The sequence below is a fragment of the Pipistrellus hanaki genome (genome assembly GCF_964339955.1).
Source record: "Pipistrellus hanaki genome assembly, chromosome: 1".
In the NCBI taxonomy this organism is placed as follows: Eukaryota; Metazoa; Chordata; class Mammalia; order Chiroptera; family Vespertilionidae; genus Pipistrellus; species Pipistrellus hanaki.
Genome location: NC_140503.1, coordinates 135496025 through 135640203, shown reverse-complemented (window position 1 = coordinate 135640203; position 144179 = coordinate 135496025).

Genomic DNA, 144179 nt, shown 5'->3' with positions numbered 1-144179 from the left:
TTTTACACTCACAGAAATGATTTCCACAGCTTTAATGGAATCATTTTGTAATTACGCTTTCTTTAGATAATCCTCTAGTGATTTCTTGTTTCATCTTTGATTTCATCTATGATAAGAGAATTGTTATGGGATTATTGGACTCAGGGGGGATTCCACTATGGGAAGAATTTCTTTTGTCTGCTTTTTTAGTCAAGTACATATAAAACTGTAGAAGAAAAATTATGCTTCAATATACAATTTTCATTATGCATTAGACACTTCTAATATCCCCTATGGAACACCATAATTCCACATATGCAGCTTGTCAACTGGCATGTGTAAACATAAAATTATTTGGTCATTATTGCATAGTTATATCAAAATACCCAGCAGGAAAAAAAAAATGACATCCAATATTCACCCAGGGTTTAAACAAGAAATTTTTGTTTGATGTGAAAGCATTAATAATTTGATCACAGAAGAACATTTCTTCAGCAGTGCTCTCAGATTGCCAGGAAAAGATAATTTTTCCCTTGTGGACATGCTTTTTATCACATGCCCTTCACTTGCTGATGAAATCTTGCATGGATGGTCCCCGCAGGGTTTATCTGAGGAGGGACAGAGAGGTACCCTCCAGCTATCATGAGACTGTGAGTCATTCAGAATCCAAAACAAGTTGTTTCAAAGCTCAGGCAATTGAAGCTCCTATTAATCAGCTCAAAGGACTATGGTCGACCACCCAGTCCATCTACCTCAATGTTTTCTCACCTGGCCCAGTTTTTAAATCTGGGATTCGATTTTTCTTGTGGTCTCTGAACTTAAACCTATATGCTTATATTAAAAATTAACACCTGACTATGAAGATCTAATTCTTTGTCTTTGGAGGAACATTAGTGCCCCAATTGTCACCCCATTCTTAAAACCACATCGTTCATCCTTGCCTCAGCCTCTGTGTATGCTTGGAGGGTTAATCAAGGAGGAAGAGCAGAGGGAGTGGAGGGAGCAGGTTTGATAGAGGATATTATAGGTTGTTAGTTTCTCTCACAGCCAACTCTGAGAACTATTTGAAAATTTAGGAGATAAGATATAGCAAGTCCTTACACATCCCTGTCCCTGACAATGCATGTCCTCCTATAGGTGGAACCTTTATTGTCTTCTCTGCTTCCTCCTGGCTTGCATGCCTTCCGATGAGGTAGCTGCAGATGGCAATCTGAGCAGAATTTTCAGTGGTGCAATCATTCCATTCACAGATGTGCCCAGAGATTGGGGGTGTGACCTGTGGATGGAGAGACAGAGGACCTGCTGAGTGGGTTTTTCTTGGCTGAGATATTCAGTCTTGACTCAAATTCTTTACCTTCACTGAGAGAGCCACAACTGCAAAATTACTGCTGGGGGTTTCTCAAGTGCTCCGAGTGGCAAGAAGACTCCTGTTCTGAGCCCTTCCATCACCTTTTCCCCTAGTAAACCATGTGTTAAACCTATTTTTAAGAGGAAGGAGAGATGGCCTCATTCTCTCCCAGTCTTTTCAGGGTCAAGCTGACTGCCCCAGGCACAGAGTTCTTAGAAGGATGGGAGAGAAGGAAGGAGCAACCAAAAGTATGCCCTCTGAGTATCAGCAGCTTTACTTTGACCCACCCCCAGCATCAGTAAGGGGTAGAGGTCAGAGGTTGCCAATGTCTCCCACTCTGTGCTTCCTAGACTTTCTTTGTGCTCCATAGGGCTTTCCTCATTTCTACTGTTTAAAAGTGTCTGTTTCCCTTACTGAACAGGGAAAACTGTTCAGTAAGGGAAAGGGTTTTGTCTTATTACCTTTGTGTTTCCAGCCCTAGATAGTTATTTAGTTTTTAGAGGACACCTGTTCTTTGGTGGGGGAGGGAGGGAAACTTGGGTACATGACAAAATATAATTTTTATTGATGGAATGAATAAGGTTGAAATCAAAGCAGCCAGAATCCAAGAAGAGAAAGAATTTATTAGGTGCAAATACTGGAAGAGAGAAGAAGAGGCACCCAGGTTTTCCAGAGAAAGTGGTAAAATTACAGGCTGAGAGATTATAGGCTAGGAGAGCTAGGGCAGGAGGCTGGAGATCTGCTTGCCCTTGTTTGGATCATCTGTTTCCCCTCTCTATAGAGCACTGAGCAGGAGGAAATAAGAAGAATATAAAGCAGGAAAGGAAGATAAGGAAGTATTTCTTAGAGAGATTCTGGGAAAAATCAATAAGTTCTGCATTGGAGAGAGTAACCAGCTAATTTCTGAAGGGCAGGAAAGTGGATTAAACAATCCTTCACCATTTGCTTCAAGTCTTGAATTAACTGATTGTTTGCCTTAGATGAGACTGCCACACAGAACAGATAAAGGAGTGATAATTCATAATCAATATATGGTCAGACATTTACTGAATACTTAGAATAAGCCAGGCACTGGTCTCAGGGCTTTAAAACCATCAACTCGGTTAGTCCAATTCTTGTAATGCCCACTCCAGTGTGGGCTATTATTATTGCTACCCCACTTTACAGATGAATAGCAAGGTTAAACATCTTATCTTAGTCACACTGCCAGTGGATTGTTGTAGGTATTCTAGAGGGTTCTCAAACAGGCATAGTGACAGTAGGAGTAACCGAAATAAAAGCTTGCCACAAATCATTTGATAAAGCTGGGTTTGCATCAGTCTATCCACTTAGTGTAGCTGCTAAATGTATTCACTCAAAGTGACTCATTCCTTACTGGTCAAAATAGTGAAATAAATATTATATAGCTTCAAAATATTTCATCATAGTGTCCATTGGTAACAGATCCAAACTTCTCTCTTGCCCAAGATGAAGTATTTACTAGCTTATTTGATTCTTTTTAAATTTTTTAAATTATTTTTTTACTTCTCCACCAAAATTTATTTGGGGTTCTTTGGGAACAACAAAGAATTGCAATTCATAATGTAAGGTCTAATAGCAAACCACATGTAAGTCTAGGGCAACTAAAGAGAGGAATTTTAATTCTCTTTTTAGACTTGGAATATAGGCTGTTGTAAACAAAGAGTCCTTTGGGAAACTGAAAGTTTAAAGTATGGTGACTTTTCTTTTTCTTTTAAATTTATATTTATTATTGAAAGTAATACAGCTGTTTCCTTTGTTTGTTTGTGTGTATTTGTTGTTGTTGTTGTTGTTGTTGTTTTTCCCCTCCATTGTCCCCACACTGCCCTCTCCCAGGCCTTCACCATACTATTGTCCATGGGCTATGCATATATGCATATAAACTGCCTAGTTAATCTCTCTCCAACCCTCCACCCTCCTCCCCTCTAAAATTTGTGATTATTTGGTGGCATGTAAAATCTCTGTTGATGTTTCAACTGGGAGAAATACCTGTTTTGGTCCTGGAATTTATAAAATAAGACTAGAGTGATGGTTCTAGAAGGTCAGACCAAGGTGCAGATATACCAGATATGGCTCTGGTTTCAGTCTGATCTCAGGAAACTCATCATGCAGACATCTTGTGTTAACTTGCTTTAGCACCCTGGCTGCAGGACCAGGCTGGGACTCATTCCTTCTCCCTCTAAGTCTTTGTGCATAGTACTCCCATCACCTGACTGCTCCCCATTTTCCTATACTCACTCAGGCATCTTCTCCTCAAAGCAGCTCTCCCTTATCAACCTGCCCTACAAAATTACCTTTGATCCCCAAGTTATACTCCACTATTTCTTCATTTCCTTTTAAACTCAATACAGTTTGAAGTTGTCATGTTCATTGATTTACTGGTTATGATTTGTCATCTTCCACTGAAATGTAAGTCCTGTGGAGGCAGAGCCCCCTGTCTTGTTTACTGCTTGGTTCCCAAGTCCAAATGGTGTAACCTCAATAGATACATTTATAAAAAAAAAAAAAAATGGATGAACTGGTGGAGATGGTTTTTGTTAAAATAAGTAGAGGAAATCGTAAACTGGTTTACCAACTCTCAAAAAAAGAAAAAAAAAAAGCTCTTATCTGTAATGTTGGCCAATTTCTGAGGTGTGAATGGTCTCTTTTATGGCCAATTTCAATCTAGTAATAATTAATGTCGGGTCTAGTAATAATTAATGCCGTTTTTTAACATTCGTTTAAAATCTTGCTTGGCGTTGACTTGTATTGACATAACCTTCAAACACGTGGTATCTACAGAACGTGTGAAGTGCACTTAACAAGTTTTGCTTGAAAAAGTTTGTGTTTGGTTTGGTTTTTGTTGCAGAACTAGGGCTAAGAAGATGGCGGATGAAGAGCATATTTGGCACTGCATGCTTTACGAGTTCCAATTAGGAAGAAAAGCAAGTGAGGCTGCAAAAAACATCTGTAGTGCTCTTGGTCAAGATGCAGTTAGCACCAGAAAATGCCAGCGTTGGTTTGAGAAATTTCGCGAGGGAAATTTTTCGTTAGATGACAAGAGTGGTCAAGGCCGTGTGTCCAATTGTGATCAAGAAGCTCTTCAAGCTCTTTTGGTGAAAAATCCTCAAATTACCCAACAAGAGCTTGCGACAACTTTAAATTGTTCACAAAAAACAATTTCCAATCAATTGCGTGCACTTGGCAAAGTCCAAAAGTTTGGAAAATGGGTTCCTCATGAGTTGACCTACAACAACCATAATCAAAGAGTCACAATTTGCAGTTCGCTCCTCTCTCGTCAAAACCGTTTGCCGTTTTTAGAGCAAATTGTTACCGGAGATGAAGAATGGGTGCCGTACGTTAATTTGAAAAGGCGGCCTCAATGGTTGGACAAAAATGAGGTTCCGCAGCCCACGCCAAAACCTGACTTGCATGCGAAAAAGGTGATGTGTGTTTGGTGGAATTTTAAAGGAATTCTTCATTATGAACTTTTACCATCTAACCAAACCATTACAAGTGCAGTGTATAGTACCCAATTGGAAAGGTTAGCCCAAGCTTTAAGAGAAAAAGAACCCGCGCTGATTAATCGGAAGGGCGTAATTCTTCACCACGATAACGCACGACCGCATACAGTACTGCAAGAATCACTGCTGAAAAACTGTGCCAGTTGGAATGGGAAGTTCTCCCTCAACCTGCATATTCTCCTGATATTGCCCCTTCCGATTACCATTTGTTTCGTTCTTTGCAAAACTTTCTTCTTGGAAAAAAATTTAATAATGAAGAATGCCTCAAAAATGCATTGACCGAATTTTTTGCATCAAAATCACAAGAATTTTACAACAGAGGGATTAAAATGCTTCCTGAGCGTTGGGCACAAGTAGTAGAAAACAACGGCAACTATATTGTTGATTAAATTTTGTTGTATTGTTTAAATAAATTCGATTTAAAAAAGTATTAGAAAACGACATTAATTATTACTAGACCTAATAGTTTTGCATACTCCCCAAATATCTAACAATCTTTGCTTATAAGCTTTTCCAAGCAGGCTTTCATGGACCATGATTTGAGTGGAAGGTAGCAGTGGTCCCAGAAACAATATGTAACTAAATTGCCTTTTAACCAACCTTCTAGAGTGTATGCATCATTATGAGGAAAAGTCTTTATAGGAAAAAGAAGTTTTGCACTAGGTCTTAATAATATGATACTTTTAGCATAACTGATGTTCAAAGGGAAATACTTTTGAGAACAAAGTGGGGGTGCTAACTAGGTAAGATATTGGAACATCCTAGCATACAAATGGGGACTTTCCTAAGCTGGTGACTTAGAATCACCCAAGTTATCGAGAATACCCATAAGCCTGTCCTCCAGTAGCAGAATTCTGGAAGGGAACAACATTTTCTCACTGGCTGAAGAGTGGATTTGAATTACCACATGAGTGCTCTCATGATGCATTAGTGCAATACTAGTTTAGGTGTCCATAAAGTGTGGTGTGAATTCTGGCAGAGATGGATATACAGGCATGAACTATTGTAACAAAAAAAGCCCCTCAAATTGAGATGGGTCTCAAGAACCAAGAGGAGGTCAGTAGAAGGAGCAGGAGCAAGGCATGATGGCTCATTTTATGTGGAATCAACGTGAGTTGTGGTGTGACAGTGGTTCAGGGATATGTGAGGTTGTGTGAGGCATATACATGTGGTGTCCCTACCACTCATTTGGGAAACTATATCCAAGGAGAAACACTGGAAAACCAGTTATTTTCTTTTTGTAGTTACAACTATTAAACTAGCAGATTTAGGCAAAGTGCTGAGGGGAACTTGTCCAAGACCAGCAAGCTGGAGGGACTTAGGAGGTAATAAAGATACAGAATTTCCAAGAATAAAAACAGCGTAAAACACTCTTTTATCTGTCAGGCTCTGCGTGAAATACTCTGTGTGGGTGTCCTCTAGTGTTCACCAGAATGCTAAAAGTGATGCATTGCTATTCTAACTTTTAATATTGTATCATTCTCATTTTACATTCTCATTCTCATTTTATAGCTGAGATGGTAAGATTCAGAAAGGGTGGGTAACATGGGTGTCTGCATGGCTGGTTAAAATGAAGCAGGGGTCCCGTTGGGAGCTGTGACACTAGTTCAATAGACAGAATCATCCTGATACACCTGGGCTTATGATAAAACCTGGATGACCCAGGGGCCTTCTTTCCCCCTTGAGAAAACTATGTGATTTGTTTCCACATTCCCATTACCTGGTCTATGAAATTCCAGAGTTCTGTCAATCCTCAGAGCTTGCTTTCTCTTGGTCACCTCTGTTTCTGGCCACAGCAGCTGCACAAGCTCTCCCTGTTTCATGAGAAGTCTATCAGGAGCCAAAGCCCCACTGCCTGATGAGGCCTTCCCATCTCCTCATAGCAAGCTGTATGACTTTCTGGAAGAGCTAGAGTTACAGGCAAGATCTCCCCATTTCAGTGCCCTGTCCCTCCACGAGACCCTCCTCCTTTCTTTTCTCCACTCCAGGGAGCATAAATGCTATCTTCTTCCTACCCCATTTTTGATAGACAACAACTGGTAGGTATGAAAGTGATAGAGGTACTGTTTGGGTTCAAATACTGATTTTCCACCTACCAGCTGAGTGGCTTTAGGCAAGCTCCTTAAGCTGTTTCGCAGCCTCAGTCTCTTCATTTGTACATGAAGATAATAATGGCTTCTGTCTCTGAGGAATGATGAACAATATTACATATATAAAGTGGGTAGAAGTGTCTGTATCATACCAATTACTCAATAAACGGAAGCTATTATCATTAGCAAACAAGGAAGTATATTTTGTACCTTTAGCATGTCCTTGGGCTCTGATTCTAACTGCATGATATCCTTAAAAGAAGTTTCTGCTTGGTTGGCATGGCTCAGTGGTTGAGTGTAGATCTAGAAACCAGGAGGTCACAGTTTGATTCTAGGGCAGGGCACGTGCCTCGGTGGTGGGCTCAATCCCTAGTGTAGGGTGTGCAGGGATCCTCACCATTTGGTCATACCCCTGCAATACTGATCAGTGATTCTTTCTCATTATTGATGTTTCTGTCTCTTCCTCTCCTCTCCTCTCTAAAATCAATAAAAAATTAAAAGAAGTTGCCAAATAAAAATGTTCTCTTTGTATTGTATCAACAAACCAAAAACAAGGCATATTCTCTTTCCATGTAAAGCCCAGAGACAAATACTACTGTTGTATAAATGTCACCATTCAAAAGGATTTAGGCCTGTTGGATAGCTCTGTTGGATGTACTCAGATGCTATGGGATTGTCACTTAAACCTGATTCAAGAGTGTAGAGCAGCAATTTTAAACCTTTTTCACCTCATGGCACACAAAATCACTAAAATTCTACAGCACAGCAAACTGACAAAAAAATAGGTATATTTTTGATTCATTCATACCAGATGACATTTTTAAATTTGACAGTCTAAGGGGGAAAAGGTCAGTGCCTGTGACTAAATAGTCAGGAATTGGATGTTTTAAAAATTCTTGCAGTACATAAGTTGAAAATCACTGGTCCAGAGACAATCAGCCTTGAGTGTAGAAAAACATCTCTTCCATGCATTTCACTCAAGGAGCCAGACATGTTCTGCAGATTTGATCTTTTATAACCCAAATGCAGGGCACCATTATTACCTCCAGTGAGGAAGGAGGGGCTCAGGGAAGCCAAATAATTTGTTGAAGATCTCAAGGTTACACAGCAATGAAAGCTGGCATTTCAGGCAACTAGCAGTGGATGCTGGAGACAAGACTCCTGATGCAACACCTCCTGTTGGCTAAATGCCATAGGCAATGAGCAGGATGAGTATGTATGGAAGATCTAAGTCCCATTATCAAATCCCAGAAAGTTGCATTATTCTTTAGTGATATTATATTAGGAGATATATGGCTTTCTTTTCATTACCTGACAGGTTTTAAATACCCAACATAACTTAACTGCAAAAGGATACTTGCAGGAGTTTGAGGAAGCCCTTTCTTCTATTTTCATAAATAATGGTCTTTGTGAAAGGACCAAATCTGTGTCTACCAGCAAGTCTCCAGAAAATAAGCTGGGGTTGCTATGGAAGTTGTAAGAACCATTTTGGCTTGTTTGAATTGGAATGCATACACATAATTTTAGCAGTTTTGATGAGTTTACAGATGTGTAACCTCAGTCCTCACCATTTGGTATTACCTCTGAAATACCATCATTTCCCACAATTCACATTAAGTTTCATCTTCAAGAGAAAATCCTGGAAATCCTACATTGTTTGACTCTTTTCTCACTGACCTATCTAGGCTTTTCAGAAATCTCTCTGCCACACTGGAAACAGGAAGTTTCAGCAGGCAGTGGTACCAATGGCATTGTATTATGTGGGATGTCACCTATTGTTAATGGAACAAAGACATCCTGAAATAAGGACAAAGGCTTCAAATCTGCCAGAGCCCAGACCCTTCAATAGCCTTGCATGGTGTCTGGGGAGTGATTGGATCACTCTAAGAATACACCTAAGCTTCTGAAACTCTGCTATTATTAGGTTGCCAGAAAGGAGCTACACATGGCCTATGCAAATAGCATTTGTAGTAACTCTGCTCTATCTGCTCTGCATAAATGCAAAAGAGGAACTGACTAAATAGATGCGGTCTCCTACATTGGTATAAATAGACAGGAGAACACATTTGGGAAATGATTCATAACTCAGTCCCTCTACGATTAATGGGTTAAGCAAAGCAAAGTGTTTATTAATTAAAAGTGCTATTGAAGTTTCTCTTTTGAAATGCTGTGCATAAATCATGCAATTCTCAAACCTTTAAGACCTACGTTTGTAACAGTGAATTCGTTTTATATTTTGTTTAAAAGAAATACTGTTGTCACAGACTAGCTGACATGGCCAGAAGACAGGAAGTTGGTTGATGGCTCCCATTTAGTTCTAAGCAACTTTCATGGGTGGCTTCTCATCTCAAGGAGGATCCGAGTACAGGACTTGGAATAATAAACTTGGTTCTAAATAAAGTAAAGATTATTTCCACTGAAACAGAATTGCCTGTAGCAATGTTTTTCTTCATCTTAATAACAAAATCACTAAAGCATTAAAAATTGTCATCTGAGATTATGGATACAATTAAGTTAATGAGATTATTATACATTATCTTCCCTTATTTTTCTTTTGTATTGAATAGTTCACTGTAGGCATCAGCTATATTTTACACATAAATTTTACACATTGCCCTCAAAAATATACCTTCCCCCTTTGTCATCTGTGCCATAGTCATAGTAACAAGTATGGGATGATCTCTTGGAGTGATTGTGCCTGGATGGACAAAATGTTCAAGTGAATTCTTAGAGGAAATCTATCTCTAATTATTTTTAGTTTTATTTTTAACTAGCACTATCAAATGTTTGTCCCTCGATCTTCCCCTCTTATTTAGATAAGATCTTCCTTTTCTTTACTGACATAATTTGCCCACACTTCCTGTTTCTTCAGCTGCCTTGTGAGAGCTCTTCTGCCTTTGTCTACAAACCCCTCCTACCAGAAGGATGTTTCCTGACAGCCTCCAGATTGATATAATCTCTGCACTGCTCAACGCAGGAAAACGTTAGGGCTGAGTAGAAAATTCCCTGTGCTCTGTGGTGCCAATTTGCTCATCTCTGTGTGGGGATGCAGCACCATTTGACTTAGGCACCTCACAATTCAGAAATCATGAGTTCAGGTAGGTAGATGCCAGCTGTGATTAAGAGCCAGTATGTAGCTTCATTCTACAAAAGCAGGAACCTCGCCTGCTATTTTAACTTTTAAAAAGGCAGACTGGCCAAATTATCAATCTGATGAAAAAAAGTAATGCCATAACAATGCCCGATGACTTCTTGACAAATCAATGGTGTTTCAATTAAACTAAATAATGATTTAATTAGACGACTCCTACAAGAACTCCCATTTGTTCCAAAAAATAGGGCATTACTTTTTTTGCATTATGAATTTAACATATAATAAATGGAGGGTTTGTATGGTTGATATTGACCCTTTCTGAAAATAATCTGCAGTTTTTGTTTTTATGTAATTTCTACAGCACACTGCTTAAAAAAAAAAATTCATAGGGCACGAGCCAGGAATCTTGGAGTTCCAACAAGCACAAATGCAGCTCAGACTGGATGAAATAAAAGGGAAATGTGAGCTCATGTAACTTGGATGCTCCAGAGTGACTCATCCTTAGGTCTAGCCAAATCCAGGAAATCAATAATATTATTGGAACTCTGTTTCCCTGTTTTTATCTTGCAATTCTGCTTCATATAATGCTGGATTTGTTTTAGATATGCTTTCTACATCTTGTAGAAAATACAAACTTTTAGGGTTCCAAGATGAGAGAGAGAGAGAGAGAGAGAGAGAGAGAGAGAGAGAGAGAGAGAGAGAGAGAGAGAGAGACTGATTTTCAGATTAACAACCTGGCTTGTTTTAGGGCTTATATTGGCTCAGTGAGGTTGTATGGTGACTTGAGGACATATACTTGTGTCTTGAATAGCCACTTGGATCACAGGCTTTTTCTTATGACTGAGCCAAGCTGTCCTTGCTCAAATTGTAGTAAACAGGTGAGAAGTCACCTCATGCACACTGATCCTTGTTTCTGAAGATGAAAGAATGTAAGGCCAAAAGCAGATGTGGTCACTGGAAGCACTTGATGCCTGGTGCTGCACCATACTCCCTGGCACTTTGGACATCACAAACCTTCGTGTTAATCTTAGTTCTGCTGTTTGTGCATGAGAGAGATTTGGAATTGATGTTCTAAAGTATGTCAGTGTGGACTATGTTGAGTACAGAACCTGGACTCAACATTATAGCATTCCACATGTTTATGAAGGATTTTATAGTGGGTACTTCCATGTTAGGATGTTTTAGTCTTATCTAAAGTAGAAACAGAATCTGAGAAAATTGTCCAGAACCATGAATATCTGACTTCTTGATCATCTGCTGTTGGTTCTTGAGGGAAGAAGAAAGGATGTTTCTTTTTTTTTTTTTTCTAATTAGAATTTTGCACTTAGATCCAATGCACTCCTCTTGCTGGCTGTGTTGGGATGTTCAAAGCCTACTTGGCACCTCCTCCTAGACCCATATTCTATTCTTGGTCTGTAGGTACAATGATCTAACATTGAAAGGTTACCACAAGAAGAGAAAACATTTGCCCAGAAGAGGTGGACTAGTGTCCTTATTATCATTCAGTCTCTAATTACATCTCTTACTTAATCCTTCAGTGTCATGATTTTTCCTCCTTGTGAGGCCAAAAAGTAGAGAGTGAGGGGACTAAGTTCTGGAGTTTGAATCAGGCCACTAATAGACCCTAACTCAGGCATAGCAAAGGCTGAAGGAACTAAAGTGGGGAGCAATGATGGCAGAAAGCACATGTGTCTCAAACATGAGTTAGCCCTGTTGGCTGTTTGCAGAAGCCATGTCTCATCTCCTCTGGCTGGCTGAAAAAGCTGACCAGTAGCCTGCCTTTGGGGGTCACACTGTCCCTTCTGATTCATGGGTCAGAGTAAAAAAAAAAAAAAAACAACACACACACACACACACACACACACAAAAAAAAAAAAAAAAAAAAAACAACAAAAAACAAAAAAAAAACAAAAAAACAAACAAACAAACAAAAAAAAAACGTGCAGAATTAGTTCCCAATGTATGGATGGAGTATACAAAAAAGCTTCCCAGATTTCAGTTATAAATGCTATGTAGGTTCCTAAGCAACTCTTCATGACAGAATTCTAATACTTTACATTCATAATGTTGACTATCAGACAAAAGTACAGTTGGGAATATACAGTATTTCCCCTGGAGTGTAAATTTAATACTAAGTACTTGATATAAAATTAGATAGATGGGCTCATCTCTGTGGCTTGGTCCCTTGGGATTATCCTACACAGATGTGCTCCATTGGTGGTATTGTCTGATATGACACCTGCAGAGTTCATCTGTGTTGCACTTGAAAATGGCCAACAGCTTTAGAGTCTGGAAGAAAGGCTGCCCAGGACCTTTGAATGGCACAATATAAATTGGGGTCACAGGGAACAGTGAGACAGAAAAAGTGCAAGTATCTCTTAAACCAGTCAGAGAAAGACAAGTATCACATGATCTCAACTCATATGTGGAATCTAATGAACAAAATATATTGATGAACAAAATAGATCCAGAGACACAGAAGCATGGAACAAAATGTCAAATCTCAGAGGAAAGGTGGGAATGGATATGTAGATAGCAAGAGATCAACTAAAGAATTTGTATGCATATGCACAACCCATGGACACAGAAAATAGTGCAATGAAGGCCTGGGGCAGGGGCTGAGGCAGGTTAGAAGGAGTCAATGGAAACAATTAGGGGGCATCTGTAATATTTTTAACAATAAAGATTTTTTTTAAAAGTGTATAAGTATCTGATTGAAGAGCTGAGACAGAAATAGGAAGAACCTCCATCTTCTAGAAGGTATAATCCAAGTGAGCCACATGCACATTAGCAAACTAGCTGATTAAAAGTCATGAGGTTAAAAATATTAAAACATAATGCTAACAACAAGACACCCATGAAAAACACACATGGTGTCAAAATAAGCCAGAGGAAAATCATTTGGGCAAAAAATGAAAAAGGATTCCAAGTCAAATTTATAGAAAATATTCCTTTATTAACTTTTGGTCGAGAATATGTTTGTGTATTTTCAGAAAACTACTCCAAGACCATGGGGATTCTGGCAACAAAGAGGAATTGACAGGGCTACTCCAACCATGAAGACAGAAGAGAAGCAGTCCAGAGATAGAAGATGCTGACTAATCCTTGCCATAATAGCAGTTCGCAGCTGTGTATCACTGCAGGTTGCCCAGGACTAAACCAGAGAGGGTTGGACCTGCATTACCACCATTTGTCCACCATCCAGAACTGAAATATCATTGCTGACAGGTACACATAAGGAACTGTTTGACATTGAAATTGGGTCTCAAAAGAACTGTTGGCCCAGAAAAAGACTCACTACAGACTGATTCATATGCCTTTCAGCATAACGATTATAGCTTGTCTCATTTTTGATTCTTATAAGTATCTTTCCAATAGGACATGATCTCACTCATCTGGGGGAAATGGTGAACAACATAGACTGATGAACAAGAACAGACCCAGAGATAAGGAGCCATGGGTCAGATGTTGGACCTCAAAGGGAGGGTGGGAATAAAAGGGAGAGATCAACCAAAAGACTTATGTGCATACATATGAGCCTAACCAGTGTCAAGGACAATAGGGGGTGGGGGCATGAATGGGGAGAGAAAGGGAATTTGAATGGGAGGTTGAGGAAAAATATGTAATACCTTAATCTATACAGAAATTTTAAATAAATAAATAAATAAATAAATAAATAAATAAAGCCAAAAAATATTAAGACATTACTATAATTGCTTCAAACATAATATTACTTTTTCAAAGAAATAACATGTTATCAAAACAGGTAAACTCCCAATCATCACTCCCTCCTTGCATTGTATTGTCCTAAGTTATTCCCATGCATGAACCTTCATATTGAAAACAGACGTGATACATTTTGGGAATTGGAAACAGGAATACTCTCAGATTGTGTACAGTGCTGGGAGCATAGATAAGGGCCTAGAAGGCAGCTGTTTCTCAGCAAGATTAATTGCTCATTAAAACCTTGAAATTATGTCAAAGGAACTTTACTTCCCTCTTTGAATATCTCCCAGTCTTCACCTTGTTAAAATAATTGTGGGAGAAGAAGGCTGAGCTGGGAAAGCTGCTGAGTTACTGAGGGTGGGTGGCAAAGGCCCCTAGGCTGGCTGTGCACTGGCCCCTACTTTCCATCTGCATCTATAAAGTGTCCATGTGAGCCATGACAACAGAGGTGATTATAAGCTTCCGTGCCTTTAGAACACAAACTGTAAAATTATTGGTAATAAAGGTACCAGAAACCTATTAAAGTGATTTTCTCCCTGAGATTTCCTGCAGTCAGTGGGACCCAACTAGTCACTCAGAGCATGTCCCCGAAGTCCACTCTGTTATTGTGGCCAGCATGCCAGGCCATCTGCCTCCAGCTCCAAACATCATAAAGAAAGCTTGTTCACAGGACAGAATGTACCTGCCCTCCCACCCCCCTCACCCCCCCCACCCTCCCGCCCCCAATTTGGTACAATTCATTTCTGTGGGTCAAGGCAAATTTCTATTATTTGCTGTAGAGGACCTTTTGTTTAGAGTATGTTCATGGATCTATTTATCAAGATACAGGTACTGATATTGGCAAAAGAGGGAAACCAACAGGAACTAATCAATTTCAACCTCCTGTTTTTTTTTTCATGTCCTTCAACTGCCAATGTAGAGGCTGTATTCTATATCCCGAGAGCCTAGGAAACAACAAACCAACAAAACTTGCTTTCCTCCTGTAGTTATATATTCTGTAGACAGATTTCCTTGGTTTGGGGCACACCATGACATTAAGTGATGAGAAGAAGTGGGGATCAGCATTGGCCTTCAGAGTAGGCCAGGCACTGTTGACTGTTGACCAGAATGTTTCCAGTTCATGGAAATAGTGACCATCCTAGAAAGTATAAGCCAGGTATTAAAATACTGGTTTAAACTTTTAGAAATATGAATATGTTAGATCAAAGTAAACTCTACACTGATGCATTCATCTATTGTCCAAGGTCTAAAATATGTCATATAAGAACTTGCTTTTTTTTTTTAATAAAGAAAAACATATCACCAAGATAACTTCTGTTGACATTTTTAACAATGAGAAATAAATGACCTCCACAGGGGACATTGAAGAAGAATGGGCAGCTATAAAATAATAAACTATTCTCTTTATTTAATTTTTTCTAGCCAAAAGAAATAATAGCTATTTAGCTTTTACATTGATTATCTTTCCAGAAAAATAAATGCACGTGTCAGTGTGTGTACGCATGCACAATGGTACACATACGCATATACACACTCCATGTATTTTAAATCAGCAATGCCTGACTATAATCATCCATTCTAGAACAGCTTGTTTGTGGCCCAGCCCATGCATGTCTTGCCTAGCGTTCATTAACTATGGGCCCAATAACTTGTAAGTTGCACTTTGGTTTTGGGTTCCTATTATCCACATATTAGCAGTTTAGTAATATTTGGACTTTAACCCTGATTTCTTTGTGGTATTTAATGAGTATATAGTCAGACTCATAATATAAATATAAAACTATTAAGATGAGACTAAAGCAGTTATGTATAAAAACACATCTAAGAGAAAACCAAAGCAAACAACAACTTAAAAGAGGATTGCTAAATACATATTTACATCTTTTAATACTTAAATTATTTCCATGATAAATTGAAAACTTGACTATAATTGGATCCTGTATGCAGCTTATGTATTGCTTACATATTGAAAAGACCTATCACAAAGACATTGAAAATCTATGAATGCAATTTATACATTTATTGTCTTATAGTCACTCTACTCAGGATGATGCAAAGATAAGACATCTGAGTTCTCAAGGATTTTAGAAATAGAGAAAAAATACTGGCAGAAAAATAAAAACCATACTACCTAATAAAACAGTAATATGCAAATCGACCATCATTCCAACACACAAGATGGCTACCCCCATATGGTCAAAGATGGCTGTCCCCATGTGAACACAAGATGGTTGCCACGAGATGGCTAGCAGAGGAGGGCAATTGGAGGGACCAGGCCTTCAAAGGAGGGCAGTTGGAGGCGATCAAGCCTGCAGGGAAGGGCAGTTGGGGGTGATCAGGCCTGCAGGGGAGGGCAGTTAGGGGTGACCAGGCCTGCAGGGAAGGACAGTTAGGGATAACCAGACCTGCAGGGGAGGACAGTTAGGGGCAATCAGGTAGGCAGGGGAGTTGTTAGGGGGTGATCAGGCTGGCAGGCAGAAGCAGTTACAGGTAATCAGGAAGGCAGGCAGGCAAGCAGTTGGGAGTCAGTAGTCCTAGATTGTGAAAGAGATATCTGGCTGTCCGTTTATGCCCAATGTACCAGGATTGGGCTTAGACAGCAGTCAGACATCCCTTGAGGGTTCCCAGATTGGAAAGTGTGCAGGCTGGGCTGAGGGACATCCCCCTTCATGCATGAATTTCATGCACTGAGTTTTTAGTATGTTATAAATATGGAAGATGTTTAGCTAGCAATCAAAATAAAAGGCTTTTTGTAGCCTGTATGTTTCTAAATAAATATATAAAGCCCTGCATCCTTCTTCAAAATGACTTTACAAGATAGGATTGCAGGTAGTATGTGAAGTTTCTGGATAGGAGGATGCTGTGAGGAGGAGAAAGGAAGTCAGAGAGAGTAGAAGGTGTACTTTTAAAAACATAATGGGAATATATTTTCCATTTGTGGGGGGTTGCTTGTCCTTAGGCTTTAGGGTCCTGGTGACAACTATGCCTTCTAGATTCTAAAGTGAGGCTGGTCCATTCAGGGAAGGGTTATATTCACTCTGATTATAATTTGATTAACTCATTGAAAGAATTTTAGAAACATACTTCCTTTTTGGGGCAGGAAAAATGTATTTGCTTGATCCTAGAGAGGAAGACTTTTCCCACAGATGAGCACCATGGGATCCACAGTCCGGGGGAAGTAAAAGACATCTACAGCAGAAACGAGTTTGGCTCAGTGGACAGAGCGTCAGCCTATGGACTGAAGGGTCCAGAGTTCGATTCCGGTCAAGGACACATACCTTGGTTGCAGGCACATCCCCAATAGTGGTTGTTCAGGAGGCAGCTGATCAATGTTTCTCTCCCATCTATGTTTCTAACTCTCTATTTCTCTCTCTTCCTCTCTGTAAAAATTCAATAAAATATATTATAAAAAAAGACATCTATAGCAGCCCAGGAAAGGTGCCACAACTCAAAGGGAGCCAACAATGAGACTGAGGTGGGGATATGGCCCTTGGGTGCTACATTTGCTGTGGGTTTTAGGACAGCAAAGCAGAAAAGGAGATGTTCAGCTCTGGACACACATCAATGCCCACCAAGAAAATTCAGTTATACCACCAAACTTGCTTGCTTGTTTGCTTGCTTATTTATTTATTTATTTATTTATTTATTTATTTTTCCATACAAATATTTATTCTGTTCTTGCCTAGGGGTTGGGGCACTGGAATGGGGAGGTGGGGCTATGGACCTTGACAAATAGCTTCTGGGTAAGGGTGGGTATCAAATGGGAAGTGTTCAGATGCCAGGACCCTGGGGGTTGACTTAGTTCCTGGAGGTCCAGTGGGCTAAGGGCGACGTGTTCACACCAAACTGGGCCCAGGTCAGCCTGGACTCGGGTCCTGGTGGCTGTGGGAGCACCAGCTGATTGCTCCGCCTGCCCCACACCCTAGCCTCCATCCCCCGGGAAGGAAGGCAGCATCAGGGTCTTGCTCCTGGTGGGGGAAGACAACTATGCAAGTCATCAGGTTTAAATTAAAAATAATAAAAATCACAATACACACACACACACACACACACACACACACACACACACACACACACACACCTTGTCCAAACAAACCCATGACAAGCCTGCCTGGCCCACTGGACACTCTGGCAGATGAGGGGGGAAACAGGTAGTCATCCTACAAGGGCCACTGCTTGCGCCTCAAGCAGGGTTCAGACAGGTGATCACAGCCTCCACTGTTAGCCACAGCAGTCTCCAGAAAACTAACCTGGGGGCAGAGGCAGGAGGACCAAGGGTTCACACAGGGTCTGGGGCTCCAGGTAGGTTCAGAGTTAGGTCTTGGGTGCCATACAGCTCCTCCTTTGCTCTTTGCATCTGTATCTTGGTTATGTGGACAAGATTAGCTCTCAAGATTTATTGCACTGTTTTGGAAGCAGCCTGGGGCAAAAGGAAGTGCCAGGGGCATTGGGAGGCAGGAGATAGGAGGGCAGGGGGATAGGCGGTGGTCACTGCTTGGTCTTGGCATCTTCTCAAATATTCAAGATCACCAGGTGGATACAGGCTCTGGCATCACGGGAGCTGTGTCTATCCATATTGTTTTGAATGATCTGTCTGAGGTAGTCAGTCATGAGGTTCCCAAGGGAGGGCTTATAGGGGAGGCCCAGGAGGTGCGGGAAGAGCACAGATGTGTCCACCACAGTGCTATGGATGAACTTCAAGGCCATCAGGCTGCTCTCTAGGCTGTGTCCATTGAGGATAGTATCAGTATTGAACATATTCAGCAAAATGGTCTGGACATCTTGGAGGTATTGGAGTGAGATGCTTATGTTGGCAAGATCAGCCTCAGTCACTCCTGAAAACCTTGTGTTGTTGTCGACAGTCTCATTGTCCAGCTTGATGAAGGTTTCTTAAACAACCTGCATGACAGTGCCTACCATTATGACGCATGCCAGCTCCAGGCCATATATGGTGTAGAACATTTCATAGTCAAGGGCAGAAACATCTTCTGGAAGTTATCAGAAGTCTTCATGAACCCCACAAGATTTTCCTTTCAGCCACCTTGCATGTGTTGCTTGGCAACCTGGCAGCCAGTGGAGCCAATGGTGGCAGAGCAGCACATGAGTCTCTCAGGCACCAGCCTGATATAGGCACAGGGAAAGCAGAAATCTCTGACTCTGATTAGATTGAGATGTTAATCCAATCCCACCTGATCTAATATTCTCTGTACTGGCTTCCAGAATCCCAGGACTCCCTTGGGATTCCTTGCCTTTTTTGGTGGGATGAGAGATCCCCCTCTTTTGCCCAGGGTAGAAAGTGGTCAGACCAAATTGCTTCTTGTCCTCCACCTTCTTTTCTTTGGGTACTCCACCCCAGAGACACTCCCAGCCCCACCTTACAGGTGAGGAAACAGACTCAGTGCCTCCCAGTCAAGAACAGTGGGCGTAAGCCTACCCCTGAACCCACTTCCCATGCCTCACTGGGGGTAAGTTCTTCCTCCAAGCTTATTTATTCCTCTCTGTTCCATGTTCTGCTGGTTGTCAGTAAGAGGAAGGATGAGCTGGTTGTCTGCCCCTGCATTCAGCTGTGAGAGGGAGCTGTCCTGGACTCCCCTTGTACACAAGCATTGGGTGCACAGAAAACCTGATGCCAGAATAGAGAGGTCCTAGTTATGCTCCCCAGGAAACTTTGGTGTTTCCAAGTCTGCTGAGAGTCTGGGCCCTAGTGGTGATTGTGGGGACAAACAACACCATGGACTTTAATCAGATACCACAGCTTTCTAACTATGTGGTTCTGGTCCTCTTTCCCAGTTTCTCACCTGGACAATAGGGATAATAATTCTGATATCTCATAGAGCTATTGTTTTCCAAATTTATGTGTTGTTTGTATACAGAAAGTGTTCAATAAATGTTCATTATCATCCTCACCATCATTACTTCATAGATGATTACCAGCTTTGCTGTGAGTCTTGTCATTACTGCTTATCAGCTGTGATACTTCTTTTTTAAATTTAAATTTTTTAAAATTTGTTTCAGAGAGAAAGGGAGAGGAAGATAGAGATGGAAACATCAATAATGGGAAAGTATCATTGATCAACTGCTGCCTGCATGCCCCACACGGCGGATTGAGCCTGCAACCCAGGGATGTGTACTGACGGGAAATCAAACTGTGACCTCCTGGTTCACAAATCAATGTTTGACCACTGAGTCACACTGGCCTGGCTGGTCTACTTCTTTTTAAAAAATTAAATTTATTGGGTTGACATTGGTTAATAACATTATGTAAGTTTCAGGTGTACAATTCTACAATACATCAGCATCCAAAGTCTAATTCCTTCATTGACCAAATGTGTGACCCCATTTACTCTCTTATCCTTTTCTATCCCCTTTCCCTTCTGATAATTGGTGGGTTAATTGCTGCTGTGATTTAGATATTTCTGTTATTTTAAAGATAAATACTGTCCTCATAGATTCTTGGGACGATTCTTGTGTGTAATATGAAGTGTCTGGCAGGAGGATTTGTGACAGTTACATGGTAGATACTCTATAAAAGTTAGATTTAACCATTTTGTCAAGAAATGAGACACAAGGCCTTCTACTTTCACTAGAATGTTCCTCTGGAAGTGGGGCCAGCCCAGCTCATGTCTCTTCCTTCTTTTATATTTTGTAATGTGAAGATGGGGGTCACTGTTTTTGGGTCATTCTTATAATCTCCCCTGATCCTTCCTGCTCATTGCTGTAATTATTGGCTGGCTGTGAGGTCCCAGAGTGCCTTGTGGCTGAGATGACATGATTTGCAAATCCATCTCCACTATCTCTGCCCACAGGCCTGGTGTGCAGTCAGAGAAAGTGCAGCTGACAGGCTGTGAAGTCTCAGGATTAAATCAAACATGTATAATAGGAAACAGCGAATAAAGCATCTGTTTCCTAGTGTCGCCTTCACATGTGTGAGTCACACATTCCATGACCTTTGAAAACACCCAACTTTGCAAATTCGACTGTAATATATAATTTTCTCCCAACATGCAATAAAGCATAAACAAAAATGTAACTGACCTCTTAACATTATTAATGTTCTTATATAAAAAAGGATAAAGTAATTTATAAAGCCATTAAAATATGATCCAGCAGAGCACTTGCTGAAACCCATAAATCCCTGTCACTTGTTTCTGTGTGTACATGAGGTGAGCCACTGCCAAACTGGATAGCCTACTATTTAACTTCTCATAAAGCTCTGCATTCTTTCACAGCCAGCATATTATTTTGATTTTATAGTATAAGAATGTAATTATTTTACAATAAATTCAATCCTCAAATATAGTCAGTGGTTTCAATATCTCCAGACTACACCAGGGAGTAAGAACTTAGGGCTCAGCAGGCTGGTGTGTGCTGTATAGGTCAGGCTGTGCACACCTTCAGAGGGGAATAGCGCCCTCTGAAGTTGTGCTAAGGTCCTGCGCTCCTCAGCATTTACATTCTGTGAGAACTGGCATAGACATACTGCTATAAACTGAATGTTTTTGTCCCTCAAATTTCCTGTGTTTGTGATGGTATTAGAAAGTGGGGGTCTTTGGGATGTGATGAGATCTTGACGGTGGAGCCCTCATGAGTGGGACCAATGTCCTTATGAAAGAGACCCAGGGAGCTCCTTCACCCTTCCCAAAATGTGAGGACACGGTGAGAAGACATGGTCTGTAAACTAGGAAGAGGGGCCTCACCAGACATTGAATCTGCCAGCATCTTGATCCCAGACTTCCAGCTTCCAGAACTGTGAGAAACACATGCCTGTTGTTGACAAATCTCCCAGTCTGTGGTTTTGTTATAGCAGCACCGAGCTGACTGAGACAAATGAACATGGGAGTGAACAGCAGAATCCAGGTGGGTGTTGCAGAGAAAGTTAATAGAAAGTTTTGGAGAGTTCGGAGGCTCCTTTAATTAGAAAAATCAAGATATCTAAAGAGGTGACATCTTACATGACAACTGGAAACTGGGAAGAGCCAGGCAATGGAAGGTATGCAAAGAGGAAAAAAAGACAGATGACGCAGGATTACACCCACACTGTGTGGAATGGGTTATGGAAAGTGAGAGAGAAGTAGGAAGCTCAGTGAGAGCTCCTGGGTGTGGTCTAGGCAAGGCCTGACTGTGATGTGGAAGAAGAAGGGAACAGTGCAGGCCAGAGTCAGGATGAATTTGGAGGGAGCCTCTATATCATGCCCAATTTCCTCCAGGCTATGGCATAACATGAATGGCTTACTACATAAAATCTCTTTTGAATGGTCTAGAAGTAGGTGAGAATGGCCTTGTTTTATAACCAAGATGATCGAGGTTTGAATGGGTTAAGTAACTTAGCGAATGTTACAAATCTTGCAAATACAGTAGTAGAAAAGGAACCCAGTTTTTTCTGAATGTGAAACTTAAGCTCTTTCTCCTGGGCCACTTCTCTTCATTGTCATTTCGGTGCCAAGACTTGAGAGTGGCACTTAGCTTTCTCTTTCATTTCCTAAGAAACATTAAGAAGGGGATCTCAACTTTCCTTGGTGACATGGATATGAGCTGGGTTCATTCTCTGTCAAATTGTGTGTTTTTTACAATCTGATTTCAATACAGAGAATGCACATTTATCCGACAGCAAAGTGGCAATGACTGTGTGCTGACACCTGGTGTGAAAAGTGGCCAGCTGAAACCATACAAACTATTTTCATGGATGTTACCCTCTAGCCCTATTCTGTTTGCTTTGTAGATGAAATGATATAGAATCCATCTGACTGTAAGATTTTATTAAACTATTTTTTCTATTTGGGTAAAAAATAATATTGTGCTTTCCCCCAGTTATAAATTGTACAGTAAAATGTGGATTCTTGCTTACAAGCTATACTTCCACCCTTATAATTATTTCCCTGGAATTTCTATCATTAATTATCTAATAGCCTGTTACCCTTTCCAAACCTGAGGTCTCCTTTGTTATCCAAAGGTTTAGATTATTTAAGTGAAGAACATATTGTCCTACTAGTATAAATCATCAGTTCTCTCTGTATGTGGTCTGCAAACAGTCCCTCTTCATTTGGCAAAGGCCTCATGTAGATATGGGACATGCACATTTCAAAACAACTCATGCATTCCTTACATATTTTTAATATTAACCCCTATCAACAAACAGCAAATGCTGGCAAGGATGTAGAGAAAAGGGAACCCTTGTGTACTGTTGGTGGGAATATAAATTGATGCAGTCAGTAAGGAAAACAGTATGGAGATTCCTCAAAAAATTAAAAATAGGGAACAAAAATTCCACTTCAGAGTATTTATTCAAAGAAACCCAAAATAGTAACTGGAAAAGATATTTGCATTGCCCACAGTATTATTTATAATAGCCAAAATATGGAAGCAATCTAAGTGTTTATTTTTAGACAAATGGATAAAGAAGATGTGGTACATATATACAATGGAATATGATGCTATGTAATAAAAATCCAATATGCAAATCGACCAAATGGCAAAATGACTAGCGGAATGACTGGTCAATATGACATGCACTGACCACCAGGGAGCAGATGTTCAATGCAGGAGCTGCCCCCAACCCGCAGGCCCCAGGCTGTCCAATGCGGGTGCCAGCAGCCCCCCTCCCAATCATCCACAGAGGGAGGTGACTGGCAGATCGGGCCAGTGAGTGGGCAGCACCAGGACGGCCAAGGTGAGTGCCAAAGGGGGGCCATGCTGGTGAGCAGGAGGCGCCAGGCTGGTGCCAGTGGGGACTCCCTGACTGCCCTGCTGGTGGCCCCACAGATCAGCCCTGATTGCTGGCTGGGCCTAGGGACCCTACCTGTGCATGAATTTCATGCATCAGGCCTCTAGTTCAGTCATAAAAAGAATAAAATATTTCCATTTGTGAAAACATGGATAAACCCAGAGGGTATTATGCTAAGTGAAATAAGTCAGACAGAGAAAGACAGATGCCATGTGATTTTACTTATATGGGGAAACTAAAAACAAACAAACAAAATAGAAACAGAAAGGAAAAATTGGTGGTTGCCAGATGGAGGTTTGAATGGATAAGCAAAAAATGGTGAAAGGGATTAAGAAGTATAAATTACCTATAATTAAAACAGTTATAAAGAAGTGAAGTACAGCATAGTGAATATAGCCAATGATTTTGCAATAACTATGTATGATGCTGGGTAGGTATTAGACTTGTTGGGGTGACCATTTTGTAACTTATATTGTAAATAGCAAATCACTATGCTGTACACCTCAAATTAATATAGTTTATTAATTGTAATTAAAAAATAAATAAAAAACACATAACTCATGCATTTTCACTGATCAGTACAAATTTCTTTTCCTCCAGTCTTTTTTAAAAAATATATATTTTATTGACTTTTTTACAGAGAGGAAGAGAGAGGGATAGAGAGCTAGAAACATTGATGAGAGAGAAACATCGACCAGCTGCCTCCTGCACACCCCTTACTGGGGTGGGGATGTGCCTGCAACCAAGGTACATGCCTTTAACCGGAATTGAACCTGAGACCTTTTAGTCCACAGGCCAATGCTCTACCCACCGAGCCAAACCGGTTTTGTCATTTTCCTCCAGTCTTAAAGCAAAAACAAAAGACTTATTTCTTTGTCTACAAACATAGATACTCACTAGTATCATAGCATCCATCCCATGCTAATTGTTCATTCACTCAACAGATGTTTATTGACACTCTGGTGTCAGAAACTGAGCTAGAAACTGAGAATATAGAAATAAAGTGCAATTCAGGTCTTAAAGAGTTAACTTAGAGAACTAATTAGATTTATTTAAAAATATGTTTTTTATTGATTTTTAGAGAGTGAGGGAGAGAAAGGGAGATAGAGAAACATTGGTGAGAGAGGAACATCATTGATCAGCTGCCTCTTGCATGCCTCCCACTGGAGATCAAGTCCAAAACCCAGACATTTACCTTGACCAGGAATTGAACTGGGACCTCTTGGTTCCATGGTCAATGCTTAACTGTTGAGTCACTCCGGCCAGGTCTACTAATAACTGCGCACTTTTAAAGAACATAGTAATAATCACAAACTCTGAGAAAACACCGACGGGCTCCCCAGCTAGTTTCAGTGAAGTCTATCTAACTACTGAGTGTTTTTTCTGTCTCTAGGGCTTATGTCTTCATATCGAAAGTCTTCTCATTTGGGTGGTTCTGTTTATTTACTCATGCATTTATTCATATTCCTCAATGACGAAGGTGAGCTCCCTATGGTGTAAAAACTTTGTTTACAAATCATGTGATGCGTGGCAGTCCTAAATGCCATGTCATTGCTATAGGAACAATGTAGGCATTAGGGCAAACAAATGACTGCATAGGCTTTCTCTGAAGCAGAAAACACCAGAGTGTCTACCCTACAAGAAAGTGAGGTGGAGCTTGAAGAGTCTGGTTAACTTTATGGTTCTAGGGAGAAAAATAGCTTTGAGATGTGTCCCAGGGGAGATTTTAGCTTGAAATGCCATGTGGGATTGACCTACGTCAACTATATGGGTCAGGTGATGGTCAAAGGGTATTCTTCAGGTAAAATAATCAGCTGGAAAAGTTTTCCACTTACGAAGATAGGATACTATTGTGTTGCTTACAGTCTACCTAAGAGCAATAGTTTTTTCCTTACCAAGAACAACCATAATGGCTTTTCCTGCATCTGATCTGGGTGGTTACAGCAGCTAAAAAGCCATTTGAAAGGCACATCTGCTAAACGCAAACCTGTGAAAACAATTCCTTCCATAAAGAGACACCAGAAAGAGCACTTGTCACAGATGAGGTCCTGTTGTGACAGAAGTTGACATAGCTTGCTGCTATCTTCTCCGTTCTGTATTTTTTTCTCTCTGACTTATTTTTACTTTCTGTTTGAATGGGGTTGGCTCTGTTTTGCCCTAAAAACTCCCTTTCCTCACTCACTGATAGGGCTTGCAAGAGTGAAAGTCCATTCTGCCCACACCCCACAGAACTCAAAGTGGAGTGTTGTCAAGATTCCCTTGACGTCAAGGCTGACTTTTAAATATGCCAGAAAGGCTTTCTTTGGAGAGTGGTCTAGACCGTCACATTCCCGTTTTAGAGCCAGTGCTGGCTGCTGGAATTCAAAGCCCACAAAATGCGTTTCTAAACTTTTAATACACCACAGAGATAGGTGAGGGTACCGACATTAATTTTTTTAAATCAACACATTTAATGTACCATTCATATAGTCTTTTCTTCATCTTCTATCCCCTTTACCCCCCTCCCCCTTTTTTTTATAGCCCACTGCTCTTAGAAAACTCATTTAAAAGCCCTTTGTTTCTTTCTTGGTTGAACATCACAGATATAGTTCTCATGTGTGGGCATGCGCTGTGCCTCAGATTTTAATAGAATAATTTATTTTATTTGAAAGTCTGTCTCTACACATTTAATTTAGAGTCCATGGGAATCACTAAATATACCTCTGGAATCTGCATAACTGACTGATAACACCTCTCCCAGCTCTACTGCATAACTGACTGAAAACACCTCTCCCAGCTCCTACTTTCTGACACAAAGTGATTTTTGAAACATTTCCTTTTTCCCTTTCTATTTAATGTACTCCAGTTCACTCCCCCCCCCTCCCCCCCCCCCCCCCCCCACACACACACTTTTCCCAGTCAGTCATGGAGTATTTGTTTACCAAATGTTACTTTTCTTGGATGGAATCTATTTTTGAGGAGTGCAAAAGCAAACAACTGTGCAAAGCTGTCAAGCTTCATTTTATTTATGCATGAATAACACAAATAACTGGAAAATGACCTAGCCTGTTTTTCTCAGATTCAGATAGAAAAGCTGCTTCCGGGCAATGTTTATGCCAAACTATTCATGCCAAGTTTCCAGTTTCGGTGCCAGCTGGGTTTTGCAGCCAAGTTGTAAACCTTTGGTAAACATGGTTTATAATGAAAGTGTGGACACGACCTGGATTGGGCCACAAGTGGGACTGTTGTAAGTTTACTCTAGAATAAAATTCTAACAGGAACAGGAGGGGAAAGAGGCTGGCTCGAAGTATTCTCACCATAATGTGGAAAATATACAAATCATGATATTTGATTACTAAAATCCCATTAGGCCCATTTAGGTGTTTTATGTATTTCCTTTGCCATCACTGCTGAGCAGCTCCATGCTCAATTGGAAGTGACTGTTTATTGTTACATAGTGGCTCTTCCAGCACTTCCACTCCCCTTTTAGCCTCCTACTCAGTCAGCGGGGTACAGGGGTGCTGAAAATTTCAAGACACAGGTGGCTGTGTTCACTGTCATCCATCATGATGCATAGGAAAGAATCAAACATTTTATTTTAAAATTGGTTCACCAATATCCATTCAAGTCAATACTTTCTTTCCTAACATGATATTCCCAGCGAGTTCTTTGTAAAACATGAAGGAGGTCACTTCTCCCTATTTATAACAATCCCATAGTTTCTCATGTCCTTGAAATGATACCACATTTGTACTGGGATCCCCAAGATCCAACAGGCGCCGCTTCTTCTATGCATAAACTCATTACCTTCCTTCATTCCCTGTTGTAGAACAAATGCTGGTCCCCCAAATGTACATGTTCACACTTAACTTCCAAGGTGATGCTGTTATAAGGTGGTGTCTCTGGAAGGTGATGAGGTCATGAGGGTGGAGCCCCCCAAAATGGGGCCAGTGCCCTTATATTAGAGACCCCAGAGAGTTCTCTCACTCCTTCCTCAGACATAGTGAAAAGACACCCTCCATGAAGCAGGTACATGCACATAGGACGCGGAATCTGCCAGTGCCTTGATCTTCGACTCCCAGGGCTCTAAGAAATGAATGCCTGTTGTTTATAAGCTCCTAGTCTTTGGCACTTTGTTGTGGCAGCATGAACAGATCAGAAGACCTTCAATTAAGCTCTCAAGCTCAATCAAGTAAGACCAAATACCTTCCTGTTCCTGGAGTATCCTGAGCCCTTTCCTTTAGGATGCCCCTCTGCTGGGAGAGGAGCCCTGTTTTTTGTCTTGTGTGGCTGGTTCCTTCTTGCTGCTCAGGTCTCAGGCCAAAGAGTTCCCTAAAACTTAATCTGAATCAACTCCCATCTGCCCATCTGTCCTCCCATTTCCATCTCTTACATCTTTGGGCTTTTTTCTCCATAATGTATTTTCTTTGAGATCACTGACTTGCTTAGTTAAATGATTAGAGAGTAAATTTGATTAAAATGTAAATTTTGTAAGAGCCTGGAGAGTTTCTATTGTTTCTGAGTTGCATTCCTGCTACCAGGCACACAGGGTACCCAATACATATTTGTTGAATGAGGTAAAAGTTTATTAAGCCAACATCTCCTGTTGGGAGTGTAGTAGCAAAGAAGATACAGTGATGGCTCACAGAGAAGCCTGGATGATGTCCTCCTGGTAAATCTGGTCACAGAAAACCAGCAGGGTCAGGCTGTGCCCATGAAGCCCAAGGCCCAGAGCACTCAGGAGCGGATTTCTGAGGGCCATCTCTATAGGTGATAAGGGATGAGTGGGTGTCCACAGAGGACAGAGAATGAGGGAATCCCATTCCTTGCTTGTGGTATTTGTTATGACACACATGCGACCCTGTGATCCCAGGCAGAACACATGGGCTGGCCAAGATGAGAGCTAGGCACTTGGGTAATGGGGTGTTGCATTGAGGTAGCTCTTATTTTTAAGAAGGGGCCAGGAGTCCCCTCTTCCATAAAAAGCAAGATTGTTCTGGCTTCTGGAGAACTTGGAAAAAGTCATTTGGTTTGAGGCAGTTTAATTGCCAAGAGGAAAATTTTAACAAGTTCTTTGTTCTTATAAGTAGGATGGAGTCCATTGCCTCCTGTGGGGTTGATTTTCCGTGGATGACCCTGCTAAACTAGTCCCCAGTGTAGGGTGTAGAGGCCTCCAAATATTGAAAGAACCAAAACACAGTGAGGGCCATATGATGGTGAATGACAGAGATTTATATAAAATAGGTGCGGATCAATGAATACAATCGTAACTATAAACACATCTTTGCAGAGCATACTTAAGTCTAACATCTCCCTCTGAAGATTAGTTCAGCCTCCTCTGAAGTCATTACTTTTCTGCCCTCTGTCCAGACTGCTGCTCACCTGTTCTTCATGCATGCCTATTCTGGAGTAGGCCTTTTTTTATATCCCACTGCTCATCACCAGGCCTGCTCCTCTCTTGTCCCCACCTTCTCAAGGAGAAGCTCCTGGTCACCCAAAACTGTCGTTCACAGCTGCAAATGCAATGGTAATGGCTGGGGCACCCTGAACATGTGTCTGGCCTCCTTTCTGTCTTTGAAATGAGGTGGGGGGGGGGCAAAAAAAACCCTCAATTTTTATTTGGGATTCATATTACCATTGACAGTCAATCAGTGAATATTCTCATTAAATTACAATTCCTCAAGGAATTCCCTTCTTCTTCTCACACTCAGGCACACTCATCTGTTTATAACCTCTTGGCACGTGTGTAACAATTATTTAGTGAACACTTGCTATGTCCCCAGCACTTCCTGTGTTACCCCATTTAATGCTGATCTCCATCCTGAGAGGTGGCTCTGTTATTAATCTGGCTTTGCAGGTGAGGAACCCTAGGCTATAAGGAGCCAGGTCCCCCAGGGGCGTGGTTCTCCAGCATCAGAGGTGGGATTTAAATCTCGGCAGCCAGACTCAGTGCTTTGGCTGTTCATCTTTCTCCATTTTTCAACATTTGGTCAAAGGGGAAAACATAACAGGTCAGCTTACAGTTGCAAAAATACTCCAATAAAAATAGTCATCACTCCAGTAAGCATTGGGTCTGAGGACTGCAGCCTCTTTCCTGCCAGCCTGGGGACCGGAGCTTCATGCACCACCCTTTCTGGTGCCTCCTGATCCTGGGTCCTGCCACCTGTGGCTTCTACCCTTTACCCCCCTGACTCCTGCTTGTCTGGCCCTGCTTCCCCTCCAGAAGCTGGACAGAGGCTGGGGCACACTTGGCTGCCACCAGCCCCTGCACAGCTGTGCCCTGTTGTACCCAGTTCTGGAGAGCTGCAGATGTCCCATCCTGCCATGTGTCTCCCTCAGTGCACCTAGGAGCCTGGTCTGTCACCCTCAGCAGATCCAGGGGGAAGCACATCATCACAATTTGTTTCTTTTTCCATGAAGAGGCAGGTTTGCTCTTTGGTTTTTGCCCGATTGATTCTGTGGTCATTTTAACGGGAGGACATTCTCTCCTGTGAAACACCAGTCCTCCTGTTCAGCTGAGGGAATCTCCTCGTGGGAGGTGAAGCCCTGCCCTCGGATCCCACAGAAATTGGACCCTTTGTGTGCCTGTGCTGGAGGGGTCTCCATTGCTGATTAAAACAAAATGAAAAAAAATAAGCAAAAAAGTAAAGAAAATAAAGTAAAATAAGATAAAAATAGTAAAGGACTGATTTATTGAGCATAACTTGTCCTGCTTTAACTAGCACTGCTGTTAAAATCAGAGCTGAGGAATCCAAGAGGGGACAAACCCCCTTTAATAACGGCCAGATTTGTGTTCCCTATGATGTGCCTGAAGGTTTGGGTTTGTGTATCAGGTGACAGATTCCAGAAGACACTGCCTGGGGCCCAAGCTGGGCATTGGACAGGTTGGCCACCTAAATAGGAAGAAGGGCATCCAGACGGAGTTGCCCAGATTCCTGTCTGCATAGTGAGGGACTCCGTAAGGTGACTTCCCCGTGACTCCAGCTCCAGACTTCCAGGAAGTTAATCAGGAAAGTACTTCAATTTAGAAATCAGTCTGTGGGGACCCTAACACTGGCCCTTGGCACAGCAGGTGTCAATGAACACAAGACAATGTTTTGTTAAACTTCCACCCATGACAATCTCTATACAAAACTGAGTGTCTCCACACTGTCCTCCAACCTTTCAGCAGAAACAATTCCATTTCTGAAATATGAAATGGTTAAAAATATCAGAGCACACTTTCTCTGGCTTTTCTTGCTGACATTGTAAAAATAAAAATATTGCAACCACAGTGGAAGTTGGGCTGTGTTGTCAAGAAGAATGAATGTGAAGCTAGAACAAGTCTTCAGGAGTTCAGATCACAGACGCTGTTAGTCTACGAAGGAGATTGTGTTGTCCATGTTTTAGCCAGGAGTGGCTGCTCTGTTTCTCCCAGGATGAGTCTGCTCCCTTGGTCTTAGGCGGCAGCCCTTGGAGGAGCTTTGATGTGCTCATCCAGTAACAAGTCGACATCAAAAGGAGCCGTCATTCTGGCGGCAGCAGCATAGACACTGTTTCACATGCCCTTTGCTAAGAGACTCAGAGTTTGAAGTCTCCAGGGCCAATTTAAAAGCAAGCTCTGAGGAAAGAAGCAGGAAAGTTCTCTGAAAACAGTAGTGAAAACTAATCACTAATAAAACAAAACATTCCCATTCATCTGCAAAGATTCCATACATCAAATGCAAGTTCCATAAAAAAGACAGTTTGGCTTTGAAAAGAGTTCATGGCAATAAAAAGACCAAGGGCTGACTTGAAAGCTTCAGACCCTAACGAAAGAACTAACAATGCATTGACAAGGGGGTTGCATGTAATAAGCATGTTTGAATAAACAGAGTCAACTCGTGCCAAGGAATTTTAAATACTAAAAGAAAAAAGAACATAAAAGAGAAAATAATAAATTCAAAGCCCAAATTCCAACATTCTGTAAAATTCACTGTATTTAACATGTACATGGCATGGACTATTTGACTGCAATTGACAGCCATCTTTCATCCCTTGGTTTCTAGAGCTGTTCTTGGCCCACTTCCTCTCCATGCTTTGCCTGAGGTCCAGAGAGCCCCAGGGACTCTGCCACAGCATGGCACTTTGAACTACCATGAAACCTTCCTCTTGCAGCCCCCAAATGCAGGCACACTAAAAGTATTGTCTCATATAAAAATCTGGAGTTAGGTGATTCAGACCTAGGGCAGCTCAGTTCCATGAAGTCCTGAGACTTTCAGGCTCTGCCATCTAAGGCTGGAGCCTGCATCCTCATGGTGCAAAAAGGTGACTAGAGCACCAGTAATCACATCCATGTTCCAATCAGCAGGATAAGGGGAAATACAAAAAGAAAGTGGAAAAGACATTTGAAGGGACACTCCTGGAAGCTGCTACATGACACTTCTGTTCACATTTAACTTCAAGTTGGAGAACTTACTCTGGGTAGTCATTTGTCAAGTAAAGTTTAAAGGTTCTATTTCTATGGGTCATTAGGAGAACAGATATTTAAGGACAATATCAATTTCTATAGGGAAGAAAAAAATTGATGTGGAGAAAGTGCTAGGCATATGGATAAAAATAATTAAAAAAAAAAAAAGGAAAAAAATTTTGTTTGAATTGGTGTACAAGATTCCAGACAGAACAGAACACCGGGGCAGGCCCCAGACCCATGAGGCTGACCTTTTGGAAGCTGTGTTTTGAGTTGCAGAATGGATGTTGTTAGAGGTTAAGAGACTAGGCATTTGATAGAAATGGTCCAGGAAAAATAAGTGTAGGAGGAGTTTTTTTTTTCCTCATATTTGCTACAGGTTCTCAGAATTTTGAATTCATCTCTCTTGGTATCTAGCTAAAAGCTCTGGAGTAACTTGGATCACTCATAAGTCATCTTCTAGGCAGAAGTCTATCATGTGGTAAATACTCTGTCAGTTCCTAGAAACCAGCTAATAGGAGTCCCTTCCCCTTGACTTGGCAGTAGACATTGGTAGTTAAATACATCATGTAAGCCGGCAACCTGCTCTCTAGCCAGTGGTCAATGTTGTTTAAGTTATTGCCAAAAAAGTCAAACATTCAGTCGATTTCTAAATCCCCCAAAGAAAATAGTAAAGAAATGTATCTGGTCTTGCATGTATGGAGTATCACTTTTATTCATTGACTGAATCACGGGGATGTCCCATCTCTTCATGGTACAGAGTTGACTGGAGGTTTCCGTGAATATCTGAGTCACAGAACTGAGCAGATGGATATGTGGTTTCCATCTGACAATTGATTCGTGCGATGTTTAATTCATTGTAGTACTTTAAAAAATTATTGAATTTATTGGTGTGACAGTGATTAAGAAAGTTTCAGGTGTACAATTCTATAATCCATCATCTGTATATTGTATTGTATGTCCACCACCCAAAGGCAAGTCTTCCAACACCATTTATCCCCCCTTTACCTTTTTCTACCTCCCCCACCCTTTTCCCTCTGGTAATCACCATATTGTTGTCTCTGTCTATGAAGCTTTTATTTTTATTTTTATTTTTCTTAATCCCTTCACCTTTATCAGCCCCCCCCCTTCTCCTCCCCTTCTGATAGCTGTCAGTCTGTTCTCTATCTGAGTCTGTTCTATTTTGTTTGTTAGCTTATTTTGTTCATTAGATTCTACATATAAGCGGAATCAAATGGTACTTGTCTTTCTCTGACTGGTTTACTTCACTTAGTATGGTACTTACTCTCCAGTTCCTTCCATGTTGTTGTCAGATTTCCTTACTTTTTACATCCTAAATACAAACTGTGTTAATTTAGGATGAAGTTTGGAACTTAATTGCAGAAGGACATCTCCTAACCTAGCAGCTGTCTGTGACCATGTGCTCTGCTCTGGGTCCTTGAATAATACCAAACTCCAAGCAAACTTGGGAAAAGATTTCTCCTGTATTTCCTACAGGATGTATGCTAAGCCTGTACAGTCATTGTAGCTCTCGTCTCAGAATGAAAAGACACATGAACAAAGCAGGTCACAATAGCCTGGAAATGCAATCAGTTAAAATGGACCCCTTGACTTCCACATGGTTGCAGACCACATGGCCAGAATTTTTGTTTGTTTCATCTGAGCTGTTTCTACTTTGCAAACACCAACTGCAGACTTACAAAGGCATGCCATGCTGGTAAATTTGTTTAGTGTAGGGGTATCAAACTCAATCAGAGAAGGGGCCAAAATCTAAAATCCAGCCTAAATCGCAGGCCGAATGGTTTACTGAACAGTCATAAACTGACAATGTCATAAACTGACAGCGGAGTGCAGTGATGACAGCGCGGTGCGGGCCACATTGCAAGGCCTGGCGGGCTGGATTTGGCCCGCGGGCCTTGTGTTTGACACATGTGGTTTAGTGGGTACAAATCCCTTTGTCCTTTTCTCCCTCTCTTTCTTTTACTCATTATTGAGCATCACAGTTAAAAAAGGATTAAAACACTACATTTGTGGGCCAGATCTCAAATGAGATATAGAGAGAACAGGAAGATAATTATTACAAGTTGAATCACATATTTCCTCCAGTTCTAAAGAAGTTACATAATCTTTTAGAGGTAGGGGAATTTTCTTTATTTTAAATTTCTTTATTGTTTAAACTATTATGTAAGTCTTCTTTTCCCTCCATTAACTTCTCCCCAGCCTCTCCCATCCCCAGCATAGAAACATTGAATAGACCACCCAGTAATTTTTTTTTTTACTTAATTAGAAAAAACACATACAAACCTCAAAATTTCTAAATTTTTAGTCTTTGGTTCTACCACCTTTAAAGAGATTGAAGTCTTTTTATTTTATTTTTATTTTTTCAATTTCATCTTCTTTAAAAAAGTTGTTGGCAGTATTATAGATGTCCCTCATTTTCCCCTTCTTTGCCCCCTCCACCCAGCTCCCACCCCACCCCAGGCCTTTACCACACTGTTGTCTATGTCCATGGGCTATGCATATATGCATATAAGTTCTTTGGTTAAGCTCTTCCAATCTCCCCCACCTTTGAGATCTGTCAGTCTGTTCTATGCATCTATTTTATCAGTTTATTTTGTTCATTAGATTCCACATATAAGTGAGGTCTTTCTCTGACTGGCTTATTTCACATAGCATAGTATCTCCAAATCCCTCCATGCTGTCTCAAAGGGTAAGAGATCCTTCTTTCTTATAGCTTCACAGTATTCCATGATATAAATGTACCACAGCTTTATTATCCATTCCTCTACTGATGGGTACTTGGGCTTTTCCAGATATCAGCTATTGTAAATTGTTCTGCTATGAACATAGGGGTGCATATATCCTTTCTGATTGATGTTTCAGGTTTCTTAGGTTATATTCCTAGGAGTGGGATCACTGGGTCAAATGGCAGTTCCATATCAAATTTTTTGAGGAAACTCCATACTGTTTCCCAGAGTGGCTGCACTAGTGCATTCCCATCATCATTGTACTAGGGTTACCTTTTCTCCACATCCTCTCCAGCACTTGTCATTTGTTGATTTATTGATGATAGCAGGTGTGAGGTAGTATCTCATTGTCATTTTAATTTGTATTTCTCTGATGATCAGTGACTTTGAGCATTTCTTCATATGTCTCTTGGCCATCTGATGTCCTCTTTGGAGAAGTGTTATTCAGGTCCTTCCCCATTTATAAATTGGGATTGTTTGTTTTCCTTTTGTTGAGTTGTATGTGTTTTTTACATGTTTTGAAAATTAACCCTTTATCAGATGTATTATTAGTGAATATTTTCTCCCATCCAGTGGGATCCCTTTTCATTTTGATGCTGATTTATTTTGCTGTGCAGAAGAATTTTAGTTTGATGTAGTCCCATTTGTTTACTTTTTGTTTCACTTTGCAATCATATTCTTCCTCTTAAAAATAAAATAAGTTCTCTCACATTTCTAATAGAGTTTAAATAAAATCTACTGACTTAAAAGTAGATCTAGATTAAGGATTGAATTTGGAATATAAAGGGAACTTCTTACCAGTTAACTTACTAACAAATGTATTTATTAAGCACCTGTATGCCAGTAAGGGGAGATAAATTAGAACAAAAGTAGGTGAAATTCCTGCTATGATAGAGTTTACTATCTAGAAGGGAATAAGACATAAATATCCTTTCTAATAAAAAAGTAATATACAAATTGACTGTACTTCTGCTAAACCCACCAGCCACACCCACCAGCCATGCCCACCATCCAATCAGGAGCGAGTATGCAAATTAAACCAACCAAGATGGCTGTGGCCACAGAGAGAGCAGGAGGGAGGTTTGGGTTTCCCCAGTGATGGAGAAAACCAAGTTTTCCACACACCATGGCCAGCCCAGGCTTCCATTCCAGGCTACAAAGTTTAAATTATAGAACATAAATAAATCCCAACAAAAATGGTGGCAGCCAGGGAGCTGGAAAGAGTAGGAGGCTAGGGTTGCCCCTGGTGATGGAGGAAGTCAAGCTTCTGCAGCCCTGGCCTGCCTTGATCTCTGCTTAAGGCTGCAAAGTTTCAATTATAGAAGACAAATAAATCCCAATAGAAATGGCTGCCTCCATGGAGCAAGTAGAAGGCTTGGAACCACTCCAGGCTACAAAATTTCAATTGTAGAAGATAAAAAGATCCCAGATACCAAGGCCTCCACTTGGTTGCCGCAGGGTATGGATGGCCTGCAAACCACCATAGTCCCCTTTCCAAGGCTGTCCCACACCCAAGGGAGCCCCCACCCTGATTTGGGACACCCTTCAGGGTAAACCATCTGGCCCCCATCCAGGCACCAGGCCTCTATCCCAGTGGTTGGCAAACTATGGCTCACAAGACACATGAAGCACTTTGGTCCCTTGAGTTTATGGCTCATGAGCCATGGTTTGCCGACCACTGCTCTAAGGTATTACCCAAATAATTGTCCTAAAGCAGTGGTCAGCAAACTGTGGCTCTTGAGCTACAAACTCAAGGACCAAAGAGCTGCATGTGGCTTGCAAGCCTCAGTTTGCTGACCACTGCTCTATCCTATCTAATAAAAGAGTAATATGTAGATTGACCATCACTTCAACACACAAGATAGCTGTCCCCATGTGGTCAAAGATCCTGCCCCCATGTGGACACAAGATGGCCAGCAGGGGAGGACAGTTGGGAGGGACTAGGCCTGCAAGGGAGGGCAGTTGGGGGTGATCACACTTGCAGGGAAGGGCAGTTAGGGGTGACCAGGCTGGCAGAAGAGGGAAGTTGGGGGTGACCAGCCCTGCAGGGAAGGGCAGTTTGGAGGGACTAGGGCAGTTAGTGGCATCAATCAGGCTGGCAGGGGAGTGATTAGGGGCTGATCAGGCTTGCAGGCAGAAGTTGTTAGGGGCAATCAGGAAGGCAGGCAGGCGAGCACTTGGAAGCCAGCAGTCCTGGATTGTGAGGGGGGGATGTCCGACTGCCCATTTAGGCCCCAAACCACTGGGCAGTCAGACATCCCTCCAGAGGTCCCAAATTTTGTGCACTGGGCCTCTAGTAAGAATTATAAAGGTAAATATACTGGTGCTTCATGCTGAAAGGGGATTTGGAGAGGGGGAGAGAGACAGGGGCAGAAATCTCTGTTCTTCCTGTTCAATTTTCCTGTGAAACTGAAACTGCTCTAAAAGTAACATCTTTAAAAAAAAAAAAATGAAACCTATATAAAACTAAAATCATGAAAAAGCTGCCATGGAGAGTTACCTAATGCAATAAGATTTTTTTGTTTTTTTTTTGTTTGTTTGTTTTTTGTTTTTGGTGATCTAGTTTTTTCCCCCTGTATGCGATGTTCTAAGTAAAGAATTGGTGTTGACCAGGCAACAAATCAACATCCATACCAAGGCGGGGAGTGAGCAGAGTGTGGCATGTGTGAGGACAATGAGCCACAAACGGGGGCTGTTCTGTTATGAGCTAAGGCAGAAAGTACCACCAGGTTAGGCTATAGATGCTTGAAAAGGGTTTTGTGTTTTTTTTTTTATAGTGGTGGGAAATTAAGGTTTTAAAAGCAGGGGAATGATGTAATTACTATTGGCTTTCTTCACACATTTTCTCCCCACTGTGTTTTGTTTACTGAGGCAGACTTTACCATGAAATGCACAAATCAGTGAATGATTACCTGTGTAACTGTAACTTCACCCCTAAAAATCAGAACATAGGCTTCCATCACTCAGGGACCACCTGTCTCTTCTCAGTCAATGCCACTTCACCCCTCCACTGCTAAAAACCCTTCTGACTCCCACGGCCATAGAGGCGTTTGTGTATAGACCAACTAGTCCTGTCTGCAGCCTGATGAATTTCAGACAGTGTGCTGAGCCAGAGAAACCAGACTCAGTCCAGACATCTTGTGATTATTGAAAGAGTTGTGGCTTCATTATGAAATGTGGAGTGGAGAGAGGCAGAGGATGTGGAGGTAAGTATGAAAAAGACCTTGATGGTCATGAAGGGGAAAGCAGGGTGGGTGGGTGCCTGTGGGCTGTGAGGGTGCCCCTGCAGCAGATCCCGGAGAGTGCATCCCCATTCTATCTCACTCCAGCTCAGAAGTCCAGAGGGAGGGACTGGAAGTCTAGTGCCCGAGGTTTCCTTCCTGGAAAGTGGGATGCTAACTATACCCTTTTCTTGGTCTGATGTGAAGCATAAATCAGGTAGTTGATGTAAAATGTTTGGATAGTGTTTGGCCCATGGCAAATGCTATCCAAGTAGAATTCTTGTTATGTCCAGGGAGATTGGTAGGTAATACCTTCAACAATAAATGTTCCAAGCAAACACTTTATAATACAATTCCCTACTGTTATCAAAAGGAAAAACACTTGTGACATAAACATGTAGGGATTTTTGCCATAAAGATTTCAGGAAATTATATTTAGAGTAAGACATACACCTTAGAACAAAATATCTTAAATGCTGAAAGGCACTTTGGAAGTTAAGGAACAGTTCAGTGAATTTAGTCTTTATTTTGAATCTTCATTAAACAACTAGGTTTGTAATTTTTTTTCATCTAGTGGTGGTCACTTTTGAAATCGCTGGTGCGGCTGCAATTAAAAGCCTTTTTTGCAGAAAAACACTCCGGCTGATTTTTCTTTCAAATAATACAGGTTGATTTTTAAAAGACCTCAGGCACACAAAATGCTATCTCTTTTTAAGTCTTTAGGATGGAGATTTTCAGAAAGAGTGAAGCAAACACAAAATAAAAGAAACTTTTTTCTTTTTCTTTTTTTCTTTTTTTTTTTTTTACATGTAAGCGAATAGTACATACATGGACTCTGCAGGCTGGTGATATTTCTTTATGATTAAACTAGAGGCCCAGTGCACAAAATTCTTACAAGGGGGTATCCCTCAGCCTGGCCTGCACCCTCTTCAATTTGGGACCCCTCAGAGGATGTCTGACTGCCCGTTTAGGCCCGATCCCTGCAGGAGGAGCAGTCAGACATCCCTCTAACTATCTGGGACTACTGGCTCCTAACCACTCACCTGCCTGCCTGCCTGATTGCCCCTGACCACTTCTGCCTGCCAACCTGATTACCCCCTATCCAATCCCCTGCTGGCCTGATTGACACCTATCTGCTTTCCTACTGGCCCGATCAACCCAGCTCACTCTCTTACTGGCCTAATGACTTCCAATTGCCCTCCTCTCCTTGCCTGATCATCCTCACCTGCCCTCCCCTGCAGGCCTGGTCACCCCCAATTGCCCTCCCCTGCCAGCCTGATGGCCCCAACTGCCCTCCCCTGTCAGCCTGCTTGCCCACAACTGCCCTCCCCTGCTAACTATCTTGTGGTGGCCATCTTGTAACAGCCATCTTGTGATTACGTGAGGGTGGCCATCTTGTGACAATGTTGCATTGGCCATCTTGTGATGTCACGCAACACTACCTAGGCTTTTATTATATAGCATGACTGGTTCCTATTTCCTGATTCCTTCTTTCCCTGTATCCATTTATATTTCTTACAAAAGAAAAAGGGTGACTTGCCTGCCAGAGCAGAGCATTTGATTTGCACAGAGAAATCTGCAGTCCAGGCCATGGAGTACAGGACTCTTTCATCCCTCTTCTCAGGGTTTCAGGGAGCATTTTGCTACCTCTGCTGCTCCTCCTGAAGCCAGCTCCTTAGTGTGTGCCTCCCCCCCGCAACCTTTCCCCCGCGGCTGGCACTGAGCCCCATGGGTTTGGAGAGATCACTAGCTGTGCCCACTGCTTTCTGCACTTAAGCTTGAATATAGCCCTGCATGAGCCTTTCTGCCTTTGATTTTCAACTCTTAAGAAAGTGTGAGGTGAAGCTTTCATAATTCTAAAGAGGCTGGTGATGGAGTCTGGAACAAGCCCAAGAAATCTGGGGAGCAAGAAAAGATGCATGAGCTAGACAGAAAAAGAAAAAGGCTCACACTATTCCTGTCGATTTTGACAGTAACCGTGTGTTTACATTTGGAGGGTATAGGACAAAAGGGCAAACATTGATCTTTACAAAGGGAGAGTATGGAAATAAGCTCTATCATGGCACCCAGACATTGGCCTAAGTATAATCTCCTGTTATGGTCTGCAGAGCAGGAAGGAATGCACTTCAGCAGAAAGTACCTAACAAAGTGCACTAGAAAGTCGGGTGGTGCCTGCCTGTCCCCATGGCCATCCACTAGGCATGGGCCCTCCGGAGCTTCTGGCCCCTCACACCATTGATACCCATGCTCAGAGACTGGCCACCCTTTTTGGCTGTGGACCAGCCTCCTCTCCTTGGCAGCTCCTTTTCTCTTCAGCTTCTAGAGTCTCTTTCCCTGGATCTTGCCTCTCCCTCCAGGTAGACGTCTCCTCCAATGGTGGTTGGGTTCACTGGCTTCATGCCGGATAGGTCTCCTGAGGAAATTGAGGCAGAGGAAGAAAGATGACATCCTACAGCATGGCTCTGATATTCTATCTCCTGTCATTTTATTTTCTTAAAAAATGTGGGTTTGTTTTTTTTTTTCTTCTCTTTATCAGCCTCAAGTTCTATTGAAAATGTGCCTCCAACATAAACCCCTTCGAAAACAAGTTAGCCAGGCTTCAGTGTGTGCCAAGCCTCAAGAAGGGAAATGGTGTTGCCCACTTCCAGAAGGATAGTGAGGGATGGAAGTGGAGTTGGTGAGAACACTCTGCTTCACCAGAATAAAGAGCTAGACAAGTCAGTTCTGAAGTGGTCTACTCTGATGCCAAAGTTAACCTCATTTCTTTTTCACTTTGAATTAATTAAAACACTGTATTACAGGCACAATGCTACATGTTCATGATATTCATCTTGAGTAATTCACTCTTCGTTTAGATAGTAATTCATATCTAACATTTCAATGACATAGAAACACGTGTACACAAGAATTTATCACAAAATGAAGCAGATGTTAAAATTTTTTATAAAATAATATGGCTAAAATCAGGACTTAGATCTCTCTTCATTTTTCATATAACAAAGGGTTATAAGCACAAGACTAATTTTATTATTAGCTTATGTTGGTGATACAATTAATTGTCTGCCTGCTCAAAAACCTTACCTGTGTTCATAAATTGAATATTCTTAGCTTTGAGAGTGTTTAGTTTGGAATTTTGGCTCAACCATCTACTTGTTTTGTAAACTTACAAGTTTAATTTTCTACAAAATGTGGATGATACAAGAACACTTAACTTATAGGTTGTTCTGAGAATAAAATCAGTTAATCCATAAGAAGAGCTTAAATTAATGCCTGGTCAGCAACAAGAACTCAGTACATTTCAGCTCTGTTACTGTAAATCATGGTTGCTCTTATTATCATTGCTAGTGTTGATGAATTTCCCTAGTATTGCTTTTTATAGTGTAAAAATAATACTTGAATCAAGTTGCGTGTACAGGACTTTGAAGCCAATAACTTGGATGATGGACTGTATATCCTTCCCATGGCAGCTTGAAAGGCTGACACTAGACTGGATCATCCACTGACTGTGCCATGGGAGCTAATTAGATGGATTTGCAGCAATAAACCTTTGGTGAGAGGTGTTCAATAACTATTCTTGTAAAAGATACTTATCAACAAAAAATAACTTTTAGTAATAAAAAAAGACAGTCATCTCAGAAGATGTGTTTATTTCAGCTCAGAAGGTGAACTAAACACACTCAACTGATATCAACCATTGGGTCAGATTATTGATGTTGGAATCCACCTTTCAAACATCAAGGCCTGCCCTTTCCACCTGGCTAACACAATGATCCTATTACTGTACTATTTATCCTGCTGTGCTATGAAAACTAGGTACTCATATTATCTTTCTGTCATCTCGAGAGGCTAGGAGAAGGAAATCATTTATTTACAGACCTAGGCAATCATGGATCATTTATAGTTAAGAGTTTATTCTTTAGCAAATTTATTTCATTTTGCATGTTGTCACAGGCAGCAAAAAAATGCTATTGGAAGTTTTAATATTTGGACTGAGATTCTACTTAGCTGGATCATTGAGCTCATTAGGTACACATTATGGAATGAATTGTTCCCTCTCCCATTTATTTGTTGAATCCCCCTCCCCATGTGACTGAATTTGGAGATAGAGCCTTTCATTAGTTAATTAAGGTTAAATAAGATCATTAAGCCTAAGACCTTAATCCAGTTCAACTGATGTTCTTTTCTTCTTTAAAAAAAATATATATATATTTTTATTGATTTCAGAGATAAAGAGAAGTAGAGAGAGATAGAAATATCAATGATTAGAGAGAATCATTGATCAGCTGCCTCCTGCACACCCCACAATGAGGATCAAGCCTGCAAACGAGGCATTTGCCCTGAGCAGGAATTGAACCCTGACCTCCTGGTTCATAGGTTGACACTCAACCACTGAGCCATACTGAATGGGCTTGACTTATATTCTTATAAGAAAAGGAAGAGGCACCAGAGATTTCTCTATATCTCTGCCATGTGAAGACACAGCTAGAAGGTGGCCATCTGCAAACCAGAAAGATAGGTGTCATCAGGAACCAGCCCTGCTGGACTTTGATCTTGAACTTCCAGCCTCCCGAACTGTGAAACAATAAATGTCAGTTAATTTATACCCTTCTGTGGTCTCCTCTGAGCCAATTAGTACAACACATTCCCCAGTTTCATATGATCTCAGGCAACAGAGAACTTGCCAGACTTTCTACTATACCATAACCAGGGTCCCTTTCTCCTAAGCTTTTGTAACATCTTCCCCGCTTTTCTTCAAGCTGTCACAGACAGCTGCCTCAAGTCCTTAGACTCCCACAAATCCCTGCTCGAGGCCCTTTGTTATCTCCCATGTTGAGGCTCTTCAGGATTTTACTAAAACTCTTTTCAAGGCCATTGTAACTTCTACCTGCCGCCATCAAAAAGCCAATTACTGTGTCTTAGGCCTTTGTTATGGCAACACCCTGCTCCCAGAAACCCACATTTGTTCTGGTCTCTGTTGGCGTTACAAATTACCTTGAGGCTTAATGGCTTAGAAGAGGAACAATAATGTATTTTGTTCTTGATCTGCAGTTTGCGAAGGGCTGGCTGGACAGGCTTATCTACTCCACAGGTGACCTGTAGGACACACTTCTAAGATAATGCACCAACATGGCCGGTGGGTTGTTTTGGGATCTTGTCTGGGAGGTAAACTGTGGCTGAGGGCTGAAGACTGTGGTCACTTTCCTTATAGATCTCTTCTAAGGCTACCTGGACTTTCTCCCAAAAGAGATGAAGTAGAAGATGATAATTTTTCAGAGTCTGGCAGTTCCCTTCCACCATATTCTATTGGTCAGGCAGCTGCAGAGCCCAGATTCAAAAGGAGTAGGCATGCACCCCAATTCTTGATATAAGAATTTCATCCCAATTCTTAGAATTCTGGGCTATGTTTTAAAGCCAACATCATCTTTAAAAAATGCAAAAAAAAAATTTGCATTTATTAAATTTGTGAGCATTCTATGAAAATTGTTAAGTATTTTATAAATAAAAGTCACTTTAGGTCATATTATTTCTCTCAAAATAGAGATCATACATTAAAAAAACTTGAAAGTTAAATCAACTCACCCCCATATTTCTGATTCTGTGACAGAGATGAAACATCAATGATCAATAAATTGCCTCCCCTACATGCCCCAACCAAGAGTGGGGATCAAGCTTGCAACCAAGGTATATGTCCTTGATCAGAACTGAACCTGGGACTCTTCAGTCCATAGGACCAAAACTCTCTCTGACCACAGAGCCAAATTTGCTAGGACCATTAAATATGCTTTAAAAGAATATTAAAGTACTATACAAAAGCAATGAGTTCTACAATTATAAATAACAAAACCCTAGAAATATGAAAAATTGGTTTGTAGAAGGCCAGTGTTTTCATGGAATTTTAATAACTTATTGAGATATAGTAGTCAGTCTTTCTTTTTAGCATACTTAAAGTTAGGATCCTAACTTAGAGGATCCATGAGGGGTTCTGTTTGTGCCCTTTTGAAATCATGAGTAATAAGCAATGTCTTAACAGTTACCAAGCCTAAAGAACTTGGTGCCTGTTTAATCCACAGAACAGACCTCTGAGCAGTAGCAGTTCATGAATGAGGAAGCTCTCGAGTTCTCTGGTCTGATTTCAGGAGTTGGACAGAGATCCCTCTAGGAGAAAAACCTCCAGTCACCCTAAAAAGTGTTTATCTTCCCTTTCAGTTTCCTACTACAAGCAAGTGGAGGGAATCATAAACTTCTCACACAAAGTAATCAGAAGTTTAGATAAATGTTTATTTATTAAATACAATTTTATTTCTGTGTAAACCATTTACAAGCTCGAAAAGCCTTGGGAATTCTCTGGCTTATTCTGGCTTTGGAGTTCTAAAATCAGAGATAAAGGAGCATCTGCCCAATGGCCAGTGGCCTGGTAGCAGTGTCCCGTCGCCTTGTTAAACTGTCCTCTCTGCCAGGAGGCTTCTGTTAAAGAGATTAATTCTGCCCTTTGGTAAAAATCCAATGTCCTGTGCTGCTGCAGGTAGAGATTGAGATAAACTTGAGCTGTGCTCTTTGAGTGAAGGAAGGTGAATGGCTGTTGGAAGGGATCCCAGGGGGAGTCTTGATGCTTCTACCATCTTCAGGGAACAAAGATGAACAGTGGGGTGGGATGAGCACCAGGCTCCTCCTCACCTTCTGTGGGAAGGGCCTGGGGATAGAAGCCTGAGCAATCAGGCACACTTGTAATTTATTTTCATTTTTATCCCACACAACATTTCTCTGCTAGAGTGCTTTACTAATGTGATGATCTGCTCATCACCTATTTTATTTATTTTTTTAAATACATTTTTATTGATTTCAGAGAGAAAGAGAGAGGGAGAGAGAGATAGAAACATCAATGATGAGGGAGAATCATTGATCGACTGCCTTGTGCACCTCCCCCACTGAGGATTGAACCTGCAACCTGGGCTTGTGCCCTTGACCAGAATCAAATCTGGGACCCTTCAGTCCGCAGGCTGATGGGCCAAACTAGCTAAAGCTCATCATCTACTTTGAAAATATCATCTGAATATGTGTCAAAAGTATCCACTGGAACATGGATAATCTTAATGCATTTCTTCCTGCTCTGCTTAACAGTTGCCAATAGCCATTCAGCACTTCTATGCAAATTCAGTGAACTCCACATAACTCCTCAATAGGTTTCTGAATCTTTCTTTGAAAGTAAATTAGTGAACACAACCTTAACCTGACCCAAATTTTGGAATCCAAATGAAGCCTTTCCTTGTCCTCTGAGGGGCCCTTGTCACCAGAGCACTTTGTGAGACCAATGACTTTGAACTTGGTCTTTTAATCTTTCTTTTCCTCTCTCCAGCTTTATTATGGAATAATTGAAAAACAGAGATTGCTTATATTTAAGGTGTACAACTTGATGTTTTGACATGTGTATACAGTAAGCTGTGATATATTATTTAGCCTTACTAAATCCTGCCATTTGTGACAATGTGGATGGACCTAGGAGTTGTGTGAACTATGCTGGGCACTGAAGAACAATGACTGTGGGTTTCCCTGGTGTGAGGGATGTAACTTAGTCTTTAGTTCAGATATTTATCCAGCTCACACTCTGCTTCTGGACCAGATGGGTTGGGTCAGGAGGATTATAACTTCAACTTATTTTGAAGGCGATGGATTTAGTCAAAGCTTGTAAAGTATAAGTTGTACCTTTCCTTCCTAAGGCTATTACAATGGAATCCCATTTAAAATTTCTGTACCTATATTTTATTTTTGGGCCAAATAGCCATCAGGATATTAGACATAGTGTATTTTAGTTCAAGGAAAATATTATACCAAAGCAAAGAAGAAAAAGAAAAAGAAAAATTTCCCCAGTCAAAATTCTTCAAACATGTGTTTTATTTATAGGCAATGCTAGATGTGCAAAGTGATTTATAAACCACTAAAAAGGAACATGATATCATTCCCTTGGGAGACTCAAGCACATGGTAACTATTGTTCTACTCTCTGCTTCTATAGATTCCACATATAATGAGATCAAATAGTTCTTTCTCTCTGTGTCTGGCTCTTTCCACAAATGTAATGCCCTCCAGGTTTATGCAAGTTATGGCAAATGGCAGGATTTCCTATTTTTATGGTTGAATAATATTCCAGTGTGTGTGTGTGTGTGTGTGTGTGTGTGTGTGTGTGTGTGTACATCTCTATCCATTTGAACATTGCTGGACACTTAGTTTGCTTTCATATCTTGGTTATTGAAAATAATGCTGCCATGAACATGAGGTGCAGGTATCTCCTTGATATCCAGATTTCATTGCCTTTGAGTGTGTATTAGAAGTGGAACTTCTGGATCGTATTGGGGTGTGGAGGTAGGGTAAATTCCAGTAATGTAGGATAAGGAAGTCTAGTGGTCTAATCTATAACATGGTAACTATAATTAATAATACTGCATTGAATACTGCACATTTGTTGAGAGTAGATTTTAGATGTTCTCATTACACACAAATGTAACCATGTGAGATGATATGTTAATTTGCTTGATAGTAGTGATCATTTATTATGTATATCAAGTCATCATGTTTTACACCTCAAATGTATACCACTTAAAAACAAATAAATAAATAACAAAACACATGATAATTGAGAAGTATCAGGTTGAGCCATTGCCATTGGGGTACAGACCATATTACTTGAGTTTTTCTCTTTGACACAGTTTAAGTCACACATGCCATGGTTGCCTCTTCAAGAAGTGAAGTCACACCCAGCCAGTGTGGCTCAGAGGCTGATCATCAACTTATGAACTAGGAGGTCACGGTTCGATTCCTGGTCAGGGCACATGCCCAAGTTGTGAGCTTGGTCCCCAGTGTGGAGCATGCTGGAGGCAGCCAATCAATGGTTCTTTGTCATCATTGATGCTTCTATCTTTCTCTCCCTCTCCCTTCCTCTTTTAAATCCATAAAGATTTTTTTTAAAAAAGAAGAGATTATTAGATTTACCTTCCCAAGGGAATCTCTGAAAGTACACCTTCCATTTCTAAACAAACCTCACAAGGTGAAGGGCATTCCATTGTAAAGCTATTTGTGCTCCAGAAGCCAATTCTGAACCAAAGACCAGGTGAGAATGTACAGCTTCATAGGTAACTAAATGTGAGGGGCAGAATTGAGGAATAAAATTTCATCCAGGCAGTATCATCAGATGCAAATGTATGTTCTTTCTGAGAAATAAATATGCTGTTTGATTGGCATAAGGCTATTCTTCTCAAATACAAGGGTCACAAGATTTTTATTATAACAATTGTCTCCAGGGAGACAATTTAAGAAGACATATGCTGAGGCATATTTCTGGGGAGGGGGTGTTGAGCTCTATGTTAATAAGTTAGTTCTGCAAATGATTTGAACTATATAATTAAGATATGGGAAGAAACCAAAACAGCAAAATAGTATTTGTATTTATTGAAGGTAGTCTAATTGCAAAATCATACTCCTTTTTTACTTTTTGCATTATTTTCAAGTAGTTGTTGATATTTTGCCCATAATAAAAAGAAACATAAAATGAATAATAAAACATAAATAAATTGTAAAGAGTTTGTCTGCAATACTCTCCTAAACCAAGAATGCCAGAACTAAAATCTTACCAGCACCTAAAGCTGATGAGTAATGCTACTGATTTTTTTAAATAAAAAAGCATATATAATCATGGCAGATCAAATTTATAAATGTAAACAAATCAGCAAGGCCATCATTATTATCTTTGCAGCACTAATCTTTTTTAGTGAATACATTAGATATTTAGATTCTCAGAGACCTCTTTCATTAAGAATTTCATTCTTTTTACTTTTAGAAAGAGGGATTCTTGGGGAATATGCAATTAGGTATCTTGGGTCATAAAAAAAAAACAAAACAAACAAACAAACAAAAAAAAACCATAAACACACACACACACTATTTGTAAGCCATGGTTTCCACATTGTAATCTTCCTTTTCTTCTTCTTACCTTCAGCCACACACAACAACAGGAAAGGAAAGGTAAATAGGAGTTGGGGGGGGGGCACACATGAAAATATTGTTTCACTGTATGTGGACCCTCCTATGAAGGGAATACTCCAGCACAGTGTTCTGACTGCAGACAGATGGAACTAGGCCTACGTATTGGGTGTGTGTATACATATGAATTTGTGTGACCCACGCACAGAAGGAAACATGGGGTTGTGTTTGTCATAGGTTCTCCCTAGAATGGTAACTTGCATTTTCATAATGCGGTGCACCCCTGGGGAGGAAGTCTGAGGTGTTGGGCTCCTCCTTGTTTCTTGTGGGAGACCTCTCAGACTCATGTGGCAGTCATCTTCTCCCATGTGAACCTGAGGGCACCTGGAATTCTAGAAAGTTCCATCCTAGGGCTGAAACGTGCAGCACATCTATTTATGCCACAACAACTTAACAGCTGGCACTTGGTGAGATTCCATCTGGTTTCCATTTTTTTTTAAAGTGAACTTTAATGTTATCATAGTTGGTTTTATTTCCATATGACACCAGATTTAAGCTTTCCTTAATAATGTTCTGCTGCAGATTTGAACTCCTTTTAAGAGGACATCTTTGGCTTCTGTGACTAAGCAAATCCTTCCTCTGGAGAAAAGATTAAAAAAAAATCAAAGGTGCAACAGACATTTCTCTTTAATACTGTTTTTATTTTTTGTCTTTAAATCAAATATTAGTTCCTGAATTTTGAGATAGAAATAATTGTGTTTCCCTAAAATTGTTTCTAGGAGGATATTTTGCAGTTTTTATCTTCTTCCTGAAGACAAGGATCTAAGAATTTCTCCTGCTCCAGAGTAGCCATAAGACAGGAACAAATAAAACAACGAAAGCACTGCCTCCAATTTCCTCCCAGACCTCAGCACTCCCTCACCATTCCATGTAGTCGTGGAATGTTATTGAAGATTGTTCTGAAAGAAGAGTATTTCAGTGTCGAAGGTTATTAAGAAGTGGCTATTATTTGGCCTCCTTTGTAGCAGAAGGTACTCTCTGCACCTCACATAGCCTTACATGGTTTGATTCTTCAGTCCTGCAAGCCTGGCTCAGGATCAGGGCATCCTGACTCTCTCTCCCTGAATGCTTAACTGGAAGCTAATTGGGACCCTGTCTTCCACTGGCTTTCCCACTGAGTTAAACTTCTGAGGTCATTTCTAAGCATCTCCATCACATACATCAACATTTTAACTTATAGCAGAACTTGTTATGACTGGCCCTGGATCTTATTTTTAATGAACTTGAATCAATGATTTAAAAAAGCATGCATGGGACACTTTAAAGACCACTCCATGTCTTATTTAATTACTACAATAGCACCAAGGAGCAGATTCTCTTATTGTTCCTGTTAGAAAATTGAGACACTTGGCATTTAAAGGTCTCCACTGAAAGTCCAAACACACATTCCCATCAGTCCTTATCCAGGACTCATCGTCTCTCCACAGCGACTCTCAGCCTTGAGCAATGGGTGCTGATGTAGGTGACTCCCCACAATTCAGAACTGAAAACCTACACTTTTTGCATGTTCAAATCTTACAGAGAAGTCTGATGACTTGTACATATATTTTATAGAACATCAATTCAATCAGAAAGGGGGAGGATGAGAGATAATCTTTCACCAGAATTCATAACTTTACTGTTGTTAATTAATATAATTTCTTTCTTTTTTAATTAGGCTGTTAATTTTTCTCTAATATGAATATTCTCGGAAAATTATAGCCAGTTTTTATGATGGGTGAACTTTAGATTATGAAGGAGCTTTCGGAGGCTGAATGGTGCCAAATGAGGATTCAAATTGTCTCAGTTAGAACCCTTGCCCTGACGTCACTTTCCTATAATATTTGAGTTTCATGTTTCTTGTTGCTCACATGGATCTAATGATATCTGTCTTGGGATCACAACATCTGTCTGTCAGATGCAGCTTCCTCCAGATACAACACATAGGAAGTAGTCAGCAGGGTTCTAGCACAGAGAAAGTATCCTAGTTACTTCTGGAAAGCTCTAGATAGAAATTTGGGGGGTGGGCTCTCAAGAATAATGTATGGGAGGGAATGAGGAGGCAGGGATGGGCTGAGGGAGATGCTGAACTCATGCAGCAGAGGTTTCTGTTAATAATCCCCACAGAAGAGCTGAGGCCCCACAGTGTCTAGTGAATGAAGGCAAGGTGCCTGGGTCTTTGCCACCTCTTTGGAAGAACAATGGGATTTCAACTGTCCCCAGAGAGAGATATGAATCTTGGGTAAGATGACTCCTTGGGGGACAGAGCAGTTCCTGGGGAGGGGCTCAGCTGATGATCAGCTGTGGGCCACACTCCTAAGAATGGGGAATGAGTGTTTGCACCCTGCAGGGGTGTCTGGCCAGCACAACCCATCACCCATTACCAAAGGTATTGCCCAGGTGGGAATTAGTATGATATTATTCATTATCACTGTCATTATTACACAGAAACAATGGCCAGCAGGCATGCTCCTGGTCAGAGTCATCCCCAACTCACTGCAGCATAGGAAACAGAGTCATTTCATTTTAGAACAAGGATTGACCTAATGCACCATCATCATTGAAACTTAAGAAATTGAAACTCTGAGTGAAGACAGAAAGCATTTTCAGCTGCATGTTTAAAATGTTAATGTGGGTCCTAAGAGAATCTACTGAGTTAAATTGGCACTTATTTCCTGAATAGCACAACCTTCAACCTGGACCTGGAAACAATTTTGGAAATGATATTTGACTTTTCATGTTTAGAAGTAGTATTTGTACAAAATGTCACAAATTAAGTATTTTTATCAAAGGCACTTGAAAATACAGAAAGACTTCAAACATGTATCTCTTTTGAATTGAAATTTGATCAATATTTAGAAGATAAAAGTGAATGACATAACCAAAGAATATACACTGATAATATCATAAAAAGTGCTTTGCAAAGGGTTAAATCCCATAAAGTGCCTATTCTTAATAATAATTCCTTAACACGAATATATCTAGGTCCTTGTAGTTTATGATCATCATTTGAAATGTTCAACAGGGAAGGATATGAAACTATAATATGTTGTCTAAACTATGTCAGAACTAATGAGACAGACCAGAGGTCTAAGATAAACAGACATAGTTGATACAGACCAAGTCCCCACAGCCCCACTGAAAAATCATCATGTTATGTGAAAAGCTTCTCTTTTCTAACTTAGTATGAGTCAGCTATAGCCATCCTTACCTTTCACGGCTGTGAAGGATGAGGAACAAATAATATTGATGGTAGCCTGTGCATTTTGAACTGTTGGACTGTGATCTCAAACCTCTCTGAGTTTTATTTTTTTTAATTTTTATTGATTTTAGAGAGGAAAGGAGAGGGAGTAAGAGATAGAAACAGCACTGATGAGCTAGAATCATTGATCAATTGCCTCTCGCATATCCTATACAGGGATCAAGCCTGCAATGCAGGCATAGGCCCTGAGAGAATCAAGCCATGGCCTCAACCACTGAGCCATGCCAGTTGGTTCTGAGTTTAATTCGTCTTAAAAGATATTGCACTTTCATCCACAGCTTAGAACACTGATGTTAGGAAAATGGTAGAGGGAGAGATGCACATAAATAATGAGACTTTCTAAACTTTCTGCATTTGGCAGCCTACTGAGGAAGTCATTTCATAAAAAATATAGCAATCAGATAAGCTCAGCAGCCCCCAGAGGCTTTGGTAAGTGCACAGGCATTTGAGACTGACTGCAGCCCTGCTCTGGCTGCTGTTGGCACGTGGCCTGTAATTCTGCCACACTTACACAAGCACAGAGAGTTCTCAGAGTCACTGAAGCCTCCCTCCCGTCTGGACCAGCTGGCCCATCTCGGTTCATCAGGTTACTGCTGGCAGCCGGTGACTGAGTAGTTTTCAAGGCACAGATTCTTTTCAGTTGACTTCAAGAACTCTGCTCCATGTGCATTAGAAATGTCATTTATCCACTTTAAAACACTTCAGTCTTGACATATTGGAAGGCTTGGATTTTTTTCTTATTGCTTTAATTGAGTCCCAAGTGATTGGATATGCCTCTTATTTACTGCAGTCTTAAGCTGAGCTGTTCAAAGACAAAATCACACAATTTGCTTTTTCTTATTTCTTTTTCTTTTTACTACTGTTTTGAGAGATCAAATAAAAAAGAGTATCCTGCATTCTTATTCTTGCCTATTATTTACTAAATACATTTATTGGTATATATATATATATTAGAGAACCCATGCATGGATTCCTGCACTGGTAGGGTTCCTTGGCCAGGCCTGTGGGGAAAGATGGAAACCAGCTTTCTGACATCCCCTGAGGGGTTCCTGATTGCAAGAGGGAAATTTTTGGGTGAGGTACCCTGGAATTGGGCTTCCTCATCTCTCATCTGGGTGTGTCATCTGAGAAACACAGCTGCCAATTCACTGCAGCTTGGCAGCTCCTGCATTGAGTGTCTTCCCCTGGTGGTCAGAGTGCATCATAGCTACCAGTTGGAGGAAAGTATGGACACTTAGCCATTTTATATGAAGACTAGAGGCCTAGTGCCCAAAATTCATGCATGGAGGTATGTGTCTCTCAGCCCAGCCTGCACCTTCGCCCAGTAGAATCAGGCCTAAACAGGCAGTCAGACATCCCTCTCACAATCTAGGACTGCTGGCTCCCAACTGCTCACCTGCCTGCCTTCCTGATTGCCCCTAACCATTTTTGCCTGCCAGCCTGGTCACCCCCTAACCACTCCTATGCCAGCCTGATTGATGCCTAACTACTCCCCTGCTAGCCTGTTTGCCCCTAACTACCATCCCCTGCAGGCCTGGTCACCCCTAAATACACTCCCCTGCAAGCCTGCTCACCCCCAACTGCCCTGTCCTGCAGGCCTGGTTCCTCCACACTGCTCTCCACTGCAGGCCTGGGTCCCCTTGAACTTCCCATCTCTGCAGGCCAGTCACCTCCAAATTCCCTCCTCTGATGGCCTGGTTACCCCTAACTGCCATCTCTTGCAGGCTTGATAGCCCACAACTGCCCTCTCTTGCAGGCTTGGTCCCTCCCAATTGCCCTCCCCTGCTAGCCTGATCACCCACAACTGCTTTTCCTTGTAGGCCTGTCACCAATAACTGCTCTCCCCTACAGGACTGGGTCTTCCCCAACTGCCCTTCCCTGCTGGCTTGGACAAAACTAACTTCCCTCCTCTGCCATCCTGGTTACCCCTAACTGCCTTCCCCAGCAGGCTTGATCATTCCCAACTGCCCTCACTTGCAGACCTGGTCCCTCCCCTGCTATCAATCTTATGGCAGCCATCTTGAGTTCACATGAGGACAGCTCCCTAAAGACAATGAGAAGGGCCATAGGAAGTCATTCATTGTTCTATAAAAACAGGATTTCATGATTTAACATATTTTCATAAATTGAACACTCTGATCTGATGAAGAACTCTTTTTAAACTAACACTCAAGTCTTAGTGGCAAAACATTAGATATACATTACATTAAATTAAACAATAAAGATCATCATGTTTAATATTGCCAGTTATTTTACCCTTAGCCAACACAATGGAAAGAAAAGCAAATAGAGTGATTGGAAAGCATGTCACATTTGCATAACTCCCACATGAAATTTACAAAACTATTGTCTTTTTCCTACATTCTCCAGTCACTGTTTTCCCCTTCATCATATGTCTTTTGTGTTTACTGGTATCAAAGTGACCACAGGCATTTTGAGGATCTGGCTGAGAAGTCATGTTGGGGATATTTTATATGGGGCCAACCATTTCTATGGACTCCTGTGTCAGAATGGCTTTCAGAAAACCCTCTCTGCTTACCGGGTATTGAGCACACAGTTGTAAAGCCAGAGGTCCATACTGCCATAGAAATATGTCCTGTAGTGTTCATCATGCAAAATTTGTGAGAAGGTAGAAACTAATTTGACATCCACAGATCCAGAAGCCAGCTAATCAGCGGAAAATTATTCAAAACCAAACAGATCATGTATGCATAAAACTGGGCCTTTACCAAATTTGTAACCATTCTAATAATTTACATGGCATCTCCAGGAACAAATTATAAAGAGAAAGAAACTTTCACAGTATTAATAATAAACAAATTTTGTTTCCTATGCTAAAGGAAAGAGTAAATTATTTACTTTTTCTTTTTAATTAAATTTACTGGGGTGACATTGGCTAATAAAATTATATATGTTTCAAGTGTACAATTCTATCATCCATCATCTATATATTGCATGTTGTGCCCCCACCATCCAAAGTCAAATCGTTCATTACCATTTATTTGGGATAAATTATTTATTTTCTTTAGAGAGAAATATTTATATTTCATTAGTATATGAAGAAGTGATCAAAGCTAAAAAGGTATAAAAAGCAGAATGGAAACCAGCGTCAGGCAGTTCAAAAATAAAAATAACATACATTTTTTTTCTGGTGTTCTGGGATTCATTTAGTTTGGTCAATTAAGAAAAATTTCCATGAGACTTCAATTATTCTAAATATTCTTTTTCATATCTGATTTTGTATTCATAAACTCAATTCAGATGATTCAGCGTCTCTAGTTAAATGTTCCATCATTTACATTTAACACCTCAAATCCCTTGTCCCAAAAAATACGCTATTTCCCAAATCTGATGGTGGTGTGTGAGTGCATTGAACAGGAACAAGGCCTTAGGTGAAGGCTGCCTGGCTTGACTACAGGGAACAACTAGATCAACTCCACTGTGAGCTGCTCTCTAGGTTTTCCTAGGAACATCCTCTGGCTGGCCTTGCCCGCTGGCCTGTGTTTTCAGATGTCTCTAAAATTCCCCAAACTTATCAGGAGTCACTTTCACTTGCCACCAAAAGAGGAGCATTCAGGAATTTGACATCTAATGGGTATGCAATGTCCCTTGAACTTCCCACATGCACTGAGGTGAGAACCTTTCTTCCTGCTTTCCCTGTGTGGAAGGACCCAACCTTGAGAATAACTCCATGTTCTATACTTGTAGACCTGCTCCTTAACACATGCAGGAAAGGCTGTGTCATTTGGAAATCCTGCTTCCCACAAACCCTGCCTTTAAAGTGGTTGTATTGGTGTGAACAAAAACACTGATTTTCAAAGCATAAAAAGCAACTTCTGCTTAGATTAGTGATGTCCAGCAGAAAATGAGCTTTCAGAAGCTTGCTTTTCTTCAGTGTGTGCCCACTGTCCAGGACCATGTTCACCCAAAGCCATTGCTTGGTAATATTTCTTTAGTGAAAAGTCGACATCTGTCATGAAGAATTCTACCAAAAGGTATAGTTTTACACCCTATTTAGGACTCTTGTCTACAACATTTGAATACCCCCAATGATGCAGGAAAACCCACCACCTCCAAAAATGATGCTTTATTTCAATTATAGGCCAATTTAATTATTAAAAACTAGAGGCCCAGTGCATGAAATTCTTGTACTGGTAGGGTCCCTTTTGGCTGTTGGCTGCTGATCCATGCCTCCTTCCTATCCTCTGGCTGGTCCTGCTCCCTGGTCAAACTCCCAAAATAACTCCCAGTCAAGGGGACAATTTTCATACTACACTTTTATTATATAAGATGTTTTCTTTTGTTGGCATTAAAATCTCACTGCAACTTAGTTATGTCCAAACTTTCCTCCACCCTGCACCATCTAGAATACAGATCTTCGCCCTAACCAGTTTGCCTCAGTGGATGAGTGTCAGCCTGTGGACTGAAGGATCCTGGGTTTGATTCCAATCAAAGGCACATGCCTAGGTTTCAGGCTTGACCCCCAGTAGGGGGTGTGCAGAAGGCAGCCAATCAATGATTCTCTCTCATCATTGATGTTTCTATTTCTCTCTCCCTCTCCCTTCCTCTCTGAAATTGATAATAATCTACATTAATAAAAGAGAAACATGCAAATTAACCATCACTCTGCTACACCAAGCCTCACCCACCAGCCAATCAGGAATGAGTATGCAAATTAACCTAAACAAGATGGTGGCTGGCCACAGTGCTGGAGCAAGCAGAAGGCTTGGGTTGCACCCAGCCCTGGCCTCCACTCAAGGCTACAAAGTTTCTATTGTAGAAGATAAGTAAATCCTAGATACTTGCTTTCAGCTAGCCCTGGTCTCCACTCAAGGAGGTGCTGGAAAAAAAGAAAAAAAAGGAGGGACTGGGACTTTGGGTTGCTGGGGAGTGATCAGGCCAGGATGGGATGGCAGGGGCCACAGGGGATAAGCAGACCAGTGGGGGAGCCAGTTGGGGTGAGCAGGCCATCAGTGGGGGTCAGTTGGAGGTTATCAGGACAGTGGGGAGCAGTTTGGAGTGAGAAAGCCAGCAGGGGGCAGTTGGGGGTTAACAGGCCATTGGGGAGAGAAGAGGTCAGCAAGGGGGGCAATTAGGGGTGATCAGGCTGGTGGGGGGGGGCATTTGGAGGAGAGTAGGCTGGTGGCGAGGGGCAGTTGTGGGCAAGCAGGTTGGCAGGCAGAGTGGTTAGTGGTAGTCAGGCAGGCCAGTAGGTAAGCAGCTGGACCCAGCAGTCCCAGATTGTGAAAGGGATGTCCTACTGCCAGTTTAGCCTGATCCCTATAAACTGGCAGTAGGACATCCTTCGAGGGGTCCCAGATTGATGTGTGTGCAGGCCAGGCTAAGGAACAACCCCCCTTCCCCACCCCCTCCCCGCACCAATTTCATGCACCTGGCCACTACTACTAATAATAAAAAGAATATAGACCTACTGTCCTGTTCACAAGGCAAGACCTAAAATATCTGAAGAGAGCTCTCCTTCACCAGCAAGAACTGATCTTAGATTAAGTGTCACCACTGCATTTTCAAATCTGCCTCTGTTCTCATACTTGCCGACATATGTTTCCATCTATCGAAACCTCTTGTAAAATGGTTCAATGCAAACTGAGTATTTTAGGGCTACTGCTTTGCTAGTCTGGGTGCTCTGCTTGTCCTGATGACATTTGAGCCTGGCACCTTCATCTCTCTGTTTGCCTTGCTGTCAATCATGACCATAGGTCTTCTGTCTTTTTTACATGGTTGTGTCACTGGGCAGTTCATGTTTTTTCAAGAGGCAGTGAGTCTACATTTTCCTTTGTTACATTTCATTTGATTAATCCCTAGATACAAGTTTTGCATCTTCTTCTTATTATCAGATGCCACCATTTCTGTACTCCTTCTTATGTACTGAACTCTCCCTACATTCTTCTCCGAGGGGCCCTATTTCATTCCCATGCTCTTCTAAGCACAAGCTGTTAATTCATTTATTCATTCAATCATTCATTCATCATTCATTCAGTTAAGTGCTTATCATGTGACAGGCACTCAGCCACTTTATTGGCAGCAATTAAAATTAAGCTTCTACTGCTCTGTTTTAGACTTAACATTGATCCACAAGTCAGTTCTCTGTTGTATAGAGACAACTAGTTTTACACCTACCTCAGTGAAGTATAAATCTGCCTACATTTCTCCATCTTTGCCCAAATTCAAGTAGAGTGTCTACAATGGGGATACTTAGTGTGTGATGCTTGGACATGTCTTCTGCAAACTCTTTTATTGTTCTGTGACAAGCCAAGCACAGAAAAATGGAGACACAGCTTTCAGAAAGTTAGGTAGTAATTTGACAGAGTGCTTGTATCAGTGAATCCTACCTAATAAAGAGGGAATATGCTAATTGACCATCATTCCTTCACAAAGATGAAGGCACCCACAGCCAATAAGAAGAAAATATGCTAATTGACTGCCATGCCCTCAAATATGGCGGTGCCCACAACCACAAGATGATGGCACCCAATCTCCTCAGCCCTGCTGGGACAGCAGGCACACAGCATGGTTGGGCCCATCCCCAGTGGGTCCCGCCACTTCACATGCCTGCCTCTGGAGTCCCCCAGTCCCCTCAATCCCCCAGCAACCCAGGAACATCTCAAGGTGCAGGCAAGCCTCAAATGGCGGCTGCCCAGCCACCCAGGGCCAGCCCATGGGATAACCAAAGGACTGAAAAGCAAGTTGCATGGGGTGATCAGACCAGTGTGTGTGTGTTGCGGGGGGGGGGGGGGGTGTTAATGAGGGACAACCAAATGAATGAATAAGCAGGCTGCATGGGGCAACCAAGCCAGCAGGGGTGGTGCAGTTGGGGTCAACTAGGCTGGCAGAAGGGACAGTTGGGGGCAATTACACTGACAGGAGGGAAGGGAGGGATGACTAGGCCAGAAAGGGGAGGGAGGCAGTTGGGGGCAACCAGGCTGGCAGAGGGGGTTAATTGGGGGTGACCAAGCCAGCAGGGGTGGGTATTTAGGGACAATAAGACCTACACGCAGATGCAGTGAGGGGCGATTAGGCCAGCGGGGGAGGGAGGAGCAGTTTGGGGTGACCAGGCAGGCAGACAGGTGAGTGATTAGGAGCCAATGGTCCAGGATTATGAGAGGGATCCTGGATTGGAGAGGGTGCAGGCTGGGTTGAGGGACTCCCCCATACCCTCCCACCCCCACGCCCCCCATTTATGAATTTTGTGTACTGGACCTCTAGTCTAATAATAAAAATCGTGGCTTGTATTCTGTATGCTTTATTTTGTAATTTTATTTTTCTACTAATTCATTTTTATTGTGATTTACAAAATTACCAGATCAGATTTTTTTTTTTTTAAAGAAAAGTAAGCAAACAAAACCTGAGCTTGTCCTTTATTCCTTAGTTTGAGAGTGCCTGGTACAGAGCACCTCTTTAGTGTTTTGAAACAGTCTTAGAATTTCATGTCACCTGTGGGCCTTATAGTGTCCTTAGCTATGCTTGCCCATATTTTTATTTCTTCAGCACCCACTGCCTAACACGTGGCTGGTGTTCCTTAAACACTGTGAATGAAAGAATGACTGTGAAGTCAAGCTGGTATGGAACACAGGGTAGAAAGTGTGCTCTATGATCCACTTCCTTCCTTTGCATTTTGATATAACACATTTCTATCTTGAAAAGGGAATGGTGCTGGGATGTAGGATGAAGTTTCTTCAGTAAATAGTATTGAACATTACAATCATTTTACTTGCTTGGTCCATCCCTGTTTCTGCCTCCTCATTCTCACATCTCAACAGCAAAATGACAAAAACAATTAATAGCCATTAACCATAAAGCAGTCCACACTCAGTTATTATATAAATTTTTACATGTGCTATATCATAGCCATGAGTGTTTGTAGGTAATGCTCTGACTCCATACATGTTTACATAGTAATCATCAATTGTATACACGTTTAGATAAAGCACCAGTTATGTACATGTATGCATTGTAAGCACTGACTGTATGTATGCACATACAAAACACCAACTGTATACATGCTGCATATTAAGCATCAATTGTATACATGCAAAATGCCAGTCTATGGTCTCTACAGGGGCTGATTGGCACCATCTTTTCCCTTTGCTATGTTTCTTCCATCTGGCTTCTCACTTGGCCCATGGTGGCATGCCTGGAAGTTTGCATCTTTCTTACATTTTTCAGGTTGAAACTGCAAGGGTGTGTGTTTGCACATATTACAATGAATAAATTAACTGCAAAAAATAGCACTTCAAAAAAGGTTCACAACTTGCCTTAAATAAAAGGATTTCAACAACATTATCATGGAATGTAGTATGTCTTTTAATTATGGTGGTTGAAGCTCATCAAAAACCACTTTTATTAATAAAACAAACAAAAAAAAGAGTTGTGGCAACATTTAAAATAATGTATTCAAAAAAACATTCACTCAAAATACATACAATTACATAGTGATAGGGTTTCCTTTAAAATATAGAAATGCCACTTAAATTTCTACTTCTGTTCTTTAGACAACATATTACCTAAGCCTAAACTACAGTGGCCCAGGATTATTTAGTATTTGTTTGATTTAAGGGAGATTTTTCTATGCTTTTTTAAGATATTGATGATTGTCAGCAAGTGATGATGTGAGTGAATGTTTCCAAAAATGTTTGGTTCCATCCTGTACATGATGGACTTAACACAGGAGACAAATTTAGTCAGGGCCTTGGGTGAACTGGATGACAGTGGTCCTCTCCACGATGGAGACCTCATCACTGCTGGTGGGTGCTATTGCCTGCCAGCTCATAGGGAAAGAGAAGATAGACTGATTTTAGTTGGTTTTCTAATTGTTTTTAATTGCCCATAGACAATGTACCACTTACTCAAGCCATGTGATTCCCTCCATTCTCTGTAGCCTTGGTCTGCCTTTGGGATCAAGACATTCAGTCTTAAAAGTATAAGCATGAGTATCAAACTTGGCAGTTTTATAAGTTAGACAAAAACGTCAGCTTGCCCTTAACTTTGCATTTTGTATCAGATCTTGGCTGGGGTTAAAAGGTTCAAATAATTTTTATATCTTCCTATAATTTCATTAGGGTGAACAGATAATATTTTTTGGATGTTTCTAATGACCAACAGAATGTGACATGTTTATGCACAGAGTTTCTCACCACTGGACTTATTTAATACGACTTTTAACCCTCAGAATGGTTTTATTATCATCTCTCTAGGTTTTCATGTCTTCATTAGTTCTGCCTGGCTGTGAAAGGAGAATATAGATGGTAAATTGAAGATTGTTTTTAAATTGGGTCAATAAATATTCAGCATTTGATTGTGGCTAAGACTGAAAAAATTAAGTTTATGTTGAAAAAATATGGGTGTTCTTAGTGTTAGCACTTTTATTTTTGGTCTGGATCATAGCAAAAGGACATTATCTGTGTTTTAATCATAGCATTTTTTTATTAGTAACAAATTTAAACACAAGTATTCCTTGTACTCCCTGGCTTCTACTGTACTCCCAGGACAGGATTTAGAACATTGTAGTCCTACAGGTGTCCTCAGGCTGCAATAAGAACAAAACTTCACCTCTCTCTTACCACCTAATTGACCTTTTCCTTAGCAGTGTATGCTGTGTCTCTCTCCTGTGTGAGCAGCCTTGGGGACCAGCTTTCTATGGATCCACTCACCCATACTCATAAGCCCCCACAGTGCTTTCGACTGAGTGGGTGACAGTAACTGTGTTCTAGTTATATACAACTCACTGGTTCCTCTGTAGGAAACTTGGATTTTATGCCAGGTCTCATTTTAGTAAATTCATTTTGCTCTTGATGGAACCTAATACAAATTGTAGGTCAAGACACATAGAAGCTGCTTCTCCCCTTCCCCATAAGAATGTTTGTCATCTGGAAATAAAATAAAAAGTCAGTGAGGCAGCCTTCCTGGAGATAAAGGGCCTGGCCTGGCTGTGATAGGGGATAAAATCTGTGTCTCAATATCCATCATACCTCTAGATGGGCAACATTTGGGGTTGGGTCAAATTAGGCCATATTCTAAGCATCAGCTCTACCTAGTCTTAAAAATTTAATGAAAGTAAACTAATTTCAAGGAGATTGAAATAATTGACCAAAAATTTTAAAAAGGAGCCTTTTCATCTTAACTCCACTTAGGATATTTAGGGTTATAGAAAGGTACAATGAAAAAAAAATTAAGCTTTAAAAAAAATCTAATTTGGCTTTTTTTTTTTTAATATTAGACAACATGTTTGATATTTGTCATGTGTCACCTCTTTCAGGTGTAGTTTTACAAGGCTATTAATCACAGCATGCTTTGATATTGGGAGACAAGGAATTGGAATTAAAATAGAAATGCTAAGTTCAATCAATAGTTTCAAATGATAAAACGTCTTTTTCAAATGGGATTTTTATTCTAGATCTATTTCTTACTGTGCGTGCCATTCCATTTGCTGGGAGCTCAATTCATGCTAAGAAAAAGGCACAGAGCAAATCAGAGATAAAGGAACCCACTTCCTCCTAAGGCACAAGCTACATCACACATTGCCCACTTGCTCTTGTTGCACCTGGGATACACCAAAAGACCTGAACTGCAATTACCATGTCTGCAGGTTTTCCTGCAGTTTTCACTTTGGATGGCTTATTGCCTAAGGTAAAATGAGGGAGCCATTCCAAAGGATTGCAAGAAGAAGCTCTTCTTTCAGTGAAGGAAGAAAGCTCTAAAAGTTTCATTTATGTTTTTCTTTATGAATATCATCACAAAACAAAATGGTAACAAAATCAAAACAAAGGAACAGCAACAACAAAAAAGCCAATGGAGAAAACTGTCCTTGTTCAAACCTTAAGGGTCCCAATCACTCTTTCAGTAAATGAAAAAAATAAAAAATAAAAATAAAATCCATGGAAACAAACACTAATAAATCAATCTGCATAATTGCACCACTACCAGCATTTACAATCTGGGTTGAGCAATATGCATTTGATGTCTGTGGCTTTCTCAAAAATAAGGAAATCCTGTTCTGCAAAAAAAAAAAAAAAAAAAAAAATTTCCAGTTGCCATAGTTCTAAGAAATCAAATAGCACCTACTATATCAATTCTGTAAAGATCTAAGCTAAATTAAAAAAAAAATCTTTCGAGCTTGATGGAAACATCTCTTTTATCATTTGATTCCCAGATTCTAAAATTTCATCATTATTTTTTTAAAACTTGGGTCAAAGTTTTTGGCCCATAAATATTTATTTGTAGTCATATCAGTTCATTTTTGTCAAAACACATTTAATTCATTACTGAGAACCACTCAGCTGGCTAAAAAGATGGACATTAATGTTATGTGTTGAAAAAAACATATTAGAAAACTGAATAAATGATTTGAGTGTAGCAATCCTAGTCAATTTTCTTTGAAAATGGCTGCTTTCGTATCTATGGGAAGAAGCACATGGTTCTTCCATTTTATGGTAAAATTAATTAAATTTTATCTTTCTTATCTAGTTATAAAAGTCACAGATTTCTGCAGCCCAAAGTCCTTTCACTGTAAGCCCTACATTTTCAGTTAATAGAGTAGCTTATCAAAGCAGTGCCTGAGTGTTCAGACAGAGCTGCTACCCATATAATCACATCAGCCTTGATTTAGGTTTTGCTAATGAGCATATTTTTCACTCATATAAGTTATTTTTAAAAGTGAATCTAATTTGGAAAAATGACTTCTGGACCTTCCTTTAAACAATATCACATTTCTGAATGTGAAACTCTCTCATTGAGCTATTTTTCAATCGTAACTTGCTAACTGACCTATATTTTCAAGGGACTTTCAGTTGTTTGTATTTATTTAATCAATCTTTCTATTGTTCTTTTCTTCAAAGGGTATTTTTACAAAGAAGTGTCTAAGGACCACCAATTAAAAAAATGTGTCATGGTGTAGCAGGATGAGATTGGAGGAGAGCCGCTGTTTTGCAGATGGGGTGATAGGAAATGATGGGGTAACAGGATAGGTGACATAAGAAGGCCAGGAAACTAAAGCCCACAAAGCTGGCACTGTATGAAGATAAGACAGTGGTAATTTTTACTGAAGGGACCTGGGATTTGTTATGTGGTGAAATAATATTTTTTGAGATATCAACTAGTACTTTTGTTCTTTGTTCCCCCATCCATCTTTACACAAGACTATGGCTGTCTCTGTGACTATTGCCCACATTTAGGGACAAGAATAGGAGGAAGCAAAGGGACATAGATAAAAGCATTAAATTGCATAGACTTTGGGTTACCAAGTTCTAGAGGTCAGAAAGAGATTGTTCCAGGTGCCCCAGAGGGGAACTGGTATAGAGGAAGTCTCATAGAAGTTGTGAGAAGAGATGCTGTGAATCAAGGAGGGAAGAAGGATGGGCCCTGGAGGGCTGTGATTAAGGGTCCTCTCTACAGACCTGCCAGCAGGCTGCTTGTTTTCCTCCTGCATCATCTGTGACCCTGGAAGTCTTATCAGGAATGAGTTGACATCTGGGTTCCAGAGTCCATGGAAAGTTTCCGTGTGGACAAGATGGCTAGTTAATTGCTCATGGCATAAAATCCAATTAGTCATTCTTTTCTAACCCACCCCGAGTGGAACTTTATCAAGAATAATAATTATTCATGGACAATTTTTAATTACTTCAAGCATATTTAAAAAGACATGTCTTCCCCCACTTTTCATATCACATTTTCCTTAGCTTTTGCTCTTCTTCTGATTTCATAGCTTTCTGTGCAGGAAAACTGTAAGAGCTTCCTGGCACATTTGATCTTTATGCTTTTATCAGCTGTCTTTAAAGGGACAAATAGCTTATACTTTATCAGAAAAGAAGGCAGGTCAGCCCTCCAGAGGGGCTGTCATGCCCCTGAACATCTCAGAAGCTCTTTCCACCACCTGGCTTTAGTCATAGAGCAACATCAAAGCCTCATTGTATTCACTTGGTGTAAGTGCTGAAGGCTGCAGCCTGCAGGCCTGTGATGCTTCTTTTGCAATAACAACTCACAATCAGGGACACTTTTACTTCCTGCATCCTGTAGTTTGACTTGAATTTACTTAAATAATCTCTGAAATGTGCTCTTATACTTCATCAGGAAATAATAAAGGGTCTCATGAGGAAATGTATGGTCAGCTGAATTAGATCTCTGATGAAAGCTTATATTCATTCTCTGGCTTCCTTTACTACTCTCTTCTTATCCCTGACCACATGGCTTTTCCTAATGAACCTCTTCTTACTTCCTATTAAGTTTTTCCCTCAGGCCTCCCACAATCCTATAGATTTGACTATCTCCCATATCATTATATCAAGTGTAGTGGTTACTTCAAATAGCACTTGCCTAATAGTAGGCTAGACATCTTTGTCTTTTTAAGCCAGTGCTCTCTCCTGATGCATGGATACATATATAGATTGATGAATAGATGGGTCAATAAATAGATGGGTACATAGAAGCATGAATATATTGGTGAATGGATAGATAAAAAGATGGATAGATTGATGCATGCATGTATTAATGGATAGATGAATAAATGGATGCATAGATGAATGGATGAATAGCTAGTTAGCTAATAGATAAAGAGATATAGCATGCCTTCTTCTGATCACATATTATATTTAAAGATTAACCTTCCTGGGAGATTCTGTTCCTATGATCCCACAGAGGATTCTCTCCTCAGGTCAACAATGTCCTCCATGTTGCTAAATCCAATGTTCACTTCTCTGGAATTGCTTTATTTGTGCTTTCAGGGGAATCTGACACAGCTGACCATACATTTCCTCATGAGACCCTTTATTATTTCCTGATTTTTCTTCTATATTACTGGCTACTTCTTCTCAGCTTATTTTGCTGGCTCTTTTTCATCTTATCAAACTCTAAATGTCAGGAAGACCGAATCTTGATCCCCCTTTTTCCTCTAATAAGTTTCTCCTCCCAGGTTATAAAATTTAGATATATGGCTCTGAAAAACATCCTTTTGCAAATGAATTGTGTTTATTTCTAGTCAAGACTCTCATGAGCTCCAGACCCGTGAATTCACTGCATATTTGATGTCTCCAGTAGGCTCTCTAATAGACTGCACAATTTTAATATGGACAAAAGACAAGCTCTCAGTTAAAGAAGTAAGTAAATAAACAGAATAATGGTTCTTCTTTAGCCTTCTCTCTTCTAGTGAGCAGCCCACCATCACTCTAACTTACAAGTCCTTATTAATTCCCCAGTTCCCTTCACTCTCCAAATCTGGCTGATTACCATTTCCTTGATTCTTCAAAAATCTCTCCACCTTTCTCCATTTCTACAACTAGCATCCCAGTCACTTTCTATATTCCTATACCATCCTATAAAACCTTTGCTAATACTTATCATAGTGTCTCAAATCGAATAAATGAGAAATAAGTAGTTGTTGTCCACATAAATATATTAGTAAATAAATTACTGAATTAACATTCATTAAAGTTGAGGAAGCCTCTAAATATTTTCTCCAAAACCAATATTCTACAGAAGGTAATTTTTTATAAAATAATTTCCTACAATTTTTGAAGCACTTTCCAGTGACCATTAAAGCACAAGATGTGCACTTTTAAAAAGAAGTGAAACATTAGGGTATATTCTTTAGCAATTTTACACTATTCTGTTTTGCAGGGAGCAGGAGCCTATACTTTATCATGCATTTTTTAAAGGAAGTGGTTTTGTTAGAATGATTTTAAAAAAACACAAGTTTTCACTCTAAATAGCTATCATCATTTTGCGGTAGAGAATGGAAACTAGAAATATTTTTTATGTCTTTTTACTAAATACTATAATTTTTTGTGTGCTATGAATTATATCAAACATCCAAGATAGCATATGTCATTAGGGGAAACATTAGAATTATTTATATTTAGCTTAAAATAGATGAATCTTTCCCCTGATCCTAATCACCATTTATAACACACAGTTTTTAATACATAGCTCATTTTAATAAAAGCATAGTCTGTAAACACCAGTGGTTTTCTTTAATTACTATCCTATATTTTGAAAGAGCTTCTATTAAGAAAAAGCCTCCCCCCCCCCCCCCCCCGCTAAAATATTTACAACCTTTAGTTAAACTTAAACCATTAAGTGAGGGAGATAATAATAGCTTTAATTTTAGTCTCAGGAAAAACAATGAGTGATTACACCTACCGTGGCTAGTAATTGGCCAGTTGGGTTTTAGAGCCGGACTTCTATTATATTTCCTCCTGGCTTTCCTAACTCCAGTTTTTATTTTTCTGTCAGTTAATGTTAGCAGCAATGCACGCTGAGATTTTCCATGTGAATGGTAGATTTTGAGCCTCTCTGCACCGTCCTGCTTATGTTGTGGACAGGAGCTTGGGAAATGTCCCCTCCTGGTGTAGTTAGAGATGAGGGAGACACTGGGAGAAGGCTCTCTGGCCATGGGTCCCTGGGCTGCCTGCGTCTGAAACATGCAAACCTGTGGTCAACCACAAAGAACAATAGAGAGGAGGCCAGGAACCAGTTTTGGTCTGATTTTTGTAAAAGTGATCTTTTTAATGTTTCAAGGAAATTCTGCCTCAAAAACCAGAAGCAGCTAAATAAATCCTTAAGAACCACATCAGGGGATAGAAACCATTCTGCTGGGTCACAGAGTCACTTACTTCTCTTTCAGCTCCCAAGTTTAGAAGAGCTAACGGCTGACAGGAGCCTCCTGTCACCTGTGTAAGGACAGGAGACTGTGATAAAAAGAAGGAATAGACTGAAAAAAAAAAAAAAAAAAAAAGCTACCGCAACATTTTATGGTACCTGTTTCCCAAAGCTTGGAGCTGGAACTAACCCAGTAGGAGGTGGATGACTGAGGGCAGGGGCTCTGCCTGGATCCGAGCTTTGGGTGAACCTTCTGCCCTGAAACCAGCCACTCCTAAGGCTTCAGGTTGATCACCTTTAGGTAACTGAGAAAAGGAAAAGTCTGTTTAATTTCTTTATCTACTTATCTCAATTAATGACACGTGCTAGCTGTCTTGGATCCTTGACAATGGCTTTCAGGGTTGGTTATTATATGGACCAAATCTGTCCTGTGCAGATAAAAAATCACTCTGTGATTTTATGAGATTGGCATGTGATGGTGGGAGACTGAGGCTGTGCTCCATGACTGGAAACTCAGCTGGACAAAGACTGGTTCACTGTGCACTAAGCACAGAACTCGATTTTAATTTTTCTTTCTTTTTCTGACTCAGAGAAAAAGGAGCTATTTACTCATTTCTCTTTTTCTGAATTATAATTTCTTTGTTTAAGTCTTAGTTAAAATTTGGTGTTTCTTATAGGCTTTCTTGGGAGGCCATTTGGTGAGGAATGTTAACAGGTTACTGAGACACTATAGAAATGTGTACAATTTAGTTCAAAACAATCATAAGAATGTCCTTTTATATATATAGCCATGGAACATGCATGGATCACTGGAAAGTAATACTACTAATCAGCAAAGTCATTGTGTTAGACAGGTTCTTCAGAGAAACAGAACCAAAGAAGGTGGATGTGTATGGGTGTGTGGATGTGTGCATATGAATAGCTATCTAGATAAGTGGATAAATTCATTAGGAGGAACTAATCATGTGATTATGGAGGCGGATAAACCCCAAGATATGAAGGTGAATCTGGAGACTCAGGAGAGCTGGTGGTATAGTTCTATCTCATGGCCATCAGGCTCAAGCCTCAAGAAGAGTTTATTTCATTTCGAGACCAAATTTAGGAAAAAGCCTATGTCCCAGTTCAAAAGCTGTCAAGCAGAAGAAATTCCTCTTACTCAGGAGAGGATTAGCTTCTTATTCTATTCAGGGCTTGAGGGATTGGATGAGGCCCACCCACATAAGAGGAGCAATCTGCTTGACCCATCTACTGATTTAAATACTTAAGCCATCCAAAAAACATCCTCACAGAAACATGGGGAATCATGTTTGATTAAATATCTGGGCACTTCTGGCTCAGTCAATTTGAGACATTAAATTAATCAACACAGTAACTCAAAAGACTCATATTTTAAAAACTAATGATTTTTTTAACCTTTATATTTTATAGTTTTAAAAGTAAGTGCTCAGGTATAAGCTGGTATAAATATCATATCTAATAAAGAGGTAATATGCTAATTGACCATCACGCCCTCACAAAGATGGCAGAGACCACAGCCAATAAGGAGGGAATATGTTAATTGACTACCATGCCCTCAAAGATGGCAGTGCCCATAGCCACAGATGGCTCTGCTTAGTCCCCTCAGTCCCTCTGGGGCTGCAGGTGTGTGGCATGGAAGGGCCCACCCCCAGGCAGGTCCAGTCACTCTGTGCACCTGTCTCTGAAGTTCCCCAGTCCTCTCAACCCCACATCTACCCAAGGCTGGCCCGAGGCACAAGCAAGCCTCAGATGGTGGCTGCACAGTCACCCATGGCCAGCCAGAAGTGAAATGTGGTCATGTTAGATGAAAAGGCACAGTGTTATAACTACTATATAGAATACATATAAAGAGACTGAAACTATCCCCAAAATATCAGCAAATAGTTACTTGGTGATAGTAAATTTATAGATGCCCTCTCTTTATCTTTCATATGTTTTTATTAATAACAAATACCTTCATTTGACAATTCAGTTAAGTCCAAGGTTTTGTTTTACTGTTCAATAATACCAATAACATCAATCCTATTTTAAGTTTAGAGAATGTTATGTGGATGAACTCTGGGCTATGAGGCTACGGTGGGCACAGGGGCAGGTCTCGGCCCATCCTCTGTGCCCTGCCTGGCCCTTCCCACCGTGGCCCCGGTCTCCTGTCTGTTGATATCCCCACTACTGCTGCCATTTTTCTCACCACTGCTGCTCCCATGTACTGATAGCACTGGCCTCAATTACACCCATTGATGTTGCAGAGCCTTAGTCTCACCTGCTCCCCTATCCTGCCATGGCCCAAACCCGCAATGTTCCATGTTCTGTCACCTGATGTCGACTCCCACCATGTTTCATACGTGCTCCCTGGTGGTCAGCGCATGTCATAGAAACCAGCTGTTCAGTTGTTTCACCATTTGGCCTATATTTTTGGACTATTTTTTTGGAATTGAGGTACTATGCAATGAATTTTGTGCACCAAAGATGAACTAGCTCTGTAGATCTTTGCTATGTATTATTAACCTATGTGTTGGGCCTTTACACACAAGTGCATGTCAGAATATAAAGTTTTTATTAGGAACATAGGGTAATTCATTGCTCAAAATGTTTACTTGTGCGAATGGAGAATCTAATAAAAGATATTACAAGCTAAAAAATTATGGTGCATAAGTTAAATCAAAAAAAAATTTTGTACTTGGCTGAGCTTTAATATTCTCCTGTATATACTCTTGTTAAAATTGCAATATCTAGTTATGCAAGTCTCTTCATTCTAATTCTTGTGAACTATCCTTAGGAGAAGATAGAACAATAGGTCTACAGTGAATGGTCTTCTGACAAGTCAAAAAGTCCATCCACTTGGGAAAGAAAATGAATAAAAAATTTTAATATTGGAATCAAACTTACTTTTATTCAAATATATATATTTGTGAAAATTTATTTTTGTGAATTTTTAGACAACTGCCATTGTCTAAATTTTCACACAACTGCCATTGGCTGGTATCTATCTTGCTACCATAATAAAGACCTAGTCTTTAATGCCTCTTTCTTTTATCCTTTTAAATCATCACCCACAGTTATAAAATCAGCCTGTGGAGGCAAGCAAAAGAATAGGACATAAAATAATAATAGTAATAAGAACTGTAACTGCATGTCACTCATCTTGGACCCAAGGTGAATACATGGACCACTACCCTATATCATTTTCTTGTTGGATGCTATTACCCTAAGCACCTCTACCCACTTCCTTTTCCAGGTTCTTTTAGACACAATTCATTTTCTTTCTTTACCTCTAGTCATGTAATATTTATTCAAACTTCAAGCTTGCTATCTACTTTCTTATGTAAATATAATAAACCTCAGAACATTCCCTTATTAAGGAAGTGTCAGTCACTTCCTTATTCTGTTAAGTTTTACATGATACACACTCCCACAGAGAATGTCTTTAACACCTTAGAATGCATCTCCTGACATGGATATTCCATAATATCAGAAACTGAAATATAGATGGATGTTTTCAGAATACTCACGTACAGGGTCTGGTGTAATAACCATTACAGAAGAAAGCAGTGTGTATGGTTAGTGGATATGATGTTTCAGTGTGTCCCATCTGAGCTGCCACAGAGCCTGAGCAGAAAGCATGGAAATCTTGGGGTCCACCAGCAAGTTAAAAATTTATATTAAACACTATGCAAACATTGAATTCTCCAAGATACATTGTGCCTATTATGCCACAAAGCAATGTTTTTAATCATTTAACAACTGAAGTGAAGCCAAACTTTCTCACTTTGGTTTCATAGGTCCTGGTATGTTTCAAGAACCTTTAAGGTCTGTGTGTCTCAGTTTATAAGTGATGCCCTAGAATATTTAAGGCTCTAGATTCTAGATCATCCATTTGGATCTGGGGAACTAAGAACATCAATGACAGGCAAGGGCAGGTCTTGAGGCACTGACACAACTATCTTTATATGATAACTTTAATGGCACATTAAAATTGAGACAAAAAAGGAGAGCAAAATGATGATTATGACTTCTAAAATCAGATTGGTGGGTCCTGCCGTCAGTTGCTAAGGCAATCAAAGTGGCATCCTTGCAATTCATTAAAAAAAAAAAAGTATTTCATTTGTAGAGTATCTTTCAGAGTTGTTAGTGGATATTAACTGAGTTGGAGTATGTTAAACACTTAGCATAGGGCACAGCACAAAGAAAATACATAACATATGCTAATTCTGTTAATACATAAATCCCTTTAATTCACCAAGGATTTATCAAACACTATGCTGCAAGGTGGTTCAGACAATGTCAAAATAAAAGGCCAAACTATAAAATAGAGGCTCTGATGGAACTTGCTATATTTGGTTAGATATCAGATTTATAGCATGAAAAGTAAGACCAAAAGACAGAATAGCATAAACTGAAGAAGGAAATCTCCAGGAAGTGGCAGCTGCTGGAGTGACATGATAGTTACTACATACTGGGGACTTACTCTGTTCCCACAACTGTGTGAACCACACAAGGCATTGTCTCCTTTCCTCCCTAGAACAGTCCTTCACAGAGGGGGCTGGGGGATTGGGGAGAATTTGTTGTACCACCATCAGCCCTCAGTTGTGGAGCAGGGAATTTATTCTAGGCTTCTGTCTTGGTATCTGTGTAGGTTGGCCAGTGATTTAATCAATCATGTCTAATGTAATTAAATCTACATAAAAATCTATCCAGGTGGGAGAGCCCTGGGAGCTATATACCTTACCCTTTGCATTTCTTCAATCTGGTTTCTGAGTTATATCCTTTTACATAAACTGACAATCCAGTAAGTAAATTGTTTCTCTGAGTTATGCGAGGGCTCTAGCAAATCAATGGAAGCTAGGCATAGGGTGCTGGAACCTATGATCTATAGCTGTCTGTCAAGTACAGATGATACCTGGACCTATGCTTGGAGTCTGAAGTGCGTGGGGCAGTCATATGGGACTGAGCCCTTAACCTGTGGGATCTGATGCTATCTCTAGGTAGATGGTGTCAGAATTGAGTTGAATTGTCAAAGAATTGCTTGGTGGTGTGGGGAACACACATACACACACACACACACACACACACACACACACACACACACACACATGCACGCAAGCGTGAATTAGTATCAGGCTGTACATGCAATAGTTTTCAATGAGTTGTGCACATGGGATATATGAAATGAATGGAAAACCCACCTATCTGTGGGTGCAGAGCAGGGTTTTGTGTGGCAATGGCAATCTTGCTGGAAGTGAGCTGACACAGGCTGGTGTGAAGGTCACCTAAGTCCACCGAAGTAAATCGTGACTGGTTTCCTCATATTCCACGCTAATAATGTTAAGTATTTTTCACTGTGTAATTGATGCTATTCTCCCACTACTGACATTAATTTGAACTAGATGTCCAGATTTAGAATACTCCCAGGTTCTGCCTTATTGGTTTTCCCCCTAACATTTTTACGCCCTGCTTGGAAGTTTAATTCAATAGGTAGATTGCTTTAACATTCATCAGCATTTAAATCCCTGCTTGACAATGTTTCCCTTCTGATATCTGCATAAAAAGCGATGGAATTCTTAAAATCCGAGGTTCACATGAACGGTCTTCATCCTCATTACTGACTCTGTTCCCCACATTCTACGCAACACAGTACTTCTGACAAAAATCAGTTCTTATGACAACTGTGATGAATTTTGCTTCTGTTTGTCTATGCCCAAATTTCTTGAGTATGCTCTTGTTATATAATATCTGACTTGAATAAGTATCAACTTTTCAATTTCCATCTTAAGGTATTAAATGCTGCTTCAAGTTCTAGTTTATCTATTTATTGGATGACTTAATTTTTTTTTTCTGAGTCTGATGGCACAAATGTGTAGATAATATAGTTTCAGGCTATTGTGAGGATTAGAAGATATAATATTTATAAGATTCCTATCACAATGTTTGACATCACTAGTAGTCTGGCTTTGTAAATAAGAACTCTGCTGCATGTGACTTTGGTTGTGCAATCAACCCATTGATAAGAATACACTAACCTCTCATCACGTCTTTCACTAACATCTCTGGTTTGTGGGTAAGAGATGACTAAGTTTCAATAGCTAGCATGCAAACAAGGATTTAGGTATGGATGCCACATCTTCAAAATGGAAATTTTCCTCTTCCTGAATGACATTCAGAACATCTTACTGTTAGCTTTATTTCTGATTATTTGTTCTTTTTAGTCTTTAGACCCTGCAGTATTTCACTGTGATTACTACCAGAGCATTTGCAATGACATTTTGTTACAACTAAACCAGATTGTCTTCTGCCGTTTGCTTTAGTAGAATTAGATTATTTATTCTGAAATCAAACATATGGAGTTTTGTGCATCTTCATCACCAATTCATTTTGTTTTCTGTTGAGAATTATTTTCTGAGCTCTCACTTTGGGCAGGATGTCATTCTTTTGAACAAATGAAAGGCTGTCCTTGACATTCAAGCAGCCACAGATCGTCAGAGCAATCACTAGTATCTGCTGGGTACATGTCTTGTGCCAGGTGAAGGACATCAATCTACATGTGTTAACTCCTTTACTACTCAGAACAACTCCAGGGAATGTTCTGATGGAGAATGAAGAAACTATCTTGCAAATGCACAGTTCTGCTTGTGGATAAGCAATCTCTCATTAAGTCATGCATCGGACCACTTTACTCACCGCCTAGTTCCCACTCCATATTAATGGGGCATTTGTGAACACAGTATTTAGTCTTATACTCTGGGGGAAAAGATACAAAATGCGTTCCTGCCTTCCATGGCTTACAACTCTTTGATAAGAGTGAATGTGTACACACATCTAAAAACATGTTTATAATTACCTGCTGCTGTCTCTGCTAATTCTTAGTGAGGAAAGCAGGAGTGGAAACAAAAAGTGCTATAATGGTTCAGAGAAGAGTGAGCCCATGGGTGGGAGGAGCAGTATCCTGGAAAAGAGCTTCAGAAAGCAGGATGTGAATTGCCCTTGAAAGGAAGGCAAGATTCTGGTACTTTGAAGTCAATGCACTTTTTATCCACACCTGAGCCCTGTGAATACATTCAGAACCTTCTACCTGTCTCACTCTCATCTCTTTTAAGGTCCCCCAATTATACCGTCCATGCCACATCAACTGATTTGGGGATTACAGGACAATCTTTTGAGTGAAGAATGTATTTCAGATTGTCTGTCTCTTATATTATCAGGTGTACTTTTATAGCAGCAAATTAAGCCATGGCTATGGCCAATCATCCTCAATTAAAAGCCCAGGGAAAGTTCCATCATTTAAATAACATAAGAAGAGGTTGGAGGACATTCCTTGGAACACAGATAGTAAATTTGCTCAGGTTTTTACAAAAGTCAGTGCACCTTAAATCTATGAATGAATGATATCATCCTGGGAAAGAGTAGAAGTATTTGGAAAGCCCTATCTATCATGAGATGTGCATAGGAAAACTTGTGAGCCTAGGAAGTAATATGTTTGTGATGTAGATGAGAGAATAGCAATGAAAGGGAGGGTGTCAGGATGGGGCTGGGGCAAAAGGTGTGAAACAATGAAGACTTTGTTTAGGGACCAGAAAGCTTGGCTGAGGGGATAAGGTGATCACTAAAAGAGTGTGGCAGAATTGCTTCATGGAGTAGACAGAGTGATTTTCAGAGAGTCTTAGAAGTCAGGGAATCATAGACATTTCAAAGTGGGGAAAAAACAGTAACTTTCCCAAGATAGCAGATTAGTGGAGCATGTTAGCCTAGAACCCATTTCCTGTGCTCAATGCTGGATCAGGAGTCCAAAAGGCAGGGAGGTTGAAGAATGACTTAATAACAGCAAAATGCTTGGCGGGCTACTCTGGGGTCAGAACAAATGAAAACAGGCTGAAGTGGTCACATAGAGGATTTGGGTTAGAGGTAAGACGGAATATCCAGGCCCTGAGTGAATCACTGGGGACCTTCATAATCGCATCCAGTTCAGCCCATATTGGCGTCCCTTGTTTTCTGAAACCCTGTGGCACTTTCTGTACCTATCACTCTTTTGAGCACTTAATCACATATTAGATTTCATCTGTCACTTGTTTAGTTTCTTTCTCCTGCCCTCACATAAAATTGGCTCATGCCCCAAGAGAGTTATTTAATATTTTTGGACAGCTCTCAGACCTAATCTTTTATTCTATTTTTACTAAACCTCTGTGAAGTTGGCAGAGTAGGTATTTTTATTCCCAACTCTCAGATAAAAGTACACATATGGAGCGGAGCCAGAGAGCAAACAGAAAGAGGGCGGTCCAAACAGATTCTGATGGAAAAAAATGTAATGCTCTCTCCCTTGATCCATGCTGCTCACTTCCTCCTGAGCTCACAGTAAACACTCACTAGGACATGAGCAGATCAGTAAAACAAGCTTTTTCCTTTATACAGATTTTACGCATGAAGATGTAGTTTTTGGTTAACCTTATTAGTTTTTAATATTTCATTAGTGATATAAGAGCTGACATTTAAAAGTTTGCACACTTTCTTGAGGATATCTACCTCTTCTTTTCTAATTTTTATCTCTTTTTATAGTTCAGAGGATGGTTGTTAAATACATATAATGTAGAGAACAAATATGAGAACCTCATCTGGTCCTATAAAATTAGAACTGGAAACGTTTTGTCGAGTTAATATTGTTGCCAATGAATTATTGTTCCCAGTGGAATTTTTTTTTAAAAAAATTGCTTTTCCAGTACAATTTTAAGTACCTTAGTAAATTTGCTTGTACCTCTTCCCCAGAGCAATTATTATTTAATATAATGGTGCCCACTCTCATGACACTCTTGGGCATAGGATATGAATGTCCTTTTCAAATTAAATTGCTGTACTTTCAGATATATATACTCTAGTATGAGCTTAAATATTTCTTCTCCTTCAGGTCTATTTTCTTTCAGACTCACAGTCATTTCTTCACTAGTATGTCTTTGTGTCATCGTCATTTTTTTCATTTCTTTATCTTTCTTTTTTCATAATCACATTTAGTGTCCTTTTCTTTTTTAAAAAAAATATATTTTATTGATTTTTTTTTTTTTTTTTTTTTTTACAGAGAGGAAGTGATAGGGATAGAGAGTAAGAAACATCAATGAGAGAGAAACATCAATCAGCTGTTTCTTGCACACCCCCACTGGGGTTGTGCTGGCAACCAAGTTACATGCCCTTGACTGGAATAGGACCTGGGAACTTTCAGTCCGCAGGCCAATGCTCTATCCACTGAGCCAAACCGGTTTCGGTAATGTCCTTTTCTTGATTCTCAACACTGCTGTCTACCTAAATGTTGACATTTAGACACTTAATACTTAATTTTAAAAATTTTAGCAGATTATTTTGATAGATATGCAATTTCTATATTGACTCATCATACACAACTGTACTCACAATATTTTAATTGTCCTATTACATTGGAAGTCTGTCCTCATTATCTTTCATTGGTGTTCCAATTAACAACAAATATACCTGAATTTATCGCATTATTTTAAGGTGAATCTACAGATTGCTAGTGACAGAGAAAAGGAAAAAAAATATCTCAAGTTATAAAGAAGAAAAACATTTGCAAAACTGATTTCTGGATTTCAAATAGTGTAAGAGGCAATATTAAATATGACCCAATTACCGTGTAATAGTAGAGTCATGACATGGGTGAGGTCTAGTGAAACTGGATTTAATCTGGACTTGAATTATTTCTAGGCATAATGTGAAGTCAGTAATGTTACCATTTCTATACACTTTCTGTTTTGTGTGTGTGTGTGTGTATATTTTGTTTGTTTGCTTTGTTTTCTTTGGCTCATATTCCTAACTCCATCATGTGCCCTTTATGCTCATCCTGAAGTTAGCTTTTGATCAGGTATCTATGAAGAGAAACCAAGTAACTAACTCACACTAACTTTCATGTTGCCCATAAGGTGCACAATATCATTCTTCTTAGGGCCACAATATCATTCTTCTTAGGGCCATACATCAATAATGTGCTTGGAGGGCTACCCTGGGACTCAAACAAATAAATACAGATTGAAAGTGTAGAATGAAGTTTTTAGGTTACAGAGAAAGTATGTAGAGCTAATTGACAGATTAGTAATGTTTTTAGTGTTCCAGTTTTGACCAAATTTATTACCTGAGATGGAGGGTTATTTTGTTTCATGGTTATTTTCCCCATCAGAAGTAATTTGTCAGTAATTTGTCTTACATTTCTTGAATGTAAGACAGAGGAGAAATGTGGGTAATTCATAGTAAGAAGAAAAGTGACTGCTTACTTATAATTTGACAATATAAAGTGTCCCACTTAAATCAATTTACTAATTTATTGTTTCACTTATATCTACTTAAGTCCATTATATTCATTATTCTATTCCATTCTATTTATTTCCATAATCCATTCAATTTTGTTTTACGGATGATTTGTTTTATGAATATTTTTTAAAAAATATTTTCCCAAATTCTAACTTTGCACTTTATTTAATATTATAATATGAAATTATTTAGACATTATTGATTTCATTATCCTGATAAATGAAATATTAATTAAGAAAGGAAAATGAATTGGTAAATTATCATAGTTTATGAAAGGCAGATAAAATTAGCCTCAAAATTTAAAATTTAATGTATTAGCAAGATAGACTCTAGTTGATTAAATACAAATAAAGATGAACTATTATATTCAGCATCCTGTCTTCAATGGTACATAAAGAATGGTTATAAAAAAGAAAATATTGCAATTTCTCCCTTTAGAAATTTTCTCTATTAGTTTCTCAGTTATATTTGAGTTGAGAATGTAAGTTGAACAGAAATAAAAAGAAATAATGGGACAAAAGGTTTGAAAAATGCAAATAATTGTGTGAGAACTCCAAAATCAGAAGTTTATCTTAGTATATTGAATTATTGGCTCAGTTCTTTACTCTATATCTATACTCTGTTACATGGAACTCTGAAATTCTCAAAACAAAAGCTGGAGGGCACATCTCTGCTCTCCTTACATTGGCCTCCTTACATTTACATTGTCCAATGAACTCTTCCTAGACAGGGCACAGCGGGGACTGAAAATGTGGTTACATGGTAGGGCTTGTTCTCTTAAACATCTATATCATCACTATAAGAAGAACATACTGTGACCATCCTTTGGGTCCAAAAACCACGAGGGAATTGTAATGAAGTCCCAAATCACACACTCACAGACTGAAGGTGACTACCCCCACAACACTCAGATCTGTGAGATTGATTTCAGTTTTAACCTATTTAGTTTTGGAGACATTTGTTAGATAGAATTTACTGTACCAAAGATAACAGGTACATATAGAAGTTAATCATATTAAACAGAGCCATCCCAGCCAATGCTCATATCTGTAAGACCAAATGAGTTCTGGCATCATTTTTATAAAATACTAGGGGCCCAGTGCACAAAATAAATACTAGGGTCCCTCATCCTAGCCTGACCCCTCTCACATACTGGGAGCCCTCAGGGAATGTCTTATGGATGGCTTAAGTCCGCTCCTCACTGGGAGTGGACCTAAGCCACAGTCTGGCCTCCCTTTGCTTGAGGTGACCAGGCTGTTCAGGGGAGGGCGCCAGTCCCATAACCCCACTGCTGCAGCCACTGCCAATCACTGTAGCCACCAAGACATTTTTATCAACATGGACTCCAGGCCCTTCACCATTAAAAAATGACAACTTTCTTTAAGCATTTTTAAGATGTGTCTTTCATAGGGTATGGCATTTCTTTTTTTTATTTTTACTTTTATTCTCACCTGAGAATGTTTCCATTTATGTTTTCCCCTTCCCTCCAATCCAAGCCAAAAGCCTCCGCCCCAGGTTTAGGCTTAGGAAGGAGTTCCCTCGTGTTAGCACCTCCAATCATAGGCTTGGGCCCTTCCCCCCAGCACCTCCCCAAGTCTAAAGCCTCCGCCCCAGGCTTTAGGCTTGAGAAGGGGTCTCCCCACTCCCAGAACCTCCAATCACAGGTTCGGCCCCTTCCCAAGCCTAAAGCCTGCATCCCAGGCTTTAAACTTGGGAAGAGGTTCCTCACCTGCACCTCTGACTGCAGGCTCAGCCCCTTCCCAAGCCAAAAGTCTCTGCCTGATGGCCAGCTGGGAGTGATCTGGGTGCTGAGGAGGTTCTCCAGACTCAGGTATGTATGCAAATTAACTGCCATCTCTGTTTGGATTAATTTGCATACTCACTCTGATTGGCTGAGGGTGTAGCAAAGGTACAGTCAATTTACATGTTTCTCTTTTATTAGGTAAGACTAGAGGCCCAGTGCATGAAAATTCATGCACTGGAGGGAGGGTCCCTCAGCCTGGTCTGTCCCCTCTCATAGTCTGGAAGCCCTCAGGGGTGAGAGGCAACCCAGGTTTCAGTAGATGGTGATGCCCCCATCACATCTCTGCACAAGCCTGAGCTGGCCCTGATTGCCTGACCCTCAGGAGGCCCTGGGTGGTTGGGCAGCTGCCATCCAAGGCTTGCCTGCACCTTGGGCTGTCCCTAAGAAGCTGGGCAGCTGCCATCCAAAGCTTGCCTATTCCTTGGGCTTGTCCTGAGTGGCTGGGGGTTGAGGGAACTAGGCTCTGCCATCTATAGCTGTGGGTGCTGCCATCTTTTAGATCATGGCAGTCAATTAGCATATTCTCTCCTTATTGGCTGTGGGCACCATCTTTGTAAAGGTATGGCAGTCAATTAACATATTTCCTCTTTATTAGATAGGATTAGTAAATTTGTGTATGGGTAGGGTTCCTGGCCTATAATCAGGGCTGATAGGGACCTCCCTTCCCAGGCTGCTGGCTGTGGCCAGGGCCTTCCTTTGTTCTGTACCTCTCCCTGGTGGTCAGCACACATCATAGCAAGCAATTGAACTCCTAGTCTCTCAGTGGAACTCCCGAGAGGACACTTTGCATATTAGCCTTTTATATATATAGATTAGTGTGACAATAAATGCATATAGACATTATGTATCACAATAGAAATCATATAGAGTCATACTTATATTGGAAGAAAAAGTTAGGGATTAGATTATGGATTAGCAAATTGCAGATCTGAGTCACCTTCTGTTCAACATTGTGCAACAAATTTGTTGATTCAGAGCTGGAAAGTCAGACTGATTCTTTCTCCAAAAATAGAGGTCAATACAGCAGTCACTTAATTTCTCTTTTTCTTTTCTTTTCTCTCTCTCCTTCAGAGAACATTACCCACAATGATGTTTTGTGGTTGTATTTTATGAAAAGGTATTACAAAGGCATATTATGTGGAATAAAAACATGCAGTCCATTTATTCATTTGGAGAATGAGTTGATCTAGTAAAACACACCATTTTCTTCATTTTATACTCAACCAAAAAGAAAATGTGAACCTAGCCACCCTGATTTAGGGTAAATTGTGAGTCAAATTACATTTTCTAAGTGAGAAGTGACCAAATATTTTAATGTTAAATTCTACATTTAGGAAACCTACCCTGCTTCCCCGAAAATAAGACAGTGTCTTATATTAATTTTTGCTCCCAAAGATGTGCTAGGTCTTATTTTCAGGGGATGTCTTATTTTTCCATGAAGAAGAATACGGTACACAATTATTGTTAAATGAAAATAAAGGAAATTTATTATCTGTATATGGTACGGTAGTACGGTAGTTGTCAAGACAAACCAGACAAACTGTGAATCCTACAGTATCAAGAATTTACTCATTTATTCAATGACAATCATGTCATCATCTTCTAGAACATCATCATTACAATTCAATTCCTGAATTTCCTGGTGAATTTCTTGTGACTCCATTTCTTTCAGAATCAGTGGACCAAATCTCTCATGTTTAGCCTACGGGGGGCCTTATTTTCCAGGGGATGCCTTATATTTCACTCAGAAGGAGACCTGTAAGTAGGTCTTATTTTCAGAGGATGTATTATTTTTGGGGAAACACTGTATTATATACATATTTTGGTCCTAATTGTTTTGGAGTGGCCAAAACAGTAAATAACATTTGCTTTGCTTTCAAGTTGCTTAGATTCTCATGGAGTAGATTAGGCTTATATACATGAAAAAAAAATAGGTAACAATACTAGGCTTAATATGGTATAACTTCAAATAGTTTTGTGTTTCTTGCAAAAACAAAATAAAATACAAAAATAACAGCAATGAAATCTGACACCTTCACAATCTTACATGATAATGAGCCAGAAAATCTTTTGTTTTTTTCCTTTTTGAAGATTTATTTCTCTATTAAGGTATAACAACAAAAGCTTTACTTTTATTTATTTGAGATCAAGAAGTGTTAGGAAGGGATGTGTATCGTATTATATATGCTTTAAAAATTAATAGACCTCAAAACAACAGTGAGATAGCATGACATACGTATTAGCATGGCCAAAACCCAGGACACTGATGACACTGAGTGGTGACTCAGAAGTGGAGGAGCAGGAACACTCATTCATGGCTGCTGGGAAGGCATCATGGTGTAGCCACTTCAGAACCTGGGTAGTTTGGTGTTTATGATTAGAGTAAGCAGTATCTTACCACAGAAGGTGAGCTCCTTGGTGTTTACCCAAAGGAGTTAAAGACATGTCCACTCAAAACTTTCACATGATGTTTGTGGCAGCTTTATGTATAATTAGCAAAACTTGGAAGCAACCATGATGTTCATGTGTAGGTGCTTTAATCCTGATCATAGCAGGAAAGCACCTATTGTTATTGTATGTTTCAATACATAAAATGAGTTAATATTTTTTATAAACATAGAATGATTCTAGATGCACTGGATAACACATGCATCCTATTTTTATTCTTTGGGCCCTAGCTGATTTGGCTCAATGGGTAGAGTGAAGGGTCTCAGGTTTGATTCTGGTCAAGGACACATACCTTGGTTGCAGTCCAGATCTCCAGCCCCAGTCAGGGTGGAAGCAGGAGGCAACCAGTCTATGCATCTCTTTCACATTGATGTTTCTCCCTCTGTGTCTCTCTCCTTCCCTTCTTCTCTCTTTAAAAATTAAGTAGAAAAATATCCTAGGATGAGGATTAACAAACAAACACAAGAGTTTACACTTTGGGAGAAAAAGAAAAGATAAGTGAAAATATAACAACATATGTAGGGAAGTAGCAGAAAAAAAAAGATACTCTTTGCTAAATCCTATCATATTTCTGATAGCAGCACTTGCCAACCTCATCCTGTTCTCCTTTGTTTCATCACCCCAACATCTCTAATATATTGACTCAGTTCCTTCTATACAGAGAATGAAGCTTATCCTAAGTGTTGCTGACTTTGCTCATCTCTCTCAGATGCCAATTTTTCTGTATTCCGACCTTCTCAGTTCCTTGTCTTCTGTCTTAGAGGGAATAATCCTCCTTTCCACCTATACTTCCTCTATGAACTTTGCATCATCCTCAGAATCCACCCATAAATTTCTTACTTTTTCATACTTTATTTTTTTCTCCTTTGTATCTTCTCTCTTCTTTAAAAGAGAAAACTTAACCTTCTCTTGATCTTATTAATCATTCAATATAACAAATTCTTTCAAAGCCAAACTCCCCAATAGCATTGGTTATTCTTTTCTTGCTCTTCCTATCCTCAATGTGTCCCTTGATATCTGATGTTTTCCCCTATGGTGCTGCTAAAACCACTTATTGAATCCCACCTTCTCTTCCCCAAACAAGTCAGCCCCATTGTATTCAAGCTTCTGACATACTTGACATTATTAGACACAACTTTATTTTCGCACTAGAGGCCTGGTGCACGGATTTGTGCACCAGTGGGATCCCTCAGCCTGGCCTATGGGGATTGGGCAGAAACCAACTCTCCGACATCCTCTGAGAGGTCCCAGATTGCTAGAGGGAAGTTCTCAGGTGATGCATCCCAGAATCGAGCTCCTTCCCCTTGGTTCCAGGTGCCTCACTCGAGAACCATTGTTGCTAAACCAAGTCACCACAGCTAGGCAGCTTCTGTGTTGAGCATATACCTCCTGTTTGTCATTGTGTGTCATAGCTACTGGCCAGGCATTGTGTATGAAAGTATTGCTATGGTTGAATATTTTATTTAACTTTTCCTATATTCATCTTTGACTTTCTGAGAAAATACAGAGTCCTCTTCTAGTTGCAGTCAGATCTAACTACTGTGGAGGTAGTTAGGTTTGATTAGGTAATGTGTTTTGACAGTTATGGCATTTAAAAATTTTTTTTTCTATTTTGTTTCATTGTTGGAGAATGTAAAAAGATTTGCAAAAATGTAGTCATGTCCTACTTTCACACCAATGAATTAAAAGAAAAAAAATGGCCCAGGGATGCATGCATGTTATGATGGTTGCTTTGAAAGAAAGTGCTGCATATCTGTGGAAATCATTAGCTCAGGCCTGGGCCACATTAACTCTTCTAATAGTCCAGAAAGGTTACAATCCTGAATGCAAATGTCCACCCCAGGATCCTGGGTGCTGGCCTACTACCAAGAATGTGATTCCAGGGAAACAATGTATGGTATTACAGACATAGGGTATCAGTGAGAAACCCCTCTGGAGTCCCCATGTCCAAGTCACAAGCTGGTGGGCCACATGTCAGTGATTTTTTACCTCATCTTGCTGGCTCAAAGAATGAGCCAGCATTTCACATTAATGGCCCAAGCAGTGTTTTAAATCTAAGCTAACAGAGCGTTTAAAAAATCATGAGATTTCACATAAAACTATGGATTTCTGGTTTCTAAATATCTGGCTAAAGTTGAAAGTGGTTAACTTTCTTCACTAGGCTGGTGTTCATCTCTCATCACCATCACCATAATGGAGCAAAGCAGCTCCATCATCTTCCTGCATGTTAGCCACTGGTCTGTCCAACTCCTACTGTCAGGAAGGTTGTGGACTTTGCTTAAATTAGACTCTAGGAATCACTTTGGAGTTACCACAGTACCTAGAGTAATGTATTGCTCATCAGAAAGGATGGGTTTATTTTCAAGATGGAAAAGAAAAACTCCACACAATTTGAATAAAATAATTATAGCTAAATTGGAAGAAATTACCACTATTTTCTATGACTTGAGACTCAAGGAAACATTCTTATGCCACAATGTGTACTTACCATCATCTTCCCTTGCTTCGATAGTCCTTATAATCATATTAAACATAAAATGTCATCCCAGGGATATAAAGATGAATTGAGTGGAGTTTCTGTTTTTATTTTGGTCAGATTAAGAGGCAAAGAAAAAATGCATGGTCTTGGAAATACAATTTAGCATTTTTTTCCAGTTTTATTATTTGATTTATTCACTCTAAGTATCCACTTGAATTTACTCTCAGTATCAATACTATCTCCTGTATAACCAATATTACCTATAGTGTTTTTTTCCTAATTATTTTAGACCATTTACTCTTAAAGAGCTCTTATAAGCAGAAAAGAGAATAAAATGTCCTTAAAAGTCATTCAACTTTCCAAATCTTAAAAAGTCATTAAACTTATTGATGTTTTTCTGATATTCAATAACAAACATTTATTTGAAAAATTACATTTGGAATGAAAGGACAATGTAATATTTCCCTAAACTGTTTTGAATAGAACACTAGTGTTATGTTCTTTCTTTTAACACACACACACACACAAAGAGCATAGATTTCTTGTTGCTCTTTCTTATCTATAAAACGGGCATAGTTCTACTTGTCTTACCATGTTTTAGTGAAGTTTTAATATCATATAATACGTTAATGATTCACATAGAATAAGCACTGAAGAAAAATAATCATCTCTGCCTTTCTGGTTATTTTTGTCAAGGTCATTACTAAAAAGTAGGTAAGGGAACTTGATGAGATACAAACAAATACATTTAGATGTCTTCAAATTCTTTTGGAATACAGACATAAAGTGAGTGAAAGAACACATGTATATAAATAAATGTTTTTAAAAACCATGGATAGATACAGTTTCATAAGGGACTGGATTCAGAAAGAGTGTGGTCTGGGAGAGGAGAACCAAGTGGGAACAAGACAAGCATGAGTTGAGCGCAGGCTTGACTGCAGGTCCCTTGTGGGCAGGAGCTGGGTTTTCTTCCCAGAGTCTGTTTCTCTGAAGGTGTTCCAATGAAGGATTGATGAAAAACAAACAAACAAACAAGCAAACACACCTGAAGAGTAGCTGGGGAGCAGAGGACAGAGGGAAAATGGACATAACAATCCCAGAATAGAAGGTGTATTTCTTTATAATTTTTATAAGATAGAGTTTGATTATCTTGTAGAAAGATTGAAAAGTTCATGATGGAAAACCATGAAGTTATCATTAAACTGGTTTCTGAACTCTTTACAAATGTCCTCCAAGGTAACCTTTTCTATATTTTAACTCCCTCTATGCTCTGATTTATACAAGTGGACAGTGATGGATGGATAAGCTGAGCATTTGTGAGGGGCTCTTCTCTCACTTTCTAATAGAGTCCAGGGGTGATATTGTTTCAAGGTTCCCCACTCCCTTTTCCCATTCTTCTGAGAGTTGTACAGTGCATATGGAAAACTGTACATACAGTCTTTGGTACTTCCTCTCTGTGAGTTTCAAATTTTGGTGAAAGAAATTTACTTTTCATCTATTTTACAAAACTTGTTCTTTGAAAGCTGTCTATATGAGATTGTCTCTTTTTTGAGCCTGCTTCATAAGAGCAAAGGTTCTAGTCCAGACTATGACTCTCCTCAAACTTAAGAGAACTGAAATACAATGCCTTGCTTTAGGCATTCTGGGAGACACAACCTCAAGATGTGAGGGCTGTGAGTCAGGATGCTGACTCCCAGCAATTTTGGAAGAAAGAACATGGGCTTTGGGGACAGTCTGTTCTGTGTTCATATTCTGATTCAGCAGCTTTCAATGCTCTTGGCTATTTTAACTTTTGTGAAATATTTAGCTTTCCTTCTAGAAAGTGAACCCCTCAAAGAAAGAGCCTGGCTTTATTTATCCTTAAATCATTAGACATTCAATAAATACTATGTATGGATGAGCATGAGCAGTCCATTCTCCAGGTCCAGGCCAACCTGATACTTTTGGTAACCAGATGTATGCCAGGCACAATGGGCGAGGGCCTCACCACAGGTGCTTACTTCACCTTCTCAATAATATCTCCAGGTAAATGTGAGCATATAGTTCAAAATGAGGTTGATTTCAGAATAAAATAATCTACTTATGTAAAGGAAGTGATATTCAAGGTTGTCCATATCTTAGGGGGATTGGTATTTTTATAAATGGTTGATCATGCCCATTGCTATGAACTGAATGTGTTTCCTTAACATCCTTGGTTGAATCCTAATCCACAGTGTGATAGTACTAGAAAGTTGGTAGGGCCTTTGGGAGGTGATCATGTTATGAGGAGTAGCCCACATAAATAGGATAAGCACCCTTATAAAAGAGACCTCAGAGAGCTCCTTCAACCCTTCCATCATGTGAGATCACAACTATCAGGTAGCTATATATGAATCAGAAGCAGTTCTCATCACACTGTGATCTTGGACTTTTACCATCTAAAAATTGAAAAATAAATATATGTTAATTACAAGACACCCAGTCTGTGATATTTTGTTATAGCAGCCCCAATGGACTAAGGTACCATTCGATGGAAGTCTATATGAGTAACCATATTAGAAGGTGGAAATGGCTGAACAGATCCCCAGTTCTTGGAGGAGAATGGAAATGCTCACCATTTTGGCCTAAACCAAAGCCTTCAGACTGAGGTAAATTGAAACATCTGGCCTGAGTAGATGAATGAAATGTGAAGAGAAAAGGTAGAAGCTGACTGGCTGATCACAAAATCATTAATTCACCTCCTTCCCTCCCCACTATGTGGCATACGATTCCAAAGCCTCTTTCATGGGGAAGTTGTGCAGCTTTCCTTTTTATTTGTTAGATTTTATTTTCTCTTGTTATGTTGCAGGAATCACATATATAGGTCTGCAGAATGTTTGCAATCAATTACTCATGTTATTTACAAATGTCTCAGCATAATTATGGTGTGGAGTCAACCCACTAATGGTATCTATTGCTTTACTGAGTCCTAAGCTATGAATCTCACTCCTTATTTTTTTGGCTTTCACATTTTCACTAAAGACTTGTGCTTTTTCTCTTCGGTTTGGAAATGTTAATTTTACTTCCCAAAAATGGTGCATGGAAGATCTCACTAATGATCTCATTTAAAATCGCTTACTATTTTGTCTTGTCTTCTGAAAGTTATGTATTTCCCCTCCCACCAGGCAAGTGCCCACCCAACTCCTTAATACTTTTATAGCAAATGAGGGCACTTGTGTTTTGGAACCAAAGCAGCTGTAGTAAGTTTGCTTTACTCTCCTGGAAAATTACAATCTGAATTCTTTAAGTGGCATATATTTCAAAAGCTACTTATTAATTATGACAGAGAGAAGAAAGATGAGTATGGTACATCTTGTAATCAACATTGCAATGCAAATACTCATTGGTTATGAAACAAAAACCCCAAAGGTGAAACTTAAAGCCCAACTACCTATGCACCTTATTAGGATAATTATATTGTAGAATACATTTTATCTTGAACACAGGTAATCGTGTAATTATCACCTAAACCGATGCAATTATGATATATAATTATGTGTAGTGAGCATGGATGAAAAGCCAGCTATTATTTGCATCAGAGTAAGAAATTTTTTTCTAAAGCTTTTTGAATAAATAAACTGCTTACCTTCACCTGGCCACAGAATAATTTGTTCATGTCATCAATTAACTGTTTATTAATAAGTGTAACTTCTGCCTTCTGTGAGAGGCCTATGATGAAAGCATAGAGCTGAGCATTTATGGCTGCCTCCTCATGTCTCTCTCTTAGTGAAGTTGGGTACATTTGACAAGTGGGGGCTCCCCTGCAGGAAGCCTGCTTGCTGATTTTCACCCAGAATGCCTCTTCCGAAACTTGCTGAATATTTCCTAAAAGTCATTTAACTCAGTGCCTGAGGATGAAAAATGGTCTTTGTTCTCCAAATTATATTTGGGTTACATTATTATCCTGTTCTAGGCCCATTCTCATCTCTACAAACATGTCATTGCTACCTTTGTTCATTCACTTCCCTACTCAATCTTTCCTGATGAAATAACCAGCTCCACTTCTAAGAACACTGACCTGCAGAGAATTATGTCATCAGCTTATGGCAAAGGAAGGCAGGAACCTGCACAAACACCCAGGCTGGGACTTCAGGTCACACATGGTGGAAAGAAATATCTAAGAGCTATTCTGTGCCATTTCAGTGGGTGACTCACAGTCTAAGAGCCTGCAAATTGAGGGACAATTCTAGAAAAATAAAGCAAAACATATGGTCCTGTTAAAAATATAGTGTCTCCTAGATTTTAAAAATATGGTCATGGTCACTATGCCCAGAGAACACTAAGAATGGATCCAGATCAAAAGGGCCAATATTGGCTTTATTTGAAAACTAGAGCTCAGCCCAGTGAACAAAATTCTTGCATGGAGAGGGACAGGGGGAGAGGCTGTGTCCCTCAGCCCAGCCTGCACCCTTTTCAATCTGGGACCCCTTGGGAGATATCTAACTGTCAGTTTAGGCTCAATCCTGGGATATCCCTCTAACTATCTGGAATTGCTGGCTCCTAACCACTTAACTGCCTGCCTGCCTGATTGCCCCAACCACTCTGCCTCCCAGCTTGATAGCCCCCTAACTGCTCCCCTGCTGGCCTGTTTGCCCCCTAACTGCTTTCCCCTGCAGTGCTGAGGGGTCTGGCTGAATGAGGGAGCTGAGAGGACTGGGGGTCTGAGTCTGGGTGATACAGGGCTGAGGGGACTGGGGTTATCATTTTGTGGCACTGGGGACTGCCATCTTGTGAGGGTGTGGCAGTCAATTAGTATAGTCTATGTTTATTGGCTGTGGGCACTACCATCTTGTGAGGGTGTGATGGTCACTTAGCATATACCCTCTTTCTTAGATAGGATTATTGAAGTGGTTGTAGTGGGGCATAGCTTATTCAACTAGCCTTGGGATTTGGGTTAATTAAGGAATCCTAGCCAGTAGAACTAAAGGTAAGCTCTCTGCTAACATACATATATATAATCTTAAATATATATAAAATATGACTTAATTCTTAAAACAACATAGTAAGGATTATTATATCCCTGACAGATAGACAAGTGGAGGATTGTATCATTAGCCCAGGATAACCCAGCTAATACCCAGGGCAGCCAGGAGGTAAATGCAGGTCAAACTCTGATTTGATGCCCTTGACCACCATATTTCACAAGAAGCAGCAGAAGAGAGCTTTGAGAATGGCAGCTATCTGAGGAGAGAGAATGATCTTGAAAGTAGGCTTTTCACATAGTGCAGTTATGAAACTTGAATGTTGGTCCTTTAAGTCAACTGCCTTTTTGAAATGAATACTCTTATTTTTCTCTACTTTATAGATAAGAAAACTCAGAGAAGTAAATTAATGGATCAAAGTCATTGTGGGAGAGCTTTGTGCACTGTCCAATCTGGAAATGCTGGATACAAATGAGTTAATATTAAATAAGAGTAAATACTAAGTTTCTCGCTTGCAGTGGATACTTTTTAAGCATGCAATAGCCATATAAATCTAGGGACTACTGATCTAGACTATTTCCATCATCCCAGGAAGTTCTTCTGGACGGTGATATTAGATGATTACCTAAAAGATTAGGTCCATCTTTTCCTTTCTCTGGGCACACAGCTGTCTTCCCCAAACCTCATATAGAGTTGAGTTCCAGCCCCTGGAAGGTAGGCAGAATTAATAGATACCACTTACAAGTCTGGACCATATGAACTCCCAGGGGGGATGCTACCTCTGTTTTCTGCTCTGTTCAGGAGCTGTAATTGAGCTTAGTGAGCTGGTGCCCACAAGTTGAAGATGGTAGAGACAAAAGTGGAAGGAGCCTGGGCCCCTGAATCACTGCCTGGAGGGAAGCAGCCTGACAATTAGTACCTCTTTCTTGGGCATTATGTGAACAAGATGTAGATTTCAATTGTGTGGATCTGCTGTGGTTTCAGAGTTTGTCATTGCAGCCACCAGTCAATAGTCTTTGGAGTTGACTTGAACTTAAAAAATCTGGATGCAGAACTTTGCTTTCAGCTCCCTCATGGAAATCAACAAAAATAGAACAAGCAGCATAGATATAAGTTGGACCAAGAAAAAATAGTGTAATTAGCAAACTACTCCACAATTAAAAATTTTTCTTTCCCTTCAGGATTAGAAAACTTGTGAATGATAATGATAATAATAATAATAATAATAATAATAATAATAACAACAACAACAACAATTGCCCACTTTTTAAGTTCCATGTGCTAGAAAACTGCATTATTGCATTTAGTTCCCATGACAACCCAATAGGCTAAGTACCATTTTATCCTCATTTTACAGATGGGCAAGCAGATATTCATCAAGGTTAAGTAACTTACCCATGATAATGAACTCCTTTAGAGTGGAGAAGAACCATTATTAAGATAACTAGAGGCCTGGTGCATGAAATTCATGCACAGGGAGGGGGGGGGGCATCCCTCAGCCCAGATTGCACCATCTCCAATCTGAGAACCCTTGAGGGATGTCTGACTGCTTGTTTAGGCCTGATCCTAAAACAGGCAATCAGACATCGCTCTCACAATCCAAGACTGCTGGCTCCCAACTGCTTACCTGTATCTGCCTGATTGCCCCTAACTACTTCTGCCTGACAGTGTGATCACCTCCTTACCACTCCCCTGTCAGCCTGATCAATGCCTAACTGCTCCCCAGCCAGTCTGATTGCCCCTAACTTCCCTCCTCTGCCAGCCTGGTCACCCCTAACTGCCCTCCCCTGCAGGCTTGGTTCCCCCTAATTGCCCTTTCCTGCAGGCCTGGTTCCCCTAACTGCCCTCCCCTATAGGCCTAATCACCCAACTTTCCTTCCCTGCAGGCCTTGGTCTCCCCAACAGCCCTCCTATGTTGTCCCAGTCACCCCTTACTTCCTTCCCTGCTGGCCTGATCACCCACAACTGCCTTCCTCTGCAGGTCTAGGTCCCCCCACATCTGCCTTCCCTTGCTGGGCTGGTCTCCCCCAACTATCCTCTTCTGCCAGCCTGGTCACTTGCCTATAACTTCCCTCCCCTGCTAGCCTTCTTGTGGTGTCCATCTTGTGTCCACATGGGGTCAGCCATCTTTGACCACATGGGGGTGGCCATCTTGTGTCTTGGAGTGATGGTCAATTTGCATATTACTCTTTTATTAGATGGGATGAGCCAACACAGAGAATTTGAGGGACATTTTGACAATGGCTGTTACCACAAGGGCCAATAAAAAGGTGCATGTAAGTAAAATGGGTCAGAACTGATCTCTAAGGAAGTAGGATTCACTGGCAACCTGTGGCTTAATATAGAACTTAGCAGTATGTCAAGCACTAATTAAATCAGTAACATGGTCAGAAACAGCAGTGACAGAAACAGAGTCTCTACCATTCAGAAAAAAGTTCACTCAAATTTGTTAGAAATGTCAACAAAGGTTTGTCCACTTACAGATCTGTGAGGTATATAAAACAATGTAATAAATTAAAATCAATGATTTTTCTAAGGTGATGAAATATATATAATCAATTAATAGCCTTACTTTAATTGGTTTTTCTATTTGGTATTAGAAATAGCAAACAAATTGGTCTTAAATCTTATTTTTGTCTCAAAATAGGTAGAGACAGACATTTTGGAGGTGTTAAATTTGAGAAACAATGTTTTTATGAATTAAGAAACAAAGTTCCAAAGGAAGAAAGATGTGTCTATGAAAGTCAATGACTAAGATAAACAATTTGTTTCAGAGTAAGAATTATCATTAATTGGAAAATTTATTAATTCACAATTATCTATATGCTCACTTTGGGCCAGGCAATGGGCACATAAAATCATTTATTTACATATCAATTATAGATAGAAAGATCAATTAGAGTATAGCTGTTAATTGATTATATATATTTTATCACCTTAGAGAAGTCATTGATTTTAATGTATCACATTGTTTTATATACCACACAGATCTTTAAGTGGACATGCTTTTGTTAAAATTTCTAACAAGTTTGTGTGGATTTTTTCCTAAATGCTATAGACCCCGTTTCTATCACTGCTATTTTTGACAATATTACTGGTTTAGCTAGTGTTTGCTCTATAGGAATGTCACTTATTTGAGACACTGAAAATGCAATGAATGAGCCAGCTGTGGGCAGTGTCATGTGACCACAGGCATGATTTTGACACTCCCCTTACCACTCCCCCGCCCCCAGCTCTCCTCCTGAGGCTGACTCAGGAACCCACTCTAGTTCTCCTCAGAGCCTGACCTACTCACTTACTCAACTGTCCTATCTGTCACTTCCCTATTTCACTTCCCCACCTATAAGTACAGTTTTGTCAAATACCCATGTTTGCTAAATCCACCGATCACTGTAAATCCAGCTGTGGTCTCAGAGAGAAAGCTACAGGGGGCGCTGTCAGAAATCAGAGCAGAGGGACAGGGGCTTCAGGAAGCAGCCTCTAAAGTTCACCTGAGAGGGCCCAATGGTTTCAACCTGGCGAGGCCCCAAGTAGCCCCTGAGCCCACTGTAGATGGTGATGATGTCCTAGTGTCACATACTGTAAAAAGTGTTCTTTGCCAAGTAACTTCTGACCCTGCATCTCAAGGCAGGACCAGGTGAAGCTATGGGGAAAGAAAGGGGAAGTACTGCTCGCTTTGCGCTCAGAGTGCTGTGCCTATCCCCACACCAGACGTTTGCCTTCCGAGTTCAGTGTGTCACTTCCAACAGTGACATGCAGTGCACTGGAGCACAGGAACTTGAAACCACTTGTTTCAGGAAAGTCTGCCTCTGGGGACTGTTTTTCAATATTGTTTCCTAAAAACAGAAATAAATTCTCTAGTACATCCAAAGATTTGAAGCAGTGACCACAGGCATGATTTTGACACTTCCAAACATAATCCAGTATGACACTTGACTATGACACACATTCTCCACCCCCCTCTTGCCAACACAGAAGAAGGGAGGGAGGTAAAAATAAATAAAAGAAAGAAAGAAAATAAATTGCATTATAAGAACAGAAAATATAAAAGTGACTGTGATGAGGAAGAGTTGAAATATGACAGCCATTGCATTTTCTCATTCTAACATGCATAAAAAGTTATGGTTTCTGAATGCTTATGTGTACATTTTTAGTCACTACAAATAGCTTCTAAAATTTAGGTTAAGACAGCTCACCAAACATTTTGTTTTGATTTCCTGCCAATCTGTGCGGAAATAATCCATGTGAATACCATGGTTTATCTTTCAGTCACTAGAGGTTCTAGAGATTCCGTTCATGACAGTCAGAAATACATGGGAGAAACTCCAAGAGCATTTGGCCCTTTCATGTGAAGAATGTTCTCTCTGGGCAGAGAAGTGAATCCCATGAAATCAGCTCTGTGCTTTGCCAGCAGGGAGATAGTGGCGGTTGAGTGCTTTGTGGAGCAGTTGACATGGCATAGACTTGCGGTAAATATTAAGTGAAAAATTTTGACATTTGTGTTTAAAATACTAAAAATAGATGATTCTGTATCTAATCTGTCCAGTATTGTAGCCACCAGCTCTATGTGGCTGTTTAAGTTTTAAAATTAAAGATTAACTAAAAGTAAAGTAAAGGGAATCCTCATTCATTGCTGGTGGGATTGTGAAATGGTGCAGCCACTATGGAAAAACGGTATGGAGGGTCCTCAAAAAATTATGAATAGAGCTTCCATATGACTCAGCAAATCCTCCTCTGGATATATACCCAAAACATTTAGCAACACTTATTTGTAAAGATATATCACCCCTATGCATTTTTCACAATAGCCCACACATGAAAACAACCTAATTGTCCTACACTTACGGTCAAGAAGATGTGGTGCATATATATATATATATATATATATATATACAATGGAATATTACTCAGCCATAAAAAATGATGAAATACAATGGAATCTCAGGTTCTCAAACTTAATTCGTTCTACACAGCTGCTCAAGAAGGATGGTGATAATGTCCTAGTGTCAGAAACAGCAGTGACAGAAATGGGGTCCATAGTATTTAGAAATGAGTGAGTGAATAGGTCAGACTTTCTTCAAAAACAAAATCATTTTTCCCAATAGAAATAATGCAAATTGAATTAATCCATTCCAGACCACCATATAATTCTGTTTTAACCTTTCTTATATACAGTACATGTCTAAAGTACTGTTTAATGTATAAATAAACACTTTAAAAACAAAAAGGACATGAAATGTAAATGAAAATTTAACAAAAAGGAAGTAAAATGTACATTAAAAATGAAAATTTAAGGATATATGGTACTAGAATTTACCTTTGATGTTGAGAGCTATTGATGACATTGCTTCTCATATCACTATAACCTGAATGTGTATTTCATAATTTTGTTAGTTTTATCCAAAATGTTCAAGATCCCAACAAACTTTATTTTCCAAAAAAAAAAAAAAAAGAAGACTGAATATGAAGAAGAGGTATGGAGGACAGAAGGATGTAATTGTTTGGATGAATCTTCAGAGTATCATGCTAGGTGAAATAAGACAGATGGAAAAGGACAGGTGCCATATGATTTCACTTTTATGTGGAATCTAATGAACAAACTAAACAAACAAAATAGAAACTAATTCATAGATAAAGACAACAGATTGACAGCTGTCATAGGAAAGCGGGATTGCAGAGCTGGGTGAAAAGGGTGAAAGAATTAAGAACAAACAAACTCATAGACAATTGTATAGTGATTGATTGCCAGAGGAAAAGGTGTGGGGGAGGTAGAAGAAGGTAAAGGAGGGATAAATGGCAATGGAAGGAGACTTGACTTTGGATGGTGAACACACATCACAATATAAAAATGTTGTATTGTAGAGTTATATACCTAAAACCTATATACTTTTATTAACCAATGTCACCCCAATAAATTCAATTATTATTATTATTTTTTATTTAAGAAAATAGTCTCTATGTTTTAGGACAAGAAAAAATGCCTGTGAGATATTGAGATGTAATCAAAGGAGCTTTCCTTCCCTTTGAATAGAATAGAATCTCCAGAACCAACCATTCCTCCTCCCAGACTTTTTGTTTACTATTGGTTTACTGATCTGTTGGTGTTCTGGCCTGCCTGCTTGCTTGCTTTTTATAGTTACTATTAGAGGCCTGGTGCATGAAAATTCGTACACTTGGAGGGTTCCTCAGCCTGGCCTGCACCCTCTCACAATTTGGGACCCCTTGGATAGGATCCCTAGGCCTAGCCTGAGATCAGGATCCATCGGGGCTTTCCTTCCCCTGGCTGCAGGCAGCTGGTCCCACCGCCACCTCTGCCACTGCTTGCCATCTGTGCAGCACTGCTCCCTCTCCCCTGCAGCTGGTGGCCTCTCTCTGCAGGCCTAGATGTGGGGTGTGATGGCTTGGCTGGCCTGGGCCTTCCTGCACACTTGCCATAGACTCACAGCCAGTGGCCTGGGCCTCCCTCTTTCTTTGCTGGGGAGCAGGGCCAGACCTTCTAGGGGCTGTCTGCCTACCTGATCTCCCCTAACTACTGGTCTGCCTACCTGTTCACCCCTAACCACTAGTCTGATTACCTGATCACCCCTAATCACTCTTCCTGCCTTCCTGATTGCCCTAACTGCTTGCTTAGGGTTGGGCCAGCCCTGTGAGTGGCTGTGGTAGTTCTGGTCTCTGGTCATTACACTTATGGTGACTAGCCTTTTATTATTTAGGCTTTTCTGAGAGCCTGAGAGTAAGTTCCAGATTGCACATGTTGTATTGTAGTTTCCAGAATCTATAAATTGGTTTGAATCTGCTATGACTCCTGTCTTTTATTATTATCTAAATAATCCCCTTAGATAAGCATTCATGGTGTGCAAGATTTTTATATTTTACATGACTGTCACTCTTGTGAAGTAAGGGGTTCCTTCTTACCTTTTATCAGTCCCAGTAGAGGATGTATTTTAAGTACCACCTTCTGCCGCCAGCATCACACTTATTTTTAACTTTCAGAGCAGTGCCACATACATTATTCAAAGCCTTTTCCTGACTATCTGGGACACACTCTGCTCTGGTTATTGCCTTTGAAAGTTGTGAGTTGCCAAGTACTAGGCAACTCTCTTTTCTAGTTTGCTTGCGTTTTTTTCTGTCACTCCCATTCACTGAATAAATATGAGGAATTATTATTGCAAAGAACTATCAGTGTGACTAGATGGAGAAATTTACTCTGATCATTAATTCATAATATTTTATTTATTTCTCTAACTTATAGCCCATCTTTGGGCTTGAGGGAATTGGCTTTCAACCTTTTTTGTATTAGCATTAATTGAGTGATATGTGTGTGAGATGTGTGTAAGCACTTGTGAGTGTGTGTGAGTGTGCACCTCAGCTTTCATTCACGATCTTTGTCCACAGAATAAAATGAACTTAACTGGTCTCCAGGTCTTACTCCACTCATAAAAAATGATGATTAAACAATATATTTCTGCTTACTTTCATCCCTAACATATCCATCATGTTATTAAAACAGCAACACATCGATCTCCTGAGACAAGTATTTGACTTATATGAGTACCGTTAGGGCATCTGTTCCCTGTGTCACTCTGTGATCGATACAGACAGTGTGTGCCCATTGATCTGTGAGCGCCAGGCAGACAAGGGCCATTTTGCTTAGCTTCACCAATTCCCAGCACACAGCTTAAGGCCCCCACTAGAGCAATAATGATATGCTTGCTTTTGAAATATCCACAGCAAGAAAGTATCTTCTTCAGTTGGTATTTTAATACCTATTTCTATCAAGATGACAATTGTGAAGCAGACTCTAACAGTATAATCTAATATTTTTAAAATGTTTAGTTTGGTTATGCATGGCTTTCAACACAGAAAGGAGTAATTTTTTTTAATGAGAGCTTTAAAAAATAAATTAGAAAGAATAAAAGCAGTACTGTAGATAGATTTTATATATGTTTACCCAATAAATGTAACACTGTATACACGTGCACACACACACACACACACACACACACACACACACACACATTATAATAAAGGAACAAGGCTCTTTTCTCATTACAGAGTATAGTAGTTTTCCCACAACCACCTTGTGACATATATAGGAGCAGGCAAAAGTAGGCTTACAGTTATGAATAAACTAAACACAGAGACACAGAGTTTATTCTTTTATTATCATAATCATAACCTGCATGACTTTTTTCATTTGAACAACTGTAAACCTACTTTGTCCACCCCTGTACAGGTCAGGTGCAATGATGCTTATTAGCCAGAGAAGGCAGGAAAAGGCTTAGTGATTTCGTGAACATAATCAGATTCTAGTTCACACAATTAATCTCATATTAAAAAAACAAAACAAAACTTAGGAACTGGGCCTTCATTCCTGGGGCTAGAAAACAATGAAGTTATACATGGATGCTGCAGTTGTTAGCTACCTGGGATGATGAGTGCATGCCATTTCATCAGCCAGTGGCAGGAATCACGACTTATTTCACCTTCAAATATTGAACATTTTGGTCTACCTGAAAGAAAGCAATGTATTTTCTATCAGTATTACAGTTAGAGTGAAGTCTACATTCTTTATGGCATATGATATTTTTTATAATATTAACTATCCTGGAAAAAAAATCCCTTGCTCACACTTTAATAGAGTATGACTTGATCCTGGTGACATTTTCTATCTGTCCATACATAATGCATTGCATCAACTCAGTGTTGGTGAGCAGATTTTTGTACTCTTTCTTGCCCATTATAAACACTGTATACACACACACACACACACACACACACACACACACACACACTAGTATATGCACACATGCACATGCAAAGCCTTACTGTATTTCAAGCAGAATGTAGTCTGCTCAAATGTAGTCTCTAATGAGGAAGCAGAGGGTGTGTGTTTGTGTGTGTGTGTGTGTGTGTGTGTGTGTGTGTGTGTGTGTGTGTGTAAAACTAGAGAGTAGAAATAAATGAAATAAGACAAAATACAATAGTTGGACTTCTGTAATATGCATTTCTGAAATTCAAAGTAAGTAAAATTATCCAGGATAAGCTTCCTGCTGAAGTGGAACTCCATGCATGTTTAGAAGAAATCATGAAATATATATGGCTTTATGGCAAATGAAAAGAAAAAATACTTAATGCATAAGGTTTTGTCACTTTTTAGGAGTTGATTTAGTCTGAGGGACAGTGTAGATGAATCTTCCTTCACCAGCTGTGCACAGAAAAGGAAGAAGTCCTAGACTTGGAATCAAATGAAATAGGCTATTAGTCAGCAACTTCCAGTTAGGCAGCTGGGGTAGTGCCCAACCCCTGCTCACCTGGGCTTTCTTATGGGCTATTGGGGCAGACCCCACAGGGCTCAGTCTGATGAACCTGCAGATATGTTTTCCTTGGAGAATGGTAAATAATTTTGAGTTAATGGCTAAACGTGGAGAAATCCTAATTTGTTCTCTTTTGAGGAGATGGCAGACAGGAACTTGGGGAGCATTGTAATAGGGTTGGCTTTATACTTGAGAGACCACTATACTTATCACATATTCAGCATGACAGTCAGTCTACCTTTTCCCATAACCACCAGACCCTGCAGCTGAGATGACTGCGCTGTGGACAGGCCTGGCTCCTCCATATCCCACCACTGATGCTTACACTGAAATCTATGCGAGTTACTTTCATCCCTTAAGCTGCAGTGTTCATTTTTGTCATTATAAAATTACTTCCCTGAATGTCTGCCTATCCGTGCTGGTAAAATGAAATATAGATGGACAGACACTTGCTTTTTCTTGTACTGACGTACATTGTGCGGCGGTACTCTTAGGGCATTTGAGTTTGTGATAAGTATATAGCCATCTCTCAGGTGAAATGCCAACTCTATTTTGATGCTCCCAACGTTTCCGTCTGCTGCCTCCTGGCCTTCATCTTGGCTCACTGGGCTGTAAACACATAGGTCTCCAGGCCTGTGCACTCTTTAGGCCCTCCCCAGATGTCATGCCTTCAGGGCATTAGCTCCAATGACACCATGTGGCAGGAAGCATGACCTTTTTCTCTCTCCCTTGGGCCACAAACTGTTTATTGGCTTGAACTTTGTTTTGTTATCCACACCCTGCCTGCTTCTAGAGTAAACGTGGTAATTTTGTTTCCCCCCACTCTCAGCAAAGAGTTACCTGTCAGAGCTTTGGGGTTCCAGGGCATTATCAATAAACAACCTAGGATGCTTTGTTCAGTTTTTTTTTTTTTTTTTCATTAAAAAAACAATAACAACAACAACATCAAAAAACCACTCTAGTATATCAGTCTTGCTTAGTGACCTTGAAAGCCACAGCCTCTTGAATAGTACTAAGCTATAGGACTGGGACAAAACATTGACTTTGGGAGAACTCCGTGGTGTAAAAGCCCAAAGCCCACTGACTTAGATTCTTTGCGACCGGGCTGGACCTTGCTTGTTTCTCTAACACCTTAGTAGACACAGGGAGCAGAAATTATTCATATGAGTATCTGATGGAATAAGATTAACCTCATGGGCAATGACTGGGCTGCAGGGAAGGCCAATAACAGCCATTGGTGACCAAAGGGGCCATGAGAGGACGTGGTGGCTGCCTTTGTGAATCTGCCCTGTGGAAGGGGCTGCCCAGCTGTAGGGGAATCTGACAGCTGCCCCCTCCACCCTGGGGTTTCTTCAGCTCTGCCCACTCCATATCCGATAACTGCAGGGAGTGAGAGCCACATGATAATATTTTAGAGATTAGTCACAAGTCTCTTGATTGAAGCGATGTTTTCTGTTCCAATCTCGAGACACAAATGAAGTGGTACACTAATAAATAGAGTCACAAGGCAGTCATGTTTACTTGGTTAATGTCCAAGAATAGTTGGAAAGAAATCTGAAGAGAAAATATAAAACAGTATTCTCTTTTCATATTTGAGATAATTCATTTTATTGAAATATGGATCAGACAGTGATTTCAGAAATGTGAAGATATGGTCAAAATGCCTGGTGGTTTGACCATCGTATAATGAATTGCGATGCGGTAAGAAATGAGGTGACAAAGTAATATTGAAAGCTGCTATTATATTGTTATTTTCCAAAAGCTAATTTAGTGATGGAAATGAAATAAAGTTTCCCTTCAGTTTTAGCAATACAAAGTACTTTTACATTTTATGTAGGTTTATTGGGGGGAAATGTGTAAATGTGAGTAGTTCTCAATCAAGCAAGGGAGATTTTGCTCAACAGGAGATGTGTGGCAATGTGTAGGCATGATTTTGGATGTCAGAACTGGGAGAGAAACACTATTGGCATCTAGTGGGTATAAGCCAAGGGTGCTGCTAAGATCCTACAAACAGTCCCCTCAGCAAAGAACCCAAATGATGTCAGAATGTGAGACTGGAAAACACTGAGGTGTGTGTGTGTGTGTGTGTGTGTGTGTGTGATATGTGTGTGAAAGAGAGATAGAGATATTGCATGTGTGTATATACAGGGTGTTCCAAAAAATGTATACATACCTATTATACATTATTAATTACAATGGGTTAAATCTGAAACTTTGAAAGAAGCATCAATTGAACTATCATCTATTAAAGTATGTATACATTTTTGGGACACCTTCTATATGTGTGTATATTTGTCTATGCACAGATATAATTGTTTATACACAAATATATATATATATACACATATATATACATATACAGATATATGCATACATATATGCATGCACACAAATATATGCATACACACGCGTATATATATACAATATATATATACATACATGCATACATATATATATGTCATATGGATATATATTTATAAATATATGCGTGGAGGAAAACTTGGTAGCTCAATTCAATTGTCTGAGTCCACATGCAAGTGCTAAATTTTTTTTCTGCATAACCAAAACATCCTAATGTTGAAAAAATAAGCGGGAATGAAGAAACACATTTTTTTTTTAGTTCAAGAAAGACTCAGAAAAAGGTGCTAAAAAGGTAGAGAATAGCCGAATGTCTGCTTTCCCCTCTGGATGCCTGGGAACTCTCACCTAAGAGCCTCAGGTGCTGCACTTTCAAAAGGCAGGAAATAGGAACATCAAATGAAAAAAAATATGCATGTGGACATCACTTTCTAAACCCAGATGTGCTTTTTAAATAGATTATTAGGATGGTAGAGGATGAGGAAAGTTCCAGGAAAGCATTTAATAAAAAATGATAAGACCAATAATCTAACCAAAGAGTAAAATTATCTCAGCTGGGTTTCTCCCCACCCTTTACCCTCTGAGATGGTTTCAAAAGGAACTGTCTGAAGACTTCAGAATGTCCTTTTCATTTTTCAGCAACAGTTTTAGGAAAACACATTTATTTCTAGCAAAACAAAATATTTTAATGCCCTGCCTTTGCTAGTGTGTTTAACTTCTGGTTTCATAGGAACCACTTAAAAACAAAAGCTTGCCTTTACTGCTGTGTTTGACTTCTGGTTCCATTTAGTTTCACTCCAGCTCAGTGCTCGAGCAGCTTCTGTTAGGCTTCCCTCTGACTGGCATCCGTTCATGTATTCCAAAGCAAACAGGGCGATTTCAGAATGAGTTGGTGATTGAAATAACGTGGTAAGGAAACTTGACAATTATAATTGAAATGGCCAGTTCATCCCCTTTATGAGGGAATAAAATGTATTTTCAAGAGTGTCATACAAAATCCACCTCTACCCCATACACACACTTTTTATTGTTAATAGTATTATAGATATCCCCCATTTTATCCCTTTAACATCCTCCATTTGGCTCCCAACCCACCACACCCTACCACAGGCCTTCACAGCACTATTGTGTGTATCCATGGGCTATGCATATCTATATTAATAAAAGGGTAATATGCAAATTTGTCATGACACCTTCACAGTAACAACTAAGCAGCAGGAGGGGGGGGGGGCAGTAAGGGTGACAAGACTGGCAGAGTGGGGCAGTGAAGGGCAATCAGGCCAGCAGAGGGGCACAAGGGGCAACAAGCTGGTGGGGGGGGGGCAGTTAGGGGCCACCAGGCCTGCAGGGGAATCAGTTGGGGGCAACCAGGCCAGCGGGAGGAGGGGCAGTTAGGAGTGATCAGGCAGGCAAGCAGGTGAGCAGTTAGGAGCCAGCAGTTCCAGATTGGGAGAGGGATGTCCAACTGTTGGTTTCAACCCGATCCCCCAAGGGGTCCCAGATTGGAGAGGGTGCAGGCTGGGTTGAGGGGACCCTCTCTCCCTGTGTATGAATTTTGTGCACTGGGCCTCTAATATGCATATAAGTTCTTTGGTTTAACATTTTAAAAATATAATTGGAAATTGCATTCTAACAATATATACTTTCTCAATAAAATCACTTGAATTTACATGTGGGGTTGCATGCCATCTCTCAAACACTGTAGTTGTCTGAACATCTCTTAACACCAGGACCTAAGCCAGGAGAGGTGGCTGGAGAGCAGGAGCTCAGAGAGGATGTCTTAGAGTCCAGTGAAATCACAGAACCATCAAAAGGGGAAGACTAATGGACTCAATAACCAAGAGTGAAGCCAACCATAGAGACTGTGGGGCCAGTATTAGAGGTACAGTGGCTTTGGGGAAGATGAAAGCAGAAGAGGTGGCTGTCAGCATGGAAGATGCCAAGAGACCAGAACTGAGTACAGTTTGGGATGGGACTATTGAGGGCCAAATCTGAGCACTGAGCTACATTATCTATCTGCAGGTGTTTTCTGGACACTGAATTATACTAACTTCAATTCGTTAATGTTCTGTGGGTGAAGAAAGGGTGGGGGAAGGAATGAAAAGATGTTTTTTCTAATCGTGGACCACCAGAGACAAGCACACAGACATTAGATGAACCCAAACTATTTGATCGTGTACTTAAGCAGTAATCCATGTATATTTTTTATTTTTTAAATTCCAGCTAAAGGTTCATAGTAAGTAATCACAAAAAGTCATTTGAAATGGGACAACATTTGCTTGAGAAGATTAAGCAGAATTTATAGTTGTTTTCTTAAACAAAATCATTTTTTTTCTCTCCTTTGGTTGGTTTCCTTTGTACAAGTTGTAGGACTTTCCATGGAGGATGGAATGTGGACTGGTCTGGACCACATTCACTGCTATAGCTGGAGGACCATCTGCGTTGAGAGCATCTTCAACCTTTGGACTAGCACTCTTGCCAAGATGTTTTTTTGAGGAGATGGAGATTCTGAAATATTTGACTCTACCTTATAATGTTGCTTCATCACTGATGCCTCAAAATTCATAGCTGGAAATATTCAATTCAGCAAACAGCTAGATGAGGGTATATGCTGAAACCTTGAAGGAACACTCTACCTCTGCTTTTTCATTAGCAATTGTCAGGACTAGAAAGGATTCTAATCCATAGTAGATGTGGGAGAACTGTGACTTGGGGCTGTCAGGCTTTTGTCCCCATGACACTTTACACTATTGTGGTGCTTTTTTTTAAATTAAGATTTTATATTTTAGAGTAGTTTTACATACACAGATAAATGGAGGGGGAGATACAGATATTTTCCTATACCCCTGTCCCTCTATATGCACAGCCCCTCTGGTATCAATATTCCCCACCAGAGTGTGACATTTGTTATAATCCATGAACATACATTGACCATCATCACTCAAAGTCCATAGTTTACCTTAAGGTTCACCCTTGGTGTTCTACATTCTATGATTTTGAACAAATGTATAATTATTTATATTCATCATCATAATATCACAGGCCTATAAACCTCTGTGCTCCACCTAGCCATTCTTTCTTCCTTCCTAATCTCTGTCAACCACTGATTTTTTTACTGTCTTCATAGGGTTGCCTTTTTAAAAAAATATATATTTTATTGATTTTTTACAGAGAGGAAAGGAGAGGGATAGAGATTAGAAACATCGATGAGAGAGAATCATTGATCAGCTGCCTCCTTCACACCCCCTACTGGGGATGTGCCCCCAACCCAGGTACATGCCCTTCACCGGAATCAAACCCGGGACCTTACAGTCCATAGGCTGACGCTCTATCCACTGAGCCAAACCGGTTTCAGCAGGGTTGCCTTTTCTGAATGTGTTATATTGGAATCATACAGTATGAAGCATTTACTGATGGACTTCTTTCACTTAGTAATACGCACTTAAGTTTTCTCCATTGCTTATCATGGCTTGACAGCTCATTTCTTTTTAGCAGTGAATAATATTATGTTGTTTGGGTGGACAACAGTTTATGTATCTATTTACCTACCGAAGGGCATCTTGATTGATTTGAGGTTTTGACAATTATGAATAAGCTCCTGTTTTCATGACCAAATCAGGCAGGACCTATTGAGCTTTTCTATTAAAATTGCTTTACAGACAAAAGTGGGAAGATATTTACTGACAGAAATATTAGGGAGGCCATGAAGTGTTTTGGGGCTGTTTGTCATAAGCGATAATTTCTGAGAGTCTTTTATTTCATCCTATCATTTCTGGTAAACTTGCATTCTAATTTATTTTTATTAAAAATAATAATTATACTTTATATTATTAAAAATTAAATCTCTCCCAAAGCTGCAAGTGAATTCAATTCTCAGAGGGGGAAAGGATATTTCTTTCTTCCCCAGAGTTTTTCAGATAGAATTCTGTTACACCATGACTCCAGAATGATCATGATCAAATCAAAACATGAAAACATACAGATGCCAAATGAATATATATATATATATATATATATATATATATATATATATATATATATATATAATCTCCAACAAACAGAAGTAAGAAAAAAGGGCTCTTGATTTTTTATGTGCTCTTTCTAAAAGAAAAGCTTCAGAACATTAATTTTATTATGAATTTTACTCAATCTAACTTGAATAGACATTTTTCTTCTGAATGAGTCAGCATTTTACCTTGTCATTCTGAATCCCACTGTAAGTGGCATTCATTGTACTAATCCAAACTCAAAATGCATTTCAGAGAGTGAGTTGTTCAGGGGCTCATGATCACCCTCACCTCCCCTGCTTCCCAGTTACATCATAATTACATTAGGAATAGTTACTTTGATTGCTCTTATTATTGCACAGAATACCTTAGAATCTTTGAACACAATGTTATCAGGGAATTGAGAGCTAATCACCTTTAATATCCTTATTCAGAGGAGGCAAGAAAAACCAGAAAATTTAAGTGACCTGTCCAAGATAAGATTACACAGAGAACTATTACCACCACATAAATTAATCATATTATTAAATAATTAATAGTCAATCTGGTACTAATATCTTGAGTGTCAAATTATTCACATATGCCTATTTTTTTAAAACCCTCACCCAATAATATGCTTTTGTTGATTTTGAGAGAGAGAGAGAGAGAGAGAGAGAGAGAGAGAGAGAGAGAGAGAGAGACCAATTGGTTGCCTCCTTTACATGTTCCAACCTAGGTATTTGTCCTCACTGGGATTGAACCCAAAACCTTTTGGTGTATGGAATGATGCCCCAACTAACTGAGTCACCTGGGCTCCATTTATGCCTATATTTGAGAAAGAATGCCAGCTTATTTTTTATTTCTCTGGCATCCTATATATTTGGCATATGCCTTCCAATACTTACACTGTTAGTTGTACACTTATTTTGTTCTAACCCCTGCTCCACCACAATTGAGTGAAGGCTCATATAAAACAGTGTCTAAGTTACCGTTCTTTCCCTGAAGCCCCAGCCTTAACCCTAATAGGCACTCAGGAAATAGGTGTTGGATGAACATGGAAATCCCCGTGTTTTAAGATTAGCTGTGTCCAGAATTCAGTCATGCACTTCTTTGTCTTCTTTCTTTAAATTAGAACCATCTACTTGGCTGATCACTTAGCCATCACCTGTGCTGGCATTCTGTAAGCACAGTCCTTTCACAGGCACCTGTACAGTCTGAATTTACAGGCCTTGGATAATACCAGTTCTAGGTCACAGTCCCTATTCCCAGGCAGCCACATCTGCCATTCAGGGCATTGGGCATTGTTTTGGTAACATCCGGGAATTCTGGTGGCTCCTCCCACTGCCCCAGGCCACCTTTCTATCAAAGGTTAAAGGTTGCAAAGCACAGAGGAGCTTTATTCCTCCTTTCTCCTGCTTGACAAGGGTATGACAAGTTGGCAAACACCCTTCCCCTGGGGGCAGGAATTCAGGCTGCTAACTTTCAGGAACTACTACCAAGTGTGAAAGCCTCAAAATAAACCTGATAAAGAGAATATAGAATTTGGGAATCAGGCGGAGAAGACAAATGCCTCAGACTCAGGGAGAGAAACACAATAGTTAGATCACAAGGTAGGAGGCTCACTCTGTCTCTGGTGACTTGCAGCCCCTGCCCTGAGCTGGCCCAGGGTTTCCTGAGACTGGGGCCACAGACAGGAAATTGTACTTCCTAGCAGAAACACTGTGTGTTATTGGTCTAAGACTTCATTTCAAAGGTAGTCCACATTCTGTTTTTTCTCAGTCAGGGCCTCCCGTGAACCTGAGAAATAGAATAATTTTTGCAAATATGTCAGTCACTTGGATAGAATTTTAACAGCTGGTTAGGAAGTTGAATGGAGAGGGAAAGTCTAGTTGATATTTTTAGTCCTCTCTTCCTTTGAGATCCCGCTGGCTTGTTCAGAGTTCCTCTGAGCCCTTTTCTTCAGCCTGCTACTCTTGAGAAAAGCACCTTTTTACATGGTTGGCCCTAGTGCTCAAATAAACTCAATATCAAGGGTGTTTCTGGACACATCTATAAGAAAAATAAGAAATTTGAATTATAAGTATAAATGCTTTAGGTTAGATTATCTGACCCTTTTGGCAGAGAATAGGCTCACTGGAATTTCTTTTTTTTTTTTTTTTTATAGGCAAAACCCTTTTACAGAAGCAAAATACTGAGGTGGGGGAGGGGCAGCATTGCCCTGGAGTTTGTCCTTTGCAGGAAATAGGCTGGACAGTAAACAGAGACAGATGTATGTGCAACTTTAGGTCTTCCCACTGAGTGATTTTAGGCTTATCATCTCAACCTTTTACTTTATCTTATTCATTTTACTCAGACACGTAGGCAAACACAAGTTGGTACAGTTTAGATCTGGGTTACTGAATATACATGAGTTTTATTTTTAATTTCTTTATTGATTAAGGCATTACATGTGTCCTTATTCCCCCAATACCCCCCCCTACCCATTCATGCACTTACCCCCCTGTTGACTGTGTCTATTGATTAAGCTTACATGTATGCATATAAGTCTTTTGGTTGATCTTTCTCCCTTAACCCCACTGTCCCCTACCTTTCCTGAGGTTTGATGTCTTTCTCTGGATCTGTTTTTGTTCATCAATTTATGTTGTTCGTTATATTCCACAAATGAGTGAGATCATGTGATATTTACCTTTCTTGCCTGGTTTATTTCACTTAGCATAAGGCTCTCCATCTCCTTCCATGTTGTTACAAATGGTAAGAACTCCTTCTTTGTGCACTGCTGGTGGGAATACAGACTGGTGCAGCCACTGTGGAGAACAGTAGGGCATTTCCTCAAAACACTAAAAATGGAACTCTCATTTGACACAGTCATCCCACTTCTAGGAATATATCCCAAGAAACTAGAAACACCAATCAGAAAGGATATATGCACCCTATGTTCATAGCAGCACCATAGCTAAGATTTGGAAACAGCCTAGGTGCTCATCAGCAGATGAGTGGATTAAAAAACTGGTATGTCTACACAATAGAATACTACATGAGTCTTTTGTTTTGAGCTTTTCATAGGGATTAGGACTTGATTCATTAAGCTGTAAGCCAATGCGGTGGTCTTTCTGGGTAAACTGGCTGAAAGGCATCTGTGTATTGAGGTAGGAAAAGTGGAGATGTGGAACCTTATGGAAAAGAGGTCCAGCTGGTGATGATTTTAATAAGTTCAACCCAATTTCAACCTTAAGTGAATCTTGCTCTGGGATGGTCAACAGCCTTTGCAAGGCTGCAAGGCTAGTCAGACACAGGGAGCCCAGTGGCTGGATAGAATAGGATCTGGCAGTGTGTCTGTGAGTGCAGAAAAGGGATGGAAACAACAGGAGGATCTGCCAATAACCATGGCTGGAGACCAATGGCTTCCTAGGGATGGCCAGGTATCCATGGGCCTTTGTGAAGTGATGCACATAATGTGTGCTATAATAATGTGAGATTGTTTTACCAAGTGTGCTGCACAAAAAAAAAAAAAAAAAAAAAAAAAAAATGGTGATTGTGATAGGGGTTTAGCAGCTCATCGCTAATGATTTGTGTGACAAAAAGTGGATCCTTTCATTCTTCATTATCACTGAACATGAAGGTCTTGCAATCCAATACCAGTTTTCATCCCTGATTCCTAATGAACCATAAATCTCTTCATAGCTCTGTCACAGTGAATATGGACAGTGGTGGTGGTTTCAGTGTTTTGCAGTTTGCTTGTGGGCTGACTCGGACAAACTGCACTTTGAAGCTCACAGAGTTCTGATAATGAGGGAATTAATGTACGTAACAGTGCTTTTCAAACATAAAGTGCTAAGTAAGCATGATTTAGGGATTATATACTTTCATGTTATTATAGTGTCCAATGTCTGACATATCACTTTCTATAAAGGGAGTTAAATATCTATTGATCTGGATGCTCAGATGTTGAGTAATTCATATTGTACAATATCTCTATGCATCAAAGTCAGGCTGTAATTTAGATGTCAAAGAAAAAGGCATTCCCTAGAAAAGTTTCTGTCCTCTTCCCCTGACTCTGCATCCAACAAGCCTTGGAGTTACCACCTATTAGAAGTATCTGTGTCTCAGGAACATGAAAGGGTGAAGACAGAGAAGCTCTTCTCAGTGCTGTGTGAGTGGAAGATGATCTTGTGGGGGATGAGTAATTTCCTTCTGTACTCTCAGGTTCTGTGGCTGGACCAGGAATTACACTGACATGAGCAGAGTAACAGGAGAAAAACATACACATGTATATAATATTTTAATGTACACAGAGGAGTCTTCCAAAAAAAAAAAAATAACAATGAACCCAAAGAAGCCATAGTCCCAAAATGTTATGTACCTTGTACACAAAGAATGACAAATAGTGGGAATATGACAAGACAAAGTGGCTCAGGCTGAGAACAGTACATCGTGGGCAGGGACTAGCAGCTATCTGGGGGACTAATGGGAGATTAGAGTTATTTTAGTAGGTGTGTGTGTGTGTCCAGGTCCATTCTGGCAGGGGTAGAAATGTTTTGCTTTTCCTGGACCAGGGAGGGCACCTTTCTCATGGGAAGCTGGAGGGCCTGCTGTTAGGCAGAAAGAGGGAGGTCTGAGAGCCCTTTCCAAGTGTGCTGAATCTCAAGTGCTTGCTGCTCAAAATGATCAATATCCAATTCTGCATACTTTGGGGTGGCAGGTCCTGAACCCCTTTCAGCTTTAGAAACTTGTCCATCAGCACTGACTGTACAAGCAGCCAAACCATCAGAACTCTCTGACATAACTTGCTGAGGTTGATGAGGACCAGTGAGAGGCCTCTATCTTGCATGTGAGCATCATTTGCTGGTCTCTGATGGTTGAGAGCAGAGTGTCTGGTATTAGTGAGAAAGGCAGGAATGTAGCTGGTGGAATCTGCCTCCCAGCACATCAGGCTCATGGGGTTTACAGCCCCAGAACAGACCTCTAAGCAGATGCTTATAGGAAAGCCTGCTGCCTATTTGTGGGAAAGTCCAAACTTTAGTTTGCAGGCCTGGGAGGTTTAGATAACCTCTTGTTTATGTAAAGTTGTATCTCCATGTCTGTACTCTGTTCTGCACCACAAATATTTCCCAGACAATGCATCTCAGTACCATGGAAATCTTATTTACTTTAGTTTTATTTCTTCATTCTCTAAATGCAGTGGTGGGATAGATAGATTCCTTCTTAAAAGAAAAGTAGGAAAGCTTTGAATTAATTTTTTCATAGCTTTAAATTAAATAAACTTCACTCTGGTAAGAAGCAATGTATTATTCAAAACCATAAGGGTATTTGTTAGATATACTAGTTTACAATATATTCCCATCCTCATTTTAAGCAAATTATATCACGTACAAGAGATCGAATATCAAACTTTAATCCCAGGAAATGAGCTGTATGGTTATTTTTTTATGTCAGTTATTTACCTTTTTTCTATGTGCAATTAAGCCTAAATCAGAATCATGGCCAGAGTATAAGGGAAGTTAAGGAAAAAAATCAATAAATTTGACATTTAGACACTTGATTTTACAATATGTATCTACTAGAGGCCCAATGCATGAAATTCATGCAGGAGTAGGTCTTCCTTCCCCAACTGCCTGCACTGGCTTAATTCTGGCCACCCATGGGTACCTGGGACCTGGGTTTCCCTCTGACCCCATCTTTTTTTTTTTTTTTTTTACTGAGAGGAAGAGAGAGGGATAGAAAGTTAGAAACATTGATGAGAGAGAATCATTGATCAGCTGCCTCCTGCACACCCCCCACTAGGGATGTGCCTGCAAACAATGTACATGCCCTTGACCGGAATTGAACCTGGGACCTCTCAGTCCAAAGGCCGACGCTCTATCCACTGAGCCAAACTGGTTTCGGCTCCCTCTGAACCCATCTTTGTCCAAAATAACATCTGGAAGGATTTTAGGTCTAATTAGCATATTATTCTTTTATTATTCTAGACTAGAGGCCTGGTGTATGAAATTTATGCACTGAGGGTAGGGGTGAGGTATCCCTCAGCCCAGCGAGGACTTTCTTCAGTCTGGGACATCCCTCTCACAATCTGGGACTGCTCGCTCCCAACCATTTGCCTGCCTGCCAGTCTGATCACCCCCTAACTACTCCCCTGCCAGTCTGATTGATGCCTAACTGCTCCGCTGCCAGCCCAATTGCCCCCAACTGCCCTCTCCTGATGGCTTTGCTTATCCCTAACTGCCTTCTCCTGCCAACCCAGTCATCCCTAACTGCCTTCCCCTGACAGCCTGGTACCCCCCAAATGCCCTCCCCTGCTGGCCTGGAGGCCCTTAACTGTTCTCCTTTGCAGGCTTGGTCACCCCTAATTGCCCTCCCCTGCCAGCCCTGTCATCCTCAACTGCCCTCCCCTGCTGGCCTGGTCATCCCTAAGTACCCTCCCCTGCTGGCCTCATCACCACAACTCCACAATTGCCCTTCCTTGCCAGCCATCTTGTGACCACATGGGGCAACCATCTTGTGGTAGGGTTTGATAGTCAATTTGCATATTACCTCTTTATTATATAGGACTAGAGGCCTGGTGGACCAATTCATGCAGAGATGGGGTCCACCCAGCCTGCCCCGATGGTGGGGGGTAAAGGGGGTCAGGGTTGACTGGGGGAATGGGTCGCAGGCTGTTGGCCAGCCAGCCCCACCCCTTTGTGGATCTCCCAGTCAATGGGGAGAATTTGCATATTAGCCTTTTATAGGATTGGAAATGAATTACATGTACTTTCTAATTTGAGGGAAAATTCTAATTTAATCCTAGTAGACAACTGGGGATAGCATTCTGTGAGAAATTATAGAAGAAATAAGAATATTAAAACAACTGAAAGTAAATTGTTCTTAGTTGTTTAAAAAGGACACCATTTACACCAATTGCCAGTTTTGTGATAATGAAAAAACAGACTTTCCTATATCAATTGTTCACTTCTTCAGAAAATTTTAAAAGATACAGTCATATATATACAAGAGTAATCCTTATCTTGATATTTGATTTTTGCCTTTTATTTTTTTACTATAGGCCTGGTGCATGAAATTCATGCATGGGGAGAGTCCCTAGGGATGGCTGGTGATCAGGGTCATTTGGGGCCTTCCTTTTCATGGCTGCCAGCTGCCACCTGGGGCCTTCCTTCATTCTGCATCCCCCTGGTGGTCAGCACACATCATAGTGAGCAGTTGAACTCCCGGTTGGTCAAACTCTTGAAGGGACAATTTGCATATTACTAGTATTTTATTATATAGGTTATTAGTATTTTATTATATAATAGGTTGTGACATATATAGGTTGTGACATTTATTATATAGGTTGTGACATTAACCCTAAATTTAATGTCATATGAGACTACATTATGTCAGAAGTTAATATATAACTTCCTTATTTGACTTCCACTAACTTCTACATGAAAATAAATATCTACTTTTTGTAAATTCCTTACATATTCAGAGTAAAGTCACAGTGTCATCGAAAGGGGATTTCAGAAGGCTGGATAATCAAAGCTGGAGAGCTTAGCAGTGTGTTGGGAATGGCTACCTGCTTTAGGTAAACATGCTGCCACACTTTTTCCCTTGCAGACTTCAGGAAAATTGCTGAAGTCATGCTCAATATGACTTTTTGCCAGGAAACTGGTGACTCTAATTAAATAGCATCCAAGGGGAGGCTCTCTGCTTTCTGGTTCCTTTTTTAAATCAGATGCTCAGTATTAGGGAATCTTATTCCTAAATGTTCAGGAACCTGAGATAAGCATGCTTGAGAAATCCCATTTCTCTGTCCTTCAAAGGAGTTTCAAGTCCTCCAGCCCCTTCTCCAAGGGCCTCTGTCCCCTTATTTCAAGGCTGGGCTCTTTGCTGAGCACTTTGTTCATTAGAAAAACAAGCACACACACACATACATGTTGGTTGAGTCTTTGTTATTGATATCAGTATCACTTCCCAATTTTCCACATGGATCCTCCTTTATTCAAAGTGTCTTCAGTGACTTGTCACAGGTTTTGTGAAAATGACACCTTTAAAACTACGCATTTGGTGCCCTAGTCAGTTGTGGATAGAGCATCAGCCTGTGGACTGAATGGTCCCAGGTTTGATCCCAGTCAAGTGCACATGCCAGGGTTGCAGGCTCAATCTCCAGTTGGGGTATGTGTGAAAGGTAGCCAATTAATCATTCTCTCTCATCATAGATGTTTCTATCCCTCCATCTCTCTTTCTCTCTGAAATCAATTAATATGTATTTAAAACGATAAATAAAATAGGTGATGAGCAGATCATCGCAATTAGTAAAGCACTCTAGCAGAGAAATGCTGTGTGGGATAGGAATAAAAATAACTTATAAGTGTGACAGATTGCTCAGGCTTCAGTCTTTAGGCCCTTTCCACTGAAGGTGAAGAGGAACCCAGTGTTTCTATCTCTCTCTCCCTCTCTTTTCCTCTCTGAAATCAATGAAAATATATTAAAAAAAATAAAAATAAATAAAACTATATATTTGACAATGTCCCTTCTAGCATGCTCCTTCAGACCATAGAATTTCATCTTCCTCTTCACAACCTTAATTGCACAAACCCCCACCACACACACACACACACACACACACACACACACACACCCATCACAGGGGCCAGGAAAATGTGTGTCCAATAGAGAAACAACAGCCTGGACAAGTTGTGGATAAATTATTTAAAATTTCTGAGCTTCTAAGTGACATCAACCATCTCAATAGGCTCTAAAACCCATTTAACTCAAAAACTTTGAACCTGTATTTTTTTTTTCTATATTCCCATGTATTTCCTAAAATGTGCATTCTTAGGTGCCATCCCAGACCCCTGAGCCTTCAGCATACCTGAGCCCCATGACCAGTTCCAGACCTGCCCTCCAGCACTGCTTCTTGTCCACTCACATCACCCAACACTATGACCTCCTCAGGTGTCCACCTGCAGTCCACAGCCTCGAAAAGGAATTTGCTCTTTTTTGTACATCACTTTTGCGGCCGGGAAAAGCCTCCAACGTACAACCACAGCAAATAGACACCGTTGCATGTAGAACAAATGTAAATGTTTGTGGTTATTTTTTCTCCCCCGTCCTTCATTTCTCTCAGTCTTACTGATTCCTCTCCAATTTGAGCCTTTAAATATATTGAAGCAGTTCTTACAGACGAAATGCTGGGCATTAATCTGAAACAGGAGGGTGTTAGTCAGTGCAGGTCAAAGGGCTGGATGATGACATCCAAAAGGCAGGATCAGAATCTCATAACAATTCATGGGCAAGACCAGAACGGAATGTATCTGAAAGAGGAAGTGTTATTCATAGGTTTCAGCTGAGAGAGGAAGGGTGAAATGGGAAGGATTTTAGCATGGGCTAAATGTCTTTGTTGTATAACAGTTAGCGCGCGCGCGCACACACACACACACACACACACACACACACACACAAATTTGCCTCACTTTCTGAATTTGGGAATTTTTAAAAATATAATTGTAAGTGGGGTAGCATTTATACACAATTAGGGGGCATCTACCACCACAAGGCAGTATCCTAAAGAGTGTGTTATGACCCAATTTCCTTGTAAAAACATTTCTGTCTTTAGGCCTTTATTGGTTTTAATGACTAGCAGTTTGTTGATGGTAATTGTAATGCTGCCCCTGGAAATGGCGTGTTATTTTCAGATTCAGATTCTCCATGTGGGTTTGAAAACATCTGCTCAGACCAGAACATATCAGTTAAAATTATATTTTGCTCCTCTCCATATGCGTCCAGATGGTTATATCTATGTGCTTTATGCTATACATTTCAACTCCTATGGGGATTTAACTTATTTTCTTTTGTATGTCTAAAGAAAATAATTATTTAAGACAATAAGGACTAATACATTTCTAGGGTTCTTAAAGTTAAGGTTCTTTAAATGTGTGTGCACACGTTTCTATTAAACTGTTGTGTGTTTCTGTCAAAACATGTGTATAAAACACATTAATAAAGGTTCAACATTTACTGTGAGTGGATTTATAAAATCAAAATAAAATAAAATAAGCCTTATCAGAAACATAGCATCAAGAAAGAAAATCATTTGAAAGTATAAGTTAATTCAATAAAATAATATATACGTTATCATACAAACATAAAATATATTTCTCATTGATCACTATTTTAAGAAGAATGAAGCAGGGAAAATATATTAAATCAGGTTTTTTTTTAAGTTAGTTTTCAAATAGTTTTGTTCAGAAAGAATGATGTTTTAGAAGTGTAATCTTCAACATTTTTTCACTGTTTTACGTTATTATTTTGCAAATAGCAACCTCTCAATCATTATTAAACTAACAAAAATTTGCCTTATAAGTTTCAATAGTTACAAGTGATACAATTTCAGTGTATTATAATATGGACACATAAAAAACTATGATATTATTTTTAAATAAATATTTATTGTTGAGAGTTTTATAAATATCAACCCCTTTATTCCGTTACCCTCACCACCTGGTTCCTGACTGATTCCCTATTGTCTTCATCACCCTATTGTCTGTGTTCATGGGCAATGCTTATCCTATATAATAAAACTCTATTATGCCAATCTACCAAATGGCTGAACCACTGGTGGAAAGACCGCTCGCTATGATGCGCAATGACCACCAGGAGGCAGTTGCTCAATGCAGGAGCTGCTCCCGGGTGGTCAGGGCACTCCCACAGAGGGAGCACCACTCAGCTAGAAGCCAGACTCAGGGTTGGCAAGAGCAGAGGAGGTGGCAGGAGCCTCTCCCATCACAGTTGCAGGTGGGCAATAAGGAGCAAGGGGTTCCAGACTATGAGAGCCCAGAGTCCCAGACTGCCAGAGGGATGTCTGGTTGCTGGCTTAGGCCTGCTCCCCGCAGCAGGCAGACATCCCCTGAGGGGTCATGAACTGCGTGAGGGCACAGGCTGGGCTTAGAGGGACCTCCCCCCCAGTGCACACATTTTGTGCACCAGGCCTCTAATGTGTATATAAATTCTTTGGTTAATCTCTTCCCTCTCCCCTCTTTCTGCTGAGATTCTTTCCTCTGTTTCATGCTTCCGTAACTCTGGTTTTACTTTGTTCATCAGTTTATTTTGTTCATTATATTCCACATATAAGTGAGATCATATGGTATTTGGTATTTGTCTATCTCTGGTTTATATCATTTAGCACAATCATCTTTTTAAGTGTGGTCACTGGGCTTTTAATAACAAAGTGAATTGTTACCAACCATTACCTATTAAGAGAAAATTCACAGCTCTGGCCAGATGTCTCAGTTGGTTGGAGTGTCATTCTCTCACCAAAAGGTGGCTGGTTCCATTCCCAGTCAGGGGACATACCCAAGGTTCAGGTTGTGCTGGGGTCGTTTTCAGCATCTAGAAGGGTTCAGGAATCTGGAGAAGGTCTGTGAGTAAATTATTAAAGAGACTAGACAAGAAATATGAATTTGGAAGGCTTTATGGGTGGGTCAGATGAAAACTTAGTTCTAGTTCCTCAAATCTCTGCACTCAGGGTTTTTTATTCACATGTTTTACCTTAAAGAAAAGCAGATATACATATCAAAGTAAGGTTTGGTAAACAATAAAAATATTATCAGGTTGGGAGAACTGCCTTTGCTGTTCCAGCAGCAGGCAATAATATATGCAGATTTTCTGCCCTGCTGAAAGAGTTCATTCAACCTTTTGAGGACTTCTCACATTTAGTATGACGTGCTGGAATTAGCCTCCAGCAGGGCTGATCACTGGTCTGGGCATGTCTGAGAGGCAACCAACTGATGTTTCTGTCACGTCAATATTTCTCTCTCTCTTTCTCTTTTTCTTTTCCTCTTTCTCTAAAATCAATAAAAACAAATTATTTAAAAAAATGCACAAATAATTCAACTGTGGGAAATTGAACAGTGTTCCTTTCTCTCTTTGACTTGTAGTCCAACTTTATTCCCACATAGAATTTTCTCTTAATTTTTATCTTTTTTGAACATTTTTATTGATTGTTTCATATCTCCTTCTGTGAAGAAACATATAAATAAAATAAATTAATTTCCCATATATTTTTCTACACTATAATATAATCATAACTAATATTTGCACAAGATTGATCAAAATAATAAATATATTATTATTTATTCAGCAAATAAAAATACTTAATTAGAAATTTGTATCATAATGAAATAGATGGAAATACTTTTCCATTAGTTTATGTATCCAGGGATATTATTAGTGAATTGATAGAATGAGATAAGTGCAGCATTAAATCTATTCATAGGTTCTTGGTTTTTTTGTGTGCAATGCAGGTTTATTTTCCTTTAACTTCTGCAGTCATCTTTGAGTAATTGTGTAAACAATAGAATGGAATGATGTTACATTAAATGGAATAGAAATGGCTCTAGAACACCTTAAGAATTATGACAAGGTGATTGATTATAAATAACTCTTTTTTAAGGAAACATATATTTCCTTAGTAATATATGTTTGCTTTTTAAAGCACATTAAAGAGCTGCCATATCTAGGGTTAGCAAGGAAAGAGCAAATAGTACCATTCTGAGTGCCCACATCCCTGAAAGTTAGATTCCAATTTTGAAAATATTAAGGTTATTCCATAATACATAGTCAAGCATAGGACTGCTTGTGTTAGAAATATTTATTCTCAAAACTTAAAAGCATTTAATCTTTTAGTCAATGCACAAAACCCTTCCTGTTTTTTTGTTTTTGTTTGTTTGTTTGTTTTGTTTTTCACTCCATCTGGTTATTCTGCAGAATTTCAAGCAAAACTCACATCACCTTTAGGACAACAAATCCTATCATTTAAGGAGAGTCAAATCAGAGATGGGTACATAATTAGCAATCAAATAGAGTGGTAACATTTTATTTATTATTTTTTTATTGATTTCAGAGAGGAAAGGAGAGGGAGAAAGAGAGAGAGAGAAAGAGAGAGAGAGAGAGAGAGAGAGAGAGAGAGAGAGAGAGAGAGAGAGAGAGAGAGAGAAATCAATGATGCAAATCATTAATTGGCTGCCTTCTATAAGCCACTTCTCCCCACCTCCATTGGGGATGGAGGCTGCAACCCAGACATATACTCTTAGCTGGAATCAGAATCAGGACCCTTCAATCCTCAGACCAATGCTCTATCCACTGAACAACACCAGCAAGGGCTAGAGTGGTAACATTTTATATAGCATTCTAAATCTTCCAACAAGGCAAAACTTACAGCTGCCACTTTATGCAGAGGAACTTTTAGATCTGAGACTATTCCAGAGTAAAGTAGCCTCAGGCACATTCTTAATATGAGAGCTTGCAAGATGCAGCCCTCTCTCAGGAGACAATCAAATTGTGGATTGGTATTCAGACAAACAAAGCAAAAGAATAAGTACTCCAACTCTTAATTCAGTTATTTTAAAATTCAGAGTATAAATACTCCAAAGACCTGAAATTTTTTGTTTAAATATTCAAAGATTTTTATTGTTGTTGTTGTTTGTGTGTTTAATTGATTCAGGACCCTGAGAAAACTTGGAATGTTATAGAATTTCACTGAAGTATTTACAATTTTTAAAAAATATATTTTATTGATTTTGTACAGAGAGAAAGGGAGAGAGATAGAGAGCTAGAAACATTGATGAGAGTCATTGATCAGCTGCCTCCTGCACACCCCCTACTGGGGATATGCCCGCAACGAAGGTACATGCCCTTGACCGGAATCGAACCCGGGTCCCTTCAGTCCCCAAGCCGATGCTCTATCCATTGAGCCAAACCGGTTTCGGCTTTACAATTTTTTTCTAAATTATATGAAAAATATCAGTAACTTGCTATAAAAAAATGCAATCCATCAGTTGACAAATAAAATATGTTCTCTTTAAAAACAAATAATCAGAAACCACATAACTTAGAAAGAGGGCATGCCATCCACCTGCTGGCACTCTCTGTGTGTCTCTATTAGTGGTTCTTGATATATTATTTGCTGATGTGACTTTATAGAACTTACATTGGCTTCAATTTCCTGTCATGTTATAGAGCTGTGATTTTCAACCTTTTTCATATCCTGGTACACGTAAACTAATTACTAAAATTTTGCGGCAAACTAAAAATATATATTTTTTGCCAATCTGAGAAAACAAAACAAAACAAAACAAAACAAAACAAAACAAAACAAAAAGGTATAGTTTTGCTTCACACCAGATGACTAATGTTGTGTTGACGGTTGTCGTTTGTTTAATTCACCATTCTAAGGGAAAGGAGGTCAGTGCCCCTACTAAATAGTCAGGTATTGCATGTTTTAAAACCTCTTGAGGTACACCAGTGTCCATGAAAATCACTCTCCTAGAATCATCACTTCTCCCTTTCCCATCTCCCACTCCTTTCTCCTTATCATCCTCTTCTTCTTCTTCTCAAGTTTTAGTTCCACTTGTTATTTTTCTAAAAAGCTCCACTCTAAAGGCATTTAATAAAGTCCTGTTTGTCTGAAGCACATGGCAGTTAAATCCATGAAGGAGAGTTACTTACACTTTCTCAAAAAAAATCTTTCACTTTTAAAATATTGTATTCTATTATTTAATGTTCAAACTCATGTGTTGGCCTGGATCAAAGCAGATATTCTTATTACACTCACAATATGGAAGGTCTTAACTACTACTAGAAATCTTGCCATAGTGAATTGATCATTTGACTAAACTTCATTAGAAAATACATAAGATGAATTTTACCTAACTACAGTCAGAGACTTAAAACTGACCTGCATCTGAAAGTCTGCCAATGCCTCCTGTTAATGTCCTGGTATGTTTGTCCATGGTGTCCCTGTGGTTTTGACTGGGAATGACAGTCCAATGCTCACAAGGTTAAGATGGCTTAACAGATGAGGCTTCACCCTGAGGGGACTGAGGAAAGCTTCCCCTGACCCCTTCCTCCCTCATTAATCCGCCATTCTTACCCCAGCCATGAGGAAATACCCTTTTCTCTCATTTTAGCAGCTCTTCATTTTTGAAATACACATTAACTTTGAAATAAATAAATCATCATTTTTCACTTCTTAATTAAAGGGATATGTATCTTAATAATTTTGTTTTTATTTATTTGTGTGTGTTTTTCATAGAGTTAACATAAGGTTATCTCTTTGGGAAAATTACATCTTTAAAGCCACACTAGAGTAAATTGAAAAAAGAAAAATAACTCGATTTCTCCTCATCACTCTTTTTCCTTTACCCCTTAAAGATTCTTGAAAGTGTAACCACTCACAAGTGTTAACCTAACATAATGGATACCACTTGTAAGATATGAAACATACATCTTAGGGGACTCTTTAAAAATTATATATATATATATATATATATATATATATATATATATATATATATATATAATTGATTTTTTATAGAGAGAAATAGAGTCAGAAACATGAATGAGAGAGAAACTTCCATCAGCCACCTCCTGCACACTCCCCACTGGCAATGCACCTGCAACCAAGGTACATACATGCCCTTGTTGGGAATCAAACCCGGACCCCTGAATCCAAAGACGGATGCTCTATCCACTGAGACAAACCAGTCAGGGCGGGACACTTTTTTAAAAATTAAAATGTAACAAGAAAATTAAGTATAAAGTATATATATATATATATATATATATATATATATATATATATATATAAATAATCTTCTCACAGGGAAAATACACTCAACTAACTTCCTTCCCATCTCATTGCTGCAGTTAGTGGAGTTAACTTTTTGGATTTACCTCCTGACCTGAAGGTCTTTAAGCTAAACAAAGCACATAACTCCAGTGGGTAATGGTGTGGCAGGCACAAGACAACTACCATAGGTGTTTCCATTACAACAGGGGCAAACAGGAGCCACTGCTGCATAGCAATTCGGAAATCCCCAGGACACAGGCTGGGCTTTCCTTAATTAGGACTCAAGGTGTGTGAATAGTTCTCCATGGCTTCTGATTCTGCCCTCTTGGCTCTTGATTTTGCCCTGGATCATACATTTTCTGAGGAATATGGGCTGTGTGCCAGAGAGAAAGGGAGATAGATCAAGAGGTAGAAACATCAATGATGAGAGAGAATCATTGATCTGCTGCCTCCTGCACACCCCTGCTGGGGACTGAGCCTAAAATGCAGGTATATGCCTTGACTAATAATTGAACCGTGACCTCCTGGTTCATAGGTCAATGCTCAACCTCTGAACCACATAGACTGGGTTATAGTGAATTTGTCACTATAAGGAGAAAAGGAATGATGAAAATTGCAATATTTTAAAAGCATTAAAAATTACAAAATTCAAAAAATTAACTTAATTTGCTTTTAATTGGCTGCCTAATATATCTGTGAAACACAAAATTTGGTAGCATACTCAGTCAGTGGTTTTTCATATGCAAAGATTTGTTATAGTATTTCTAATAGAATAGAAAAATATAGTTTTTTTTTCTCTACCATGATTAATAGAATATTATTAATTAACTAGGGGCCCGGTGCACAAATTTGTGCACCTTGAAAAGAACTGTGGGCCAAGAGGCTGTGGTGGGCACAAGGGTGGGTCGTGGCCCAACCTCCTCTCCTACTGTGGTCCCTGGTCCCCTGTCTTTAGGCAGCCCTGATCCAGCTGCCTCCACTCCCATGTGCTGATGGCACTGTCCTGGCTTGTACACGCTGATGACGTGGAGTGATTGAAGCCAGTGACAGCAGCAGGTTCACGTGGGGCCAGTGCTGTCAGTGGTGTGAGTGGTGGCTGCTACCCTACTCATTCCTCAGGAGCAGGGGGAAACCCTCAGGGGCAATCAGAGCCAACAGCTGTTGGTCACACTTGCTGATGGCACCAAGCAATTGGGACCTGTGCCAGGCCCTGGCAAGGTGTGCTAGCAGGGCTGGCACCAGCAATGGGTGCAAGTGGCAGCTCCAGTGCCAGCAGCGGGTGTGAGAGGTGTCTGCCCACCCCAATCACTCCTTAGGAGTAGGAGAGGTGGAGAAGCCCTGAAAGGCAATTGGGGCCAGCAACCACCGCTTGTCCCTGCTGATGGTGCCGAGCAATTGGGGCCGGTGCTGGGTGCCTGCATTGGCTGGGGCTGGCTCCAGGAGCAAGTGTAAGTGCTGGGTGAGACCGTGGCATATGGGAGAAAAGAATTTTCAGTGACCACCAGAGGCTCACCCTGATGACAGTCACCAGTGCCCTGCTTTGGTCTGGTGCCTCTGCTCATCTGCTCCACCATCCCACTGTGGCCTGCACCTGCCATGTTCTGCCCTCTGATGCCTGCTGCTGACTCCCACCATGTTTTGCAAATGCCCCCTGGTGGTCAGCACATGTCATAGCATCAGGTTGTTCAGTTGTTCCACTGTTCAGTCTATTTGCATATCAGGGTTTTATATATATAGATAATTTAGAAAACTATCTTTCAACTTTACAATTTGTAATGGTGATGGCATATAAATCTATGGTGTGCTGTAAAATTGGTGAAAACCTGAATCATTTTTTTTTCTTTGTAAACAATAAGATTCCGGAGCATTTCAAGATTGTCTTTTTAGTTGTATTTCACTTAAGACTAATTGAATTGATTGGTGAGACTCATTAACCAATTTTTCAAAAAAGTCCCATTTGTAGTGGTATAGTATGTATTTAATGGTATCTTAGTCAATACTATTGTAGAATTTTGTCAAATCAGCAAGACTTGAACATTTTGTAATAAGTTCAGATGCTGCATTCCTCTTTAGTATTTGTATTATGAGATAATTCAAAAGCTTTTTCATGGCTTCTTTTTTAAATGTATTTCTTACTTTTGAGAAATTACTGCTTTGGTATGTTCTGTAAAAAATATTGATTTTCTTCTCTATGTCAGAAAAAGGATTTTACCTTCAATACACATCTTTTTATTTTGTTTGATATTCAATTATTCTTTTGCCTGCATATCATCTGTTTTCCATTTAATAAATACATTTGAAAATAATTGAAACTACACATCATGTGTGTATAAATAAGGGGCTTATAATTTCTTATTTAATTGAAACTTCCAAAACATCCAATCAAATTATAGTTAATGCCTTAAGTTTCATGAATTACAGGAAATCTACCTTCATTTCATAGTGTCCCAAGTTAAAACCTAGAGGATGTTAAAGCCAGGCAATTCAGGAACAATGGACTCAAAACTAATAAAATAGGTGTGATCAGGCCAAGGTTATCAATGCTTTTATCCCCAAAGATTAATGATACCACTTGTATGGTCCGCTGCGGCTGCTGTAACAAAATACCACACTGGCTGACTTAAACAGAAACCTGGCCAGCTCAACTTCTGGTAAGAGCCTATAGAGAGCCAGCTTGCCACTGTGTCCTCTGATAGCAGAAAGTGAGCAAACATGCTCTCTGGAGTCTCTTTAAAGGCATTAATCCTATAGGATCAGGGCTCCACCCTTATCACCTCATTAAGCTTTAATTACTTCTTTATTAAAGTCGTATTTAGGGTGAGAGCTTCACCATATGAATTTTGGAAAAACATAATTCAGTCCATAGCACCATGCATATCATAATTTTTTTAATAAAACACTTTAAAAGCCAAGTTAAATATTTGTTATTTTACGAAGTTTGATTAAAATCTTGATAAGTTGTTAAGCTTAGTTAGAAAAAAAAAATTACCCTCTCACATGGAAATTACACTCACCTAACTTCCTTCCCATCTCATTGGTGCAGTTAGTGGAGTTACCTCCTGACCTGAAGGTCTTTGAGCTAAACAAAGCACATTACTCCAGTGGGTAATGGTGTTTCAGGCACAAGACAACCACCATAGGTGTTTCCATTACAACAGGGACAAACAGGAGCCACTGCTGCATAGCAATTCGGAAATCCCCAGGACACAGGCTGGGCTTTCCTTAATTAGGACTCAAGGTGTGTGAATAGTTCTCCATGGCTTCTGATTCTGCCCTCTTGGCTCTTGATTTTGCCCTGAATCATCCTTTTATTTTCTGAGGAATGTGAGCTGTGTGCCAACCTGAGGAGTCTTCTCAGAAGTTCGAAGTCCAAAAGACTTATCTCTGTTTGAATAACATCTGTTCCTTCCAGTATAAGCTGCTGGTTTTTCTGCTGCTAATTTTCTTGAAAATGGTATGGGTCCTTCATGACTCTTATAGAGATATATTTCATTTGACCAAGACCAGACTCAGAATTTTATTTAAACTAATCCCAAATTTACCTTGAGCTTCTGTTGGGATTTCTGAGGAACCGTTCCTTAAGTTTCTATCAATAAAAGCCCTATTGTTTGACCAGGTGGGTTTTTTTGGACCTCACCTTAGATCTTTCTGAGCCTTAACAAAGGATTTTGAAATCAGACCTTGTCTTTAATTTTGTTATATGCTCTTGACTGTTTTTTTTTTTTTTTTTTTTGGCGGGGGGGGGGGGGGTGGGAGGGTGGGGAAGGTGCCTAGGAGTACTTTCTTTGTTGTAGCATTGTTTACCATCATGATAGGCAGGGAATGTTTAATCATAGCAAGTTCTTGCTTGTTTTTGTTTACCTGTCCTTCCTTTAGTTGATCTCTCTTACCTCACATTTTCCTATTTGTAGCATGAAGCAGCCCAGTTGCATCTCTAAAACTCTGCCTGGAAATCCCCTTAGCTTATTACCAAGTACATGAGGTATATTCCTATTTTTTTATAATATTGTAATTGACAATATTGCTAAACTTTCTGCCCTAGCATAGCAAGGATCCTTTTCCTCTTGTTTCAATAGCATTTCCTTCAATTTATATGAAGTCTTTCCCTACAGCCTCTTCCCAGACCAGCAGACATCTACTGACAAAGGTTTTTGGGTTCTTTTGTTTTTTATTTGCATTCTTCTTGATATCTTTCTAGCTTCTTCCTGCTTCCTGGTGTTACCTCACTTCTACTACCAACATCTGCAATATTTATCTACCACTGGATAAAATAATTACCTTAATACTTAGTAGTTTAAAGTTACAGTAGGCATTTATTTTTCCCTAAGTTACTGAGAGTCAGTTTAGTTGGAATGTCTCAGGAGGTTGCCATCAGGATGCTAGCAGGGGCTTCATTGCCTGAAGGCTTGATTGGGGATAGAGGATCAGTTTCCACAATAGCTTGTTCACACAGAGGGCACATTTTTGTTAATTTTTAGCAAGAAATTTCACTTTATTTTCATATACACCTCTCCATAGACTGCTTGAACATCCTTATGACAGTTAGTTTTCCCCAGAAACAGAACAACATGGAAATAGCAACATTGTTATGGTCTTACTTTGGAAGTCACATACCATCACTTCTGCCACATTCTATTTACTAGAAATACGTCATTGAGTCTGAACCACTTTAAGGAAAGAGAAAATTAGACATTAAGTTTTCAGGGACAAGTGTCAAAGAATGTGTGTACATATTTTAAAATCACCACAATGTAGTTTAGACATTTATGACATTTATGGGCTCACATGACAGATAAATATGTATGTAGGATAATATTCAAGTATGGTTGGAATAGACATCTATCTCCAATCCTTTGTGATTCTCTTGGATTTACCTAGCCCCATGAGTGATCTTTATCAAGCTGATTTTCCTCAAGGTGATAAAATGAATGCAAAAATTCCCACAATTGTATTAACATCCCATTCTACTCCCAGGGAAGAGATATAATGTCTCTCCCAGATGTCCTAAATGATACTGGAGAAACAGAACTTGCCCATGAGATGGGATGATGTCTACTCATCTCTAGTAAAGTTTCACATACCACCCTCAAGGGAGAAATATGCACACTATTTATTCTATTGTCAGTTAGGATATATCATGAAGTCAAAACATAACTCAGACCTTAATTTTTAACCTTAAATTTCAGGAAACCTGATTATGAGATCCTGTTTCAAAGGCTGCATGATTTGATATGCTAAGAGCAGATTGTAAGGACAGAGATCCTTGTCATTTTGTCCCTGCTGCAATTCCCAAGTAGGAAACAGAACCTGACCTCTGATATATTCTGAGTAAAGAATTATTGACATAATCATTAAGGAAAAACAAAAACAAAACAACAATCATAAGTTAATAAACACTGTATGAGAAGAGAAACAGCATTATGATCCAAGTAGTTGATTATTGATGGATGTCAACCTGTCAATAGCTCTTATTCAGGACATAATAAGCATTGGTCACTCCAGTTTCCTATCCATGTTCATTCTGTTTACCAATATTCCCAGCCCTGATTTCCACCTCCTTCCCGCACAAAGCCCTCTGTACATTTTATCTTTCTGGAGCAACTTGTATTGGCGCTTCCTTTTCTGCAATAGAAGGAAGTGATTGCATATGTTGAGACATGCCACCAATTGCCAAGAAATTCTATTTCTGTCTCCCTTCATTCATCAGAAGGAAACACAAAAAGCTGCAGCACCTCGTCAGCGTTTTTTGGACATCCACAACCAACTGGTATCAGCTGATGAGGTTGTGTTGACTTACATTTTGTAAATAAATACTTGAAATATTTAAATTGATAGAAATACACTGCTTGAGAGTTTGTCAGTGATTGAGAAATATCTGGAATTGTTATTATTATTATTATTATTTTTTACCATAAACAAGATGTTTGTTTGTTTTTTCCTCCATCTTAATTTAAAACTGTTGAGCCTTTGGTTTTAAAGAAAATAATGAAATATAGAAAGTTTAGCAAAAGAAAAAGCAACCAATTGTTCAGATGAACAGGAAAAATAAGACAAAAACTAAACTTTTCAACTTTTGAATATCACTATGGAAGACTGGTTGTAAAAAGGACATAATTGATTTCAGACGTGAAACCCATCCCAGTGTTTGATATGACAGTTAATTTCTATTTATAAGGATAACAACTAGCATATCAGTTCCCAATGTTTTTGCCTCCTCAGAAGTTTCTATGTTATTTTATAAGTAAGTTCAGTCTTTCCTTTCAGTCCTGATCCATCAGTTTGATCCTAACATTCTCACATTGCAGTATTTCCAATCAGTCACTGGGCTTCGAGAAACCGTCTCTCCCCAAGGGAGGATGTGTGCTTGTGTGGAAAAGGTTTGCTGGTTCTCTCCTTCCCTGCCTCCCACTCAGCTTCCTCTGTTTGCTTGTATCTCAGGGCCTTTCTAACCCCTGCACATTCTAGCCAGAAAGTGGAGAAAGTTGAACTTCAGTGACTCGGCAAGTTAGAATGTCTTACTTCTGCCAGATTTATGTCCTACTACCTGCCACTTGTCAAAACTGTGATAATGAAAACCTTATGTTGACAGGATAAATAAGATCTGGGTGGGCACACATATACACAAGGAATGTTATTCAGCTCGTGTAGCTGTACAAACACTATAGACTAGGTGCCTTAAACAACGGAATTTATTATCCCACAGTTCTAGAGGCTGGAAGTTCAAAATCAAGCTGTAATTGGTTTCTTCTGAGCCCTCTCTCCTTGACATGTAGATGGTCATCTTCATGCTTACAAAGCATTCTTCCTCTTGCTTGTCTCTATCCTAATCTCCTCTATATTTATAAGCACAATAGTCAGATTGGATTAAGGCCAACCCTATGACCTCATTCTAACTTAATTACATCTTTAAAGACCCTATTTCCAAATATAGTCACATTCTCAGGTATTGAGGTATGACTTCAATATTTGAATTCAGTCCATAACACCAGGGACTCCAAACCCTTAAACCAGGGTTCTTTGAAAAAGACCTGGGCCTTATACTATTCTAACAGTCACAATACTACACATCCAAAGTAGATTAGAGGAGAATGGGAATGATGCAGACAATATTCTTCACTTGTGAAGTGTTTCAAAAATCTGAAGAAGTTATGGGAAAATATTACACCCCCAAGTGAACTAGAACTCATGTCACTTTGGATGAATTATTTATGTCCCTTTTGTTTTTCAATTTGGAGATATGGACAATATTGTCCCACCAGCCTTCTTTCTTCCAGATCCTCAAATTTTAAATGCTTTTAACTTAGTCAATGATATAAAGTTTCTTTAAAAAAAATAATAAAAAAACCTAATGTCTTGATCTTATTTTTGTATTTTAAAAGGAAAAAAAAATCTACTCAAGTAGATGAAACACATTCTTATCTTCTTTCACCCTTCCAAATTATTTCAGTTGGATAAGCAGGGCAGATATTGGGACATCCAAGCCAGAGAAGAGATCCTGGTCCTGATAAGATTGCACATATTGCAATACCTCTGTGCTTGTGTAAATGCAGTTGTCGGACCTGATTTTCTATGATAGCATGTTCTATATATCAGACCAGATAGTTGAGTCTCCATTTTATCTAAAACTTCTTTCTTCTTGTGTGTGTGTGTGTGTGAATTTTTTTTCTTTACATAAAAAATGTCAAAATGTGGCATTCTAACAAGAAGCATTTTGAACATTTTGAAAGGTATGTCTTTCAATTTATTACCTAGCAGGATTGAAATAGACATGTAGTTTTTATGTGCATGGTATAGTATAATACTTATGAGATAATAAGACTGTGTTTTCAGGTCTTGCCATGGAAATGCAAGGCTACTTACTTACCACAGGATGAAATCTGTTCTGATTCGGTGAGGAAGGGGTACCAAGTGCAGGAATAATCTCCAGACCACCCTCCCTGAACAAATAGAGAAACCTGCTTCTATAATTCTAGATTTCCTCCTCCTGCCTTAGCAGAAGTTTCTACTCAATTTACACTGCCCTCCACCCCTTACTGCTGGAAGGAAGCAAGGAGACTGTTAGGCTTGGGGATGCCAAGGGGAGCTGTAACCACGGGTTAGTGGGGGAAGGACAATACCCAGAGAGGAGAGACTAGACAGGGATACAGGTGAAATACTGTGATGTGAGCAGGCCCAGTGTCTGATGCTGCTTGGGTGTCAGGTGACTATGGACAGTCAGCTTGGGAAAATCACAGAAGAACATTGTAGGATGTTTAACATTTTGAATTGGAATCTAAATTCTAAATAACATAATTTGCCTACATGTGATAGATAGCCTTTGTTTTTTGAAAGCATAACCTTTTAGAAAACAGTAGTTCATTTGAACTTGAACTCATATTATCAGATTTTCAAAGTAATTCATAGACATTTCGAATTAGAAAAAGACCATTTCTTTCACTGATATGGAAGTCTTTCTGTTTAATGGTTCATTCTACAAGATCCAAATAAAGTGGCTCAAAAGAAGATGAAGGGTCAATACAAATATCATTTCTGCAGATTTTATCATATGTTTTGGAGTGTTCCTTACTTTTCTGTTTTCTAAGAGAACAATTGGTATTTAGTCTCACTTTAGTATCTGGATTTGTTCCAGCAAAGACTTATGTATGCATTTGCCACAATGAGCATTTATAGGGAGAGCTGTCAGATTAGAAGTCTCCATAATTTTAATTTACTAAATGAGAATGGCCAGAAAATCAGAATTACAAGTGAGACTGCTTTCTTTTTCCTGCTCTCCCAATCTCTACCTCCATTTTAATTTATCCATTTTAATTAAGTGAGGTGTAGCTATGGGTAATTTATATTCCATGTCAGGTACTCTAGTAATTATCACTCCATTCTTCACAAGGCCCTAAAACAGCTTTCTAGCGTTTGAGTTGTGAGAGTTACCGTCATGGTCCAGGATTCAGCCATTGGAAGCAGTAGCAAGTGCAGCATTTCTTGAAACTCTACATTAGTTTGGATCTGAAGAATGGCTCAGCCAGATGAATACATGTTAAACCCCAAACTGCCAGATCTAAAAGGCATCCAACCATAAACAAAAATTGACTTATTATTATTTTCATTAGAATGATGTTTCATATTTAAGAGTGAACAAGCTTTTGATAAATGCTTACTACCTTGTAATGTCAAAAATAGTAAAAAAAGAAAAAAAGAAAAAGAAAAAAAAAGACTTGTTTTCAATAGCTGGGAGATGACTAAGAGGAAACATTTAAATATGTGTATCTATAAAGGGAGAGTGTGGATTCTGTGCTCCTTGAATATATAGACTGGTCAACCCATGAGAGATGAACTGGCACAAAGCAGGATCTGTGAATGAAGATGGTTGAAGGCAACATGAAGAGGCCAGTGCTCTGCATGGGTCCAGTCATTCTGGCATTGGGTGTAGATGAAGTTGTAAAGTTACTTGTGGGGTGTTTGTGGTTTTTGTTAAAGCTTATTCACAATAATATGCAAGTGTGTTTTATTTAAAATCAAATGGTAGGTAGGTGGGGGATGAGGCATCCTTACAAGAACTGGGTTATTCCTCAAGGACGTGTGTGGGAAGCCTCCTCCATAGCCTATACTTTCTTCCCTTTTAAGTGCAGAAGTCTAAGCTGATTCTAACAAGGCAATTTATTGATTCTATAGAAATCATTGCAAACCACATATTTCAAGCAATTTTATATATATATATATATATATATATATATATATATATATATATATATATATCTTTACCATTAGGCCAACCACTATGTCCTGTTATTTTCCCTATTTTTTTTTCTAGGTGTGTCTTTTTAGAAGAGTTTGCAACTGTCACACCAAAATCATTGTAGCAGCCTCTCAGTTGAAATGGTTAACCTCTATTTCCCATTCTGTGCACAACAGCCAGATTAATTGTCCTTAATATTTACTTTCATGGGCTTTCTTAAACATGTTCAATAACTCCATGCATCACATGCTCCAAATACCACCTCCAGTTGTTATCCTCCCAGGATTGACCCTGGTGCCCTAGAGAATAAGCACCCTGTCTAGGTCAGCAGCCCACAGGAGTTTCCTTCATGCCTAGGCTCATGTGAAGGTGGCACAGGCAGACTGAATTGGTGGCGTGCTTTCCATCCTCTCTTCTCATCCAGGAGGGCCTGGCCAGCATAAGCACTTACCCAGCCAGCTCTCCCTCATCACACCAGTGATCAGGAATTATCATCGAGTTCTTAATCCTAGAACCAGCCATGGATCATCCCCCCTTCTCTAATGGGTTTCACAAATGTTGATCCTATAGCCCTATTTCAATGGTAATATAAATAGAAAAACAACCAAATTGACACCCCCTGCCCCCAGCCTCCAAAAGAAGCGGTTTTCCTTAAGCACTTGGTTTGATAATTAGAAGTGATACTTAACCTTTGTCTATTCCTCAGTACTTGAAACATTCTAAATTCAAATGATAGAAAAATAGAAAATAAGACCACATCAATTTTATATCCTTGTTTAGGATTTTTGTTGATATGTAAATAATAAAACATTATATCATAATAGAATGGACTTAGGGGATAGTGATGAGCCATCAGTTAGGCAGAGGGCAATTTCATCCTCTCCATTATTTATTAATAGCTGTCAGTAAGTCATTAGGACAGCCCCTGATTTGTCATTCATAACCAAGAGGGAAAATGTTCTTCTCTTATTTTTTTTTTTTTTACATGCCAGAACCTAATTATTAGAAGGATGACATTGACTCAGTTCAAATACATAGATAATTTTATTTTATTTTCTAGTGATGAGTAATGTTGAAAGTGGTATTAACAGAGTTCAATTATTTGAAGTCCTGTTTGCACAGGGTAGGAGCTGTGTTCTGTTCAGGAGTCTTTGAGGGACTGGGGAAGAACTGAATGTTCATTAAGCCTTCATCTATTATCTATTGTTTTATAAATTTTCAATGAAAAACATGAGCATGGCTTCAGGCAGGAATCCTCCATGCATTCAGGCTTGAAAACTTTCTATATGTGGATGCTGAGTGGGCTTTCCTGGGTGGTTCCAGGTAGAAAAGATGAGAGAGAAGCCAGAAGAGGAAGTCTGGGAATGAGGAAGGATGGGCCATGTCCTTTAATTGGATCAAGTCTCCTTAGCAGGTCATTTGTCAGTTTTGTTAGATTTTATGCACCAGTTCAGACTTCTATGCCCAGAATCAGCTGAGTTGGCTAATGACTAGAGCAAATGATGAACACAGTGGCTGAGGGTCAGCAGATTTAGCTCCACTGCCCCATTCATACTAATCCTGGGTTTGGGTGGAAGCACTTTCTGTTTGCCCCGAATTGGTAATGGGAAATCCATTATTATGGTCCTAATCCTTGTATGCTGGGTATGTGTGGTTCATCTGGCCACCTAGCAGAGGTACATGTGGTCCTAAGGGTGTTTCAACATTGGAAAGTTGAAAGAGTTTCATTTAGAGTCATGTGTGAGTTGGATTACAAATAGCAATTTTGGCCTCATCACAATAAATATTTATAAAGATACAATAATAGTCATTGTCATAGTTAAAGGAACTGGCACTTGAAGTGTAATATGAAAACTCACACATCATTTTTCTGTGGGGAATCCACTCTGTGGGGAACTTTATTATTAAAGTAACAGTTTGCCACTGAACAGACTTCATGATGGTGCACTCTTGTGCTCCTACTTAAGCATCATGCTCATTCTTTGAGGCATATCCCTGTTATAAATGAGAACATTGAAATTGGAGCTGTTATGAATACAGTAATAGCTCATAGTTACTATGTGTCAGGATCCATTCTGCTGACTCATATTTATAAATTAGTTTGTATTCTCAGATTAGACCAGTGTGAGTCAGTTTCCAGGATGGTCTCCATTCATAGATGAGAAGGTGAAGCACAGAGAATTTAAGCAACTTGCTCCAGGCCACACAGCTAATAACTGGAACCCAGTTATTCTTCAGAGCCTTTGATCTTAGCTGCTCTGCTGAACTTTCCATCAGAGTTCTGTACCTAATGCAATTACACTTGTCTCTTCACACAGTTATTCTCTTATTACAGACTTTGAGCTTCATGAGGGAAATCATTCTTTTTTTCATTCATATTTTTAGAAACTCTGGTGTCCACTCAACATCCTGATCCAAATCTGGTAATCAACACGTTTACTGAACTATGCAAGGATATCAAGGTGGCTCATGGTTTCTTGACTAGAAAGTATTCATGCTACTCTTTGAAATCATCCTTTTGACTTTTACTTCTTTCGAAATAGTGACTTAAAGTTTACTTTTTAATCTTTTTTAGATTTTTTAGGTCAATTTGTTTCTTGTTATTTACATTTAAACTGTGAGTATGGGTCAGATTCTTTCAGAATGCTCAAGAATAATTGACCACACACTCTATTTGCTCCACAACCTTCTGGTTGCTATGTTGCACAGGCCCTGTTGATAATCCCCTCTTTTATTTGTACCTCAGCTCATACTCTGAAGCTTCTAAGCCCAAAAGAACTCTGGAGTTACTAAGCCCTTTTAAAGATATATTGATGTTCTAAAAGGTTCCTAAAATTTTTATAATGCTTTTATTGCTTTACCAGTTTAAACATTTATTGGTAATGTCAGTGGTAGAAAAACTGCACCAGGGATTGGCAATGAGTTTGGCTGGACTTTGGTTTAGCAACCTTGGTACTTGATTTTGACTTGAAAAAATTTAGAGCTAAGAAACTCAAATTATAAAGAAAAGTTACAGAGGTAGTAGAAGGACACTTGGAGCTTAGGAGAAAGAGGAAGAGAGATATCTGCCTTGAGAGATGCAACAGGAAGGAGAGGCAAGAACATCTCTCTTTCTTCTTGTGAGAGGGTTTCCTGTACTAAGGACTTTTATCTGGAGGCCTTAGAGGAGAATCCCAATAGAACATTCATCAGCTTTCCAGGGTGCCCCCTCGTGGTGTGGTATCCACTGATTGGTCAGTTCCAGAGGGTCAAAAGTCAATGCAACTGGTCCTGATGTCAGCCATGGCATCACTCTGTCTAATTTCCCTGCTTCTCTAGGCCTGGAGCTAAAACACAGCTAATGCCTAGATGTCATCTTCCAGGGGTGCAAGGCTTATAGTTTTGCCCATTGCTAGGCACCCGGGGCTCTGCACCCTGGTAATGCTCTACAACTGGCCTATCTTTTCTACTACAGTAAGAATGGAAGTAAATAAAAATGTAAGAACCAGAAGTTGCCCCCCTTTGCAGTTCAATTCTCTCCTTTTCTTCATTAATATTTACAGCACGCATGACATCAGTCAACATCATTCATGCATGAATAGCTTTTTGTCACTGAGAAACACAGGAATGCCCCAAGAAAAAAAGGTGAGAGGATGTAAATAGGATATTCTTAAAGTAACATTTCCAAAGTGCCAGAAAACATGTGAAGCTTTCTTTCAACAACACTAGTGTAACTGTTATGTTTCATCAATTTGTGTTTTCTTTATTTCCCAGCAGATTGCTTAACTTGAACATGCCCTCATGCACAGAAACTATGGAACAGCGTCTCCATCCTCCTGGAACTTCCTCCTAATGATCCAGTGATCCCGGGGCTCCCATAGTCCAAAGCATCAGTTCTGCTTCCAAATTCAGGCCAAGGGAGGAAGAATAGTAAGTAACAATGAGTCACTGTCACACTGTTGTAATCATCTCAACACTGTGTTAACTGATGTGTCCATGGTGTCAGGGTCCTTTTCTGTCGAGATCCTTGGGTCTGTAGCCCTTCTAGTTCACAGTCATGTTCAGACACTGCTGCCTAAAGGGGGACCCGTTGGTGGCTGCTCTGCTGGCACCAGCCCTCCCCGTGCACCCAGCTCTGTTGCAATTCCTTCAGACTATCTTTTCAGCTGGCGACTTTCTCATTGACACTTTGGTATCCCTTTCTGTCAGCAAATCCTTGTCATAATCTATTCACCTCCCATGGCCTATTCCACTTCAAGTAGTAGATTTTCTTTTCGACTACAGGGTTGGAGGCATGCTCTTAGTACTTTCTCTTTCAGAAGGGCTTGCCTTCCTCATATAAGCTACTCTCCCAGTGTGTTCAGGGAGAGAAATCCCTGGCCATGGGCATAAGCCCCCTCAACATCTGCACAGTGGCCTGCTGCCTCCCATGCCACACAGAACTCACTGGCATACTTCCATGGATATTGTCTCATGGAGCCCTCTGTTACTGGCATCAGTTATCACAGCAAAGGCATTATTCTTTGCCATCAAATTGGCAAAGATTGAAAAACTATGAGGAAGAAAATGTGCCTGTGCCCTGCTGATGGGAATGCCAATTGTCACAATACTTTTGGCAGCACAGATATAAAATCTTAGCAAGCTGGACCGTTTGATTGTTCAATTCTTGGAATTCATTCTACAGAAATAACAGGTTAAGTCTACAAAAATTGAAAAGCAAGGATGATCATTACAGAAAAGGCAAAAAGGAAAATGAAAGCCATTAAGGCCTATCAGTAGGAGATTGGTCAGATAAATCCTATTATAGGTGTACACTATTCTGCACCAATAAAAACAATAGACTAGTCTAGATCCATATTTATTGGCCTATATATAATAACACTAGCACAGTGTAGCTTAATGAAAGGAGGTAATAAATCTTATGTGGTGTATTCCATTTCTACAGGCAAAACTACATGTACAAACTCAAATGCCAGAGAAAGAAACGTGTACAGGGAAGGTGAGAAACCAGCAGTGCAGTTAGAGAGAAACTATTTCCAATTATAAAATTATGGGTGGTTTCATTTGTTCATCTTTTTCTCTATCAGTTTAGTATTTTTACCAAAAAATTTTACTTTGTTTCTTTTTAAATTACCATTTGTGTGCTTGTGGCTCCCAAGCTGCATGGAAAGTTTTACTCACATTTTCAATGAATTCTCACAAAACCTCCTGGGGTTGGTACTGCTCTGGCCCCCAGTGGAAAATTGAAGGCAGACAAATTGGAGTGACTTTCCAGATTCATAAAACTAGTGACTGCTGAAACTGGTTTGTCTCAGTGGATAGAGTGTTGGCCTGTGGACTGAAAGGTCCCAGGTTCGATTCTGGTCAAGGGCATGTATATTTGTTTGGGGCACATCCCTGGTAGGGGGTATGCAGGAGACAGCTGGTCAATGTTTCTCTCTCATCAATGTTTCTAGATCTCTATCCCTACCCCTTCCTCTCTGTAAAAAAAATCAATAAAATATATTGGAAAACAAAAACAAACAAAACAAAACAAAAACAAAAACAAACTAGTGTCTGGTGCAGCTAGGATTAGATATGGCCATCTCACCTAGCCTAAATTTTCTTCATAATTAAATAATGAGTGTTAACAATATGTGTGTCTAACTGTGTAAACATATAAATATTTTAAAAGAACAACATTTTATTCTCAAATCTTCATGAGTATTAGACAATACTCAACCTCATTATTCATAAAAGGTTGAAAACCATAGAATACAAATGAAGGGATTGCTGTGTTTTTTGCTTTAGGTTTCCCCTCCTATTCACAGTCAAATAAATTTCATAGTTAATTTTCTGGTAATTAAAAATGGCTTCAAATACAAATGGAACATCTTTCCCCTATAAGGAATGATCTGCTCATTTCTATATTTTTCTGTTCTGTCCTTTCCAAATCTACCCGTGAACATAATAAAAGTGAAGCCTGCCACCCCTATGATAAGATGCACTGAATAGGCGTGAGGTTCACCAGGTGTGGGTGTGTGCCTTGGCTATGGTGAAGGCTCATTGGTTCCCAGATTACATAGCCCATGCATAGATGGATAGTGTGGATTAGCTATATGGCATCTCTATGTCAGAACTTTTATTATGAGAATCAGATACTTACCACATTTCCAAGGATACAGGAAACATTGACAGGGGCAGGGAAAAAATAAGTTTCCTGCCATTTGTGAGCCATTCATCACTTCCGAAAGAAATATTACACATGTGCATACACGCATGCACACAACACATTCACATAAAATATCATCTCACCCTTCCCCCAGGAATCAGAAGGTTCATAGCACCATCCCCAATTACAGTCAGACTGGAAGTGCAGATGACTTGTTCCAGCTCACATTGTTAATAGATGATGGAGGTGGACTTAGTGAGGCCTTCCTCCTACAACTCACGAGGGTACACCTGTCATGAAAATAAGGACAAGATGACCCAAAGAGACAAAGTTAATATGTGGACATTAACTATGAACTGGATGATCTCAGAGAAGTGAAATGTGATTTGTCTAGAAGCTGGAGGGGCCCACACATATGACCATGTCCCTGCAGGGCAATAGGAAAAGATTGAAAGGCCACCTGAGAGAAGAGTCACCTGGCGGATCCCACCGGATGCCTCTTCTTCATCCGCAGGTGGGTCCTGAAGTTACTGGAACCCAACAAAGCCTGTGTGACACCTACCCAGAGAATGGTCATTTGAACTATTCAGTGTGGCATTTGGAAAAGAGCCCCAGGTTTATACTTGCTTCACACTATCTTGAAGATTTGAATTTCCTACAGATAAAACCAAGAGCAGAGGCACAGAGCAGCGAAAATAGGAGCTTTGATTTCATTATCTGGAAGTAGACTAGAAATCCTGAACAATCTTCTAGCTCAAAACAGATTTAAAAACATCAAGCTAATTGCTATTTGTAAGATACATAGCCACAGTATGAGAATTTTTAAAATTTGGGCACCAAAAATTGTTCTTCTTTCAAACTGATATATACCATATATATATATATATATATATATATATATATATATATATATATATATATCTCCTATCTAATAAAAGAGTAATATGCAAATTGGCAGTACCTCAGCTACAACCACAAGCCACATCCACAAGCCAATCAGGAGTGAATATGCAAATAAACCCAACCAAGATGGCTGGGGCCACAGAGAGCAGGAGATAGGCTTGGGTTTCCCTGGCAATGGAGGAAACCTGCCCTTTCCACCTGCCCTTGCCCACCTAGGCCTCCACTCAAGGCTACAAAGTTTCAGTGATAGAAAATAATAAATCCAAATAGAAATAGTGGCAGCCACGGAGCTGGAAAGAGTAGGAGACTAGAGTTGCCCCCAGCAATGGAGGAAGCCAAGCTCTGGCCTGCTGTGGTCTCAGCTTCAGGCTACAAAGTTTCAATTATAGAAGATACATAAATCCAAACAGAAATGGCTGCCACCAAGGAGAAGGCTTGGCTCCACTCCAGGCTATAATGTTTCAATTGTAGAAGATAAATAAATCCCAGATACCAGGGTCTCCTCTTGGGTTGTCAGGGGTGTGGTCAGACTGAAAACCACCACAGGTCCCTTGCCCAGGCTGCCCCACACCCCAAGAGAACCCACACTCTGATCTGGGACACCCTTCAGGGCAAATCAGCTGACCTCACCCATGTACCAGGCCTCTATCTTATTTAATAAATATGCAGATTCACCATCACTTTAACACACAAGATGGCTGCCCCCATGTACTCAAAGATCCTGCCCCCATGTGGACACATGATGGCCAGCAGGGGAGGAAAGTTGGGAGACACCAGACCTGCAAGGGAAGGCAGTTGAGAGGGACCAGGCCTGTAAGGAAGGGCAGTTGAAGGGGATCAACCCTGCAGGGGAGGGCAGTTAGGGGTGACCAGGCCAGCAGAGGAGGGAAGTTGGGGGCATACAGGCTGGCAGGCGAGAAGTTAGACATCAATCAGTCTGGCATGGGAATGGTTAGGCGGTGATTAGGTTGGCAGGCAGAAGCAGTTAGGGGCAATCAGTAAGGCAGGCAGGTGAGCACTTGGGAGCCAGCAGTCCCAGATTGTGAGAGGGATGTCCGACTGCCCATTAAGGACCAATCTCACCATCCCACCAGGATTGGGTCTAAATGGGCAGTTGAACATCCCTCAAGGAGTCCCAAATTGGAGAGGGTACAGACTGGGCTGAGGGAAGAATTTCATGCACTGAGCCTCTAAAGAGTGTGAGTGTGTGTGTGTGTGTGTGTACTTTTTTCATTTACAGTTGAACACTGAACAATGCAATGTTAGGAGTTTTGGTCCCTATGCAATTATAAATTTGTGTAAACTTTGACTCTCCAAAAACTTCCAATAACCTACTGTTGATTGGAAGCCTTATCAATAATATAAATGTTTAACACAAATTTTACATTTTATAGGTCTTATATATTGTATTTTTACAATACAGTAAGCTAGAGAAAAGAAAATGTTATTAAGAAAATGATAGGATTTGTCTGAGAGTTTTTCCAATTGGTGCAGATCTCCAAAATTATTTTTCTAATGTATTTATTGAAAAAATGTGCATATAAGTGGACCCACACAGTTCAAACCCATGTTGTTCAAGGGTCAACCACTGTACTTTAAATGTACACACACACACACACACAGGCTCCAGCACATGACAAATAGTAAAAGAAAGCTGGTGTAATAATATTTATCATGCAAATAGAGTTAAAGGCAGAAATCATTATTAAAAGTAAAGAGGGTTATTATATAACAGAAATGTTTTAATTTTCCATGAAATATTTAACTAAGTTTAGGTGCACTTAATAGTAAAATATAGAAAGCAAACATTGTCAAAGTTTCAGAAAGATATGGACCGATTTCAACATTATATTAGATTTTTTTTTTTTTAACAGAATGGGCTGGGCTCTACTTTCTAGCTATGTGATATTTGGCTGTTACTTAAACTGTCTGATTTTAAATGGTATGATAAAATAATAAATGCTGCCTAATGTATTAAATAAACAGCATGGATAATGGACTTAATAAAGTGTGCAGAAAAATGCCATAAATTAATACTTTTATTACAATTACTATTATCATTATTATTATGTTCTTGACAAAGGTGGCAACATGATAGAGTAACATTAGAGAAAAACAATTCTAATTGTATTGTGTAATATGAGGCAGGAGACAGGAAACTCTGGAGGAAGGGAGACTGGGGCGGGGGGATCTAGAAGCTATTTTGAGTCATCCCAAATAGGAAATAATAACCTCTTTATTTCAGGTTGCTACTATGGCTGCACAATAATCAAGAAGGCAGTGAAGAAATGTGCAAAGCAAACGAAGAAACAAAGAAACAAAAAAAACATTTGACAGTGTATTTTATTTTAAAAAATACATTATATCCTGAGAAGAGTAGGAATTCTCCAAATTCCTCATCTTTTGTCTTTAAACTTTTAAATATGTACTGCTATGAAATAAAAAAAAAATAAAGCTTTCCTGCCTGAGTAATATGAGTAATACATTGAATGCTATTCATCCTTGGTACTGATGCCTTACCCCGGCGATTTTTAGATCTGTGTGATGATGTATAGAAAAGATGTGAAATCCAGAAGCACAGCATCAAGTCAGCAAAAATATAACTCACTGTCCCATTAGACAGCATTGCCTATGGGATAAAAAAAATGTGTTCACTGAGCCAGTGTGCAAATGTTTGCTCTGGTCACTGGCTTCCAAATTATTGTCAAACAGGTAATTCTTCACTGATCCCTCTGGTTGTGCCCCTAGCACAGTCACAATGGTCTTGCTGACTTTTGCATTTGCTTGAGATGTCTATCTATGTGAGGATTGGGGTCAAAATCTGCTCCGTCTTTGACTCAGTTACATGCTTAGGAACTAAAGTCATACAAGTCACTCAACTTCAGATGCTTTCTAATGTCTTTGAGGCACACAGAAAACCACCGCTTCACCCTTGAGTTTTGTTGGCTAATAGCACAACTGCTTTACAGACAGAAGGCAATAAACAGGAATTTTTCTGAAAGGCATACTTGGTTGCTCTAAAACAGAGCAATAAAAATTGCACAATCTAAAGGAAGGAACAGTTTGTTTCGCCCTGTTTATTGCCAGTTAAATGCCAGAGACATTTAAAGTAACAGCAACCAGTGTAAAGCCGGGGAAAAAATGTTATGATCTTAAAATAAAGCTATTGCTCTCTCCCCTACCATAGTTTTACAAAACTTCCTATACTTTTTGGCACAAGAGATTACATACAATTTTTTTTCTGTAAATGCCAGCAAAGCATTATGTAAAATTATAGTTGTGGGACAGAGGTGTTGAAAAATTGAGTAGGAAAACAGACGATTTCTGGGTAGAGTCAGTTGACATTATGCTCATTCTAATCAAGCAAAATTTATTCTAAGAGAAAAAGACTGGGATTGAATTTATGCTTCATTTTCCCTAGGCAAAACCTTTTTTAAAACAGCATTATAGGTGATACTTATTTTAAACAGAGCATTGCCTCCTCCACCTGCATCAGATCTAACCCTTCTCCATGGACTTCAGCCATGATTGCACAGTGGAATCTGCAAAGCTTTAACATCTCATCCTGGCCGCCCATGGGGCTTGGATTTATTTGGTGTGGGTGCCTCCTGGGCTTTTTATTATGAGAGTTTCCAAAGCTCACAGGTGGTTCTGACAGGAAGCCATGGTTAAGGAGTGAAGTTTTAGAGCAAGACCAACCTTGATGAGTCCACTTGGACGAGAAGGGGAGATATAAGAACATCAAGTCAAAGAGTGGGGTGCCTCATCCCATCACACTGGTAGACAATATCCAGCATTAATTGCTTTGCTCTTCCTTTAACCACTGATCACCTGGCCAGGTTCTGCACTCTAACCAACTCCAAGTTCACCTGAAGTGGTTTGGGTGTGATGAGAGAAGAGAAAGCAACATTTTTAATTTTTGTCTTCCTTCCTGTCTTAATTGCAGATATACCCTTAAGATTTTTGTGGTAATCTCCAGATGGTGGTCAGTAAGGTTTACTTAGCTCATATTGTCTTGTACTGTCTATCTGTTTGTTTTCTCCTGGGAACCCATTGTACCTTTCTTCTGGCCTCCACAGTTTTGTATTGCATGTGTTAGCTAAGGCTGAGCAGCAGAAGGGATAGACTCCTGTGTGTGTGTGTGTGTGTGTGTGTGTGTGTGTGTGTGTGTGGTGAGGGGTGAAGGGTTGAGAGGGGTAAAGGAGCACTGGTGGTGGTGAGGAGGAGAGGTTTGGGAAGGGCAGCACAAAACCCTCATGCTGCCCAGGAACAAAGTTGGAAGCTAATACATATTTATGATTTACACTGAACCTAACGTTAAACATGGTTCTTAGCATCCAGTGTAGCTGAGAGAACCAAACTGAATAAAGATTGAAAATATTCTGAGCTAAAATGTAACAAATACAAACGGTTTCTGCATATATCTAGAAAAATGATGTGGACAAGCTAGAAATTATCTTGGATTTAATTGATCTCTTCAGTTTAGAAATTTACTAATATGAAGAAATAGTGCTGTTTGTTTGATGTTCAACTTAAAGAATGTCACTTATAATCCTACTAATAAAAGCCTATATGGTCGTCATGCCCTCATGCTGGGATGCCCTCACTCCACAATGAGCGATCACCAATATGATTCATGAGCAGTGGGAATACATGAGTAGGCGGGGCTGGCTGTGCACAAGGGTGGGTGGGAGCTTGATGCTGTGTGCGCAGCACAGAGGTGGGTCCCGTGGCTGTGCACGGTGAGGCCTGGGGGGGTTCCACTCCCTCATGTGGTGTGAAGGTGGGAGCCCTGACTTCAGCCTACCTCTTTTGAGCCATCCATTGAGGAGTCTTAGATGGGTGGACAGAGCCTACCTTTTGGGGGCAATCAATTGTGGGGCTCCCACATTGTGAGAGGGAACAGGCCAGGCTGGGGAACTCCCCACCCTTGAGTGCACAAATTTCATGCACCAGGCCTCTAGTTTAATAAAATACAGCCTACAATTAGAATAGTAATAACAGAAGTAAAGATGGTGATAATCATGACAGTATTGCTGGGCTACGAGGACCATCTTTCCTCTCACTCATATATTCATCCACATTTGTGCTGGCTTCTGGGTTTTAAGTACTGTGGCATCTGTTGGGTATATGACAATAAAAAACCGGTACATTCTGTCCTGAGGGACTTTACAGATGAGTGGAGGGCAGGCATTAAACAAGAAACATACCAAATGAATATATGATTGTAAAGTGTGTTAAAGTTTGAAGGGAAAGGCTGGGCACAATGAAATCATTTACCAAAAATTCCACCTTTGATTTGAGTGTTCTAAGTACACTTATGAAGGAACTGATATTTAAGCTGAGTCTTGAGTGATTAGTAGGAATGATTTTGGTTTCTCCTTTTGCTAGGTCGTTCCCAGGGTAGATTTAAATTCCCAGTTTTATGCCAGGACAAGCACTGTCGGTAAATTTCCTTCAGATCTGTTTACCTTGCAAAATTGCTTCTTTCCTGTCCCAGGGCCTAGGACCCTCAGAGTATCAAGCGGGACTCTGGCTCACTTTCCACTCCAGACTTAATAATGTCCCTGGGACAGTTCTCATCAGAGGAGCCTTATGGTGAGATCACATCTTATTCAAAGATGAAAATTGGCTTGTATAGAAAAGAGCCTTTTTTATAATTGCCTTAGTTCAAAAAAGTCTTAGGTTAAGGCTCATTTTGCCTAATGAACATGCCTGTAAAATTGGGACCCAGAATTACTGTTGAATGTCCTCCCAATGTATGGTCTCTGGCATTACCTGAATTATTAAAAATGCAGGCTCTCAGGTTCCACCCCTCCTGCTAACTCAGAACCATTTGAACAAGATTTCCAAGTGATCTATCTATACTAATAAAAGGCAATATGCTAATTAGACCAGATAGACCAGATGTTTTCTGGACACAGCCATGGTGGTGGGGGGCAAAGGCAGATGTGGTTAGGGGTGAGCAGTTAGGGGCTGGTAGGGTGAGAGATTAGGGGCGATTAGGCAGGCAGGGGAGAGTGATTAGGGCAGTCAGGCAGGCAGGGGAGAGTGGTTAAAGACAATCATGCAGGCAGGCAGGCAGGTGAACAGTTATGAACCAGCAGTTGACTTGGGAGAGATCTTCCCTCTGGGGTTGGCCAATTCCTAAAGGTGGCAAATGGTTCCCCTTTAAGGGAACACCTTACATCTGCAGACTAACCAGTCAGGAGCCCATACCCCAGCCCCTCCTCTGTGGGGTTCACCTCAGGGGAGGTATCAGACAATGAGGGGCCTCAGAGATCACTGGATTTATTTAAACTAGACAGTCCTAAGCCTGCTCATCCTGCCTCCTGCAGAGACCACATAAAAGCTCTTGCCAGCATTGTCCCTCTCCCTCTGCCTCCTGGTCCATCCTGGAACTTCCCCATGTGGCCCTACTGTATGGCATATCTCTTCTCTCAGACCTGTGAGTAACCAGCTATCTTTTCAATGGCAATCATCTCCAGATCTGGTGGTTTCACATCCACCATTAATAATAAAACTTACACTTAGAATAGGCATGCACCTCGGTGCTCAGTAGCATAGCAGAGGGATCCCCACAGTGGGAGGTGAGTAGGCTGGAGTAGGACCACCCTACACCTTGAGGGAGAAGATCCTATAGAAGCCACAGTGGTTACAGAGTCTGTTTTGTCCCTCCTCCCATGTGTCCATGTGTGAGAGAATTTAATCAGAGGACAACTGATTAAAGAAATAAAACTGTAAGAGTTTGTGAAGGAAAAGGAGGCAATTGGAAAGTTATTTCATAGTATGGGATGGTTCTAGAATGGAAAGCTCTGAGTTGGCTTCTCTTTGCTCAGCCAGGAGGCAGCCCAAGGGCATGAGGATTCTAATGGTGGTCTGGCTCTCGCCTGTTGGGATCTACATCAGCCCTGCCTGCCTGCGTCTTGGAGCAGAGGCCTCCTTCCTCTGGGCTTGTGAGGTCGGAACTATCAGAAGGCAACGGCAGTTTTCAGAGGCTGAAAGAGCCTATTCCTGATATTAAAGCAAATGCTTTCAAAGGCCCTTTGATATTTGTACATATAATTGTGAGTATGCATATCTGACTTAAAAAGAAAAAAAAAAAAAAGCCCAACGAAAAATAAAGAAGTTTTAAATGGAGACATTCTACTTGAAAGGCCTATCATCTGATCATGAAACAACGCTGCCTAAGATTGTTGAAATAAAGTCTGTTTCTGTTCCTGTGCTGGCCGCCATCATATGATGAAACACCTCAGGCACTGGGTCCCCGCCTCCACTCACCCCTCGGCTGGTTTTGTCCATTTTTTGTGTCCTCTGGGGGAATTGGCTGAAATTGGAAGGCAAACCACGGATTGTGAATTTTTTTTTAAATCACATTATTGTCTCCTAGGGCATTTTTTACTTCTGCGTTAGAAAATAGTCTTTTTCCTTAAA